The sequence below is a fragment of the Mytilus trossulus genome, chromosome 3 (genome assembly GCF_036588685.1).
Source record: "Mytilus trossulus isolate FHL-02 chromosome 3, PNRI_Mtr1.1.1.hap1, whole genome shotgun sequence".
Lineage (NCBI taxonomy): Eukaryota > Metazoa > Mollusca > Bivalvia > Mytilida > Mytilidae > Mytilus > Mytilus trossulus.
The window spans coordinates 80,693,857-80,838,035 of NC_086375.1; the positions used below are offsets into that span (position 1 = coordinate 80,693,857).

A 144,179-nucleotide genomic window follows, 5' to 3' on the forward strand; every position below is an offset into this window, starting at 1 on the left:
ATATATATCACACTCTAGTATAAAATGATACTCATTCTCAAATACTTTTTATCACACATTGAACAAATACGTTCTTTTCTGGAAATATTTAATTATCTTCCAGTTTTCTACTTTGAGTGAATGTGAATAATATTTAGTTTCATAAGACTAGCATAAACTGTTCGATGGTCGAATTATATAAAAAAAAATCAAAGTATGTCCATCGTGTACGTAGTACTGCTAAATGTACATGCAACAAGCAGGTACATTTTTAAAAACGATTTTGAAATAATAACGGTGGAGAGGCATTTCATTTAATATAGATAATATGTGTATGTTCTCATTACTTACGCAGTGCATGTAAAATAAACAAAAGTACCCTACCTTCAGGAGCATTATAATCAAATGTACAACCATATTGCCGATTACACCTGAAATTGGCGTTTGATAAAAATATAATTATCCAATACGTACTGTTTGTACTTTATGTTCTAAAATTATTGGTACTAAATAATTAAAAACTGATTCCTAATTTGAACTCCTCTTTCCATCAAACTTTAAATGAAAGATATTGCAGAAAGAAGATGCAACTGTAATTCTCCTGTTCCCCCTTTGTGCAGCTATAATCCGGCAGCTCCTGCTTAAGCAGAACACATCGATTTAACCCTCATGGTATACTATGTAACGGATATCCAGATTTATTCCTTTTCTCGTAATTGCAATTAAGCACTTAAAGTTTTGAAACAACAGAAACTGCTTTCTCCGACGCATTTTTAGACTTAACCCTCGAATTTGACATACAAGGTCATCTCAGTACCGTAGATCTTTGATAAACCAGACGATTTTTATTTTAAAGGACGATTTTATTTTTGAAATTATCTATTTCTCCCACCTTAGTAGCAATGTACCACCTTCACCTACATATGGGATATACATTTCCCAACTTGTTCAGTATGTCAAACAACGTCTCATCCTCTTTTTAAAAAAAATTCACCAGACGGTACCAAGATTTTGTTGATAAGTTTTACAAATAATACACCATGGTCTTGAAGTATAGATTCTGAGTACTGACGTTGTTTTTCATCTCAATATCGTGTAACAGGACTAAAAGTATTCGTTCTTTTATATGGTACTTCTACTGTTTAGTCTATTTTTGGTTTTATTAATTTGACTTGTATCGGTTCTTATACATCCCGTCAATGTTATTGTGCTATGTAAAATTTTTGTATTCTTTTCTGTAATGTTTGCTTATGTGCTTTGTCTTTATGCCTTTTTGTGTTTCTTTGTTACATATTTGTTTTTATAGTGATTATGATTATAACACAATGTTGACTGTTTTACCCTTATTTTGACATTTTAACCTATGTTGTCTGTTTGTTTTGTTAACACATCGTTATCAATATAAGGGAATTTTATTAGACTGTCATACACGTGAGAGGTTTAGCTAGCTAAAAACCACCAATTTCTAAATAAGAATATACATCTACCAAGTCAGGAATATGACAGATGTTATCCATTCGTTTGAGATTTTGAGTTTGCAAGATGGTTAATTAGGTACTTTCCGTATTGAATTTTCCTCGGTGTTACTTTTGTGATTTTACTTTATCATCGACCGATTTATTATTATCTCCCTTGATATAATCTTTTACTTTTTCGATAGATACTTAAAACTATATTACATTTATAAAATGCAATCAAGTTTTTTTTAACAATGAACAAAAAGGGTTGTGGAGAATACATTGTACTTAAAATTATGTCAAGAAGTCTGATACCCAACATAAAAAAAAATCCAACGACATCTTTGTTCGTGTTGTTTTTTTTGTTTTTTTTGTCTTTTTAATTCTGAAATTAAACAAAAAAGTTTCGATAATTCAAGAGATCATAATCTTTTCGAATAATTATTCAACTGCAATGAAAATCAACAAACATCATTTTACGATAGGCAGTAATATTGGAAGCTGTTAGGGGTGAAGTAGCTGATTTTCTTCTTGAGGGACAATATTCAACACAAACAGTGGCTACTTTAGCTAGCTTAGTAGAAGAAAGCACATTATGACTATGATTTTCAAAGTATGTTAAAGTAAGTAGTAGTAGTTGTTCATTGAAGCTTAAAAGGCAGAAATTTTTGTACTGTTTTACTTTTTATACAACAAGATTGTTATCCGTATCAGATGTCCGATATAAAGTAACGACTGTCATCGTTTGAAATCGGACACCTGCACTGATACAGATAACGTTCAATGCTTTCTTCTTACCAAAATCATTCAATTATTTTTATTTCATTGTCAATACTGACGAATAAACATTTCTAGTCACTGTGATCTGTAGTGATGATTTTATTTAATCAGGTACATTTTAGTGCATTGTTGTCACTGTCTTATATCATGTGACTTGTTGGGACTACGGATTATCTTTTCGGTGCATACTTTCCGAAACAGAAACTCAACAAGTGAAAAATTATTTGCTCCAAAAGTTTTTAATATCATTTGAAATAGAAAAATTAGCATCAAATTACATGAAATTTGACACACTGGTTGATCGGACTTTGAAGTTTATTTGAAAGCTAAAATTTACCACAAGTCTAAAATGACGTCATTTCAAAGTAAACATATGTTGTACAAACTATTTATCTTTTACTTTTGATCAATTATTAGCTTTTACTATTGATCAACCATTATCTTTCACTATTGATCAATCATTAGCTTTTATTATTGATCAACCATTATCTTTCACTATTGATCAATCGTTAGCTTTTACTATTGATCAATCAAAGAATACGATCATGCATGTAGAATGCTTCCAATTCTTGCTCATAAGCCTGTAGCAGTAATTACAGAGTTTTTAATAGCATTTTTGATGACGACTGCGCATGCATTTATTCAAAGTATAAAACAAGTTTTCTATAGGGTTCAAATCTGGTGATGTGTACACCTAGAAAAGCACAAGATTTTTCGGACGAGCGCTGTCGTAGCAATGAAAATCGTCACTACGGAAATACATTACGAGCAGAATGTATTGTGCACCATCAGACTCCTGTTTGTTGATGTCTGCGTCAAAGTGAGGATAAATGGCGCGTTACCCATTTTCAGGAGACGGTTTTACTGTCTTTGCACATTTTTGTCGAAAACCTTGGACATTTGAAGTTGTTTCTGTTTCTGTCATAACTTATTCTTACAGCGATCTTGGACTGTTATTTGGTTCTAGATTTGTAAGAACGTTGAACCAAATGCTAGTACCGTTGCAAGAGTCTGGAAATCGTGCTCCGATGAATATTATAATAAAGTAAAGTGAGTACATTATGTACATTAACTGGACCCGACTAGCTGTGTATACTCTTTGCGTAATGCAACAAGTTCGAAAAACAATTTACCGACTGAATTCACTTAAACTGTTGGGTGTCTTTTATACCAATGGCATCCATTTAAAGATAGTGCATGTTGATAGGCATGTGTGACTGACTAAATTATTACACATGTTCACACTTTCAGAAATTTTAAACAATTGTGGGATATATAACTTTACCATGATCATGTTTTCATGTCTCAACTATGAGCATGCATAATTTTTTTTTATTCATATTTTCAAACAAAAAATCGGAAGTTACTTTTCTTTTTTGTGGGAGTATATTTTTTTACCGGTTTTCTGCAACAGCTTTTGCTTCTAAAATTAAATATTCATAAATTATATTTTTTGAATTTTACACGCTCAGTCATATATATGATATACATTTCGATCATTTTCAAGCTTTGAATATTAAAAGTAAAAAAACATATAATAGTTTCTTACAAATGAAAGGAACAATTACATGAAATGTTGCACTTTAAACCATTTTCTAATCTGATAAAAAAAAACGTAACTGCAATTAAATGTTGAGTTTCTTGATATTTTCCCACTTAAATAGAAGACACTTGAGATAAACGTGTAATGATTTTTCTAATGTCAACGTTAAGGATGTACACCTCTGAGGAGCCAAAAATTTCTAGAATTAAACTTTTTTTCTTAACCTGATTTTTAGGTTTATAAGACTGTAACAAAACAATTGGTGAAGAAAAAATCATATGGTGGTGTGCTTCTTTTTTTGCTACGGCCCTTTGAAAATGCCCAATTTTGATGATTTTCTCACTTTTCATCGATTTTTACCTATTTTTGGGCTATTATCGTGAAAAAAATCACAGTTCCACAATTAAACTTTTTTTCATACTTTCCATAAAGATGAAGTGGACCAATCTGAATAAATTTAACTTACAAAAACTATAGGTAGGTGTTAATATAAGAAAGTTTAATCATATTTTGATGCTTTTTTGTGTAAAATTTACCATACTGCCAATTTTGTATTTTTATGATTTTTCTCATTTTTAAGAACAAAATGCATATTAATTCAACTTTTTGGTTATAAATGATTGAAAAAATACATATCTAAGAAATTTGAAAAGACCAAAATGAGATGGGATGTATATTATTCTTGTAAAATCATTTTTTGTATCCCTCACCCATTTTCTCAAAATTTTGACTAAAAATACTGACTTGAATGGTCGTAAAATTTGAAAACTGGATTATTCAAAAACTGTACATGGTAAATACACAATTTTTTCACAGAGTTATGTTTGATTATAATATTTTTAAAATTCATTAATATTTTCCACTTCTATCATATGTTTTGGAAATAATTTAAGAACGAGATTTCAACGAGACTGAACGAGACTGAAAAGTCAGAAGAATACATCCTTAAGTCATAAGAAAAAAGATATTATTCAAAGATTTTTGGTAAAATTTAAATTTAGGTCATTACATACCGAAAGATTCGTTTAAATAGCTGGTAATCAATGGCGCAATGAAAAAATAAGCAAGGGATATATATATAGACAATACCATTACAAAAACGGCAACAATATTGAAATATGAAAACATAAACTGAAAATTGAAGCAATAATGGTGTGCTCCTTCAGTTAAAAATATTAAACGTATACTCTTTACTTTACTGTAACACACAACATGCGTACTGAAACTTTGACGAATCTGTATATGCTTTACTGTGTAATACAGCACTATGAAGCCATGACACATTTATTTTCAAACTGTCGTTCGTTCAACAAAAAGCACTAACTATGTCCTCAGATATATACAACATCCATAATAATACCGTATATCTATTGTGTTTATTTTTTGCTGTGAAAAAAAAACCCAAAAAGATGATCTCGAATAAATTATCATGCATATTCAAATTTAATCGCTGTTTAATAGAATCATTCATTAATCCGGTATTAAAATTGATATGTTAAACTGAACTCTGTTCATTCCTCGGTTCATCCTAGAGTAGAAATAACATTATATATGAAATAAGTGTGTTGTGTTGTTTGACAGATCACATCAATGTTTATATGTTACAGTGATTTTGTAATATCCCTAACATTATAAACTTTGTAAAATTCCTAACAGTGTAAGCGATTATGTAATATATTTCATATAAAATGACTATATGATAGATTTACATGATAACACCGAAGTCGTGAATTACTACAGATTAAAAACAAATACATCAAACAACCTAAACAAGCACATAAAAAGTCGCAGCTGCGTTAACAGAAGAGATCGACACACAAAGTGACGTCACATTTTAATTTCTAAAAATAGAAAAGAATTAGGATATAATTCAAGATTTGTTTTGTAATACTGATATAACATTTATAATAACAATAAAAATTACAATACTTGTTATTATTAAATAATACGATTTAACAGCCCTATTAATTAATACTCTCAAAACGGTATGTGTCATACTGCAGATGTCATACTGGTGACGTCGTTCTGATCATAAAAATCACGTTGTCTATTGCTTTTTAACCCGGTCCAATATTTCCTATACGGACTTGCAATGAATCCTGAATCACATGAACAAATAAATATATTGTGCATGTAATTCATGATCCATTGCCAGTCCGTATTGGATATAATGACCCTATATTCACATCACTGCCAGTCCGTATTGGAAATATTGGTCCTATGTTCACACCTTTGCCAGTTCGTATTGGAAATACAGCATTCAGAACAAGTATGTATTGAAAAAGTTGAATTATTTCATAAAATTGTTATGAACTGGCTGTTTCTGTATAGGCACTGGTATGGATTCTCGGTCAGCTGTGTTGGCCCTCGACCCTACGGGTCTCGAGGCCAATACAGCAAACCTTGAATTTATACCTATACGAATACAGAAACAGCCAGTTGATAACACTTTGATATAAAATTGTGGTAGTAACTAAATAATTAATAGCATTATCTAGTTATGTCGGTGATTTTTCTGAATCAAACTGTAAACCAAATAAATCGTATAAATTTGGTTGACCCAAACTAAAATCTACCAAATGAACAATTTGTTATTTGCAAAATAGAAGCAGAAGAAACCAAAGGGATATTCAAACTCATTAAAAAAACGAAGACAAAATAGCAAAGCCATAGCTTAAAATAGATTCTAACATGACGTCCTTCAAACGCTTTGAGTACACACCCGTGGTAAAATGTGAATATATTGCTAGGGCTGTTCCTATTGTACTCCCACGTCATATGTATTTTAATGAATGAGCTACCCGACGTCATAGAACAACGACGTCAGAATATAAGCATTTTACGGGAAAATACACGCTTGCATGTGAAACCGAAAATCATCACAACAAGAAAATGTAAACAAACGATGCTAAAATATCAGGGGCGGATGCAGGAATTTTCGAAAGGGGGGGTGCTAACCCAGGGCAAATGGGGGGGGGGGGGTGCAAAACATATGTCCCGATACAAATGCATTGATCGGCAAAAATAAAGGGGGTGCGCACCCCCGGAACCCCCCCTCTGGATCCGCCACTGAATGTGATATAAGCCAATTTTTGTTTTTAAACATTTAAGACATTTGAGTAAATTAGTCATTAAATTCATCCAAAACTATCTAAATACATTATTGTAAACAGTCTAACCCTCTTGCTGCCGACCGTTTTTCAAGGTTGCATTTCATATGCCGGTAAATACGACAGCTCAACGTCTGTGACGTAACATGCCAAACAACGACGTCATTCGATATATGACGTCACGACAAAATGACCACTACATTTGGGACCAATCGGAGAAAAACATAATCCTGTTTAATTTCGGTCTTTTAATTGAAAGAGATACAGCATTGATGAGAAGCTCGCATAAATTTATCCATGGACATATGTGTCCCTCCGGTATGTCACTTATTCAGTTTGTTCCATTCTTTTACGCGAATTGAATGGTGCGTTTTTTTATGGGAACGGCAAATATCAGCCTCCACCTAAAGCGCTTTGATCCAAAAGAATTGCCGTATTTGTCCTATTAGAATCGAAATAATTCATGGGGGCTCGAATATATCTATATTTAACCACGGGTTGTCCCTTTATGCCGATATTTTACCCCTCGCTTTTGCTCAGGGTAAAATATTTGTCATTAAGGGCCAACCCGTGGTAAAATCACGATATATTCAAGCCCCCATGAATTATTTCTTAAATGAAAACAACCAAACGACAAGCATCAGACTGAAAACACAACATAAAAAAATCAAGCACTGTGCAAAATAAACTCAACAAAAAGCTAGGAGCAATCGTAAGTTATTCAAAACGGTAAACACAGCGTGTTGCTCGTTTCAGGTCAAACTCGACAATTTGACGAATTCAAAAGTCACCTTTTTTTTTTAGATATCTCGTTCATTCTTTAATTCTTTAAAAATGCCTCCCCAATTTCAGAAATTGAAAAAAAGGTTAAATGAGAATCAAAAGGCAATGTTAAGCGAATATTTACTCATATTACTTCCATTCAAAACAAATGAGTATCTTTTTCGAAACTTGTATTTATTCATTTCCTAGCAAAGAAGTAGGTTTATTTTTTTAAATGTTCTGTTTACTCTCAACATATTTCCAAAATTTTGCATTATTATTTTTAATCTGAAACATCGTTAAGTTATTGCAAATTCATCATCCTAAATTTCCATGACAGCTAATTTCACTTCAAAGTTACGTTTTATGTTTAAAATGAATTGTATAAATTCACAAATAGAACAGCATGTTCTACAATGTTTTTTTTAAATATTTTTCAGATATCTTTATTCTACACGACGTTGATGATCTTTCGATTGTGAATCACTTCAAGGGTCGTTTAATTTCTCCGGCACATGAGGAAAGTTACAACGATATTAAGTTATTTGAAAACGTTATTTCTTCAACTGGCACTATTTTGTTACACAATGTTATCAAACATTGTAAACTGTTAATTTTTTTTATTTCTAAAAGGTCTTTCGATACTGACGTACAACAACATGGTTTGACTGACACTGATATAAATTCTGTATTTTACATGCGACATGAATACCCAATGATTAGAATTGTTGGCGCTAACAAACGTTTAAATTTTAAAACTGATTTCAAAACTGAAATCAAACTTGATATGGACTACTCTAAATATATAGAAAGTACAACTGGCCTCGCTTCCTGTAAAACTGAGTTAAAGTCAATGCTGAAAGATAGAGAAGGTGCCGAATATGTTATAAAATAATTTTTATATTACATTTTTTTTGTAATGGAGGTCAGTATGCATGTAGTTTTCCTTGACTGGGCAACTCGAACTACACTAAAACCCAGGGGGGATCTTAGGTGATCCGGAAGGAAGCTGATCATGTTCTACGTGTGGCACTCGTCTTGATTCTATAATAACAAACCAGGTAATAAGTCGGATGGTCAGAGCTATTTTTTGTACTTTAATGTACGAAAAGAACACACATTCCTTTTGCATATTAATTGAAAAAGAAAACTGTATAAAACAAAAAAAGTTTGGTTGGAAAAACTCAGAATGGTCACAGTTTTGTAAAATTGAGTTTAAATAAGGGGGAGACAAAGAGAAGAGAACGATCATTGTGCGCTTTAATAGTCTGATAGATAGAGACGACGTTCTGGCCGCTGGGATGAAGCTACAACGTGGAAGTGGGTATAGTGTTGTGCCCGATGTGCCGCCGTCTGTTGCAAAACTTCGATTTAATCTTTTAAATGAAAGACGTGCACTGTCTTCATCTGAACAGAGGAAAGTCCATCTTGTATACATTAAAGAGTATCCGTTTGTCATACTGAAAAAGAAGAGATCATCATAGACCTTTCAGCAGACCTTCTCATGTAAAATAAATTACTTAAACTGATTCAAACAAAAAATATTTAAACAAATCTCATTGGAACACTCACAGTAACATTCTGTTTATTATTATTGTATTTTATTACTACGTTCCTGGTTTTTTTTTCTTTGACATTGTGTATTCTGAAACTCTCTCTAATTGTTTGGGTTTTTTTTCTATGTTGATAAATTGTATGTACCGGCTCATCCGCACATGGCTAATTTGCATATTAGATTGCTCAGATGGGCATGCGCAAACTGAACCGGATGTTTTGACTCATGATTCAGACAAAAACACGGAGAATAATAGTACCCTCTCTCAACTAAAGAAATACATAATATGTGCCTTTCAAGAGTACTTAGGTAAACATTATTCCAAATATACACCCTTATTGAACTCGTCTAGTAGGTGTTCATATTTTTTAATATGAGGAAGGCGCTACCTTAAATGCCAGCTTTATAATGTCCTAGATATTGATTGGTTGTTGGTTGTTTAACGTTCAGTGGCAAATATTTCATGCATGTTCAGAACGAATGTCCAAGGCTACAATAACATTTTGTTTATGTCTAAAATAAAATTATAAGTTCAGATGGAAAATGCTATTTTTCTTGAAAAAAATATTCTGATTCCCAAATTGATGAATTAAAAACATAGGACAAAAAAATATTTTGAATCCAGATCTTTGCCAAAAATGATTTTATCTTTCAGATATGCAAATTAAATTTAACTTTTATATATCTAAAAACATAAAAACTTCCCAAACCGCATATGTCAGTCTGTACACAGTATTTTTTTAGGTGATAATATAAGACTGTATTTGCCAATTTGTTATGATAAACCTTAATACTAGTGTTAAATTTTGACTAAATAATTTTAAATGATAGCGCTGAAGGGCTTCGGTAAAAAAAAATCTGACTAGAATAAAAACATTTGTATTTCTGATCATCTTCAGTTTGTGAGTTCTACATCAATATCTGACATGTACTATTAAATTCAGAGTCGGTTTTATGTCATTTCTTGCATTATTTTGTTTTTGTTACATGTACATAATGTAGCTTACTTTTCAAGTTCTTATATGATAGCAAAAAAAAATTGAGAATGGAAATGGGAAATACAAGCATGTTAACAAAAACACATTTGGTTTCAGACAATAACTTGAGTTAAGTAAATGGATTTCCATGAAATTTTACCAGGAGGTTCATACACAAAACTCAAAAGGAAGATAAGAATTGATTTTGGGGTTATAGTACATTATTGGGGGTATTTTAATTTTTTTATTTTGGATTTTTCTTTCAAAAATTACCTTATTTACATCAATTATACTCATCTAGTACAGATTTGGCAGGAGATGCACTCAAAATATGGTGTTTTAAACATTTTATCTGTAGTCTGTGCATTTTTCCTATGATGTACATGTACTTCTTGATAATGTTGATGTGAGTATCATGATAAAGAAAATATATTTGGTAACCGTAAGTATATATTCACAATTGACATGCACCAGAGCCAGAAAAGGATCTTCTTTCCCCTTAAATTCCAAAAATTGCACATGATTTTTTTTCTCTAACAGAAACACATGAGTTATTTGGTAAATAAAACATTTGTCAATGTTTGAAACTTTCAGTAATACAAATTCAGTTTAGCTTGTTTGAATGTTTCACTGATTGTGTGAAAATTTTAACAGCAATGTACAAAACACTTGAATAAATTGCATTATCTGCAGAATTATTGATTACTTTCCTCACAATAAATTCACAAAGACATAAAACTAACATATTGTCCATGCTATTCTGATCTGAGTTTTATACATACATAAACTGGCATGGCTGTGCTGTTTCAAGTTGTCTTCTTTTTTTGATTTCTTGAGAAGTATTTGTTTAACCTGTTCAGTCACTATAAAGTGTTACAATTCTTATTTAGACGCAACACATTAATAGTGAACAAAAAGGTACTGCTTTCACATGAGAGAAGCTAGAAAAAAATTAAATGTACACATTTTCAATATTTTTGTAGGACTTACTATCATATGAAATTATATGTTATTTATATGCCTCAATATACATCTGCGGTCGTATCAGGCTGTGCATGGCAAAGCATTTTATTGCCTTTAGGTTTGTACTTTTTTTGTTTGTTTTGGTCATGAAAATAAATTTGAAGTTCTGTTGTGGAGTTGCTAACATGAGAGTACACAAATTGCACCTATATTGTGAGTTTTTTTCACCAACTTTTTCTATGAACCAGACAAAAGTTTATTCTGTGCTTATTTTTTAGACTATCCTTGTTTACAATATAGTTACACGGTCACCAATTTAATTTTGAGTTCATCCAGAGTCATAGAAAAATTGGTTTCAACTGACATCCAAACAATTCATGATTCTGTAATGAGGTCAGTACCCAAATTTCATACATCATTACATTTTATTTCAAATCCTTAAAACTGGAATTAAACAGATGTTTTGTTTTATTTCTTCAAATTTTTCAATAAATTTGACATTATACCATGCTTAAACTTTATGATTTGAAGAAAAGGATGCTGGTAACAAATTTAATTTACTCATTTTAAAAAGATGATAATTAGATAACTTCACATGGTGAAAGAAAACTTGTAAGATTTCCAGGTTTTTTTGTTGAATAGGTGCAATTTTAGTTACTGAGACAGAGTACAGTTTTGGTACTGTAATGTTATATAACCATAAGTGTGTATTGCTAAATAGGTTCAAATGTGGACCTGATAGTGATATAGTGATAAAGTACTTGGTAGAGTGAAAATGTTTTTTGATCAGGTTTAAACTGATGCATAAAATATACAGGTGACTGTTGCAGCTTGAATGTTTAAGGATGTAGCCCACAAATATGATAATCTCCCAAGTAATGTATGCCCTGTACATGTATATACCTATCAAAGTTATGGTATTATCATGGGTTATATTATGAAATTAACTCCCATCTTCCCATAAATCCAATTTTGGACAATATGAGAGCATACAATATATAGTTTGTACTTAAATGTACTACTGAGACTCAAGTCTCCAAGTCTCCTTTTATGATTGAACTTAGAGAGAGAAAAAAAACAGTTTCCATCTCCTGGGACTGTATCTATTAAAGGGATCTATGTGACATAATCAGTGACAGTGATATTGTTTACCTTAAATTAGTGGAGAATAAAGGCTTTTTCCCCTAGAGAAGAATCCCAATTTGGGAAAAAAATGGCTTAAAATTATTCCCCAAAAGAAAACTTTTTTCCCAAACAGAGCAGTCTCAGTAGTAATTGTGCCTGAATTCAAACTGAAAAACACTCATTTATACATTTTTCATGCCTAAAATGACTATATGTTGTTACGGCCAGAAATCGCCTTTAAATTGTAGCCAACAAAAGACACAAATCAATAGTAAAATTTAACAATATTTATTATACAAAAGTTTACAAGAAGTATTTTACAAATATAAATGTTAACTTAACTGTCAAAATATGAGTCCACTCTTTTATCTGTATCCGGAAATCTTGCGGAATCCAATCTGAATATTATGTTCACTACTAAGGTCACAATCTAGTATGATGTTGTTTGTAGAATAAAAGTGTCAATCCAAATGCTGTGAATACTAATGTCTATCAATGTCTATGTCCAAGTTTAATTCTGAGAGTTTAACTTTAGTGTCTGTATATATAGTGTTGTCATGGAAAGTTCTAGAACACTCTATAATGGAACATTGTGGAAAATCCTGGAAAGTTACAACGGAAGTTTCTGGAATAACGTAGAAGTTTAAATTACGCATCTTTTATAAGGATCATTCTAGAAAGTTCCAATCATTCTGTGAATGTTCCAGTGATTCCTAAACTGCACAGTTATATAATAATTTGGTAAACAACTATCAGGCCATTCAACACAAATTAGGCCAACATAAATAAACATAATCATTACAATATCATAACACCTCCCCCCTTAAAAGAAGTTTTAGTGTAACAAAAACTTATCGTGAATAATATGAACAAAAATACATAATATATACAAAGTGATTTAATAAGCTCTAGATAAAGCATCAGCTATTACATTATCTATACCCTTAATATGTTTTACAATTACATCATATTCCTGTAACAATAAACTCCACCTAGTCAACCTCTGATTCTTGTTTCTCATTTTATGCATGAAGGTGAGAGGATTATGATCAGTATAAACAAGAATAGGATATACAGTGGGATTCAAATATACATCAAAATGTTGAAGTGCTGACAACATTGCAAAACACTCTTTTTCAATAGTTGAATAATTTTTCTGATGTTTATCTAATTTCTTAGAAAAATATGATATAGGTTTTTCAACATTATCATCTGTCTCTTGATATAAAACAGCTCCTATTCCTACATCGCTTGCATCAACGGCAAGTTTAAATTGTTTTTCAAAGCCTGGAGTTATCAGAACTGGACTATTAATTAAAAGTGATTTGCTGTTTTTCAAAGGCGTTTTGACAATTTTCACTCCAGATAAATTTAGAGTCTTTTCGTAAAAGATGAGTCAATGGTTGAACAACAGTAGCAAAATTTGAACAAAATTTCCTGTAAAATCCAATCATGCCTAAATATCTCATAAGTTGTTTTCTATTTGTAGGAGGAGGAAATTTGGAAATAGCTTCCACTTTAGCCATTATAGGTTTTACTTGACCTTGGCCAACTGTATGCCCTAAATAATCAACAGTGGCCTGACAAAATTCACTTTTACCAAGATTAACAGTCAAATTTGATTTTGACAATCTATCAAAAGTATCATACAAATGTGTTAAATGCTGTTCCCAGCTATCACTACATACAATTAGATCATCAATATAAGCATAACAACAGTCTAAATCTTTTATAACATTATTGATCATTCTTTGAAATGTAGCTGGAGCACTTTTCACGCCAAACGGCATTACAGTATATTGAAATAAGCCATCTGGTGTAACAAAAGCTGATATTTCACGAGCTCTCTGTGTCAATGGAACTTGCCAATAACCTTTCAATAAATCAAATTTGCTCACAAATTTTGCTTGACCAATTTGAGGGTCTATCCATGTGTCATTACTGACAAAAAGGAGTCTCATTCCAAAGCAGGGTTTGACTCTTGAAAGGGGGTCTGTAAATTGCAGTTTCAGTCAAATTCATGGTTTATTTTAAATTTCCCAATTTAATGAAAATGCGGCATATTTTCCCAATAAAAAAAGGGTAGAGGTAGTTTTGAAAAAAGCCAACAATATCACTGAGTGAAAAGATTTGTTGAGAGTTTGCCAAAGGAAGTCATGAAAATAAATTTGTAGCTGTGAAGTTGCTAACATGAGAGTACCCAAATTGCACATTTATTGTTAGTTTTTTAACCAACTTTATAAAAAAAAACAGACAGATTGTGAATAATGGGGGGGGGGGGGGTTATCATAAGTTTTGAATTAGTCTGTGGGTTTCATGACTTACCGTGATCACATTCAACAGTATAACCAACGTCATTATCACTGTTCTTTGGTATGGGGAATTATGTGGCAGGTGAACATAAGTAGTCATGGTCAACCACAACCGGTGCACCGGAGTTTACCCCGCATGCCGCATGGCCATTATAAACAAAAATCCGAAATGTATTACTTGCAGAGTTTTTAATTGTGTTCCCATGACTGGACGGAGCTTTTACACTAAATATGTTATCGTTTACTATGATTTTGTGACTTTTAAATGCAGTTCCTGTGATTACTTAGGTGATTTGTTTTGACCTCACTGATAATGGAATGTTGTAGCAGACGAAACATGGCGTCATAAGTTTTGAATTAGTCTGTGGGTTTCATGACCTACCGTGATCACATTCAACAGTATAACCAACGTCATTATCACTGTTCTTTGGTATGGGGAATTATGTGGCAGGTGAACATAAGTAGTCATGGTCAACCACAACCGGTGCACCGGAGTTTACCCCGCATGCCGCATGGCCATTATAAACAAAAATCCGAAATGTATTACTTGCAGAGTTTTTTACTGTGTTCCCATGACTGGATGGAACTTTTACACTAAATATGTTATCGTTTACTACGATTTTGTGACTTTTAAATGCAGTACCTGTGATTATTTAGGTGATTTGTTTTGACCTCACTGATAATGGAATGTTGTAGCAGACGAAACATGGCGTCAGATGTTGTTGTCCTAACTTCGGTAATTTCCGTGGTACGATAAAATTTAAATAAACTACACAAGTTACCAAAATTTCTGAATTCTTGTTTTTGCAAACAAATAAAAATTCATGACGTATTTAACATCGAAATTATTCCGATCTGTCCCGTTTTTTCAAGATCGCGTTGAAACGAGAATTTTGGCAGTCATTAAAAAAAAATAATCGTACGAGACTTAACGAGAGTGACGAAACTTTTCAGATGGGTCGTCTAGAAAGAGTTATCGTTCTTTGTCCCAAAACGATGCTTCTACCATAAGTGGCAGCATAGCTGGCATAATATGAGGCAGGCATTACCTGTAAATGGGGACGAAGTCTGTACGAATTATTTTTTTGTAACTTAAATTTATGTTAAAAAAAAGAAACGGAAATACTGTAACGTTTTCGATTTTGGTTCTGTTGTTAGGGATTTTAGTTGTGACGTTATTTAAGTTATGACGTCATATGCAATGTAAACAAAGAAACGCTATCATTAGGTAACGTTTTTTCATATCAAGGAATTATTAAAAATGAAATTGGTATACTGCGTACCTTCCTATTTATAATAGACTGGTAAATATATATTTTACTTAAAGATTCATACAAACAAAACTGGAAAAAGGAAGTACATTGTAGGTTTCTGCGCAGGTCTGGGATTTCAAAACATGACATAAAAAAAATCGAATGATTTTGAGTTCATTAGTACAATGAAAAATTCGGGAAATTTTCCCGATTTTTTTTTTTTATTGAATTTTCTACTGTTATTGGGGACTTCGTCCCACTATTAAGTTTTGAACGTGGTCAGACTTAATTACTAGCGGTCCATCATATATATAAAACGGACATGGCTATAATACATAATTCCGAACATCCGGGTACTTGACTACAGAGTTACTTCCCATTATATTGTTGTTACTATGAGCGGTGAAGCGATCCGCCATTGTTATTGCAAGTTTCGATACATACACAACGTTTATTGCACCTTTCTGTTAAAATGAAAAACTGACAACATGCCCAAAACATGCTGTGCAGTTGGTATTCAAAACCACAATATGATGTTAAAGTCTTTATCGTTCCATCAATTTCCGAAAGACAAAGAACGCTTTAATCTGTGGTTGACTGCATTGAAAAGAGACCGACCAGACGGTACACCTTGGATTCCTACCAAGAACTCAATAATGCACATTCCATTTCTGGTATGTATAAAAAGTAAAATCACAAAAATACTGAACTCAGAGGAAAATCAATTTGGAAAGTCCATAAGCACATGGCAAAATCAAAACACAAAATGCATCAAAAACGAATGGACAAGAACTTTCATATTCCTGACTTGGTACAGGCATTTTCAAATGTAGAAAATGTTGGATTAAACCTGGTTCTATAGCGCTAACCCTCTCACTTTAATAACAGTCTCATCAAATTCCGCTACATTTACATGATGCGTTAAATAAACAGTCACAATTAATAAAATAGTCAAAATATGGGGACATCAGTCATCATCGTATGACAATTTTAAAAGGAACAATTTAACAGGACACCAAAACATCTACTATCTACGAACACATGGATTGATTTGAGTGTCTGACGTCAGAAAAATTATATAAGTCACATGAATTTGTCGTTCAATGTGCATACAAACAATTTTAAAATTTACATAGGCAATGTACTCATACAGGATTAAAAAATCAAAAGTATGTAAGAATAAATTACAGAAATAGACCGAGATTCAAACAAGTCCAAAAGTTATACATAGAATTTATGAGAATTCAAAACTTTTAAAAGGAACAATTTAACAGCACACAAAAACATCTACTATCTACGAACACATGGATTGATTTAGATATATTATGTGTTTATTTTATTTATGAATTCTTAAGATTGTCTTCTTTTTGTTCGTACAGTGGCAGTTAGGATTATTATGTCGTTATTATTTGCCTGGTTTAAAACTATAAATTTCATATTTCTTTATTTGATGATTTAGATGAAGCTTATTCAGGATATATTTGTTAAATTGCATAGCTTTTGTTATTTGAATTCATTGGTTAAAGATATTTATTTATATTGTAAAGTTTAATGTTTGCACCATCGCAAAACCTTTGATTACCTTCTGTGAGAAACTTATATATTGTATAGAACTCGTTTTAGATTTTTATCTTGAAATCTATGAGGACTGACATTCAGTCCAACCAAGGAAAGCCAATTAATAAAGATAAAAAAAAATAAAGATAAAAAAACCAAGGAAAGCCAAGCTTTCCAACTATCGTTTAGGTTAGTGCATTTGCTACATGCCTCCACAGTACGGGTAACTTGAAGTCATTGAATGTTCCTTTTCTATTCACCTTTGGCTCTACATGATAAAAGTTGTACTTAATTGATTAAATTATATATGTTGTTTTCAGTTTTTGGTTTTCATTTACTTAGATATATTATAGCGCATCACATTTGGCATCCATCGTCTCCGTTACATCAGTTTACAAACTAGAATTAGCTGTGGTCTTCATCCCCGAATCTTGGGTAGAATTGTTCCTGCTACAGTTGGAAGTGCGGGTGGGGTGTGGAGTTATAAAGCAACTTTTTTCTGGTTTGTAACTGAACAAAAATTATAAGAAATGAAGCAGGGATGTGAGTCAATTCTTGTTGTAAATGGATATGGCTGTCCTCAGCAGACCAGTTTTGAAGTTATTTCTGGGGTATTTTATTTTCCTAGTTTGATTCATTTTGTAAATGTTTATTCAGTTATGAAGAAAAACATTGTTTGTTTGATGGTATCAGCATTGATATTGCTGATTATTTTGTTCATTTTGAGACAGTTTCTCTATGGAATTAGTTATCAAAAGTACCAGGATTATAATTTTTGTATACGCCAGACGCGCGTTTCGTCTACATAAGACTCATCAGTGACGCTCAGATCAAAAAAGTTCAAAAGCCAAACAAATACAAAGTTGAAGAGCATTGAGGACCCAAAATTTCAAAAAGTTGTGCCAAATACGTCTAAGGTAATCTACTCCTGGGGTAAGAAAATCCTTAGTATTTCGTAAAATTCAAAGTTTTGTAAACAGAAAATTTATAAAAATGACCATGTAATTGATATTCATGTCAACACTGAAGTGCTGACTACTGGGCTGGTGATACCCTCGGGGACGAAACGTCCACCAGCAGTGGCATCGACCCAGTGGTGTAAATAGTTATCAAAAGTACCAGGATTATAATTTTTTTATACGCCAGACGCGCGTTTCGTCTACATAAGACTCATCAGTGACGCTCAGATCAAAAAAGTTCAAAAGCCAAACAAATACAAAGTTGAAGAGCATTGAGGACCCAAAATTTCAAAAAGTTGTGCCAAATACGTCTAAGGTAATCTACTCCTGGGGTAAGAAAATCCTTAGTATTTCGTAAAATTCAAAGTTTTGTAAGCAGAAAATTTATAAAAATGACCATGTAATTGGAATCAGTGGAATGAATTTGAGATGGCATGTCAGTTAATAATGAATTTGAGAGGTGAGGCTCAAACTATTTTACGTTTCTTAAAATGGCCACAGTTATATGATTATGACTGCTTGAAAAATGTTGTCAGTCAGAGGTTCAATCCTAAGGAGAAGGTGGCATATTTTAAATTTCACCTGAGAGTTTGTAGTTTAAAGGAAAATGAAACAATTTCTCAATTTGGTCAGCGTTTTAAGATACTAGCTCATAAGGCTTATCCTGATAATTTTACCGATTTGGATTCATATTTTACTGACTTAGTTACATCATGTTTGAATATTGAGATGGCTAAATTTGTTACATTTAAGCACCCTAATAGTTTAGATGAGGCGATATCACTAGCAATTGAATATGAAGCTGTTCATTTTTCTGGTGATCATGAGACTACTGATGAGTCAGAAAATTCAGTTTGTTGTAGTACTGTTCATAAAAGCTTTGAAATTTTGATTAATATATTGAGGAGGCGATTAAAAACACGTAGGAAACTTAAACTAAAGAGGTGTTTTAAAGGTCATTAGTTAGGTCATGTCAGGTCTAAGTGTTCAGATGCGTCATTTATAACTCCTGCTAGAGATGACAGGTCTGCAGATAGTCAAGTAAAGCTCTCAGAAATAGGCGAGATATTGAAGAATGATAATTGTAGTTTAGATTGTGTTACCTTTGTTAAATATTTGTTTAACATTGTGCTTTGTGTAAATATTAAGTTTTACATCAGGTTTATTTCAGTGTACTCGGAGGTGTCATGCGTCTGAGTTGTTACTGTCTGGTTTTCTTTTTCAAAGGGAGGGATGTTGCACATCCCAACTTGTTTTATTCTTCATTTTTAAAATAAACTTGAATTATGGATGATCTTCTGTGTAGTTTGAAGTGTAGACTATTAGCTATTATTAGTAGGAATTGGTTTGTTTAATGAGTTGTTGCTTATTTGTCTGGATTGTAATCTCTAGCTAAATGTTTATTATTTAGAGAGTTTACGGGAGACCGACTTCTTGACTTTTGTCATGACAGAAACCAATAGAGTGAACGTTAAGCTTGAAGTTAGGAACACTTCTAGCCTATACAGATGGATCTGATCCATTATTTAGAAACTTGCACAAAATTTGTACATCGTCCATTTTATTTTGAGAACCTTGCTATAACAGTTGGGCATAATCCAACTTTATTTTGAGAACCTTGCATATAGATGGACCCGATCCATCTCCGGTGGCACAACGTCTGTGTTAACGTTATCAACAACGTTGGATTGCAGTAATAGAACCCGGTGGTACACGTCAAACGTGCCACTGTGAGATCAACATTGGTGCACATTGCCTGGTATTACTGTTCATGGATTTAAACATTTAACTTAGCTGTGCCGTTACCATACCAAGAAGCTTTAAAGTTGCATCCGTTAACAGATGGACCTGATACCGATGTGTATTTGTGTATGTGTTAAATAAAGGCAACAGTAGTATACCGCTGTTCAAAACTCATAAATCTATGGACAAAAAACAAAATCGGGGTAACAAACTAAAACCGAGGGAAACGCGTTAAATATAAGAGGAGAACAACAACACAACACCGAAACGGACCAAGCATCCGACAAAACACCACGAGAATAACAAATATAACATGAAAACCAAATACATGAATTTTGGATAGACAAGTACCGTGCCACGTCTTATCTCAATATCTCAAAAATAAGAGAAAACACAATCGACTCAACGTTAAAATGCAACACACACAGAAACGAACAATAATATAACAATGGCAATCTTCCTGACTTGGTACAGGACACTTTTAAAGGGGAATAAAAGTGGTGGGTTGAACCTGGTCTTGTGGCATGCCAAACCTCGCACTTTAATGGCAAAGTTAAATATAACATTGAAATGACAACATAATAGTACAGGACTACAATACAAATAAATAGGAGAACATATTAGACAAAAAAAACATGATTAATAGAAAAAAAGCATCAGGTTTAAAATTCAATACGCCAAAAACGCGCCTTGTCCACACAAGACTCACCAGTGACGCCCAGATATAAAAGATCGGAAGTGAAAAAAGTACAAAGTTGTACAGCACTGAAGATCAAAAGTTGAAAAGGTTTCGCCAAATACGGCATTGTTGTTATGCCCGGGATAAGAACATTCTTATTATATAGAACAATTCATGCTATTGCAAACAGTAAATTTTATCAAATGAATATGAAAGAGATATACATAAAGAAACTGAAGTATTAACTAATTACAGAAAACTAAACCCGAATACATAGCGCCCAGATATAAAAGATCGAAAGTGAAAAAGGTACAAAGTTGTACAGCACTGAAGATCAAAAGTTGAAAAGGTTTTGCCAAATACGGCATTGTTTTTTATGCACGGGATAAGAACATCCTTATTATATAGAACACTTAATGCTATTGCAAACAGTCAATTTTAACAAATGAATATGAAAGAGATATACATAAGAAACTGAAGTATTAACTAATTACAGAAAACTAAACCCGAATACATAATGCTAAGTTTATCACAGAATAGACACACCCGAATCAGTCCAGGCGTCAACGTAATTTAAAAAATGTGACGTCACATACGATGGCGAAAAGGCACAAACGTTATGCCACATTTGAATTTATGAAATTTAGAAACAGCATGACGTCACACATGAAAAACTATCATTCAAAAATGAGATAGAATTAGGATTGATTTAAGATTGTATTAGAACTAAATACTGATAATTCATTTAAACAAAATGCATATTGCAATACTTATTAATAGCAATTAACTGTAATAATATATGTCCAGTTTGTAATGAATCCAACTTCAAACGTAAATAATCGTACAAAATTTAATATAATTAATAAAGAGGCGGTGATTAATTTTTCTATCCGTAACACCTAAATATAATAAAAAGACGTCAACACATTTGACAAAATCCGATTAGAATTACAAATATAACATTAAACATGTAAACTAAATACATGAATTTGGGATAAACAAGTACAGAAACACGTCTTATAGTAATGCGAATTCACATTCAGCAAAACAGTCACAATCGGGAATAAGTCACGTTTGGTAATTAAAAGATTAGACGACATAATGACAAACCACAATCTACCATGTGGTAAAAATGTCCTTCGCTAGTTTGGTTAAAGAGACATCATATGGATCCACCAATTCGTGATGGTGTCCATAACATTTACGGAGTGTCAATTTTCATCTGTCCTCCTCATAACTTTGTTGGAGCAGTTTCTGCGTAAGGAGCACACTCCTGTTTATGAAGTCCGTATAGTGTGAAAAAGCACGTGAATAACGTATCAATTGTGATATGTAAACACCATACGAAGGGGCAGAGGGTATGTTACTGCTGAGAAATGGGAAATTGATAATTGGGAAGTTGAAATCGTCCCGTTTATCATAGATTTTCGTGTGAATTCGTCCATCTACGTCAATATTGAAGAAAAGATCAAGGTATGAAGCAGTCCTTCTAGTATCAGTAGTATCCTTAATTTCAAGTTCACTGGGATATATGAGATGTAAGTATTGGCTGAAGTATGGGTTGTTCAATGATAAAACATCATCAATATATCAGAAAGTAAAATTAAAGAATTTCGCAAGGTGCTTTTTCTTTTTGTCTTTTAGAAGGTTCTGAATAAATTCTGCTTCATACGAATACAAAAACAAATCAGCCAGCAGGGGTGCACAATTAGTACCCATTGGAATACCGACTGTCTGTTAAAATATAAATCCTCCAAACTCAACAAATATTTTGTCAATCAAAAAGTCCAGCATTTTAATAATATCATCTTCAGTATATTTTCTGGAAGGTTCAGTGTGATTCTTCACAAAATATGAATTATTGTATCCCAAGAAATTTGTATCTACGATTCCCATTTTTATAGAAAAAAGCTCTGTTTTATGAGATGGTGAAGTCGATCTTTCAACTGAGCATGGGGAATAGTAGTATATAGCGTGGAAAAATTAAAAGTTTTTATGTTGCTGCAAAATTGCAAAGATTGTGATCGAAGGTTAAGCAGTAGATCTTTCGAATTTTTGAGAATCCACATCTGGTTAACACCACTGGTAGAATATATCTCCTCACAATATCTTTGAAGCCCATCTTTAACTGTAGAAAGAATAATAGTCAATACTTTAGAAAGATGTTTAGTCGAACATTTTGAAGACCCAGCTATGTATCGTTCTTTATATGGAGTTTTGTGTAATTTAGGTATCCAGTTTAATGAGGGCAAGTTCTCTTCGTTTTCTTTGATATTGATACCAAAAGAAAGAAGGACAGATTTATGATTTTGTAAAATTTCATCCTTGGTAAATGATGTTAAAGAATATGTAGGATTACCAGTAGTTTTATCAATTCCAAGCTCTATAGTGAGACATTGCAAATAATGTTTTTTACATATGAAGACAATATTATTGGAGGCTTTATCTGCCGGAGCAACGACATAATTGTCATGCAAAGAGATAAAGCATCCACAACCTCCGGATTCTTGAAAGGGTTAGAAACTCTAATACTCATATTACATCTTAGTTTTTGTATGCGCCTCTGAATGCATGATCGAATAGCTTTGATCCATTCAGACAAAGTGTCCAGTTCGGGTTCGTCTGGTTCGCGCTTTATCCATTTTCTTGCATAGTCCTCAACTGCATCCATCAGTAACTTGAAATTCTTTTTCCAGTTGATGGGCTGGGGGATTCTATACTTTGGTCCCTTGGCTAGCAACTCTCTTAGTTGTTCATTGGTAATAATAACAAGGTCACCAGTAATAATATGACCAGCTGGACTATAATTGTATTGAGAAGATGCACATGAGCAATCCAGAGGCTTGGATTTTGTATCTTTGAGGTTAAAAGTCTCTAAAACTCTCTTGTGGTTGAAAATCTTTGATGCAATAGACTTGGTGTAAGTGTAAGAAATAACAGGTGTAGCTTTGTTTTTGAAGTAATCAGGTATAGTTTTTTGTACAGATTTTTGATGGAAAATATTGCCAATATTTACAGCATCTAAACCTTTATTGGCGAATTATACCTTAAAAAAGTAACGTTTTCCCACACTATTGGATGTAGTCAATACGGGTTTGAATAGTCTATGGTTAGCAATGTCCATGATAATTGCAACTAATCTATACAAAACAGAACGATAATCAGTAACGGAAGTATTTTTGGCATCTTGAAATAGTAAGGAAGTTTGACAATGGAATGGAGTATAATTTAGTTCTAATATGATGAATTCCTAAAGGTTTTTGAACAGACGTTAATAGACTATCAACTGTTTATTTATGAACTGGTGTGTACAGCAGGTGGTATATATTTTCTGTGACCATGACTTCTATTTCGTCGAGTAGAAGTATTAAATAATTTTAATGTATTGACATTACTACACCTGGGACTAGATAAAATACCTACACCATCAATTTTGTCATTGCATCCACAGGGAATGGCTGTTCCCAACTCTCTAATCCAAAAGTCTTCTCTTTGTAAACGATATGGTGTACTCAATATGGGGTCATTTGTTGGATGATACATTTTCTCTATAATCCGGACTTTCATTGAAACAATAGAATGGTCAGGCTGATTAAAATGTGTATAGAGAAATTTGTTGTTATTAGGATCATTAACATTAGACCGATGATCCTTCATCCTAAAATTGAGCCTTGTCGAGTTTACCCGACGTAGATCAATCCACAAAGAGTACATTCAATACCGTAAACAATATTGGAGGCAGTGCAATTCAAATCCTCATGGCTATGTGTATCGTAATTTTTGGTGGTTAAATTACTTTGAAAGTGGGTATCAGTTATAAGAATATCACAGGTTTTACAATTTTTACGGTTACATATGGAAATAGAGCAATATTGATGGTTGTCATTGAAATCTAAAATATCTGAAAGTTGAACAGTACACAGCCGAATATATTCAAACTTGTCTGAATTTTTATAGTACAATGAGGATGCAGAAGACTGCACATGTGTCATTTTCATAACATCATTTAAGATGATCCTGGGGACACCTGATAAAATCGGTGTTGTTAAACAGTGACATTTTTTAAAAGGGATATTATTACATATGTTTCAAAGACATTCAATCCGATGAACATTAGTTATCAAATGTTACTCCATATACATTTGTTTTCAAAGGGAGGAGGAGGGTTGCAGATTGATGAAGTGGTCTCCATTGAACAGTTTGAACTTTCTCGTTATTAAGATTTGACTGATACATATTTGATTTAATGTTTACATGCCTTTTAAATCTTGCGTTTTTAGTGCTTCAGATGCATCCATTTGATAGACATTTCAGTTAGCAGACTTTATTTATGAAATTTATTGTTTGCCTTAGGGGCGAGGAATGTGGCAGTTAGGATTATTATGTCGTTATTATTTCCCTTGTTTAAAACTATAAATTTCATATTTCTATATTTGATGATTTAGATGAAGCTTATTCAGGATATATTTGTTAAATTGCATAGCTTTTGCTATTTGAATTCATTGGTTAAAGATATGTATTTATATTGTAAAGTTCAATGTTTGCACCGTCGCAAAACCTTTGATTACCTTCTGTGAGAAACTTATATATTTTATAGAACTCGTTTTAGATTATTAACTGGAATTCTATGAGGACTGACACCTGAATAAAGATAAAAAACAAAACAAGGAAAGCCTAGCTTTCCACCTATCGTTTAGGTTAGTGCATTTGCTACATGCCTCCATAGTACGGGTAACTTAAAGTCAATGAATGCTCCATTTCTTTTCACCTTTGGCTCTACATGATAAAAGTTGTACTTTGTTGATTAAATTATATGTTGTTTTCAGTTTTTGGTTTTCATTTACTTAGATATATTATAGCGCATCACATTTGGCATCCTTCGTCTCCGTTACATCAGTTTACAAACTAGAATTAGCTGTGGTCCGCATCCCCGAATCTTAGGCAGATTTTTTCCTGTTACAGTACCAAGGATGTATATCAGTTATACATTTGTACATGTATGTCCTTGATTATCTATATTAATTTGCTTCTGTTCATTGAAGTTCACAGATATTATATTTTGTCAGACATGTGAGACAGAGTTGTTGTATTCCATATATATTTTAAATATAAGTAACCTAAACTGAAGGTAATTATCATGATTCTCTTGACCTATTTTTATAAATTAAGTTTTTCCTTTACAAATACCATTTTTATGTTTTTAGAAGACATATTACTTGACAAATATTTTATTTTTCGCTTTTGTAGGAAAACCATCAAGTGATCAAACTCACCCAGATAATGTTCCAACATTGTTTAACTACAACACTAATCTAAGCTCAAAGATACAGCAACAGCAGAAACTTCAGAGGCATGCAAATGCATTGAAAAGAAAGCATGAAACAGTACACATTACCTGTTGAAATTCTTTAATGGCACTTTTCTCGTGTTCACGTCCCCAGAGAACTGCTGGTACATTTAATGGTTTTGGTGCTGGGTCACAAATTTTTTTCAACAGAGATGTTGAGGGATTTTCAAGGGTTGTATGTAATACATTGTGCACTGTTGATGATGTAATTCGGCCTACACGTTGGTCATACCATGTCAAAGAGCTGCTCTGGGCTGTTGTGCAGTCATATATATGTTACAGTGAATTTGTATAATCAGGGATTATGTAATATCCCTGATTTTTCGGGGAATATGTAGAATCACTTAAATCATTAGTAATTATATATAATCCCTGAAAATGACCAGTGATTTTACATAATCACTGAACATAGTAATACTTATTCTACAAAATCCCTAATATGATTTAGGGATTATGAATAATTTAATGGTCTTTGTTTGATAAACAAAATTAATATAGACAAATTATAATTTTAAGTTTCTTTCATTTTCCTTGCCAGATAAAATAATTTGCTTTTAAACACAGAGGATGATCTAAAAGTTAAAACAACACAAGGTTTCGAGATATAGTTGAAGATTTCAAAATTAATAATAGTAACATTCCCTTTATAACGATAGCTTAACATGTATTGTTTGTTTGTTAAAAGCCAGCGCCAAATGGATATGCATGCTCTATTTGTAAATCCACAAGCATGTTATTTGTGATACATGTAAAGCAAATGGTGAAGTAGATTACGGAACAACTGTTTTGTGTGGGTTTTTTTTTTTTGTCAGTCAAAGAAAAATTTGCAAGAAATTCAAAATGTGAGAACTTAGGCATCTAAATGTATAGAAAAAACAGGCAGAACTTGGGATTGACAATTAGTGCAAACTTTAAGAGGAAGCTTGCATGTTCTCATAGCAATTCGACAGGATAAAAAAGAAAAGGGATACCCCAAAAACATAATTTCAATTGCTAAAAAAAAGTCTGAAGAAGGATATTTCCTGACCACAAAACAATGGTATCTTTCTTGCTCGAACCGGTTCAAGGTTGCAAATTCCCATTTATTTATTTTGTTATTTTTTTTTGGGGGGTGGGGTGTACCTTCGGATGTTTTTATTGAACTTTTTTTTTTTATTTCTCTTAGGCGTGTTGTTAAAATCTGATTCGATATGTGCAGGAAAAGGATTTTTGAAATGTGGATATTGTGGTGAAAACAGATGTGAAGCATATTATTTTGATATATTGTGCTTAACATTTCACAATTTTTGTTACTTTATTATAAAAATATTTCTTCATTTCAGTTATTATGTAGAATCCCTGACGTTTTTTCTAGTGATTATACATAATCCCTGAAAATTTCAGGGATTCTACATAATCACTAAACTAGCCAGTGATTCTACATAATCCCTGAAAATTTCAGGGATTCTACATAATCACTGATTATACAAATTCACTGTAACATATATACCTTGACACTTCATATGATATTGTCATAGAGTCAGCAATACCTTTGCATTTATCATATAATTCATCTATGCTAAGCTTAATATTATCAGGATGATACAAGTCGTTGAGTGCTGCTGGAATTTTGGGGGTATTAACTGTTGGTGTTGTCCAATGAAAGTCAGTTGAATACCCATTAAATGTGCATAGCACAATTGGTTTTGTTGTACATCCTTTTAATGACTCTAATAGTTGCTGCTTTTGATTATCATTTGCTGGTGTAAATTTCCAGGTACGATTTATTTTACGAGACTTGGCTTTCAAAACAGTACTTGCTTTGTAAAACTTTATTTTAGAAATTGGGTCTGGTAAAACTTTTTTCACAAAATCAGCATTCCATTTACATGGTTCTTCAGTGCATGCTTTCCTTGTGTAACCAAGTCTGCCTGCGCCTTAAATTTTAAACAGGAGTGCTGCAACATGGGAACACACCTCTGATAACCTGATAATAAAACAACATTAAAATAAATATTTATTGAAATTATTCAATATTCTTGTAGATCTATATTGTTTTTCAAATTTTTGATTTTTTTAAGTTCATTTCTTCATAATTGCACATTTTTACCTAAAAGGTAGATGGAAAACTTATGAAACAGAGTCTACAAATGCAGACAATAATAAATTGATATTAAAATATTATTGTTAATGTTAAGATAATAGATTGATGTCTTGTTTCTTGAAATACTTCTCACTGGACTGACACATGTATGTGTTTATTAACCCATCAACACCAGTATTTAGGTATTTGATTTTCAAATAAATGTGCAATAAGCTTCAAGGAAAGAATAAAGCCAGTTGAAATAGCATAAGTAAATGCTTACCAAGCCATGCAATCACAGTGGGCTGCAACAACAGTTCCACTAGAATTAAGATTGAAATAAACAATTAATTTCCCCATAGGCGACAATGGTAGCCTTTTTCGAGATACAGACTTTAGAAAGTTGATTTTGTTAACGAAACCTTGCTAGAATCAAAGAAAAGTTATTAGGACAGTATTTTTTGGTCCAAAAAATATAGGTTCGCGTTGCTTTTCTTAGCGTATTTTCTACTTATCGCCCATGCCTATCAATTTTGCCCTTAAAAATACGTGTCTTGTCCTAGCGTTGAAAAGTCATCTCAGTGCCTTTAAGGCTACGGAATAATTTTGATTTTGCCTTTGGTATGAAGCAGAGTGCACCAAGTCTCTAATAATAAAAAATAACGGGCTCACATATCGACCAATCAGGATTCGCTATACTCTTAATTCTGAATACCATATTATGCTCATAAAATGGCTGCGCCCATAAAATCTAATGGTGTATTGTAGCCTTAACTGCAACCCATGGGTGATGTGGATCTTCATTAACTCTCTGTGATGGTTTAACACCAGCTTTCAGAATTAATGGGGCACCTTTTTATTTTATGTAGTGAAAAACAGTTTGAACCTTTCCAGAAATAAAGAAATTGTGTGCTTCTAGGCTTTTGAAAGCTTTCATGCTTTCCCTTGTGTACACACCTGTAATTATAAAAACTTTATAAGTAATGTGTTCATTTAAGTGTGTGTAAAGTTGGACCAATAACTAGTATAAAACACTCACTAAAAGTCTGGAGATTAAAACTGAACTATACAGTTAACTGAGATATGTATGACCGGCGAGTACTAAGACTCTTTCAGATTATTTTTTTTTTGAAAGCCACTTGTGACTAACAGTTTCCTTTTCCAGAATTATATCTATAGCAAGTCTAAAATTGTTTCAGTCTGTCCATTTATATATATGCAGGGGGGGGGGAGTTTGTCTTATTTTATTGCCTTCATACTTTTGTTTTGGAAATTTTATATAATAAGATACATCTTTTTAATTATCTGATCAATATTTTTTTATTACTAAAGCTATATTAAGAATTTTGCCAATTACTGAATTAGATTCAATCAACAACTAAGACAGGTGACTGATTTAAACAGGATGTCTAGATCTGTATTGACATATCTTTTTCACATTGAAAGGTAAATTCAAGACACACACAGATTAAACAAGTCAGAAAAACAGGGGATATGCCTGTAAATGTTAAAAATAACTTCATCAATTACCTGTTAGGAAATTTTAACAGAAAACAGATGCTATTATTTTTGAACTTGATCTAATATAAAAGAGTTATTATTATCATACAAGTACACTAAGTAAAGAGTCATTATAAATACACAAATTATTCATGATAATGAGAACTAACTAATTGAAACATAAAATAGCAAATCAAACATTAATTTGAAGGTCAGTAAATTTTGAAAGACTTAATTTTTTGTTCTATTTAAAAAAATCATTTTCACAAAATATTTGGTAATTTACAATTTAATTTTATAAAAGAATAAATTATCGTATGATTTAGATTTGTTATGTTTTCTCTATTCATGAGATCAATGTAACGTTTCGTCCCCGAGGGTATCACCAACCCAGTAGTCAGCACTTCGGTGTTGACATTAATATCAATTATATGGTCATTTTTATAAAATTTCTGTTTTCAAAACTTTGAATTTTTCGAAAAACTAACGATTTTCTTACCCCAGGAGTAGATTACCTTAGCCGTATTTGGCACAACTTTTTAGAATTTTGGGTCCTCAATGCTCCTCAACTTTGTATTTGTTTTGGCTATTTAACTATTTTGATCTGAGCGTCACTGATGAGATTTATGTAGACGAAACGCGCGTCTGGCGTATAAAATTATAATCCTCGTACTTTTGATAACTACTAACAGTCAAGTTAGTCAAGTAAGATATTTATTATAAATACCTTCACCCAAATCATTTTTTCAATTCACGCTTGGCAAGTGTGTTACGAAATTCAAATAATTCTGTCTATTACAACATTGAATACATATAGAAGACATATTTTTAAAGTTCAGGAAAATTGTGAATTAAGAAAAAGAATTTGCTGAAGTACATGAATTTTGTTCAATCTAATCAAAATTCACGGCAAAAAAAGAAATAAAAAATAATTTTGACAATACATTTTCATTTATTTTTACATTTCAATTCGGTATTTCTTGATTTAAATGGAAAATTAATAAGTTAATGTTTTGGAATATAAACTTAAATATAAACATTTATAATGTTGTTGTAAGGGGCCTTAGAGCTACGGCGGTTTTGTTACAGCTCCTACAAAAAGTTGATTTATTTTGTGTAGAATGTCGTAAGACAATTATTTTTTGCTGAGACGAAGCTGTATATGAATTTTGAAGAGTGTAGAGCAGTTGAAGAAGTCAGTTATGTTGAATTCTGAATATATTTCAAAAGAAAACGTAGAAGAAAACAAAGACAAATCCAATATGGCGGACACCAGTGAACAGGGTGAGACATATTCGTCTATTTTACAAACACATAACACCCAAAACTATTACGATATTGAAGAAGTTAAACCAGTCTTCATACTAGAAAGTGATTTGTTTGGCAGCAATAAGCAAAGTAGAGATCAATTTTTAACACACCTAGAATTGTACAGAATAATTGATGCAACAGTTTGCCCAGGAAGCCATTTGAGAGGGCTGCAGAGAGTGAGAGGGATGTGGAGGATCTATTTAGATTCAGAGACAGATAGAGAGTCCCTAATAATATCTGGCATTTCGATTCGAAATAAATTAATACAAGTGTACACAGGAAACCCAAGAATAACTCAAAACGAATATCCAGAATACATTGAAGTTAGGGTAAAAAACATTCCATGTTCAGCAGAAGATGGACAGATAGAGCGCTGTCTTGAGTTTAATGGATGTGACATCTTTAAATTATATAGAGAACGTTTAAGGGTAGATGGTCTAGTAACCAATTGCCAAACTGGCGACAGAATTGTGATAGTCGCGCCACTTAGTAAACCCTTACCTAGAACACTACTTATAGGCAAATACAAAGCTTTAGTTTTACATCAAGGGCAAGACAATCATACAGGACAATATGAAATATCTTGCAATAAATGCCTTCAGAAGGGACACACATATGCACAATGTCCTAACGATTGGGTGTGTCGTCAATGCCATAAAGAGGGACACCGGCAGGCAGAGTGTGATTCTCCTCTTAGTGAAGTTGATGATACACATGACCAAAATTCTGATGGCGATGAAGCTGGAGTAGATAATCAAGAGCCACAATCCAAAATATGTACTGCAACGAAACGAAAACACAGTCAGCCAAATATCTATTGTTCCACTAGAAAAAACAAAAAACAAACACAAACATAAATACAAGTGTCGACGAAAGTGAAAAAGAAAAAAAAACCTCAACTGCAGAAGAGACTCTAGGTGATAAAAATAAAGGGCCTAAAAAGAAAATCGGGATAAGAAACCCAAGAAAAAATGCACCACAAGGAGGTATTAGCCAATATTTCCATGGAACACCTGGTACTGTACACCCTGAAAATCATACGCCTACAAATAAGACCGACAAAAGAAATGCGACGACCCCCACAGATGAATACCACAAACGTACAGGTCCTGCACAAAAGACAAGTAAAAAGTAGTGCAAGACGGTATCATATTATAGTTGTATCAAAATTTATGCATTATAATATTTGAAAAACAAATGTACAAAATTTATATAATTTTTATTATTTTTATTATAATTATTGAAAAAAAAAAAAAACATGAATGTGATGTGATTACAGATTGCATACATCCAAAAAGAAATGACAAATTGAAAGTCAAAGAAATGTTTGTTGTGAAAAAGGAAAATATTCCTATATGGTATATGTATGCTATAAAAAGCACAATAGAATCTTCTTTTTCTGGCAGAAACATAATTCTTAATATGAAGTTAATAATTAATCACTTTTTCCAATACTTATTATTCCTTGTGAAAATAATTAAAATATTCACTGAAAACGCATTTGTTATCAAATGTGATAGTATGTATCGCAAATCTTTGATATGTGCAAGATGTATAGCAAGGGAAAGTCCAATTCTATTTTTAGCCAACCACTGGCCATATATAGTAACACGTGTTCACACAGTTCTAGTATACCTATGTAAATCCATGAATAATAAGTGCAGATTTAAAGTTTCCAAAACACATGGATTACGTTGTTTTACACATCCACTATCACATAAATTTTCTACCAGGCCAATTAAGAACTTCATGTGGCATTTAAATTCCTCACAGGTGAAACTGATTCAACCTATTTTTAAAGGCAAGGTCGAACACCGACTGAAAATAGACAATAAAACAACAATTAGTACAATGTCACAATATTATGAGATACACATTAATAGCATAGTTTACAGTTTGTATATGGATTGCTTACATAATGAAATATTTTTTATTAAATTAACAAATATATGTAGAAGGTGTACAATATATGGATTTACAAAAATATATATTGACTTTGAATCTATTATTATTATGTTGTTAACATTAGATTTGGGTAAACATTGTATCATTATTAAAACGCTTATGACAAATAATGAGTGAAACTGTACATATATGTTCATTGAATTGTCAGGGACTAGGATCAAAAGATAAAAGACAAAGACTTCATATGTGGATGAAGCATCAACATTGTAATATTTTATTTATACAAGAAAGCCATTTCACTGTTAATTTAGAGAAAGATTTGAATGAAGAATTCAAAGGTGATATATATAATAGCTATGGTATTTCACAATCAAGAGGGGTGTCAATTTATATTAATGAGCAAATAGAATATAAATTTATTGATAAATTTCAAGATAAAGAAGGGAGAATAATTTTGCTTAATGTAGAAATTAAAGATAGCATTTATACTTTAGTGAATATTTATGCTCCAAATTTACCAAAGAACAGAAATGTTTTTTTTCAAAAAAGTAAAGGATATGATATCAGAGAATAGCTTAGGGATGGTAATTGTTGGTGGAGATATGAATGATACTCTATCAAATATTGACAGAAAAAAATACAGCACAAATAAAAAAAACACAAAAACCAGTTAACAGTTTAAAAAATCTAATTAAAACACTAAAGTTGATAGAAATTTGGAGAGAGACACATAGTAACAATCCACAATTTACATGGAGCCGCAAAAACAATATAAATGAAGCCTCTCGCATAGATCTTTTTCTTATATGCCCAGAAATAACATCACATATATACTCAGCAGATATAAGACCTGCACTTATATCTCACACAGACCACCAAGCTATATCACTAAAGTTGAAAGGGAGATCACAATCAAAAGGGAAAGGATATTTTAAAATTAATAACAGCATTTTGGATAATATTGAATATAAAACATAATAAATGGCCTAATTCATAAATATAAAAACAATCCAAAACTTACCAAAAATATTGGACACCATTGGGACTTATTCAAAATTGAGGTCAAAGAATACACCATTGAATACTGTAAAAGAAAAGCAAAACAGAATATAAGTGAAATACATGTATTGGAAAATAAAATTAAAAAATTAAATGAAAACATTAATAAACATTGTAAAGATGAGCTAATAAAGCATTTTCATGAAGAATTAATTAATAATGAGAATAAATTAAAGAAAATATATGAAATAAAAACAAAAGGAGCTCAAATCAGGTCACGAATTCAATGGCTAGAAGAAGGGGAAAAAAATACGAAATTCTTTTTAGGTTTGGAAAAAGCTAGACAAACAAGAAAAAACTATAACTGCACTAAGAGATAAAGAAGGAGTGATACAAACTGACTCATCCAAAATTTTACAATTAGAGACAGAATTCTATAAAGATATTTATAAAAGTACAAATCCAGATATAAAATTTATAAATGATTATATTAATGATACAAATATTGATCATAGATTAACAACACAAGAGAGTGATATTATGGAAGGAAAATTAACTTTAGATGAATGTACAGATTCACTATTTAAGATGAAATTGAACAAAGCACCTGGAATTGATGGTTTGAACAAAGCACCTGGAATTGATGGTTTAAGCGTAGAATTTTATAGAACATTTTGGGAAGAATTAAAAGAATTCATTGTATCCACATTTAATTTTTCATATAAAAAAGGGGAGTTAACAACTTCTCAGAAATTAGGAGCTATCTCTCTTATCCATAAAAAAAAATGATCCACTGAGTTTAGATAGCTATAGACCAATTACTTTATTAAATATTGATACAAAATTAATAGCATATTCATTAGCTCAGCGCATTAAAAATGTCTTACCAAAAATTATCCATGAAGATCAAAATGGGTATGTAAAAAATAGATATATAGGTTATTTTTCGAGGGATTAGACAAGGATGTCCGTGCAGTGCTTTAATGTTCGTTATTGCTGTAGAGATATTAGCATGTAGAATAAGACAAGACAATAATATTAAAGGATTTGAAATCAAAATAGATGGGAAAACACATTCTTTAAAAATCAGTCAACTTGCAGATGACACCACACTTTTTTTTAAAACAAAACAAGACATTTCAAAAGTATTAAACATGATTGAAATTTTTGGCACTTTGTCAGGGCTTAAATTAAACAGATCAAAAACAGAAGGAATTTGGTTAGGAAAACACAAACATTGCAAAGAAAAATATGAAAATATCAACTTTACAAACAAACCAGTGAAATGTTTAGGAATTTTTTTCGGTTGTAACAAAAATGAATGCCAAAAACTAAATGCAGAAAAACAAATAGAAAAGTCTGAAAAGATTATAAAAAATTGGGAGAAAAGACATTTAACAATGATCGGTAAAATAACAGTTATCAAATCATTGATCATACCAAACATTACCTTTTTAGCATCTGTTTCACATATTGAAAAAGAATATATTGTTTAATTTAAAAAAATTATCTATAATTTTTTATGGAAAAGCAAAAGAGAAAAGGTTAAACGCACAGTACTAAGTTTTGGTGAACTAGATGGGGGTTTAAGGTGGTATGGGTGTCTTTCGCCATCTTGGATTGTAAAAAACAGAGAATCTAAGGTCCATATTTTCTAATAAGTTAGCAAAATTTGATGCAGGAATGCAGAATTTAATGTGAATTTTCATTTAAAAGAACCAATTTATAAGAATATAACTTAGGAATATTAATATTTTTACAAATGTAGATTAATTTTGGTTGTTTTTGAATATTTTTCAAATTGGCATTTTAAGGGGAGGTAACTCTATAACAGTGCATTTTCTGAAGGACTCTACATGAAATTTTCCTATTTTGTCTTTTAGCCTGAAAAAACGTACGGTGACCCTATCTTTTTTTTTGATATTCTCAAAGCATTGTCTGAAAGCAATCTTTTCCTAATTTATTTTACAATTCTATCATTTTGTTTAGTTTTTATTCACAAAATGGTGTTTTTTCCTGTATAATCCATACAAAATTTGTCATTTTGTCACAACCTGTAGCTTGAGAAAATGCACGGTGACCTATCATTTTTATAATATTTTTGATCATGTATCAATAGATACTACATTTTGACAAAGTATGAACAAATTCTATCATTTTTATTTTAGACTCAAGGTGGTATGGGTGTCTTTCGCCATCTTGGATTGTAAAAAACAGAGAATCTAAGGTCCATATTTTCTATCAAATTAGCACAATTTGATGCAAGAATGCAGAAATTTCATGTGTTTTTACATTTAAAAGATCTAATTTATAAGAATATAACTTATAAATATAAATATATGTACAAGTGTAGATTATTTTTGGTTGTTTTTAAATATTTTGAAATTGTCATTTTAAGGGGAGGTTACTCTAAAACAGTGCATTTTCTGTTGGATTGTTCATGAAATTTTCCTACTTTGTATTTTAGCCGGAAAAAACGTACGGTGACCCTGTCTTTTCTTTTGATATTATCAAAGCATTGTTTGAAAGCTATATTTTCCTAATTTATTTTACAATTCTATCATTTCGTTTAGTTTCTATTCACAAAATGGTGTTTTTCCCTGTATAATCCATACAAAATGTGCCATTTTGTCACGACCCGTAGCTTGAAAAAATGCACGGTGACCTATCATTTTTATAATATTTTTTAACATGTATCAATAGATACTACATTTTGGCAAAGTATGAACAAATTCTATCATTTTTATTTTAGACTCCCATACCACCTTAAAACTGATTAACATAGATAAATATATAGAATCTATCAAAATTGGGTGGATCAAAAGGTTAATTAATGGAGATTTAAAAAATTGGAAAATTATTCCACTTTTTTATTTTAATAAGTTTGGAAAAGATTTCCTTATCTTTCACATGAATATTGATAACACTGACTCTATTCCAGAGTTAAAGGAGCTGCCAAAATTTTATTTCAACATTGTAAAAGCATGGATAAATAATAAAAAAGTACAACAGCCAAAAAACTTTAGATCTATACGTCAAGTAGTTATTTGGGGAAATCGTTTCTTAAAGATAAAAAATAAATGCCTTTTATTCCAAAACTGGATAAATAGTAATTTTATCTTTATTAATGACATCATTGATGAAAATGGTAATATAGAAGAAAATTTTATTTTACAAAAGCTTAAAATAAAAAGTAACTGGATGTCAGAATTTTACCAATTAAAGAAAGCTATTCCAAGAGAATGGTTAAAGATTTTAAAACAAGAAAACTCAAAGAAAACTAAAGTAAAAACGCCCTATGCAATACATATTATTGATAATTGCAATAAAAAAGAAAAATTAGAAAATGTAGATACCAGAAAAATTTATAATATATTAATTAAGAATGAAATTGAAATACCTGTTGGTTTTTATAAATGGAAGACAAAGCTTAACCTTGTATACATTAAGAGACTTTCATGTAATATGTTAAAGTTTGTTCATTATTTTTTAAAAGATAATAAATACAAAGTGTTCCGTTGGAAATTGCTACACTTTATTTTACCTTGTAAAATTTTATTAAAAAAGTGGAAGATATGCGATATTTCAAATTGTCATTATTGCAACACCACAGAGGATTATGATCACATGTTTCTAACATGTCACTTTCTTGATAATTTCTGGAGAAAAGTAAAAACACTCTTAGAAAAACTGAATATTAATAATAATATTCTAACATTAAAAAATTTAGTTTGGGGTTATAAAAAAAATGATGAACAATACTATGAAATTAATTATTTGATTACAATTATAATGTTTTGTATATACAAGGCAAACTATATGTCTGAACAGAAAACAAAATCTTTAGATGTATATTCTGTATTTAAAACAGAATTCATGTACAGCTACAAAATGCAGGCAACTAGTAAACATACTAAGAATAAATGTCTACTTAATAAAGTTGTCAAATTGTTGTAATAATTTTTATGTTTGCAAATGTATAATCTAGCAAAAATAAGAATAGAAAAAGATAAATAATTTTAAAAAGTCTAGATCCGGAACTGATTAAGAGAAATAATTTCACCGATAAGCGTGGAGATAACGGTATTGCTCTCCACTTTTTTTAGAGTTAAAAATAAAAGGGAAAATTTTTTTTTTAACAGAATCGATACACATATATTGTAATGATTATTTATACATACATGTGAATTGCTTATATTAATCATATATCATTATTAAAACTGGTATTTCCAAACCAGGAAGAGATATCAATACAATAATAGAAAACCGATAACGGCAAGTGTGAAATATTTCCGGAAACTTTTTCTTTCTAAACAAACTAGATATACATATTGATAAATTAGAATTTCATATATACTTATTTATTTTACGGTTGAAAATGAAATATATACACTATAGTCTAGATAAATTGTACTTTATCATTGTTACACAGAGAGAAATAATATTAAAATGCAGGTACCCTTCACTAGAAGGCTGGACTAGTGGATTCAATTGTTAACAGCAAGCAATATATTGTTGAATAAAAAAAAACATTTATAATGTTCAGTAACTATATGTATAAATTATGTGAAAGGGAAAAAAGCGGAAGAAACGCAAAATCATAATATTAAATGCAAATACCTGGGCTGTCAATAAGGTATGAATACACATCACCCCATTGCACATCTGGCCATTTACAGGGATTATTCTGCCAAACGCCATCGGGTAACTTGTAAGGACACTCTTTACAACTAATTAGATTCAATTTACACTGATAGCGACTTAATGCTTTACCATTTAAACTCTCTTGATAATTGTACGACATTGTAACACCTGATTAATATTTAGACTTATCTCACACTTGTTAATTAACCTTGTTTATATAGATATCTTACCTATGATGCCCCATTACTTATAATGGCATCTATGGTAAGGCTTCACCCCTCAAAGATGGCGGATTCGGTAACTAACCGGTGGTGACATCACGACGAAATTAAGTATCTAAGGATTTCCCTCAGGTCAGAAGCTATATATGACTCACCAAGTTGGACCTTTAATATTTTTACTGTCAAAATTGAAGTAGATTTTCGACAAGGTAATTAAAAAATAAATAGTATATGAAGTTGGTAAAACGTTATTTGCATTTATGGCCTTTTTATTTCATGTTTTTCGTGTTTTTTTGTTTTTTGGCGTTTTATTTCTAGTATTTGGTTTGACATGCATCAAGAACAACTGTCATTTACTTTAATTTTCATAGGTTCTTATGCTTTTGGTTTATACTCTATAGTAATATCATTTTGAAGTAATTAATAGTTAAATGTGTTGAACAGAATTAAACTTAACAATGTTACAACTTTTAATGTTGTAGATGTCATCATGAAGACCTAGATGGAATCATAGAACAGCAATTCAAGTGTCTCACAAAACAAAAATCTTTCTAAAATGGGCTCGCTCCAAAAAGACAAGGTGTGAGAAAAAAAAAGTGAATAAATATATTTTAATTTTATTGTATTGTATATTTCTGTACCATCAGTGTTTAAACATTAGAATACATGGGGTAGGAGGTGTCCGAACAGCAAACTTTGTTTATATTTTGATCACTCAGACATTGAGCAAAATGTGTGTATTAAGGATTGTGTGCTTTCGAAATCAATATTTCTCTTGGATGATAATTTGTGTTGTTATATGCATATCGTTAAATGTTAAATAGAATCTTGGTGGTTAAATTGTGGTTCGTAGGAAAGCCCTCAACACACATATTTGTTATTCAGTTGATTAGTTGTTATCATCAACATGGTCAAGTCATGCTCTCATCAAAAGAATGTGGTCGCTCAGTTTTATTGTTGAAAGTTACTGATAGTTTACAAGTAATTTGCAGTCAATGGCATCTAGTCAAAATTTTGTGCATCCAAACACTTTTTATTGTTATACCTATTGTTAAGACAACCATCAACCACCAAAGAACATTATTTATATATCTTTGGGTCACCATTAAGTCTTCAACAGTGAGCTAAAGCCCACACCATATCAAATATAACCAGACAATGACTTTGTTTAAAGTTGATCAATTTTGTTTTGAGATTATTTTTCAAGCTTGGGTCTAATACACATATCCACTATCTACTGATAAGCCCGCCCCCCCTTAGCAACACATGGCAACCCAGTATCTTAGGTCAAACATGGCGGACAGTGGTCAGTAGTGAATTAGTAGTGAGAATGAAATTTCTAGTTTCTGTGTGGAAATATGCCTAGAAAAGGGGTAAGAAGAAGATCAAACAGAAGCAATAGTAGTGACAATAGTATTGTAAATGACTTAAAAGAAAAAAAGCCATCCAGAAAGAAAAGTAAAAAGAAAGACATACTCAGTTCGTCAAATGTAAACCATGGTGAGCTGTACACAGGTGACATAACGAATGTAAACAATCACACATGTCCTTCATTTGACAACCCAAGTTTAATGAACAATATGAACCAGCAACGTTTTACTCAAGATACAAACTTCATGTACTCGCCTAGTCCTAACCCGATGTTTCAACTTCAAAATCAACAGCTATGCTCTACCCCGAACTCCGGTACAATATATCCTATGCAACAGGTACAACATTCATCGCCAGTCATGCAATACACATCCCAACAACGTCCAGTCTGGGTTGATGAGTTATTCCAGAGAATGGATACATTTGAAAATAAACTTGATAAACTTGAAAAAGTAGGCTCCTTAGTTAGTTCTTTAAATGCAAAGGTTGTAAAACTAGAAGTTAATGCCAAAGAAATGGACGGCCGCTTGGAACAAGTTGAAAAATCGACGCAGCTTATTAGTAACAATTTTGATAAAGTTGGATCATTTAAGACTGAACTTGATAAAGTATCGAAGCAAATGAAATCTGTAAGCGGGAAAAAAAATTCTGTAGACGAAATAAGTGCGTCCGTCGACAACATGAAGAAGGAAAACAGCAAACTTAAGGACGAATTGATTGATATCCAAATGAAGTCGATGCAAAATAACTTGGTCTTTTATAATATTAAAGAAACTGAGGAGGAAGTTTGTTCCGAAATTATTGGCAGGTTCTGTGAAAATAACATGAAAATAGACGGTGCTGCCACGAAAGTGGTCATTTCAGATGCCCACCGATTAGGCAAAAAGGGTGAAAAAACACGTCCAATTTTAGTAAAATTCTCAACATTTGAAAGTAGAGATTTAGTTAAGAAAAGCGCAAAAAATCTGAAAAATTCGACATTTGGCGTCTCGGAACAATTGCCTAAAGAAATCCAGATACGGAGGAAGGAAAAACTACCCATACTTAAGGAGTTGCGCGAACAAGAGATAAAGGCGTATTTCGTTAAAGACCGCATTTTTGTTGGTGGTAAAGAATATAAACCATAGGACATTTCCAGAGAACTTTCGGAGACATTAAAATGTTTATGTTGGAATATTAACGGCCTTACATCAGTGTACAATGATAATAACTTTTTAAATCTAATAGACAAGTATAACATTTTATTATTTAGTGAAACTTGGCTAAAAGAAAATAACTTTATAAACATTGATGGGTTTGAAAAAATTACTTGTCTTTGTAGAAATAAAAATATTGGTAACAGAAATGAAGGTGGTTTAGCTGTATATTGTAAACAACACTTATGTAAAGGTATTTCGGTTGAAAAAGAAATCAACCATGGTATTTTGCTTTTAAAATTTGAGCACACATTTTTCAATACAACTAAAGATGTCTTTGTTTGTTTTTCTTACATTCCACACGAGAAATCGAAATATTATAATGTTTGTGATATTGATTTTCATGAGATTATTGAAAGTATTGTTTTAGATTATAGTGAAAAGGGTATTGTATTAATATGCGGAGATTTTAATAGTCGCATTGGTGAAGTGAGTGACGTTTTGTATAATGATCAATTAGATAAATTTGTAACGAGTGTAAATCATTTTGAAAACCCCATTATTTCTGATCGATGCTCAATGGATAAAGTTGTAAACACCTTTGGACGTAAATTATTACAGGTGTGCTATAACACGGGATTAACTGTAGCTAACGGTAGACTCGGAAGCGATACGAATGGTAAATTCACGTTTTGTAACAGTAAAGGGACGAGTGTCAACGATTATCTTCTTGTGTCTCCGAACGATTTTGATATTATTAGTGACTTTGAAGTTCTAGATATGAATGAGTTTTCAGATCATATGCCTTTATTATTTGAACTTAACTTTTCCACTATATGTCAAAAGAGAACAAATACTACAACACGCAATTACATTAAATGGGAAACAAGTAAAAATGATGAATATGCAAAAACTTTACAACCTCATAGAGAAAAACTATTGTCAGTTGTGAATAATATTAATTCAGATGTCGATATACATAACGCCGTAAGAGAGATAACTCAAATTATTTACGACAGCGCTTTCAAAGTGTTTGGACACTCAGTTTCTACCCATAAAAACATAGATCGTAAAAATCGTCCGAATAATGAATGGTTCGATGTCAATTGCAAAAACGCCCGATAAAGATTTCATGTCATGAGAAACTTTTTTCAACGTCACCAAACAGATTCAAACAGGAGTGAATTCGTGATTGCTAGAAATGATTATAATAAAGTAAAGCGAAAAGCCCAATTCAACTATAAGAGGAAAAAAGGTCTGGAACTTTGCAGTATTGCAAAAACCAATCCGAAGAAATTTTGGTCAACCGTAAAGCCAAAAAATAAATCAAAGTGTGTAGTGGACAACGAAGAAATGTTAAATTATTTTGAAAACGTTCTTGGTATGAACCCACCCGAGCTATCTGATGCAGTGTTAGATCTTTTAAATAACAGTTATTTTGATAGTGTAAATATAGAATTACTAGATACAGACATTTCGGAAGACGAAATTTTCAAAGCACTAAAGAGACTCAAATCTGGTAAAAGTTCTGGTAACGATGAAATTGTAGGTGAGATGTTTTCGTCATGTCCTTCTTTTTTCGCACCTATTTTAAAAAGTTTATTCAACTCGATCTTTGCTATCGGAATATATCCAGAAAATTGGACTGAATGCCTTGTTATTCCTGTTCCCAAAAGTGGTGATCTTACAAATCCGATTAACTATAGACCTATAATATTAGTGAGCATCCTGTCAAAGTTATTTACTAGCATTCTAACTGACCGTTTGTTGTCGTGGTCACAGGACGAAAATCATATAATAGACAACCAATTCGGATTCCAACCAGGACGTTCGACTGTTGATGCTATATTTACTCTGCATGGAATTATTACACATACTCTTCAACATAAATTAAAATTATATTGTGGTTTCGTTGATTTCCGAAGGGCGTTTGATAAGGTGGACAGACGAATTTTGATATACAAACTTCTCAAATCTGGAGTTAGCAGTAAATTCGTATCAATGGTAAATTCTATTTATTCATCTGTGCGTTTACGTGTGCGGTCTGGTGGAGTAATATCAGAGGCTTTTGACAATCATATTGGCGTAAAACAAGGCGAGCCCTTATCTCCGTTACTTTTCTTATTCTTTATAAATGACATTATTCAAGATATCTCCACCGATGTAAACGAAGATGTCATATCTTTGAATGGAGTCCTTATATATCTAATACTTTTTGCTGACGACACCGTTTTATTTGGAAAAACACCGACTGTTCTGCAACACTTACTTGATAAACTTTTACTTTACTGCAATAAATGGAATATCGAAGTCAATGCTGATAAAACCAAAGTAGTGGTATTTAGAAATGGATTTAGACCAGTAGACACTATTTTTTTATATGATAATAAGGAACTGCAAGTTGTAAATTCATATGTGTACCTTGGTGTATTATTACATTACAACGGAAAGTTTGTACATACTCAGAAACGTTTAGCACAACAAGGATCTAGAGCCATGTCATCTTTAATGAACTCTCTCAAACAATTCTTCATCACTCCAGAAGAACAGATGTTTCTTTTCGACAGTATGGTCGGATCTATTTTAGGCTATGCATCAGAAATATGGGGTTTCCATCGTGCTAAAGATATCGAACTTATCCATAATCGTTTTTGTAGATTTATATTAAAATTGGGTAGAAATGTACCAACATGCTTTTTATATGGCGAACTTGGCCATTTACCTCTTTTTATTGTTAGAAAACAAAATATATTGAAATATTGGTTACATATTATTACAAATAAACCAAAAGTTGTATATGATGTGTACAAACTCTTGTATGACGATGCTATCAATGGTTATGTAAACTGGGCCTCAAATATTCGTGATATGTTATATGATCTTGGTTTAAATTATTTATGGCTAAACCAAGATGCTAGCACAATTTGTATAAATAACATTAAAATTCGTATTAAAGATCAATACTTGCAGAATTGGTCAACTTCTATTCAAGAATGTAGTAAACTGTCTTTTTATAGTACATTTAAATTAACTTTTTATATTGAAAAATATCTGTCTTATAGCAATAATGTTAATCTGTTAACAAAGTTACGTAGTGGAACATTAAAGTTAAATATTGAAGTTGGCCGTTATAATAATATTCCTAGAGAAAATCGTTTATGTGAATGTTGTAAAATGTGTGTTATTGAAGATGAATACCATTTTGTTCTTGTGTGTCCATCTTATAGATCTGTACGAACACAATTTTTACCAAAGTACTATTGTCATTGGCCTAATAATACCAAACTATTAAATTTACTACAAGCTTCTAGTAAGTCTCTTACGATCAAATTATGTAATTATGTAAAAGCTGCATGGAACATTCGATCTTCTATAGTCTCATAACTTAATTTATATGTCATTGTATCATACTATAATTGTTCTCTGTTGTCTTCATGTTTTATATTATGTAATATATGTTGTTAATTTTGCCATAGCATGTCTATGCTTTGCAATAAAGATTCATTCATTCATTCATTAATCAACAAAATGGCGGTTATTATGAACATTGAATAATAACAAAGTAAAGAAAATTTTATAAAAATATAAAGAAGAGCAATAAATATATATGTTTTTGTGTTCAAATGTGATAAAATAGTTACTCCTCAAGAGTTGAGAGTTAGATTTTTGAAATTCTGACTATTTAAACTTAATTTAAAGAAACAAATAGAATATTGAAATTTGAAGCTATACTATAGATTACTTCATTCACAAAAATGTAGTTTTTATTACACGATATAGAATATGATATGATTGATAAGATAAATTATGATGATAAATTACAGGTTTAATTAAGCATGGCTAATGAATGTTGATAAGTGTGTTTACTGTGTAGACAATCACAGCAGTGGGTCAACTTGTAAAACAAGCGTCATTGCTCCAGTACCTAATAATTGTTTATTGAATAATATTTAGCCAATTTTATTTTTTATGTCCATAGATAACTTTTACTGATAATTAAAATTCCTATCACTAAGTAAAAATAAAGAACAAAAGAAAATTTATTTATTTTTTGCTTACATGTATATTTGGTCATTGATATTCGTCTTGGCTTTAAATTCATATAGACTCTTATCCTTTTAAGATATAAATATTTGCACATTGTACCTTTTTAATTTCAAATTAAGAAAATAGAATATATCCAAACTTCTCACTACTTTCTTTTTCTTTTTTTATAAAATATATAATAATAATCCTGTTTAATAAGTAAATATTCCCACAGAAGACCAAGTTGTATCAAAATTACACTTCATTTTACTAATGAAGCATCTATTCAAATATATCTGTTTATTATAATTATTCAAGTTTCCCCTACCTTTTGACAAAATTCTAAAAATACTTTCATTTCTAAATTCAATTCTTTAATTGCTGAATCTTTACATTATGATATATAATGTAATTTCAAGAAATAATACATTCTAACTTGGATGTTTAATAGTATAATAAAGTCTTAAATGAATGAAAAAAATATCAATTTGAATTTTATTTAATTTGTAAACCAATCAATATCTTGTGTTTCCAAATATATGTTTTTTCATCATTTTTTTAAAATACTATTAGCATGTAAACAATATTTTAAAATCAATAAGCACTGTCATCCTATTCCCTTTTAATTGATTTATTGATTAGTTTCATTAATTGAAATAACCTTTTATTTTGTTGGAAATTGACAACTTGACCTTCCTCTACCCTCCTACATTAATTACTTCCCTAAAACAATATTATTAATGATTAAATTGCGAAAATTTCAAAAAAAATCTATCAAATTAACTGTTCAGATAAGAAAGCTTGACCGAGGTTATGTCCGACAACACGTGCTGCTATCAAATGTTTACACATGTGGTAAATTGACCACATGTGATTGGTCAATTAACTGATGATTGGCAGGAGAGTGGATAGGTGTATAGAGTAGTTATTGGATCAGGTTTCCTGTGGCAGAATATTGCTATGGCATTTTGCAAGTTTAGCGCATTGAGAAGACAATAGCTTGAATATTAAAAACAGTGTAAAACTATGGACTGCAAGCCAAAGAAAATACCGGATGAATGAAACTTATTAGTTTAGATGGAATCACAGTTGAACACAACCACTAACCAATTTTGATTCCGTGTTGAATACTAGTATTGTATTCACCCTGAATTCGATCTGAATTCAAATTAGGCTATTGGTTGAAACAATATTGAAGCAACCATTATTCTAAAGAGATTCAATGTTGAACATCAACGTTGATTCAACATAGGATTTCAACGTTGATACAAATTTGCAAAATCTAATAATAATTCAACATTGATTCAACATAGAAAATAAACATTGATTCAATGTTAAATCAACGTTGTGTGCCTCCTGGGCTAGTTAACCAATCATAATATGAAACGGTTATTTTGACCTGAACAGCTGTTAACTGACTGAAAAACAAATAATTATAATAGGTGGTTTTTAGTCTTTTAGTAAATTATCAGACTTCGCCACCACGTCCAATTCAGTATTGTTCAGACAAATCGCTTGTAGCACTGAAGATACTTTCAGACTATCTTCGGATTGTTCAGTAGTTCTTAATTACCTGTACACATGAACAACGAACTAAAATGTCTGAAAAGTTACTGAACAACAGTGAAATAACTGTAAGCAAATTTTCTGTACTGTACTGAATCTACCACATTGGAGTATTCTTCTAATTTACTGAAAGTCTGAAGTTGAAGTAAAACAAATACGTGAAACTGAAATCTGGTATTTAGAAATGAAAAATAATCTTTTCAATCAATATGAATAAAATCGGTGGCCAGCACTCTCTATAAAGATGTGAGTGTCTTCACAGAACATTTAAATTTTCAAATCTGTCTAACTAAAGGTCAAATTGTTGTTACTGTATATATCCTGAACCTTTCAGTATGCCAATGTGCAGTCGATATATGCCGGATGGCCATCCAGTAGTCAACCACGGCTGAAATAGCTATCTGAATTTTAAAAACTTAAGCTCATCACCCGTATGATTGAAGAATATTTGGCTCGGTGTTACAGAAAATTTAAATGATATATTATTGCTTTTCTCTATCTTGGTTCCTTATTGTAGTATTTTAATCAGTAAGACTTTCTAAGATAACAAAACGAATACTAAAAATCTGGATTTAAAATAAGGCATATACTTAGGTACAGTTTTAAATTTGCTAGCGGGAATGACGTTATACAGCGAATCAACTTTATTTATAGTTAATATAGGACAATGCTGTTGATTAAAAAATACTCAATTCCAGGACCTTTTGTTTTCCAAATAATTAATATAACCAATAATTGATAAGTTCCAGGTCGACGGGTTCAAACAGAAATATTTGAAAGCAGAGAAAACTGTGCATCTTATAATTGGCATGATGACAATACCAATACCTAAATAAGGCTTACGCATAGTTATATACTTTATTTCAGTCACGGACCCGCGAAATCACGGGTGTGTTCTAGTATATCTCAAAATTTATACCCGGAAGGCCGTACCTTACACTACTAGGGTTAACTTTCTACAAATTGTGACATTCTACATCTTCTTATATATTTATTAATGTACATGTACAATGTCAACAACTTTTTAATAACATGCTCATTTTTGCCAGATATTTTTATTGCATCAGGCTCACAGGCATCCATGTTTGGTATATATTTTGGTTTATATCAATGTCTACCGGAAATAATATTTAAATTGTTATACTGCAATCGATGTTTTCCGGGAAGAATTTAACTTTAAATTTTGTATTAGTATATGTTCGGAAGTAGACATGAATTTCATGGCTTATTTACATGTTTGTTTCTGATGGCGCTTGACCCATACGTTAAAATGATAAAGTTATGCTTGTGTGTTTTTTTCCTTATATTTTTATCATTTTAACGTATCTATGGAATTTTCTGCGCAAATAATTTCGTATGGTAAAAACGTAAAAGTTGTTTGATGTATCATAATTTAACAAAATTTAGATTTAATCTGCGAGTAACACATAGAATATCGGATAAATCTCTTAAACAAATACAATAAAGCAACTATATACCAATCGTTTTTCGACAATGAGTAGATGATTAACTGCACCAACGCATAACCGATAAGTTTCGACACCACGTCCTTATTCGTGCATGTGTTATATCAAAACAATACAGTGAAATGAATTAAAGTCTGTCAACGCATATATAAGAAATCAACAAAGTATATATTACAAGCAAGCTTATGTACAATAAAAGTGTTGATTCCTTTAAAATGTCTTGAGATTTAAAGTTCTAGTCTTTACGATCTCAACGTTTGCGACATATCATGTATGTCGTTAATCTTCACGATAATGCCTTACTTCGTTTTTTTTTTATTTTTGTTTTCACGCTAGTGGTCGCATTTTCTAAAATGCAATCATTCGGAAGGCTATTTAAGACATTACAATATTTTAAGTCTATAAAAATCGTTTGTTTTCCTACTGAAACAGAGGTCACTACAGGAGTGTCACCATATTATTCGTGATTTTATTCAGTACTACTTTTGTATTGCTGTTATTCTCTTCAAATTCATCACTTCTGTTTTTTCTTTCAAATTCAATCTCTGTGGTCATATCTCCTTCGTTGCCTTCAGTGTAAGCTTTTGATTCAATATTTATTTCATTTATTTCCCCATTGTTATTTGTAACAAAATTTAAATTGTCGGGAATTCCAGTTGACGTGTTAAGATGCAATTTGCTAGAACATTCATTGGCAGAATTCTTAACTTCTTTAGCATATGTTGTATTGTCGCTGGATATCTGAATGTCAGTAACAAAATCAGTTTTGTCTGAAATATAAGACAAGTTCAAAGGCATTTGCATAGAATATGCAGTCGTTTCTCTTTCAGTGCAGTTATCAACGTTATCCTCTGTGTAAACACCTTCAGTTACCGAATTGAATTTGTCGGAATATTCAGTTGTGTTCAAATCCTTTTGAGGGGAACAGGCATTGCTGTGATTCTTTACGACTCTCGCTTGTATTGCATTGTCGGTGTTCCTTTGTGATTCTGTTGATTCATCAATCAGAAGTTGTTCATATATGTTGTTGTTTTTCGGTTGCAGGAACGGCTCAACAATTAGTGTCGTGTACTCATTTGTAGAATTTTTTAGATTCGGTTTTTGTAATGACGTTGCTAATTCTATACGGTGATACTGATCATTAGAATCGTCAGAATCAATGTACGAGGATCTAATGGAAAGTTTTCTTCCATTTACTGTCATAGGTCTAACCATCATCGATTCTCTGATTTCTGAGTAATGGTCATCATCTTCAATGTTTACAGTACTGTTTTGACGACTTCGGGCAAATACAGGATGTGTCCCTTCAATAAAATTAAAGAATATTTAATTACGAATTATAAAAAAGAGCGATTAAAAATGGGGGGAAAAAAGACCACAACAATTCATTTAAATAGGTATAAGTATTATATTATAGCTATTCGTTTTATTCCATTGTAGGTTGTAACGGTAGCTAATTTCCTTATAAAATCTTTCAAATTTCCATTTATTATGCCTTAACGTCTAAACATTTGACAACTTTATGACATTAGTTTTCATTAACGACGGAAATGTCATAGCTGATATGCTTAAATATATACCATCCTTCATGCCTTATACATCGTATACTGTGTTCTTGATAAGCCGACCAAGAAAGGTATAACTCGACAGGAGAAAGCCAAAGTTTTACATAACCTCTTTGTTTGAGTAGTTTTGGGTGGAGTTGCCTGGATGTCAAATAATCAAGGGTTCGGATCTCACTAAGAAAGAACAAACATTTTCAAAAATTTTCTGGTTAGCAAATTTATAGATCTTACATTGCTGGGCTTAAATTGAAACTATAAAATTGAGAATGGAAATGGTGGATGAGTCAAAGAGACAACAACCCGACTAAAGAGCAAAAAGCAGTCAAATGCCACCGACGGGTATTCTACACAGCGAGAAAATTCTGCACCCGGTGGTGTGCTTCAGCTGGCACGTAAACAAAGATGTGTACTAGTTCAGTGATAATGGACGTCAACCTAAACTCCGAAATATATGAATAAAATAAAATTAAAAATCATAGAAGACTAATAAAGGCCAGAGGCTCCTGACTTGGGACATACGAAAAATGCAGCGTTTTAAACATGTTTTTTTTTAATATTTCTTTTAAATATATATATACATAAGTACGTCTGAGTCAGTGACAACTCTACAACAGATTTATCCATCGGATCGCCATCAATGATGGTGATACATGGCTGTGTACATAATGTATATACAACTCGTCTAAACATCAACCCAACAATGTTAGATCTGTAAATTTGCTTTCGCAAATTTTTGGTTCTTCCCTCGCCGGGATTCGAACCCATGCTACTGTGATATCGTGACACCAAATCGCCTGCACTGCAGCCGTCCCGCTAGACCACACGACCACCTGGGCTCTCAAGAAAAGAGCTTTCTCTGGCCATGTGTTACCTTTCCACGTCAGTTTTAATCTAGCGGCGTACTACAGTACATGATATATAAGGCATGAAGATGTATATATATATATATATATAAATGTAGTCTTAGTCTGGTGTTGTATACTCATCATTTCTCTACCATGAACCCTTCGCATATGGTGCGTGACTTTATGTAGTAGGTCGTAGACCAAATGGTCAAACACATATTTTAGTTGCAAAAGAAATTTTGTAGGATTGTAGCAGTTGAAGGAATGATTGAAACACGCGATTTGCCCTTGGATATGATTATTTGTATATTTTTTAGATCGCCCATATATGACTGCTTATTATGGGTAAGGTTTCCTAATGTTTTGAGTATACTGAAATAAGTTTACGTCTTGTAGACGTGTTGCATATTGATAATGGTGTGCTGTATTCTTACCATGACACCATATCCAATCTATTTCGCGTTTCACCTGCATTAGAATGGAATTGCAAATTAGCGTTATATGGTTGAATGAAAACAAGAAATATAAGCGCGAAAATACCATTTGTTTTATGAAGATCAAAATAAATTTAATTGCATTAATCATTTCATTTGGCATGCCTTAAATAAACATATAACTAATTATACAACAACTATAATGCTTTCCCCGATTTATGAGTTTTGTTGTGATTTATTCTATCGATGTACGGTTTTTCGGAATAAAAAAATATAATGTATGCAAATTCATATAAAATATATCCATGGGTCAAATTAAATTAGAAAAATGAACACAATGTGGTCCAACAATTTCTTCTATGTAATCCAAGCCGATTAAAAAGCATTCCAGAGAACAATCATTTGTAAAGAAAATACGGAAAATATATGCAATAAGTTGCAGTGCAATTTTGATAGATATATATTGCGGAGTAGGATATGGACATGAGGGAAGTAATTATATGTATAAAAAAGAAGATGTGGTATGATGCCAATGAGACAACTCTCTATAAGAGACCAAATGACTTAGAATTCATCAACTATAGATCATTGTACGGCCTTAAAGAAAGAGCGAGGCCCATACTGCATTGTCAGCTATAAAAGGCCCCGAAATGACAAATGTTAAACAATACAAACGAGAAAACTAACGGCCTAATGTATGTACAAAAAATAAAAGAAAAACATTTACATGTATGTAACACATCAACAAACGACAACCACTGAATTACAGGCTCCTGACTTGGGACAGGCACATACATGCAGAATGCGGCAGGATTTAACTTGTTAGCGGGATCCAAACCCGCACCCTTACCTGGGAAAGAGGTGTAACAGTACAACACAAGACCGATTTAAAAAAATAGTTGAAAAAACTAAAGCTTAACTCATCTGCTGGATACAAATAGAAATACATCTAACAAAAACACAATGAGAACAGCATTACAATGTGTACGTTTTGTCTGCATTCTGTGGAGGAGGAATGGCAATGGCCTAAAATTTCTCCCATTAAAAAAGAGATGAATGTCAGTTTTTCTTTAATGTTCATGGAAGCAATATTATTATATTGTGTAATAAACGCATTTGATTTCTGATTGATTTTTAAAAATCCACAAATACAATAGATTTACAAACCATAAATGGAAAATAAAAACACACATACTTTTTAATCGATAGTTAATAGGATTTGTACTCTTCAATCTGTGGCGACACTTCCTAAAAAAAAAACTGTTATTGTTCCTTTACAAATTTTAACTGATAACATTATAATGTTAGATTATTTACAGAGTGTGTACAATCGTCTTTTGAATATTATTGATCATGCTTTTTACAGGTTCCAACAACCAATTTTATAATAATCAAGGGATAGCAAACAGGGTTCCTTTCTTGAACATTACACAATTAACTATTAAATCAAAGCTACAACTTATTGTAATCTTACATTACTAAAACATTTGTAAAATTAAATTCATATCAAGACATCGAGTCTAATTCATTTGATTAATGTTCTTCATCCAAATCCATGTTTGTAATTTTTAGTTATTATTATGCAACTAATGTCAGGATTAAAATATCCCCTGAGAAATTTTTGTGAAAAATTTGACTAGAATATAACAATATTGCCACCCTAACTTGTCTTTCATTTTATTTACTGTGTTTTGTATATATGTCTTTTTGTGTTTCATTGTTATATATGACGTGGCTATGTACCTATAAATCATGGCATTGTGTTATTGTGCTATGATAATTTTTTGGCATTCTTGTCTGTCTAAAGTGCATTAGACAAACAAGAATGAAAAAAAAATATCGTACTAGTAGCACAATATGCCTTTTTGTGTTTATTTGTTGCATATATGAATGTCATGAGTGATGGATAATGTCAGAATAAGGATGGTTCGTTTTGGATACTCCTTAAAATAAAACAATTCAGCAGTTAAGTCTCTTGGAAAATGTAAATATTATTGGAAATTGCATTGTACATTTTTTCTTTAAATGTGTATGAAGGGTTTACATCAGTTTACTTTTTGACCAGTTCTAAAATAAGTGCCTAACATCAATTTTAACAGGAATTATGTTCTTTTGAAAAAAAAATTGCACTGAAAATGGCGTTTTGACGAGGCACACAGTACACATCTTTTGAAATTTAATGAATGATCTTTATTCTCATAAACCAAATACATAGTTACAGAGAAGATATTACAATAATATATATAACATATATAAGATATAGCATGTGTGAAATACAAAACTAATATGATAAATATTTACACAAATGATAAATAAACATATAGTTTTATCGCACCGCGGGTAAATTATCACGTTGTGATTGGTTTAACGCCGTCACGTGGTGACCCCCTATGAGACCGTAGGGGGTTAGTAAGTTTCGTAGGGGGTTCGTGACGCGGTAATGGTGACGTCATCTATTAATGTTGTTGTGTTTTGTTGTTTATTTTACAACTCCGGCCTCACCCCCTATGGATTTTACTAACCCTCTATGGATCCGTAGGGGGTCAGTAGCGAACCATATAACTTATAGTATGAACCAGGAGGATAGACTTTCACAGAAATAGATTTAATAAATCTACAAAGTTTCTCAAGTTCAACAATATTTTGGGTTGAACATACTTGTTTGAATTTGATAACATTTATATTTATAATACAATAATGAGGTAAGTATTTGCATCTTTCATCTTTGAAATAATTACAAGACATGATATAATGGTATTCATCACCAATGTCAGCTGAGCCACAAAGGTGACACAATCTTTCAGATCTTGGTATGTTGCGCCACCTTCCCGTCTCAATGGGCAAACGGTTATTCCTACATCTAAATTTACATAAGGTTATTAATAAATTAAATGGTAGAACTGATAAATAGTGTTCAAATTTAAAAACATTTTTGTACAATCTATAACACAGCCCCGTGGGCGAAGTGTTCATTTCTGTTGACCATTCTTGAATGAACTGATCTCTTAATCTTTGCTGAACACTCAATACAACCCAACGTTTCTCAAATAAGTTGCGACTTTGCCATATATTTGACATTCCACAGTCATCAAAAATTTTCTTTATATATAATATCCATTTACTATCATAACCATAGTTATTAAAATTTACATATAACAGCTTATATAATAAACATGATATTTTGCTCTCTTTTCCTTCTTGTAAACGACACCAGAAATTAATCATACGTGACTTGACGGTAACAGAAATGGGACATCTTCCCAATTCCCAATAGACCATAAAATTGTGGGTCGATTTTTTTAACCTCAATGTATGTTTGCAAAAACGCAAATGAACTCTCTCAAGAATATCTAAATTTTCGAATCCCCATATCTCACACCCATAAGTTAGTATAGGAACAATAGCCTTATCAAACATATCGAGTTGGCACTCGATAGACAAGTTATTTAATCTGGATTTTTTTATCACAGCATACATTGCTTTAATCGCCTGGTCACGAAGATATTTTCTGGTGGAAAGAAATGAGCCACTTCTAGAAAATACAATACCAAGATATTTATAACTACTGACTATCTCAATTTCATGTCCATCTATATTAAATAATAAGTTTCTAGGTATTCTACCTTTTGAGAATATCATAATTTTCGTTTTATTTATATTAATTTTCAATTTCCATTGTTTGCAATACTCTGAAAATTTGTCCAACATACATTGTAAATCATGGCTAGATTCAGAAAGTAGTATTGTATCATCAGCATACAATAACAGAAAAAAATCAAAATATACAAAAAGTTCATTTTCAATATCTTTTGTTACAGACTGAATTCCTTCAATATTAGAGTTTTCTAAAAATTCTTGTAAATCATTTAGATACAGGGAGAAAAGCAAAGGAGAAAGGTTTTCCCCTTGTCTAACTCCTGTTTCACAAGCAAAAATATCAGAAACTTCTGAATTATGAACAATTTTAGATTTGACATCATCATACATATTTTTAATAATTCTTAGAAATTTTCCGTTCACATGGTTTAATATCAGTTTAAAAAATAAAGAGTTTCGATGGATAAAATCAAAAGCTTTTTCGAAGTCGACAAATACACAAAATAATTTCTTCTTTTTCACCCGCAATAATGCAAATAAAGCATGTAATGAAAAAACATGATCTGTTGTGGAATAACCTTGCCGGAAACCTGCTTGGTTTTCGTATAAGATGTTATAATTTTCAATAAAATCCCCAAGTCTGTCGTTAAGAATTGACGTGAAAACTTTCCCAAGACAAGACAAAAGTGTAATCGGTCTATAATTTTTGGCGTCTAATTTACTCCCCTTGTTTTTGAAAATAGGTATTACATTTCCAATAAGCCAAGCCTCAGGCAAGATTCCCGTATCAAATACAATATTAAATTAATATACATAAATATCAACCATACAATCAAGAGAAGAAGCAATATATTCATTAATTACTTGGTCTTCACCCGGTGATTAATTATTTTTAGCTTTTTTTACAGCTTTCAAAATTTCCTCCCGGATTATTGGACAATTCAAATTTTCATTTACTGTATCAGAATTTACATCGTTTTCTATCAAAAACTCATTTTCGAACTTATTTTTTTTGTTTAAGTCCTTGAAAAAATCAAATAAATTTTGCAGTGAAATATTGCTTTTCTCTCTTTTTCTACCTCTATTGAACAATTTCCAAAATTCTTTTGGATTTTTTGTTTTCAATCCCTTCATCTTTTTACTCATTTCAGTATTATGATTCTTGATATTAACATCCATAACTTTTTTATAATGCAATTCACTTTGTCTAAGTCGTTCTTTAAAAATGTTCGACCCATAATGTTTGTATAACCTCTGAGATTTTCTAAATTCTCGTTGCGCTTTTTTACAATCTTTATTGTACCAGTCTTTACTAAACTGGTTCTTTGAGCACTTAAACATAGTTTTATTAAATGTCGAAGTTCCGAATGTTGTCTTGGCAGATTCGGTTAAAGTATCACAAATATCAGTAACAATGTTATTCATATCATATTTAGTAACAATGTTATTCATATCATATTTAGTAACATTATTTACATCATTTATATATGCAGACAATCTATTACATATATCATCAACCTTATTTCTATCTATATTGTTCTTATACTCATTATATTTTTCATTTTTCCATTTATTTACTCTTTCGTCACCACAACAAAGTGTTTCTGTTAATAATTTGTCTTGTATTTCATTATTTGTATACAATTGAAGAGACAAAGGAGAGTGTACATCTGAAAATAGTTTACAAAAATTTAACACTTCAAGTTTACAAATGTTGTATAAAAAATGAGTAGAACTCAACGCATAGTCAATAACGCTAGAATTTCTACTAGTTGGACTACCTGTTTTGTTTTCTTCCAGTCTACCGTTAAGAATAAACATTCTGTTATTTTTACAAAAATCATTAAATTTCTTCCATACCCATTTACTGCAGTATCTATACTATTTCTCAGTCTTGGTATACCAAGTTCATCTAAAACATCAACATCACTTAATTCATTATAATCTGTGAAATTATTTTCAAAAGAACTATCTTTATCAATGTTATAAAAATCAGACAAATTTCCCGTGCGACTATAAAAATCACCAAGCATAGTAATATAGTTTGTTTTACTACAAAAATTTTGTAATTCAAATTCAATTTCAGTAAATGCATCTTCTGATGTATATGAAGTATTTATCGGTGGGATATATATAATTCCAAAAATAGCATCTTTTGGTAAATCTAAAACTTTTTTGTCTATACTAAACCAAAGTACAAATTGGCAGTCTGACTGAATATATTTAATATACTTGTCTAAGTATTTTTTAAAACCCAAAGCAATACCACCAGATTTGTGATTTGCTAGCTTCTTTCTGTTTTTATAATGAAAAATAAAATTATCACAATCTATTTCGTCTACATCATCTAGTTTTGTTTCTGTTAAACATAATATCATGGTTATCTAATAATGACTTAAATTCAGGATACAAAAGTTTTGTTTTATACCACATACATTTAATGAAAGGATTTCAATAGTTTTGTTGTGAACATCAATATCTTTATTTACAGGTAATGAACAAGAGTGAAGGTCGCTAGTTTGTTTACACTGGTCATTTCTAACGGTACTTTTCAATCCTCCACGGTATTCCTAGTTCTGTCCTTTTCGGGGTCCTCTACGGGGTTGTGAAAATTTCGACTGGTTGAATTCTCTCGGTCGAGCTCCTTGTTCGTTGTATTGGTGGCGTGAACGTGTCTGTCTTTCGTTAGTGTCCATTTCTTTAGTGGTGTCTTTTGGTGTAAATTCGTTCCCTTCAATAAATAAGCGGTCCCTCTTGAAGAAAGCTTTTTCCCTTTGACGACGTGCCTCTTGAAAGTGGGGCCACAGTGCTTTCCTATGGTCGTTTATCTCCTTCGGAAACTGTTCGTTTATGCCGTATTTTGTGTCTTTTAATTCTCTAGCTGCTTTCCGTACGAGTTCTCGTTGCTTGAAATTTACAAATCTACATACTATTTGTTTAGTAACAAATTTAATAGAACCGTCAGGATTTTTTTCGGTGAATTTTTTACCGAAACGATGAGCTCGATGAAATTTCGGTAATGTTTCCATTTTAAATTCCACTGTCATAAAATTTTCGATAGTTTTCTCTGTTTCCTCCGACTCGTCATACATTGGGATACCCGTAAAAATCAAATTATCCCTCATCGACCTAGTTTGGAGATCTAGTTGTCTTTCGTTGAGATCTTCGAAATCTGTTCGTAGTTTATCAATAGTTTTGGTTGCTTCTTCGTTTTCAGAGCGGATCTCTGTCAGGTTTTTTTTTACTTCTCGGACATCCTTTTTGTTATTTTCGAATTCTGCATTGATAAAGTTCAAACCTTTTTCAACCTCGTCGACTCGTTTATTGATACTCTCGATACCTTTAACCATACTGTTTACCGTTATATCAAATTTGTTAAGTTTTTCGGTAAGTTTGTCAATGTTTGATATTTTCTCACATATCATGTCTACTTTTTGGGTTAAAAGATCAATTTTCCCTCCGTTATCTATGAAAGCTGGGTTCATATTCGAGTGAATCATTGGCTGCATGTAAGTATTTTGAGGGGTACCAGGAAAAAAACCTAGGGTTGATGGTGTTGGCGGGGTTTGCAAGAAGTTTGGATTCTGAATGTTATGGAATTGCTGATAATTTCTATTATGTTCGACCATTGGAGATTCGTGAACAGGAGTACTTTGTATCGACATGTTTGACACAGGTTTAATTGGATTGTCAGTAGATTTAAGATTCTTACTTTTGTTTACACTTTTGGTTACACTATTACTATCAGTGTGAGTACTATTTGATTGCCTTTTATTTGGTTTCTCACCACTTGTTTCTGTCGGATAATAGCCTCCTTCAACAAACTGAAGATTCTGCTATATATGTTTCTGACGAGTTCCGTTTGCAGGAGAAGACATCCAAGTAAATAAATTGTTGAACTAAGACTGTGGAACTAACTATATACAGTGAATTTAAATTAAACTTTTAAAAACTGGCAAATAACAATATGAGCCTCCAAGGCTCTAGAGGTTTGACACTAGGGCCTTGAAGGCACCTAGTGTCTCTGCCTGTGGGATGTCTGGTGGTAAGGCGTTCCAGTTCCTTATAGTCTGTGGTAGGTATGATGTCTTGTGTGCATCAATACGCGAGTGCGGTACTTGGTATGCCTTAGAATGTATATTCCTCCCTTTTCTTACTGATGGTGTGACTCGTCCTTCTTTCTCTATTGCTACCATATTATTCTCTATTTTATAGAACATTGCTAGTCTGGTTTCCTTTCTTCGTTGTTGCAGCGGTTTCCATTTTAGGTGGTCTATCATTTCTGTGACACTTGCAGTTGGTTTGTACTTATTTGTCACATATCTCGCAGCTCTTCTTTGTATCTGTTCTATTTTGTAGATTGATTCTTTTGTTGCTGGGTCCCAAACAGATGCGGCATATTCTAATTGTGGTCTTACTAGTCTGATAAAAGCTTGGCTCTTTACTTTTGTTGATGATATTCTGATGTTTCTCCTCAGGAATCCGAGTGTTTTATTTGCTTTGTCAGTTATCTGTTGTATGTGTTGATCCCATTTTAGGTTGTTTTGAATGGTGAGACCTAAATATTTGGCTGCCTGCACTTCTTCTAAATTGTGACCATGGAGGTTGTATGATGTTTGAATTGGTGTTTTCTTGTTTGTTACCCTCCAAAATGTTACAATTGTCGGGGTGGAATTTCATGCACCATAGTTGTTCCCATTCAGCTAATTTATCAAGGTCTTCTTGTAAAAATTTTCCACTGTCTTTTGATGTTATTGTCAGGTAGGCGATGGTATCATCTGCAAACAGACGAACTGTAGCATTTAAATCTTCTTGCAGATCGTTGATGTAGTATAGAAACAGGCTTGGCCCAAGGACTGAGCCCTGTGGTACTCCTGAGTCAACAGGGACTGATGTTGAATTGCATCCTTCTAGTACAACAGTTTGTGTTCTTCCACTCAGCCAGTTTTTTATCCACCTGTTTGTGTTGCCTTTTATTCCATAAGTATGTAGTTTGTTTACTAGTAAACTGTGATTGACCTTATCAAAGGCCTTAGCAAAGTCCATTATCAGCACATCTGTTTGTTGTCCCATGTTCATGTTATTAGCTAGGTCGTCAATAAATTCGATGAGCTGAGTTTCACAGGACCTGCCTTTCCTGAAACCATGTTGCAATTTGTACAGGATTTTGTTGTTTTCACCATGGGTCATAATTGATGATACAATTATATGTTCCATCACTTTACAGCAAATTGACGTCAGTGAGATTGGTCTGTAGTTTGAAGCAGTATACTTTTGGCCCTTCTTGTAAACCGGAGACACGTTAGCTGAACGCCAGTCATCTGGAACCACTCCAGTATCTAGGGATTTTGAGAACAATAACTGTAGGAGAGGTGCTGTCTCACTATGTAGTTCTTTGAGGATTCTAGGTGATATTCCATCCGGACCTGGTGATTTGTTTGGGTTCAGGTTTTTCAGTAGTTTGTCTATGCCCTCTGTTGTGATGGTTATGTTTTTCATAGTTGGTGATGTATTTTTAGCTTTCATTCGCTTAGATGATATAAATTGATCTTTTGTGAAAGTGCTTTTTTCAGAGAATGCAGATTGAAATTGTGCATTAAGGATGTTCGCTTTATCCGCTGGTTCAGTGAACAGTTTTCCTTCTTTCATAAGTGATGTTATGCCAATCTTTTCTTTCCTTTTGTGTTTAACAAAAGACCAGAATTTCTTCGATCCCTCAAATGGTTTCTCATCGTTTTGAGGAGTGATAATATCTTCGATGTATTGCCAATACGCATTTCGTTGTTTTCTTTGTACATCTTTCTTTAGGGCTTTTGTGTTCTGTCCGTTTGATTTATTCCTTTTCCTTTTTGGTTTATCACTTTTCTTTGGATTCATAAAGGCTGTCTATTTATTTTCCACCAGAATGAATTAAATGTTTTTGTCAAAACCACATATATACATCATAATCCATTTTGAAATTCAAAATTTGAGGAGCGAAAAAATAGTCGACATTTTATTTCACACATGCGCAGAACTCCTTAATGAAACTTATATCAAAATCGTATATAAAAAAGGTGCAAGATTTATCATGGCTCTTCTATATGATTGAAAATAACATTGTTCGCTATATCATGTCTTCATTTCCTGGATATTCTTTTAGAAAACAAAATGAAGAATCAAACGTATTTTGTTTAGAGTTGTTGCAAATGGAACGATATATTTAATGTATCTTCAGGGGACTGTAACAAATTGAGAATCCTTGTTTCTCACAATTAACTTAGTCAGTTCCCATATAGTTGAACGTCCTATAGTTCACGGCGTGATGTACCCACGTGGAAAAAAGTGAACCTATATACGACTGACTCTTCCGACTGTTTAGACAGCATACCAGATACCAGGAGAACTGACTTCGGCTTTTTTTACTTACAGACAGATCGAATCGGAAGATATTTGGTTCTTCGAACTAGAAAACTAAATATATCAGTGACTTTCTAAGTAAGCAAAAGTTTGTTGTTGCGCATCATTTAAGATTTAAATATCTACATGTAACACGAATACAAAAACATAGAAACTTAAAGATGGAATTACTAACATGAGGAACAGTCAGTGAACATTACAATTGTTCATATTATGTTTAATAAAAGTTCATTTTAAAAAAAATATTATGAGATTATTTCTAGGTAACTTTTAAGGACATATTTAGTTTGATTTTTCTTGTTTATTCATTGATTTTTTTATGATTAAATTTTCAATTGTTTAATTGATAAAAAATAATAATGTAACAGTTTCTGTTTATATTTGACCAAAAATATAGGGAAAAAACAATTAATATAAAACAAATGTTTGTTAATATTTTTAATATTTCATTATATTTCTTAAAACAATATACCGTTTTGCAATATTTTAGGTAAGAACTAAGAAAGGTGAGTAAGAGTTAAATATAAAGATGCTAGTCCTTAAGACGACCCCCTTATTCCTAATGTTGAATATTTTAGTATAATTATCAAATGTTGGAGAAACGTAAATAGATAGACGATTGATTTAATTATTTAATTTTGCATGTTTCATCAATGTCTTATGATTAAAAAAAAAATTGTAAATACAGTTAAAAAGTCGGCATGAACATTCAATTTGTTATAAGTGACAATTAATGAAATTATTGGTTTTTCTATAATAAAATAAATATGAAAAAAAAACATATAACAATCAGCCTATTCGCCCTACCTGACATGGAAATGGATGAATGAAAAACTTTCGATAACACCTTGCAGTCAACTTGGGTTTTTCAAGTTAAAAGTTACTATCGTTAAAAATTCATCCATGGAGATGTCGGACTCAGGCATAGTAAGGCATTTCTTTCATTATTATCGAATAAGATACTTGTGCGGAAAACACACCAGACTCTCTAAAAACATAGCATTCATTATACCCTCTCTTAAACCCCAGTCCCACAAGACCACGATCGTACCACGCTCACCACGATCTGAAATAAATAAAGATCGTGGTGAGGTCGCGGTATGAGCGGCTTGAAAATGTAAATTTTCGATGCTTTCACGATGCTACTACGTCCTCATTACGCTTCTACAACGACCTTGCTACGATTATACCACGTTCTCCACGCGCTTATTGTGCGACCTCACTACGCTTATCAAGATCTGTCTACGCTCATCATGTTCTCACTACGACCGTACCACGAGTTATCCGATTGCAAACCGATCTTGCCACGCTTCTTCTGCGATTATAGCACGTTCTTACTACAATTATACCGCGATCTATTCTACGCTCTCAGCAATAACGTCAACATCGTGTTCCATATGTATACAGTTCCATTCCTTCTATTTCTGATTAATACGTCTTCTCGAAAACAATAGTCATGCCACAAAAATCTACTCGAACACGTGGGCGTGGTGGTAGGGTTTGATTTAGAGGCAGAGGGAGCTCTGATAGTAACGAATCTCGATCAAGTAGTTATGTCGGACCGACCAATCCGACGTAAATTAAAACCTATTGCTGGTCTATAAAGCTGATATGACGATATTTAAGTGAACGATAGCAGAAATGACACAGATGTGTCAATAGATATAGGAAGATGTGGTATGAGTGCGAATGAGACAACTCTCCTTCGCCAAGTAACTACTTTTAAAAGTAAACCATTATAAGCCAAGGAACGGCCTTCAACATGGAGCCTTGGCTCACACCGAACAGCAAGCTATAAAGGGTCTAGTTCCAAAATTACTAGTGTAAAACCATACAAACGGGAAAATCAATGGTTTAATCTATATGAAAACAAGAAGCATGGTTGAGCCGTAAGACAAAATGAACAAGAAGTCCCTATTACATAAAGTCAGACAGACAAAACCGTGAGATATTTAATATATTTAATGCGAAAATGACATTGAGAATGATGATCGTAGTATGAACGTAGTCAGGTCGTAAGAAGATCGTGATGAGGACGGCAAGGGCGTGCTAATATCGTACTATGGTCGTGAATAGCGTGGTATAGTCGTAGTGGAAGCGTAGTTGGGTGGCAGTAGGAACGTGATGTCGTAATAACGTCGCAATGAGATCGTAGCGCAGTTTCTCTGAAAAGAATCACGCTTTCGCTACGCTCTCGCTGCGATGGTAGCGACATTTGCGATCCTACTACGATCTTAGTGCGCTCTCACTACGCTTCTACTACGATCTGATGTCACCACGACCGCACAACGATTGTTTTGAACATGTTCAAAGTTAGCCACGCTCATCAAAATCTTGAAGACCTCACCACGACCGTGATACGACCTTACTGCGATCTACACGATCGTACTACGATCATTAAAATTTGCAATTTTTTTCACAGATCGTAGTGCGATCGTGGCCTAGTGGGACTGGAGTATTATTGATGACTTTTTTTATGAATAAGGAGTCAATGTATAGGTAGTGTCTTTGTTTTGATAAACCTTGTACAAACAATTTCATAAATTCGAAAGTTTCACTACCTAGTCAGGACTGACGACCTGTCGATATATATATTAACGTACTTTTTCTATTATAGTTATTTCACAGGTAATTTATAACACTGCTTTATGCTTGGTTTACAAAGAAAAAAAATCCGAGGAAAACACTACATTATACATGTTACTCATATTAAGTACTAAAACTACCATGAAACGACAAAAGCTGTAGCACCGAGAACTGCGACCACTGTTACAATAACTACTGAAGTTATAACGTTATCTGTGGTAATAGAGCTTTCATCTAAAAATGGAAACGAAACATGTATTACCAAATCATTTGACAACGTATCACTTATTTATTTTGAGTTGGTGTTTTTTTTTCTATTGAGGCAAGTTTACAGTTACAAAAAAAAATTAAACGTAAAAGGATTTTTCTTGCAGGTTATATGTACTGTGAAATGTGCATTTTTTTCATTTTCACTTTTATTTTATGTGATCGAAAGACGTTGTGCTGGTGTTGGCAATAATAAATATTTATATGATAAATCATATACATGTACGTGTAATACATTTAATTAACTGCCCTATGTGATAAAGAATGAATTGTAATTTGGCAAATTGAAAACGTACATCTTTAGAATAATTAACTTACAATTTACATATTGTTGTCCCACGCAACCGATAGCTTTATTACAACTGAAAGCAGAAAAAAAATATAATAACAAATTTTGTAAATACAATTAATCGAGTTCTCATAAGAATCTTAATTGGCACTAATGAATGATATTTCATCAACATATTTATAGGTTGTTTTAGAGTAAATTTTAAAAATTAAGTTTGAAGTATATTGACATAAGTGTTAATTGTATACTTTACAGTAAAGTTGGTGGTGACCTTTCTGCATTTGTTTTTAGAAAACACTTTCATTTTTGCAATATCTCTTTCAATTTCCGTTACTTAGTATTTTAGAACTTGCTAAAATTGACATTGAGATAGAAAAAAAGTTGACAGCCAAATATCCTAAAGATTATGTTTAACAAATCTATAGGGAGGCCTAGCTAAGTTTTGTGTTAAAATGAAACTCAAGTTGAGCAAAATGTCATTTATTCAAAATTCATCATTAATTGAAAATGACATAATTATTAACAATATCAAAAGTAGCAAATAAATGACAATGACATTAAAAAGCAAAGATGGGCTTTAGAAAATGTCCCAACGAGTTTATCATACATTACAGTAATAAAGAGTAAACCACTACTACAAATACAATTAAAATAATCTTGTGAAGCATCACATATCCAGTATCTCAAGATGAAATAATTGAAATAAACAGTAAAAAATGAGAATAATGATTTAAACTATTATAACAATTGGGCGGAAGATGGGTGGGGTTTTGCAAAAGGCTACAACATATTTTCAAAGTTTCTAATAAACGATGTTTGTCCTTTCAGAGCTCATGCGATAATTTTATTTTAATATCCCCTCCCAATAACTGGATAATCCACTTCCTTATTTGACCATTTTTTACAATGATCATGTAGACCTTGACCTCAGACGAGATACATAGGTTCTACACTTACATGTATGCTGTATAATACTGTACTATACCCCAGGTGGCTAATACAGATATAAAATTACTACACAGTAGATATTACTTAATCCTAAATAATTATTTGAACTTACAAACACAAATGTTTTTTTATTTTTTAAATAATTTATTTTTAACAGCCAATATTCCTCAAGATGATGTTTAACAAACCTATAGGGAGACTCCTCAAAGTTTGCTGTTACTAAAACCCAAGTTAAGCAAAATATCATTTATTCAAAATTGATCATTAATTGAGAATGACATATTAACAATATACATAGTAGCAAATTGTGTCATCCTGGTTTGCCCACGTTTGATTACATGTACATGTATATGGAAAAATAGAGGGAATTGTTGTTTTAACAATTATAAAATTAGAATTGAGAATGGAAATAGGGAATGTATCAAAGAGACAACAACCGTATAGTTTATTGCTGAATTATAGTCATACTTTTACCTTTTATTTTACCTGCAAAATTGAAAAGGAATATAATATGCTGCTATCAAATCAAGGAAAATGTGCAAAACTTTTCTATATTTTATATATATTTGGCGGGATAATGTATTTTTTTTTTTTAAATATGAAAAAATGTGTACTAAAAATGAATTATTATTCCAATCTACTAGTATTAACAAATTGATAAATTTTAAATCATTTTTTGCAATAAACCCAAGCTGGTAACATATTCTGACTCTTTTGTGGGCAGTTCTCTAAAATTATTGTATTATAAATTTGAAATTTTCCAGCATTCAAATCTTCTGTGACAGCACATCTCATCTGATACGAAGAGCCGCAGTACTATCTCTTGTTCTAACCCACCTTGTAAACACTGTTTAGCTCAACACGTTAGGAGACATTGGAGAAGCTGAAAACATACCAGCTACAACTTCATTTACAGATTACTTGAGAGGGTTTTGGGTTGAAAACTATCGCATTCTATGGAACCACTATATTACACAGAAGGACCCTGCACCACAAATCACTTGGAAGGATGACACAACAAACTAAAGAAGAGATTCAAACATGCCCTACTTAACATCTACGAGATCATTGAGCTACTGAAGGAAGACACAGGCACTAACTGAATGCAACTTTATCCAGTTTACAGTAGGAGGAGCCCCCCAACCAAAAAGACGACGATACAGAGTAATAGACACCAGACTCCAACAACTGGAAGAACGATACCAACAAGGAGTCATCAACGAGGTATATTATTCTGAAGTGCATTCCATCTTCTCCATTTCAACTGAACAATAAAGTGAAATATTTCAAATTGAGACTTTGTAAATATAATGGTTTTTTTTATGTATATATAAAAAATTGTATTTCTCATCATTTTACATGTAGTGCCCTTATTAATTATTTACCATATTACTTAACTTATTTCCTTATGCAATGCATTTGTAAAATTGATTAATTAATTAAATTATGTTTGCAATAAAAGAGAACTTGCATGTATTAATATATTGCAAATTATTCGGAAACTAATGAAAATAAAGACACTTTTATAAATTATTATAAATTAAGGAATGTATCTCCCTCATGCAAAGCTCTGACTCCTTTCACGGATTTGGCTATACTTTTTGGACCTTTTGGATTATAGCTCTTCATCTTTTATATAAGCTTTGGATTTCAAATATTTTGGCCACGAGCATCACTGAAGAGACATGTATTATCGAAATGCGCATATGGTGCAAGAAAATTGGTACCGTTAATTTTATTATAACTGAGTATCATTTTTTTTGTTATTTTTGATTTGACATTAAGATACTGTTTTTTATATTATTTTTCTATACAAAAAAACCCAACCTGAACATCTAGAAAACACTACAAACTATATATCTAAGTAAGCACAGACTATACAGTTGTATGCTCATTAAATCTTCTGTCTTTTTAGCTCACCTGGCCCAAAGGGCCAAGTGAGCTTTTCCCATCACTTGGCGTCCGTCGTCCGTCGTCCGTCGTCCGTCGTCGTCGTCGTCCGTCGTTAACTTTTACAAAAATCTTCTCCTCTGAAACTACTGAGCCAAATTTAACCAAACTTGGCCACAATCATCATTGGGGTATCTAGTTTACAAATTGTGTCCGGTGACCCGGCCAACCAACCACGATGGCCGCCATGGCTAAAAATAGAACATAGGGGTAAAATGCAGTTTTTGGCTTATAAATCAAAAACCGAAGCATTTAGAGCAAATCTGACAACGGTGAAATTGTTTATCAGGTTGAGATCTACCTGCCCTGAAAATTTCAGATGAATTGGACAACTGGTTGGTGGGTTGCTGCCCCTGAATTGGTAATTTTAAGGAAATTTTGCTGTTTTTGGTTATGCTCATTAAACCTTTTGTCTTTTTAGCTCACCTGGCCCAAAGGGCCAAGTGAGCTTTTCCCATCACTTTGCGTCCGGCGTCCGTCGTCCGTCGTCCGTCGTCGTCGTCGTCCGTCGTTAACTTTTACAAAAATCTTCTCCTCTGAAACTACTGGGCCAAATTTAACCAAACTTGGCCACAATCATCATTGGGGTATCTAGTTTACAAATTGTGTCCGGTGACCCGGCCAACCAACCAAGATGGCCGCCATGGCTAAAAATAGAACATAGGGGTAAAATGCAGTTTTTGGCTTATAAATCAAAAACCGAAGCATTTAGAGCAAATCTGACATGGGTGAAATTGTTTATCAGGTTAAGATCTACCTGCCCTGAAATTTTCAGATGAATTGGACAACTGGTTGGTGGGTTGCTGCCCCTGAATTGGTAATTGTAAGGAAATTTTGCTGTTTTTTGTTATTATCTTGAATATTATTATAGATAGAGATAAACTGTAACTGCAAAAATGTTCAACAAAGTAAGATTTACAAATAAGTCAACAAGACCAAAATGGTCAGTTGACCCCTTTAGGAGTTATTGCCCTTTATAGTCAATTTTTAACCATTTTTCGTAAATCTATGTAATCTTGTACAAAAATCTTCTCCTCTGAAACAACTGGGCCAAATAAAATGAAACTTGGCCACAATCATCATTGGGTTATCTAGTTTAAAAATTGTGTCCGGTGACCAGACCAATCAACCAAGATGGCCGCCATGGCTAAAAATATAACATAGGGGTAAAATGCAGTTTTTGGCTTATAACTCAAAAATCAAAGCATTAGAGCAAATCTGACAGGATTAAATTGTTTATCAGGTCAAGATCTACCTGCCCTGAAATTTTCAGATGAATTGGACAACTGGTTGTTGGGTTGCTTCCCCTGAATTGGTAATTTTAAGGAAATTTTGCTGTTTTTGGTTAATATCTTGAATATTATTATAGATAGAGATAAACTGTAAACAGCAACAATTTACAGCAAAGTAAGACCAAAATGGTCAATTGACCCCCTAAGGAGTTATTGCCCTTTATGGAAAAATTTTACAATTTTCATAAAATTTGTAAATTTTTACTAACATTTTGCACTGAAACTACTGGGCCAATCCTTATAGATAGGGATAATTGTACACAGCAAGAATGTTCAGTAAAGTATGATCTACAAACACATCACCATCACCAAAACACAATTTTGTCATGAATTCATCTGTGTCCTTTGTTGAATATTCACATAGACCAAGGTGAGCGACACAGGCTCTTTAGAGCCTCTAGTTTGTTTTCTTAACTTATAGATAATTGGTAGAATTAAAAGTTAAAAACCCAGGAGTAAACCGTAGCAAATAAATGACAATTACATTAAAAAGGCAAAGGTATGGTATACAAAAATTCCATCTATATTACATATAGGATATTTGAAAAGCTTAAGTCTTCTGCTGATTGACTCCTGGTAAGTCATTAAAATAATAGATGATTGATACGTACGTTTCATTTGCAAAGCAACGACATACGTAATTACATCTAAGGCCGTAATAATTGTCTGAACACTCATCCTTGCAGTTTACACCATATGTCCCATTAGGACAATCTAGTAAGGATGAAAAGAATGCATTTAATGTTCGAAATAAATTACAGCAAAAAAAGATCATTATACAAGCATTAAAACTAAACTGTGAAAACTTTAAATTCTTACAGTTTTGTTTTTCATGTAGACAAGTATTTGGAATTTTGAAAATATATGTAGGACTCTAAAGTGCGATGGGAACGCTAAAGCACGATGGACATGCCAAAGTGCGATGGTCGACTAAAGTCCGATGCCTTCATACGCTAAAGTGCGATGGTCCGCGAAAATATAGACGTACGAAACGTAGTTGAATTATGACGTTAACAGTCGTTTATACAAACCAAAAATGAACATGCCGGAAGATGAAATAAATAATAGAAGCGAACAGATGCATATCACCCCTAGTTTTGGGTGGGGTTTGTGTTGTTTATTCTTTGGTTTTCTATGTTGTGTCATTTGTACTATTGTACTATTGTTTGTCTGTTTGCCTTTTTCATTTTTGGCCATGGCGTTGTCAGTTTGTTTTAGATTTATGAGTTTGACTGTCCCTTTGGTATCTTTCGTCCCTCTTTTAATGTTTACGTTAACGTTAAATTATTGTCCATTTTATTGAAGAGTATAAACGTCGGTAAAATAAAGGTACACGTTTTCAAGCGTAAATCATAAATTTTCATTTAAAACTTCAGTGTGTACATTGTAGTAGATCACCTTAGTTTTTGGTGGTGTTCGTGTTGGTTTTTTTTTTAGTTTTCTTTGTTGTGTCATGTGTACTATTGTTTGTCTGTTTGTCCTTTTCATTTTTAACCATGGCGTTGTAAAATTATTTTTGATTCATGAGTTTGACTGTCCCTCTGGTACTATACATATATGTAAACAATTATTGTGTTTGAACTTTTCGATAAAGTCAAGAATCACGACCAATAGAAGGTTAAGCAACATTCATACTCTGAGAATATACTAACAATGTTCATATAATATTTACCAATGCAATCTTGTGAATTCGAATCCAGTCTATATCCTTGACAGCATCTCAGCTGCGTTTTTTCACCACTTTAAAATAATTTAAAAATGTAATGTAGACTCGATGAAAATTTGTACTGTAACATCTATACCAATGATTTTCTGATATGGCATATATTCATTAATACACAATATTTTTATTGACAAACGATAAGGGTCGTGGGATCCCGGAACCAATGGTGGCAAAACACGTAATGCAGCCTGCTTAGGACATAACATTAGTTTTAAGAAAACTAAATTGCAACAAAAATGACAATTTAACGAATAGATTGTTACAAAAATACCAGTATAAACACTTAAATGTCCATTTTAAGTATGGACATTCTGAATTCGTTTTGCATCATAATATTGTCATTTCACTTAGAAAAAGACCATTGTAAGTCTGATTAGGATATCTATAGTTCATCATTCATTATCGGGTGAAACCAACACGTGATAGGATGCATGCTTCAACCCTGCATCTCATCCCTCCAGTTAAGCGCCGGATTTCCTGTTGCAGTATTTCCCGTCATTCCCGGTACACATCTGCTCCAACTAACATAAATTTTGTACAAGAGGTTCGTCTGCTTGTACCCGACGGCCAAACGTGTCCCAAATATGCGCTATCCGATTTAATCCGCACTCACGAAAGACCATGGAAGAGCAATTACTTCTTCACCTTGAAGAAATGCTATACCCGCACTTGAACGATGCCACGTAGTCATTCATATACACCGCTATTAGGAAGTTATCAAAATGAGATACAACCATTGGTCTATCGGATTTTGGCAAGTCTTTAACGTTATTGTATTTCCGCACAAACCTGCTAACTACAGTTGCCTCTCTGCCATTCAATAGCTTTATAAGATAATCCTGATGACCGCATCCCGATAATCTGCCACCTTTGTGCCTCCGACATTCAGCTTCGTGTCTTCTTACCATGTTCACAGAGTGGATAAAATTTGAATCGTTGGACTTTTGAAATATTCAAATTTGAAGTGCGGGAGAACTTCATTTTGTAATTTGTATAAGGCCATAGTTCACGTACATGATACGTCGACATCTCAATAACCAGTCACACATGTATGGTCACAACTTTCTAAAGGAACATTGGTCTTGTTAAAATCAATATTCATATTCAAATAAACATTTTTGGTAAATAAAGACACCTATGATGCAATATAGTAGGGAGTGCTTAACTTTTTTCCTTGCGTATTTTATACAAATGTGTTCGATTAAGTTTCGACTTACGTAGTATGATAGATTATTCTTAGTTGGCTTTTTATAAAACGGAATCGTGCTTCCAGATTAAGTTTTTTTCTTTTCTGCATATAACTGTACATGTTCGGAACACGGCGTGTTTCTAACTACCAGACATATTACGTCAAGAAAACATTAAGGGGAGTAAAGAAAGGAACTCGCGAAAAACAATATTATAGTATTCGACTTCAAGTTCAACGGAATGTTAACTATGCAACGACACAATTCAGCAATGTTGAACCTTGTCTTGCTAATAATTTTAAGTCAATTAATTATACACTGTCAAAAAAGCGTTTTAGTTATATATATATATATATATATATAGAAGTAAGTCTATAAAAATAAAACAGACAGCAAATTTGATATGTTAGTGATACTGAGCAGATAAGGGAAAACTATAAAAGTCTTAAAATTATTAAAGTCTTGATTTAATTCTGTTGCGCAAATCTTAAGTCAATATCATTTTAGTATAAAAAAAAATCTACTTACCGTGTTAGATAGCAAACTCTTGTGTTATCCTTTCTGATACTAAAAGAAAACTTTACAGTACATGCTAAGAAACAAATTATTATTTTCAACATGATGTGATTCACAAATGTCTGTATCCATGAGAATTCATAACAATGTTTCCCTGATTTTTTTAATTGTTGTTCCGGTATGTAAATAACAAGGAAATTATCACATTATTTTTTCAAAATTCAATTTTAAGCTTAACAAGTATTTAATCTAAACAAATGAGGATATGAGTGCCAGCATTTGTCAGTTTTGTGCCAAAGTTTTGCGTAGTGGTACAACACCATTTTTTTTTAATGTAGTTCAAGTACATGTAGTTTTTTTTATTAAAATGTGTTCCACAGTGACATTTATCTGGATGTGAGATTAGAAGCAAACTCTGAATATTATCATATTGTCATTTTTTCAATATTTGGTTAAAATATTCAATATCCAATATTTGGTTTCAATATTCAATAGACATGCTGTTTTTTACTTAATCTTTTGAATCCATGGCTAACTGCCAATAATCAGACTTTAAATCATAAAGTTCCCTTACCCAATAAGGCCAGTATGTCATCAATGTGTGCAAAAGGCGTAAAATTAATTTTTGTTATTTGGTTATTTTTTCTGTAATCAATGTAAAACCGAATAGAGTTGTCTTTCTTTTTTTGTTAAAACAATTGGAGCTGACCAAGGTGACGGTGACTTTCTGATAATGTTTGCTACCAGCATTTTCTTTACTGCTTTTTCGATACATGGTCTATGTTTCAAGGAGTTAAATAAGGTCTTAATTGATACGGGCGATTATTTCTAGTATAATTTTTCATTTTGAGTGTTTCAAGTCTTCCTAAATCGTTATCTTTTTTAGCAAATATATCCTTATTTGCCAAAACTAATTTTTCTATTAAAGAACAATTATTCATTTGAGACATTAATTTCAAGTAAACTAATTTTTGAAAATATTTCATTTGATTTTTCAATATTATTTATTGAAATAATATTTTATTCCTGTAATAGTTCATTTCGAGCAATTATACAACCTCTTTTTAAGCGAAAAGTTTTATCCGTGTTATTTATAAGCATAACAGGGAACTTCCTAGAATCATCCAATTGAAAAATTGAGTTACTTAACATTTATCCCGGTTCAGTATATCCTGAGTACTTTATTTGGTCTTTTATAACATTTTTGATTCGTAGACGAAACGCGCAAAAGGCACTGATGGTGGAGATTTATTTCCCCGAGGGTATCACTAGCCCAGTTGTCAGCACTTAACTTTTAGGAATTTTGTGGTCCTCAATGCCCTTCAACTTCGTTTTTTAATTTGGCCTTTTATAACATTTCTTTTATTCGAGCGTCACTGATGAGTCGTTGGTAGACAAGACGCGCGTCTTTCGTAAATATTAAATTTAATTTCCTGTATCTATGATGAGTTTATCTGAGACATTTGAAAAACTATGTTTTTATTTTTTTCGCGATTATATTTGGTTGACGCCAAACAACAATTTACAGTTTAAGGTTATGATAATACACATGATTATAATCGAATTATTAAAGCAATGTGTAAATCTTCGTCTAAAGGTCCATATACCTTGTCAACTCTTAAACGTCTCATATTATAGTATAATCTAACTCCATTTTGAATTATAATCAATCAGGATCAAGTGTTATATTTCTTTTCATATTACCCGCTATATAAAATAAATGACTTTGAGCAACACTTTTCATTTTAACGCTGATATTCATACAACCTAACACGTTAAGAGGAACGCCATTAACTGATTAATTTACTATTTTCTTACTTAATTTTTGGGGATTTTTTCTGCTTACATCTACGAGACTACAATAATTACGTGATTGACTTTTGATTCTAATATGACGTGCTTCTTTCGTTTTGTGAATAAACCCATACTTTAAATCAAATAATTATTTTTTTGCACGTGCGTATATTGACTACTGCAGAAAAATGAATTTTATCAAATTGGCATTCATTTAACATATTTCATTAACTTAAAACACTGTCAAACTCTTAAATGATGCATATGTTGTACTGTTTTTTGGCAAAACTTTTAGGACTTTTGGTCCTCAATGCCCCCTGACTTGATACTTTATTTGGCCTTTTTAACCTTTTTGGATTCGAGCGTCACTGATGAGTATTTTGTAAACAAAACGCGCGTCTGGTGTATATACAAAATTTAGTCCTGGTATCTATGATGAATTTATTTACAACCACTGGGTCGATGCCATTGCTGGTGGAGATTTTTTCCCCGAGGGTATCACAAGTCCCGTAGTCAGCACATTTTGTTCTGACATGCATTATCATTTTCGTATTTTTTTTAAATACTAAGACTGTTCTACCTCAGACATAGATTACCTATGCTGTTTTTGGCCAAAAAATTAGGACTTTTGGTTCTCAATGCTTTCTTACTTCGACCTTTATTTGGCCTTTTTATTTTTTTTGGATTCGAGCGTGACAGGTGAGTCTTTTGCAGACGAAACGCGCGTTTAGCGTATATACAAAATTTAGTCCTGGTATCTATGATGAATTTATTCACAACCGCTTGGTCGATGCCACTGCTGCCGAAGATTTATTTCCCTGATGGTACCACAAGCCCAGTTGTCAGCAAAACTTAGTCCTGGTGTCTATGATGAGTTTATTTACTAATTCAATTATCATGACTGTAATGTGTTGCAATTGGAAAATGACATTTGTGATCTAGATACGACAACCGTGCCTGCTGGCTCCTCCTTCTGAAAAATCACATTGCCAGTCGTTTGCCTGTTTACAAACAAAAAAAAGGAGTTTCATGGAAGAGCCTACACTTTACACTTCGGAATTACCTTAATTGTCCTAATCAGAATCGAAATAATCAGTGTAAGATATACTATATTACAGTTACTATTTATTTTTACATAGATAGGCATTATATTCATGTAATTTTAATCCTCACTATCGCTCGGGCAAAAATAATCACGAATATAATGCCTACCCATATTAAAACAACAATAAAGTAAGGCTTGCATCAATTATTTCTTAATAAAACATGAGTTAGGGCTTCCTGCTAAATTCATGCATAGTTGTGTCTACTTTTAAAACTGCACTATTTATCGGCTTCATTATAAAGAGAGCTATTTATGTTGTTTGATTCCTAGTGTTCCTATTAACTGGTATGCTTTTGCAGAACCTTTTTATATGACCTGATTTATTGCAATTCCAGCAAATATGTGTTAATCTTTCCTTTACTCCATAAATAAATTTCTGTTATTTCTAGGTTGTGTACTACAATTTTTAGAAAAATTATATGGCTTGTCACTGCTGGTGGAGATTTATTTCCCCGCGGGTATCACAAGCCCAGTAGTCCACTTTTTGTGCTGACATGAATTGTCATTGATATGGATTTATTTATAAATTTTACTGATTACAAATTTTTGATTATTTTTTTTAAATACTAAGGCTTTTCTACATTAGGCATAGATTACCGTAGCTGTATTTGGCAAAACTTTTTGGAATTTTGGTTATCAATGCTCTCCAACTTCGTACTTTATTTGGCCTTTTTAACTTTTTTGGATTCGAGCGTCCGTGACGAGTCTTATGTAGACTAAACAAGTGTCTGGCGTATTAAATTATAATCCTGGTATTTTTGACAAATATTTCAAAAAGGGAACAAAGTTTGTATCATTCTTTTTTTCTAATTCTAACAAAGTTTAATGTATATGTTAGCGGCAATAAGTGAAATTAGGCATTAAGCTTAAATCCTAGGCAATAAGCTAACGCCTAGGAATTAAGTTATTGCCTGAAATTTTCAGGCATTAACCTTATTACCTGAAATCTGATGATGATTATTCAGCCTATAGCCGAACATAACTTTAGGCAATAAGTGAATTTCAGAATTTATCTTTATCTAGTGATTTATTCTTCATAGTAGTTTCTAAAAAATACTCTTAATACTATATGTACTCCATACATTCATTTGACAGATCTTCATATTTTATTTAGTAATTTAAGTAGTTAAAAAACAGAATTAAGGATGTATTTTTCTGACGTTTCAGTTTCGTTCTGCAAAATTTTTAGAAAACGGGTGAAGGTACAAAAAATGAATATACCAGAAACATGAACAAATGTACATCCCCTATCACTTTTTTCTTTCAAAATTCTTAGATATGTAATGTTTAAATCATTAAAAACAAAAATGCTGAAACAATATGCATTTTGTACTAAAACAGAGAAAATCACTAATTTACAAAATGTATTGACACCATTGGAAATTTGACACGAAAAAGCCTCTAAATATGATAAAACTTATTGATATTAATTTAGTTACCTATAGTTAAATTTATTCAGATTGGTTTACTTCATCTTCATTGAATATACGATACAAAAAATGTTGGATAGTGATTTTTTTTACGATAATTATAGATTATCGTAGATTATCTCAATTGATTTTCTCGCTTGAGCTGGTTGAAAACAATCGAGTTGAGATGACCAATGATAATCTGTTTATCGCTATTTTACCTATGATGACGTTGTGAATGTCAATGTCAATTTCGTTAGCAACCCCACGTGGCCTCCTTAGTTTCTAACGATAATTTTTCCATCTCAAGCGAGAAGCATGAAATGAAAATTATCACAAAAAAAAAATCAAAGGAAAATGCACAAAATAGCGATAATAGCCCAAAAATATGTAAAAATTGACGGAAATAATCTAAATTGGGTACTTTCAAAATGCTGTAGCAAAAAAAAGTGCACCCCCATAAGAGATCATAAGATTTGTTTTCTCCAATTATTGTTTACAGTCATATAAATAAAAAAATCAGGTTAAGAAAAAAGTTTAATTCTAAAAATGTTTGGCTCCTCAGAGATGTGCACCCTTAAATCATACTTTTTTGTGACATTACAAAAAAACAAAGATTTTAATAAAGTGATAGTATCAAGGGGGTGCGGGAGATTCTATAAAATAGCTATGCTAATTATGTGAAATTCTTTACCCATCACTAATAGAGCTGCTTTGAATTGATAAAAAGTAGACTATATTTAGAAATAATATTTTGTTTACACCATTTTCAATTTATTTTTAATTGGATAAGTAAACTTTCTTTTTTAACAGTTCCACAACTTGTGATAACAAATGACACAAATTTCTATCTAGTTTTCATATTTTCTCAAGTATTATTTGATGAGTTTTGATCTATATAACATATTTTAAAAGTAATTTCATTTATTGTAGATGACATTTTAAAATTCAGTTCTTATAATTTTATTATGTAACAAATGTATTTTTTATTTAAATGAATAAATGTCTTTTATTGACATTCGTTTATATTTTAGGCATTAAGCTTAATGCCTGCACACATTTTTCAGGATTTAAGCTTAAATCCTAGGTTTTAAGACTAATGCCTAACATTATTTAGGCAATATACTTACTGCCTAGGCGTTAGCTTATTGCCTAGGATTTAAGCTTAATGCCTAATTTCACTTATTGCCGCTAACATATACAAAGAAACAGAAAAACCATAACGTTTCTGATGTTAGTCCTGTTGTTAAGGTAGTAATACACAGTTTAGTTTCGCATTTTGGCCCTGGTGGATTATTCAAATACGAAAGTTATTGTGTAATAAAACTCATTTTTAGACAGCTGAGTACTAATTTAGCCGTCAAAGATAGTTTATAAGAATATCAAGATGTTTTACATGTTTTATTGACTATTTTCGAAGTTTTTGACGCAATCTTACAAAACAGTGAGACAAAAGACATATGATTTTCTTTGGATTAACTGAAAGATATATGTCAACAGCTTCAGAAAAGGTTTTACATATCCCAATTGTTACGTTATTCACGTTCTTGTTCACACTATACGGACTTCATATACAGGAGTGTGCTCCTTACGCAGAAACTGCTCGAACAAAGTTATGAGGAGGACAGATTAAAATTGACACTCCGTAAATTTTATGGACACCATCACGAATTGGTGGATCCGTACGATGTGTCTTTAACCAAACTAGCTAAGGACATTTTTACCACATGGTAGATTGTGGTTTGTCATTATGTCGTCTAATCTTTTAATTACCAAACGTGACTTATTCCCGATTGTGACTGTTTTGCTTAATGTGAATTCGCATTACTATAAGACGTGTTACGGTACTTGTCTATCCCAAATTCATGTATTTAGGAAAGACCTTATTGTTTTTCTCCTGTTTTTTTTTTTCCTTTTTCTTTTTTTTCTTCCAACATTTGTTTGAAAGGGTCTCCTCCCCTTTCTGTTGAAGTTATCAAGACCAAATATGTACCATCGATAGACCTCATCATGAACTTCTACCAGATGAACTTTTGTAGGATTTCATCATCCCCTTTAGAAGTTATCTCCCTTTTATTGATTTTTTTCAACCTGCCCCCTTCAAATGTTTGAAAGATATCATGACCTTTTATGGACAATATGTAGATATCATCATGATGTATTACCATATGAGGCTGCTTAGGATTCCATCATCCCCTTTGAGAGTTATATCCCATTATAACATTTTTTTTAATTTGCATTTTTCTTAAAAAGTGTTAGAGATAAAATGTAATTCAAAATGACAGCATGTACAAGAGCAGATGGAAATGTTTATAAACATAAACAATTAATTTGTTACTTACCCTTATAAGGAGTTATTTCCCTTGAAAAATTATAAATAATTTTTGAAAAATTCTATTTCGAGAACCGGAAGCCATAGAGACCTGGAACCTTCACCAATAATCTTTAATTCATGTGACCTTCAATATGCACCCAAGGTCAAAGGTCACCGAGTGCAAAAAAAATGTACGCTGCAAATTCAAGCTTACATATAAGAAAAACGATAAGACTTTGCTGCATACATACAGCATGTAAATTGTTCCTCTCGATGAGCTCTACATTTTATACAATAAGCCCAAAAATGTCCGACCGTCTGTTCAAAAGTTACAACGGGATGATTCTTAAAAGTATAGTATTTTGTGTATATCTTTTTAAAGGTAATATATATCAACCTACTATCAACTGCAAAGATGATCAGTTATTCAAGACCTTCAATTTGAGGTCAATGTCAGGTCATGATGAAATTTCACATTGACCTTTACAGTATACTATGACCTTGACCTTGTGATATTTGAAAGGTCAAGTGGTCCTGAGTTGAATGGTGATAGTCCCATGTCTCCACGGCTTTCGGTTCTTAAGTTTGGTATTGCATCATATATTTGATGATTAAATGTGACCTTGGTGAACTTTGAAATTGTCCCAATTCTTTTTCTATAATGTTGTCCTTTAACTGTAGATCATTTACCATTTAACAGATTTGAGATATCTATTGTCGTTTTAGAGATAATGCAGTTTGTAATTTTTCGAGCGGAGGCATATTTTCTGAATCAACAACAGCTAACCACTTAAAATGTTTAAGAAATTGACGAGATTAACATAGTTATATGTTTGACCAAATACCAAAAACATTAAATGGAAAAAACGCCAAAAATTCAATTTGAAATTTTCATGTTTTGCATTGACTTTGTAAGTTTCATAACTTCTATTTATATAGTTGATATTGCATCATGTTTTGCACTTTGTCAAATGGGGTCATCTGATATATCTAATTGAAGGTCTTCATAAACTCTACTTATAAATGAAAATTTTAAATACCCTTTTCATCCCAGGGGGACGGGTGGGGTCATTTAGTGCAAAAATTCAAAGGAGTAGGTCCGGTTAGGACCGATTTTGGCCTCAAATTTCAGTTTCATCTGACGAAAGATTTTGACCACTTTTTAAACACTTAAGTGTCTATTTCATATGTTTCCATTAATTTATGTGAAAGATTTTAACTTATTTCGTCATTAAAAACGATCCGATTCAAGCTCAAATATGAAAAATCTACCAAATATGCGAAAAAATGTCACTTTTCAGATGGTTTTTGTCAAAAACGAAAGTGGAATCATCCGTGTTCATCCTCAACCTTTATATATGTTATGTATTATCATCAAAGACAACTTCTATTTAAATATTTTGGATGAACACGAATGCGGCCACTTTCGTTTTAAACGGAAACAGTCTAAATTTCAAGTAAAATCCTGGAATTGTTTTCAGATTTCAGTAATTTAGCATGACTTTATGGTGCTAGTACCCAATATATGCGCATTGTATTGTCAAAAACAGCCCATATTTATGTAGAAGAACCATTTTACTATCCAATAAACAACTAAAAGTTTACATTTTAACAATTCTGTTAAACTGCCATATTTTGGGGCCAAAAAAGGGTCTTACCGGACCTACTCCTTTCTCAGATGGTAAGGTTGTCGCATATCAAATGAAAGAACATAAAGTGTACATTTTAAATTTCAAATTGACGTCTCCCAAAAATGGGTTGGATGGGGTTATTGAGTGCAAAAATTAAATTTTCTTTTAAGATAGGGTTGTTGTATATCAAATGAAAGGTCATGATGTGTACATTTGAAATATCAAATTCCCGACCTCCAAAAATTACTTGGTTAGGGTTATTAAGTGCAAAAATCAAACTTTCTAGAACATGGTGTTGTCGCATATCAAATGAAAGCTCTTCTACACTGTGTTGCATAGATCAAACCTCCGATCTCAAAAATGTAGGCGGATGAGCTCATTAAGTGTAAACAGCGAAAAGTTTCAGAAGGTATGCTTGTCGTATATCAAACGAAAGGTCGTACAAAGTACATTACGAAAACATCACTTTTACATATTTATTCGAAATGCGCATCTGGTGCAACAAAATTGGTACCGTTGATTTTATTACTACCACTGGGTCGATGCCTTTGCTGGTGGACTATAAGTCCCCGAGGGTATCACCAGCCCAGTAGCCAGTACTTCGGTACTGGCATGAAAATACGGATTTTTTGTGTTATTAAAATTAGCTGTTACAAAATATTAGAAATTATTATAAATTCAGGAATGTATCTCCCTCATGCAAAGCTCTGATTCCTTTCACGAATTTGGCTATACTTTTTGGACCTTTTGGATTATAGCTCTTCATCTTTTATATATGCTTTGGATTTCAAATTATTTTGGCCACGAGCATCACTGAAGAGACATGTATTGTCGAAATGCGCATCTGGTGCAACAAAATTGGTACCGTTGATTTTATTACAGGAAAGACCTTTCAATTGTTTTACAAACAATTGAGATACTAGTGTTATATTTGTAATTTTCATCGGATTTTGTCAAATGTGTTGACGTCTTTTCTATTATATTTATGTTTTATGGAAAGAAAAATTAATCACCGCTTCATTTATTAAATTTTGTTCAACGTGATCTGTACGATAATTTACGTTTCAAGTTGCATTCATAACAAACTGGACATAAATATTATATTTAGTTGCTATTAATAAGTATTGCAATATGCATTGTGCTTTAATGTTATATCAGTATTTAGTTCTAATATAATCTTAAATATATCCTAATTCCATCTTACTTTTGAATTATAGTTTTTCATATGTGACGTCATTTTTGTGCTTTTTTCAGATATTTCATAAATTCAAATGTGACATAATTTTTGGCCTTTTCGCCATCGTATGTGACGTCATTTTTATGATTTATTGCGTTGAGGCCTGGACTAAATCGGGTGTGTCTATTCTGTGTTGGTCTTAGCATTATGTATTCGGGTTTAGTTTTCTGTAATTAGTTAATACTTCAGTTTCATTATGTATATCTGTTTTATATTCATTTGATAAAATTTACTGTTTGCAATAGCTTTAATTGTTCTAAATAATAAGTATGTTCTTACCCCAAGCATAAAAACATAGCCGTATTTGACACAACCTTTTTCAACTTTTGATCTTCAGTGCTGTACAACTTTGTACTTGTTTTCACTTTCGATCTTTTATATCTGGACGTCACTGGTGAGTTTTGTGTTGACGCGGTGCGTTTTTGGCGTATTGAATTTTAAACCTCATGCTTTTTGTTATCTATTAATCATGTGTTTCTTTGTCTAATATGTTTATTTGTATTGTAGTCCTTTTATATTATGTTGTCATTTCAATGTTATATTTAACATTGCCATTAAAGTGCGAGGTTTGGCATGCCACAAAACCAAGTTCAATCCACCATTTTTTTCCTTGAAAATGTCCTGTACCAAGTCAGGAAGATGGCCATTATTATATTTTTGTTCGTTTCTGTGTGTGTTACATTTTAACGTTGCGTCGTTTGTTTTCTCTTATTTTTGTGTGTAAATTCACATAAATTGCGATAAGACGTGTCACGGTACTTGTCTATCCCAAATTCTTGTATTTGGTTTTGATGTTATATTTGTTATTCTCGTGGGATTTTGTCTGATGCTTGGTCCGTTTCTGTGTGTGTTATATTTAAGTGTTGTGTCGTTGTTCTCCTTTTATATTTAATGCATTTCCCTCGGTTTTAGTTTGTTACCCTGATTTTGTTTTTTGTCCATGGATCTATGAGTTTTAAACAGCGGTATACTACTGTTGCCTTTATTCCTTACGTCTTAACTACTATCCCATTCCCTTTCATGAATGTGACCTACCGAATTAGACTATTTACCGGATTTGTTATCACATAAGCAACACGACGACAGCCACATGTGGAGCAGAATCTGCTTACCCTTCCGGAGCACCTGAGATTACCCCTATTTTTTGTATTTTAAGCCATGGCGTTTTCAGTTTATTTTCGATTAATGAGTTTGACTGTCCCTTCGGTATCTTTCGTCCCTCCTCTATTATTCCCCAACCCTTTGTCATTTTTCGTCCTGTATGTGTAGATTTTCCTTTTATTTTTGCCCTGATCTTTCAAATTTCCTTAAACTTCAGTTTTCTTTGAATACTTTGTGTTTAATATTGTCCGAAAGGCATCCATTTTGACAGAGAATGATAAAAATCACTCGTGTTTTGGAAAAATATAACCTAAACACTAAATTTGTTTAAAGTGAAAGTAGAAGTTTATATTTAATATAGGATACAATCATTTAAATATTTCAAATTTATTTGTAATATATTTTAATAGCCAGATATTCAAAAGAGTTTAAAAGTCATTTCGTTAAGAATAAACAATTAAGAAAATTTTGGGTTGCAGTTCCTGTGATTATAAACGTCAGCATTTATTACAGCAAAAAGGTATATATGGTCATGTGGTCAAAGTTGCCCCAAAATGCAGTTGTTACGGAAGCTTTCAAATTCTGCACTAAATTGGAAAGGGTAATTTTAAAAGGCTCCCGCAAACTTCATAACAAAATCTATACATTGTAAAATATTCATTTGATATTCACCTTTTTTCAAACCTTAATGGATAAGGTTTAAATAAAGATCAAAATTCTAACCCTGAATCATCCAATCAGGAGCTCAAAAGTAGTTTTATTCTGAGTATTATCTCCAATGTAAACCTCTATTGTAACCCACAACTGCATGAGACAGAAATGCTTAATCAAAGTTTCAATTCAGAAGTACAACGGAATGGAAATCTGTTAAAATACGTTTGTGTAGTTTAAACAATCTGCAATCTGGTTACTTAAATGTACATATATGATACACTGACCTTCATAGAAGTATTTTAAAACCGAAGTCAATTGATTTACCAGTTATCTACAGTAATGAATCAATTGTTCTATTGTTTGATCTAAGAATAGAAAATGAGGTGAGTAACGTACATTTTTTATTATCAAAATATAAACTTGTCAACCGTCTTATTAAAGCTTTCAAATTATCATTTGAGTGGTTTGTTTCATGCTTATGATAAATCAATGGTTTGAATGCTATATTGATTTTATTTCTCTAGTTCAGACATGCATTGTAATCACTGTGTTCATTGAATTTAATAAATGTTGTTTTTTTTTGTTTGTTTTCAGAACAATGATTTAAATTATTAAATTTCACATTTTTAAAAGACACAGTTAATATAATCATAGATGTTTTATGATATAAGGGGATACAAAATAAATGCATTGTTCCCCCACACATACTAAATGTTATAAATTATAACCTTGTGTTTAAATATATCAATCAAGTTTCCGTATCAAGATTTAGCATGTTTAAACGTTATTTACAAACTTATTTACGTCTCCCCTGAGTTAGAATGTTTTGGGATTTTAATTGGTTTGTCAGTCCTTGACTAAATATGAATAAGTTTGACAAGATGTTTCAGAAGTGTTTTTAGGCTAACATATTCATCTGATAAAAAATATACTTTATTTACTAAAATTGCTTGGTTTATCAATAACAATCAATTCAAATGACATAATATTTTAAACTTCGGGAGCAAAACCTTAGTATGTGTAGCTCATATCAATATGTAGACTTTGATGAGTGTGATGCCGGAATCTTTGAAGAGGGCATTACTGTACTCAATGAAACAGAAAGTAGAGCACTGTAATCAATCATTGAAACACATTTATTATGAAAGGCCTCAGCTTTCCAGTACAAGAGAAACTATTGCAACTTGGACACACCCGAGAAATTGCTGGTTCGTGACTGAATTAAAGTATATAACTATGTGTAAGCCTTATTTTGGCCTGGGTATTTAGTCTTGATATTTTCATCTGATAAAGTCATGCTGATTATAAGATGCACAGTTTTCTCTACTTTCAAAATCGTTCTGTTTCAAACCGTCGACCTGGAACTTATCAATTATTGGTAATATTAACTATTTGAAAAACAAAAGGACCTGGAATGGAATATTTTTTTTATCAACTGCATTGTCCAATATTAGTTATAAATAAAGTTGAATTATTTGTTTCGCTGTTTTGCGTCATGCCGCGGCCGGCTAATAAAACGGAAAACTGTACCTATATATTCGTATTGTCATCTTTTATAGTCACACTGATTAAAATACGTCAATAGGAAACAATGTGACAATGATAGAATTTAGTAGTGTCAACCATGTTAGATTATGTCCTGTGTATATAACAAATCCGAAATAAACTGTTTGGTGGTGCGCCTGTCAAATGTTAAACGTACTGATAAGGGATGGGGAACAGGTGAATATACAATTGGTATCGGTTTCGGGTTCGACCCGGAACTTGTAAAATTATTGGCAATATTATTTATGTGGAAAACAAAAGTGTCTGGAGTGGTGTAGTTTTTAATCAACACCATTGAACTATATAAGCTATATATAAAGTTGAATTCTTTGATTTGTCTTGTTTATCCCATGACGGCTAACAAATTGGACCTCGTTATTTTAGTATTATAGATATTTGTTATGATGGTATGATACTAAACCCCTAACGGAATGGATTGTGTCTGGGATTCATCTGATGAAGACATAATCTTTCAATCAGTTTAATTTAAGTCTGGAGCTGGCATGTCAGTTAGTTGCTAGAAGTCTGTTATTTTTATGTATTATTGCCATATTGTTTAATATGCGTATTGTTATGCGTTTACTTTTCTACATCTGCTAGAAGTATAAGGGGATCATTGAGATCTCATTAACATGTTTAACCCCGTCGCATTTTTGCGCCTGTCCCAAGACAGGAGCTTCTGGCCTTTTTAAGTCTTGTACTAATCTAAATTTTAGTTTCTTGTGTACAATTTGGGGTTTAGTATGGCAATCATTATCACTGAACTAGTATATATATTTGTATCCCGCTTTTTTACACGTTTCGATAATCCTCAACACATTATCGTTGGAAATCGACAAGGGAAACACTACAAAAATGGGCGTGGCGGTTATTAGGTAGAATGCGGATTTTGCGGAATATATATTTGTTTACGTCCCAGCTGAAGGACGCCTCCAGAATTTCTCGCTGCATTGAAGACCTGTTGGTGACCTACTGCTGTTGTCTATTCTATGGTTGGGTTGTTGTCTCTTTGACACATTCCCTATTTCCATTCTCAATTTCATTAAGTTCCAGTTACAAACTATGCATCAAAAGTGTGGGGATACAAAAGTATCTTTGAAATAGCTATGATAGAAATATATACCATAAACTCAGCCGTGGAATCAGTGGTAATTGTTTCTGTTCACTGGATTCTTGTTTAAAAAATTTGTTCAATTGTGTAGTGTAAACATTATTAGTATGAAGAAATAAAGTTGAAGATGAGTTACACTTTGTGACTGAATATCCACTATATATTGATAACAAAAATTAGTTTTTTTCCGATATTTCTATAACTTGTAATAATTTTCAATTTATAGACATGACTATTCACACAAGAAAAGTTAAAAATCTAGAGATAAGGAGAAGTTCAAATATAATAAATGCAAATTAGCCACATATTGTTAGTGGTATATGATTTTAAATGACATAATTTAAAGATGTAAATTGTTTTATCTGGTTCTGTCCTGGCCTTTTATAGCATTTTTTTACAGTATTAAACGATGTTGCTTTCCTATATGTCTCTAGTTTACATCTAATCTTGTGTACTTGTATGTAATGTTATGAAAGCTCTTTACATGGCCTTTCAATTTGTCTATGAAATAAAATATTCTTATTCTTATTCAACTCGTTTGATGATATTCCAATGTCTGGGCTTCATTTCAATAACATAACTTACTTAATGTACCTGAAAGAAACCCCTAACAACCAATTTTTAACGGCTTTTCAACTGCTTTGGGTAGCGAAGTTGAAGCTCAGGAACTGTTACTGCTAATGAAGATGTGTTTGTCACAGCTTCAATTTGATTTCTCGACAAATTTCATAGTAAAACTCATACAGCTGTTCCAATGCGGTGCCCTAATTCTCATGATTCAATAATATTTATCAAATGTACCATGTTTATAATTTATTACACCAGACGCGCGTTTCGTCTACATAAGACTCATCAGTGACGCTCATATCAAAATATCAATAAGTACCACTAAGATATTGTTGGTGCACGATCATATTGAGGAATTGGTATAATGAAATTAACTCAATAAGTAAGTTCTGGTAATTTCTGTTTTGTTTTACTGTTTAGATATTTGGCTTGGATTTGTTGGACAGACAGCGAACGCTTCCGTGTCGCGTGTTCATGATGGCACGTATAATTTGTGCTCTATGGCACTAAAGTCAATTTCTGATATACTATCGGAATTGTAACTGAGGCTCTTTTATTATTCTATCACAATTTCCACCGCGTTTTCAGTTTATTTGCCCCTCTTTTGTACACAACATATGTATATTATATTAGATTGTAAAACAATACAAAATAATAAATCAAATAAATTGTATATTTGCAGATACAAACACTCTTACAAATTTGGAAAATGGTTACTTGGGAAAGATATACTATTGTCGGCATTATCAGTTTTGTGAGTGTATAATTGAATTCTGTATAGATATTTTTAAATCAAAATTTCAGAAGCTAAATTATTATGGGCAATGCATGTGTTTGAACAACATTAATGAAAAACAAATCCATTATGACGACATATAAAATTAAGAATTAAAATGGGGAATGTGCCGAAGAGACAACAACCCGACTATAGAATAAACAACAGCAGAAGGTCACCAACAGATCTTCAATGCATGATAAATAACAATGTTTTGTTAACTTCTAATAATATATAAAAAAAAACATCTAAAGAGATTTGATATTTGATGGGACCAATCAATTAATTACCTTAATTACAGATCGGTACGAAAACCTATTTGGAATATCAATACAAACACTTATTCGTAGCGATGTTTATCCGATATCCTTGCTATCACATCAGTAAAAAACAGTCAACTTGGGATAAATACAGAGTAAACAGGTTTAGCAACACACATATTTAAAAAATATAATACTCCTAAACTTTATAATAACACACATCAGTACTGATATACTGTTGAAACAAAGGAACATAGCTATGTAAAATTTATTTCTATAGGTAAGTCTTCTTCTTCCATCAAGTCACACTTTTATTCAACGGTGTCCTGAAATGAAAGAACTAGAAACAATTAGAAGGTACTGGAATTGTTTACATCGAAAAGAGTATCACTGTTTGGCGATCGATGTCATCGAGCTCAACACATTCAGAGAAGAATGCAGAACATCAGATTGGGTATCAAAAGGTACAAGTGACAAAAGGAAAACTCTTATTCAAGTTAAGATAGCCCGGATCTTGCACTACCCGGCATGGTTTACTTGATATAGATTTTTTTTCTTACGAGAAAGCTGTTAAACCAAGGGCCCTGATTGGTAAAGTTGAATTTATTCATGCGAAAGTTTTACAAACGCAATCATGATCGAGGTTATGTAATATGTGTAACACATATAGCCTCTATCATAATTTTGTTCTCTTTTTCTCGATTGTTTTATTTCGGAATGAAGCTTATTACCCTATTTGTACTTATTATTAGCATCACGACGCGTGCTATATGCGAAGCAGGATCTATTACCCACGCTTAGCATCTGAGATCATCCACGCCTTTTTGTGGAGTGCGGAATACTCAGTCTTTAGATTTTATTATGAAATTGGAAGATACACTTGTTCGAAATTATGTTTGTTTTGCCATGGCTTTCCCAGTTTCTCTTTATCTTATGGGTTTGGTTTGTCTCTCTGATACTTTTTGCTGACACCTTATTGTTATAAGTCGGTCAGTTGAAATAAAATACAAATTGGCTGTGGAAGTCACGGACCATACACTCACATTAGTTAAAGATCTGGGAGCGCATTCAAAAGTATATCCGAAGGGTTAAAATTCAATAAAAAGTCAGTCACCTAAATCGAAATGAAAAGTAAACCATGATCACTATTAAACATATTTTTAAAAGTGCACCAACAAAATGAGCTCCAGAGATGCAGCCACCGCAAGGTTCCGACAAGGACTGTTTTTTCTTTAACTTTTTAATTCTTAACACCGTTATTCCATCAAAAGACAGTCAACAAAAACAAAAATTCAGATCAATATCTAAATGCACAACAAAAGGGTCTAGACAGTTGTATGATTAAGTAAGACGTAAGGTAATTTATTAGTCAAAGCAACTTAATGTTATGGAACAAAATACTCAAATCGATATTTTTCTTAAATATATTATTATATTTCTTTAATTAACTGAGTTATCATCGTTCCTGTGATCCTTTGAATTAGGATGAAATAAGTTACTGAAGAGCAATTAGATGCTATCGCTATATACAAAAATGCAACTAGAAGGGAAAAAAACAAGCTATCCGACTTAACGACCGCTTTAAATGTTTATGGTTATATAATTTTTGGGTTCATGTTTCTCAAACTGTTTTTATGCTCTGATGCATTATGATTATAGTTTTTATTAGTTTGTCAGTCCTTCTTCCATAGGAGTTTGAATGTCGAAGTAGTATAGCTTCTGTCTCAGAGTTACATAGGTGTTCTTAGAACAGAGGAAACAACTCAGAGAAGTAGAAGACAACCTAGAAAACTGATTATTTGAACAATTCAAAGTGGTGCTAGTTTGTAGTATATTTTTTTTCGAAAGATGCGAGTCAAGTTCTGTCATTGTGTGTTACGAGTGCTCCGAGAAAGGATGTATTTACTAGAATAAAAAAAAATCAATTGATATACACATTTCCTCGTATATATTTGTAACATTTCTCTTTGTTTCGTGGTGCGAGTTTGCTAAAGTGATGCAAGTTGTTAGAATGTTGAGAGTGTATGAGTGGTGCGAGTTGTCCGTAGGCCGTGTTGTCATAGATTCAAGACAAGCTGAATACTAAAAAAAGTAAATCGCAAAAATACTGAACTCCGATGAAAATTCAAAACGGAAAGACCCTAAGTAAATGACAAAATCAAAAGCTCAAGCACATCAATCGAATAGATAACAACTGTCAAATCATGACTTGGTACAGGCATTTTTGACCTGCTCAACAAAATAAATGTAGAAGGTAAGAAACTAGATATGGAACTTTATTTAGGGTTACATTAATTTGGCGACGCCAAATATAGCTCTCTGAAGTTATAAAGTACTGCATATACAATTAATTTTCATTTTTATATAATACTTCAGACGATTTTTGGCTCAAAGACATACCGCCTAAATAAATTTGGTCTGCAAAGGAGTAGGTTCGATCTAAAGTGGTCCCTTTTTTGTAATTTTAAAGGAATAGACAAATATCCATATGCATTATAGAGTATTTAGTGACTAGATTGACAAATATCCTTTTTGTTGAAAATTGAGGTTCTTGGGTTTTATTCATGACGTCAACATTAGTACTGAACTTGATTTTCAACGAAAAAATCAATGAAAATGGGTAGATTGCCCTTGATTATTGGACAGGAAACATAAAGCGCATACGTCAACAAAATAGATGTTTCAAAATAATGTTTGTACGAACATTTTATTTGTCTATCTTGAATTTATAGTTTGTCGACGCTTGTGCTCTATGTTTCCTTGTCTTAGATTTGGTTGAAATTCGTCCGATTTTGTCATATTTCGCAGAAAATTCTTTTCTTGACTTATTTGGGATGTAAAAATCAGCTATATGATCTTGAAACATTGAACTTTATAGTCGGGACCTTGTCGAACTTACTTCTTTAATTAGTACTATAGATAGATATAGGAAGTTGTGGTGTGAGTGCCAATAAGACAACTCTACATCCAAATAACAATTTAAAAAAAGTAAACCAGTATAGGTGTTTGTTTAGAAAGACGAGAAAATAACTATTAAGCATACTGTATTACTTTTTTTCATTTTATATAAGGGAATTATCCAGTAATTAGAGGGGAAAACATCGACTATGAGATATGCTCAGCTGACTCCTATCAACCAGTTTTGTTTAGGTCCAATGCACATTTTAAATGTATTTATCTGAAGTCCAACTGTTCATTAGAAGGTCAAGTAGAAATGAATGTAGGAACAACAACTAGTGACAAAGCTTGTCGCTGTGATTACAATAAAGGATTTGCATTTGTGACAAGACCTAGAAATCCATGTGCCTGTGTTCCTTCAAAAGAGGATTGCAGCTGTTATATCAAACGTTGTGCAAAAGGACAAACATTAAATTCAGGTAAACTATATGCTTAACAGATCAAAACTGAGATAAACTAAAGTGCTATTTGCACCATTTCGCATTTTGCCTATTATCTGTATATAGTTATCGTAGGTAGATATAAACATTAAATAGCAAAAGCGATTCAAAATGCGCGATCTACAAATAGGACACATTGCTAAAATCTGCAGTCGACTCGTTCTTGGGGTGATTGCCATGGTTTTTTTTTTTCAATGTTTGATTCATTTATAATGGTGAATATGATTGCCACGAGACCTAGGATAACGTTGTTTTTATCAACAATAGTCATAATAACAATGGAGGAAGTCTTAGATATGATGCCTTGTCCAAAGAAAAAGTTGAATTTTACGGCAATCTTTATCCGTCATATTGTGTATGCATTAATCCTAATTCTTTGTGGACAGTTTCAATTGATGGGAATTTATCAATCTAATATCATGTTTGTTTTCTTTATAATTAAATTGCAAAAGGCGGTTTATAGGTTTAAGAGATAGTTTTAAAATAATCATCTTTAGCAAGGAAATAGAGAAGTATTTAAGTTTCAACTGATTGTTAAATTATGAGAATGTTTATGTCGGTTAGACCATTGTCTTTCGAATACTATCGGCCGCTGCATTTTTTGGGTAATAATATTAGGAAAGCAAGAGATGAACGTGATTTTTTTTAATTATTATTAATGATAAAAAAACAAATTGATTGTTCAATCCAACTTTTATTTTATTTCACTAAGGGATTTATATATTTCGGCTATCGAAGTCATGATTTCCTTCTATATACCCTCATCCTTATGAAGACCGAATTATGATATAATATCATAATTGGGTCTTTATAAGGATTAGGGTATGACAATGAGAAGTTGTGATATAATTGCAAATGAGAAAATACTCCATCATTACCAAATGGTGTAGAAATGTGTATAGATCAAAGTACAACCTAAAATTAACAATCATATGAAAAAAAACCGATACCTCACATCAAGGTATTATATATGTACCCAAAAAGGACAACATTAAACAATAAAAACAGGAAAACTTACCAGTTGATTTATGTACAAAATAATATACGAACAACAAAAAACAGCAACAAACGACTACAAAAGAATGACATATACCTTATTATGTATAAGCATAAATAGAATTTTACAGGTTTAAGGTTTAACATGATAGCAGGTGCAAAGCCCTCCCTTACCTCAAACTGCGAAGTACAGCACATCATTTATCAAAACAATACAATTCAGTTGTAAAAACGTTAACTCGTCAAATCGATTCAAAGCAAAAACAAACAATTCAGATCTCTAAGAATACTTTCAATTACCGAACTAATTTAAAACTATCTTGGTAAAAGCCAAAAACAACAAACAAAACGCATGTTCTACTAAGCTAGATGCCTGGAATCTTTGATTAGTTTGTCTTAAAAACTTGATGCTTTGAAACGAATATTTACTTTCATTTAAAAAATGTTTGTCTAAAATATTCTTGATGAAGTTTTTTTCACTACCACGATATCATTAGTTAAGACAAGACAATCCATGAACTGATTTAACTTTAAAAACTGTTAAACATACTCCCTGATGCACTTCACTTGAGTATCACAATGTTCTTAAGGTTTGGACATTTGATTTTCTTTTTTTGTTGCATCTTTCTCACTAATAATGGATTATTTTAAAGGGAAGAGTACACGCTTTTTCCGTTATTATAGCCAGAATCTGGTAATATTTTTAAGGACAATGCATTTTGATAATGATTTTCTACTGGTTGTATATTTCAGATTACCAGTGTACACCTTTAAAAGAAATACATGGAAGTACTACATGCAATGTGATGTAAGTGTAACATAAAAACAAAGTCTATATAACTCAGTAGCCTCAATTTTTATTTAAATATACAATAATATAGATACAAAGATTTGATTAGTAATTTTGGCTATACCTGTAGAAAGCTTATTAAAAATACTATTTCATATCCTAAATTTTATGGTAATATTGTACTTAAAGCGAGGAAATCACTATGTGATCCTTGTAAACTCGTCGAACCTTTAAACAAACTTATAAGTAAGGGTTATCGTACCAATATTGTAATTAGATCTCTGAATATAGTTCACATTGGCACTAATATTGAATTTGTCATTAGCAAATTAAAACATAACTAAATTTCATTATCTTTTGAGGCGAGATGTATAGAGACACAGACACGTTAACTTTTATTTCTATAGAAGTCGCTCTTCACTATACTACTACCTGTCGATACATTTATTTTTGGTATTGCACAAGTCATGTCTTCTTTGACTATTAATGACGTTAAAATACTAAATCCCTGTGATGTGTTTTAGTCGATTTTAGTCTTTGATGCATGATTTTTTACTATTTATTGGTTTTGGCTTTTGACTAGCTGTCAGTAACTGCGAGTACTCTCGAATCGTATTTCTTGTTAATTCGACCTGTTGATACTGTTTATAATGCTTTTTTGTTATTTTTTATTTATATGGATCTTGTCTGTACACCAGCTTTGATTATTTGTAATATCTTCAATTTTTCACTTATTCTTACAACATTTGTATAAACTTCATGATTATAAAAAAAACTTTTTTTTTTCTAAAGTGAACATTGATTAGTTAAATATTTCTCAGTGATGTCCTGTGTTTGAATTTGTTTGTTAGCTTTTTGGTCATGAATGTTCGTCTCTAATATTTAATTAACTGTGCATTTGTATTCAGATATCGCAGATCAAATTTATTCGTTCATTGTGTAATCATACGTTTTTTGATTGAGTTAAGTCTGCCAATTGATATTTTATCGTATGTTTTTCTATGTTGTGATTTTATGCTATTGTTTCCAAAAAAGGGAGAAGGTGTGGATCCATTAAAACGTTTAATCCCGCTGCAAATGTTTGCACCTGTCCTAAGTTAGGAATCTGATGTACAGTAGTTGTCGTTTGTTTATGTAATATATACGTGTTTCTCGTTTCTCGTTTTGTTTATATAGATTAGACCGTTGGTTTTCCCGTTTGAATGGTTTTACACTAGTAATTTTGGGGCCCTTTATAGCTTGTTGTTCGGTGTGAGCCAAGGCTCCGTGTTGAAGGCCGTACTTTAACCTATAATGGTTTACTTTTAAAATTGTTATTTGGATGGAGAATTGTCTCATTGACACTCACACCACATCTTCCTATATCTACTAATAAGAATGGAAATGGAAACATACATTTAATCAAAACATCAAAATAAGAAATTTTCTTTCTGATTGTTCTATTGAATATCAATAGAGTTATCTGCAAAATAATACATATAACAAATCAGATCACGTAGAACAATAACATTTGCTTGCGTTTATCAAAAAAGGACTATTACAGAGTACAATGAATGTTAACTATATTACAACATAGGCGACATGAAAATGTTAAAAGCCACTACATTACTCTAGTTGTAAAGTCAACAATAATATGTCGTCTTTTGAAGTAACATTTCATAGCTCTTCTTCAAATAACCATCCTACGGTTGAAAAATTGTCAAACCATAATTATCCGCAAAAAATTGGAAAGAATTTCAAAACCAACTCAAAATGTCCAATATTTTCCTCATACAGCCATTTCCGTCTTATTTAGACAGAGAAGCATCCAGTTTGCTGGTGAAGGCCTATGCATCCTCTTAACCATACTCCTAGTCTGAAGAATCTTCCAACGGTTATGTGATTAAAGTTAACGACGTCTCACTGACTTGCAAGCAAATACTGTATACCAAGTCTTTCAACAGTCAAATCACTGGTTCGCTATATTTTACGAGACAATTTTACTTGCAAGATTACAAAATTGAAATACAGTGAAAAAGTGGTAATCAGTTGTTGCTGAAAAGCCATTTAAAAAACATTTAAATGACTATCAAAGTGACTATAAATATATGCATGAACTTCCTCTCAGTAAACATACAGGATTCCCTAATCACTCTTGTATCTCAATAAACCGACTTTTCATTGATCCAACACGTTTTACTACAGTAGCTGTGTGTTTTGATTTATTTGGAATGTATACATACACAGTCTCATTTATTGCAAATACTTTATTACCAGAACTATTAATTACAGTCCTCTGATATTGCAATTTAATCATCGAACCCGTTAAATCGGAATAATCGGCATCAATTTATTAGATAATATCTCTAATTATTTATCGTTAAATTTCACTTTCACAATACTCTGTATCTGTATTGTTACGTCGAAGGTATCAATACTCTACGCGCCTATTGACGTCGTTGGAGAGCTGTTTTTGAAGTTCTCAACTGACTTGGCGCGCACTATGTCTTCTTCCTACTTTTTCTGATACTTTCACTTTTTATGTACTGATTTATGTGAATGCAATTTTAGCACATTTTCTTCTTTATTCTTTTAAATAAAAGTAAATTTAAAAAAAAAAGAGAAGATGTTGTGTGATTATCAATTAGAAACTCTTACCAAATAACCATATGACAAAGAAATATACAACCAAAGGTCACAGACTGACCTTCAACAATGAGCAATCCCCATATCACATAGGCATCTATTAAAGACATCGAAATGGCAAATGTAAAACTATTCAAACGAGAAAACTAATCACTGAATTGCAGGCTCCTGACTTGAGACATGCATATACATACAGAATGTGTCGAAAGATATATGACCAATTTAGGTTCATAATTGGCTTAACTTTTATGAAATACTAGAACACACCCGCGAAATCGCGGGCATTCAGAGCGTATTTGAAAGGATGTAAAGTGTTGGAGGAAGAATTTTGTAAAAGATTTAATGTTTTGAGAATTTCAGGAAAAGTATCAAAAGTCATAGGTACTTGGGGACAGGAAAATGTTTTTTTTTTACCCTCCTCCTTTATTTCCATAATGTTTTCTATTAATTTCATTATGAACATACATTTAGTGTACATGTATTATGAACATTCCAGTCAGGAGCCTGTAATTCAGTGGTCAGTGATATTTGTTTTTCGATCATTTTTGGTACATAAATAAGGCTGTTAGTTTTCTCATTTGAATTGTTTTACATTGTAATTTCGGAGCCTTTTATATCAGACTATGCAGTATCGGCTTTTGCTTATTGTTGAAGGCCGTAAGGTGACCTTTAATTGATGTTAATTTCGGTGTCATTTTGGTCTCTTGTGGAGAGCTGTCTCATTGGCATTCATACCACATCTTCTTTTTTTTGTAAAACATTTAGTGACTTGAAAATTTCAGAAAAGGTATCAAAAGTCATAGGTAATTTGAGACAGGATAATTGTTTTTCTAGCCCGGCTCCTCTTTTTTCCACAAAAAAATCCTATTTTTGTTTGTTTGTTCTCTATTAATTTTAATGACACATGAATATTTTAGCGCTTATCTGTATATTATGAACATTCATTAAAAGGGGGTGTCGGAGCAGAGGCGGATTTAGCCCCCCCCCCCCCTTTTTTTCTGGAAAATAATTTGTTGCTTATATAGGGAATCACTGTAGTATGACCGGAGCGGGCCCCTCTTAGGCAGTCAACGGGCCCCTGCGTATGAAAATTTCTGGATCCGCCACTGCAGAGGGGCCCTAATCCCAATATCCCGGGCTTAAAAACATGAAATCCCGAGGTTCTGAATTTATTATACAAATTAAATATCTCGACATCCAGAAATTCGAAAAAAAGAAATCCCGGATCCCTAAATGGTCAATCCTCAAATTTCGATCTTAAAAACACCCGTTCCAGACGTCCCGAAAGTGTATTTTCTTTTTACAGTCAATTCTCAGTTAAATAATTGATCCACAGCGATCATTGATATATAATGCAGACCCTCTCTATTAAATAAACTCTGTGACTGCCGTAGATAGTGAACTTGAAATTGATATCAGAAAGAAAATACACTTTATTCGTAGTATATGTATTTGTTTCAAAGTAAAAAGAAAAACGCAAACCGGAGGTCTAATCTGACTTAAATTTCGTCCAATGACGGATATAAGACAGAAAATACACTGTATTCGTAGTATTAATGTATGTTCAAAGTATACAGAAAAACGCAAACCGGAAGTCTAATCTGACTTAAAATTTCGCTCAATGACGGAAACATATCCGGACGTCTTTTTTTTTCGTTTTTCACCCAAAATAACTCAATCTGAATAATCATATGAATTGATGACAAATGCGATTATGCACTGTACCCATAGGACACAGAGGCATGATGATTAATTTATTGTGGAAAGAAGAGAAGCGACACCCAAAATGAGGTCTTCTCGTTTTATAGTATAGAAGACGGATTGAGTGTATCAAATCAAAATATTGTTGTCCAGTGTGATCCTTATTAAATATTCACAATTAAGATGTAGATGGTTAATTTTTAAAGTTGTTAGTGATGCTAAATGTATGTCTATTTATTTGTGGTCGAAAATGTTTTCGTTGTGGTTTTCGAACGTTTTGGTTGTCAGAATGTGTTGCTATGATATCATCTAGATAAACATTTATTTTATAAAAAAAAAAAGTCTAAAGAACAAACATGTCAAGTGAGGTATTTTTCAAGTGTCAAATGAAGGTCACGAAATATTAATGATCTAAACATGGCTGCAATGTATCTTTCTGATCCATTCTGTTTAACGAGGTACTCTCTTAGGATAAAGCATTGTACCAAACGGCTTCTTGGCTAGAGAGTGGCTTATGGTGTTTTATTATTTCAAGAAAAAATCGAGTTCATATTTATTATATAGATAACGCCAACATGTTTTTTCTGTTTCATCTTGTCATTGGTCTGCAGCACAGTATCGTCTGTCTGGATATGTCTGTTAAAGTTAACAAAGCATATCAAATTACATTTACAAATTCAGCTTCACAAAAATATTTTTATAATTTTTGTTTGCTTACATGATATTTTTGTTTTAATCGCCAAATGTTTGTTTCATCTAATTTGCAAGTTTAACATAAAATTGTTCTTATAAACGGACTTATTATTTCTTTATAATGCAAATCAAGATTGTCATTGCAGAGCACTTACAGGCATCACAGATGCAAACCCTAATAATTCATCTATACCTAAAACTATTCTTATCGATGTTGATGTTCCACACGGCATATTAGGTATGTAACATACATTTCATTACTTTAGTTTATGTCAAGAAACATCTTTTTGAATTGTCAACATCCTCTCATTGATATAACAAACATGTAGTGTGGAATTTTTGTTTTCACAGCTCCCTTATAATCCTATATTTCCTATAGGAGACTCATAGATACCTGCATATGTTCTCATAATTTTGGATTGGAGTATCCCGGATAAAGTGCTTACAATTAATAAACCCATTCACACATCTGCTAGTGGCCTGTTATTCCACGAGGATGACATCTGTTTAGTACTCAGTCATTTGCCACTGAAATCATTTACTATATAAAAAAAAATTATTCAGAATGTATGGTTTCAACTAACTCATGCCCTGTAAGTGTGACTTTCGATCTTTTTTTTAAACAATTCTTTTTTTTAATGAGACTAAAATTTTACTATGGAGGAATCTAATATATATGACAAACAAAATACCATCCTTATTGTTGATCAGAAATAAGATTTATCTTGAATATCAATTATAAACCTAAACAATATTTCATACAAAAATTATGGATATAAAACTCATATTTTATTTGTTTTGAACAAAGATATTGAATTTGCGTTCAACTCACAATTGTTAACGCATCAGGCATCTGAACTTTAGAAAAAAATCCAGCAATTAAAAGGCAATACTGGACTAAAGGCATAAAATGCACTTGACAAAGACGCAACACATTACAGTAGCCATTTTAAATTGTTAGATCGTAAAAGTGTCATATTTTCTAAAACTGAATGGTGACGTTCGTGATTGATCATACTAACACAGGAGAAGGACCGGTAAGGGCTCGCTTTGAACTTACAGTCGAAGTACATCTAATGAAAAAGTTCTTATATATTTTAAAGTGTCTACCATTCGATTGTCGATTCAATTAGATTATGTATTATATCTGGACTGATTCGGTCATTAAAGTTGATTAACTCAAGTTTAAGAAAAAATTATCGACTATATGCAATAAAACGTCACTTTTTAAATGATTTTTGTCTAAAGTGTTCATTTTTTTTTTGTACTTTATTTATCAAACACAACATATATTTAAAGACTTAATACAAATGTTACCGCTTATATTTTAGACGAATACCTTCTAAAAGTTAGCAAAAATGCTTAAATTGGTATGATTTTAGTAATATAATTGCATGAACGGAGGATGCTTTAACACGAAACGCGCGTATGGCGTTTATAATAAATTTAGTCCTGGTATCTAATGATGAGTTTATTTACAACCACTGGGTCGATGCCACTGCTGGTGGAGATTTATTTCCCCGAGGGTATCACAAGCATAGTAGTCAGCACGTTTTGTGCTGACATGAATTGTCATTGATATGGCTATTTACTGTTTACAATTTTTGAATTTTTTGAAATACTAAGGCTTTTCTACCTGAGGCATAGATTACCTTAGCTGTATTTGGCAAACAATATAAGGAATTTTGGTCCTCAATGCTCTTCAACTTCGTTCTTTTTTTGGCCTTTTAAACTTTTTTAGATTCGAGCGTCACTGATGACTCTTTTGTAGACGAAACGCACGTCTTTCGTATATACTAAATTTAGTCCTGGTATATATGATGAGTTTATTTACCTGATGCATGTGCATTGTATTGTCAACAACAGCTAATAGGTTTAAAACAAAAGTATCTTATTTTTCTTTTCTAATAAATACATGAAGCTAATAGTATATATTTTAACAGAATTGTAAAAATGCATCATGTAAATTTTTGGGCCAAAAAAGGACATTAGTTTATAAACATTTAATAGAGAAAAAAAATGTTTTTTTGTAATACTGGTAAAACGTTTGAAACCAGTCTGTAATGAAAAATGCAAGTCTTTCAAATTATATATCTAATCTCAGAAATTTCCATATGAATATCCTTTTAGAATTGCCTTTTTTGTTTTTCTCTTTTTTGCAGAACGAGGATTAATTTACTTAATGATGCTGTTGACCATTTTTGTCATTTTAGTGTTTGATATAATAGTGATTATTTGTATTTTATTCTCACAGTGCGGTAAGTGTTATTTTTTCCAGTATAGTGTGTTTTTATTAAATGTTATCATGTTTCAATTTTGTGAACTTGTTCTGGTTTTACATTCTGGTGTCGTATACTATTTTTGAGCTATTTCTATCACATAACAATGCGCGCTTCGGTAAGCCGTCTATCTTTCGTGATGACAAAAACAGCATCGATACACGTTATAGGATTTGCATTAAATGGCCACACAATAAAAATAGTTCTGAAACATATTTTTGAGCATGCGAGTGAATTACAGTATTGCGAATTGCACAACATTTTCTGCTTTTTTACATTAAAATTAAGAAGTGCTGGACTCCTTTTCATTTACATGAAAGAACCTGACCACCATGTTTTGGAAGATTTTTAATTGCTTCACGTAGACAAAATGAAGGGCAAGAACTGTACCTGTACGAATACAAAATGGCTCTTTAACAGGTTCAATCTGATATCGCGACATATATCCTGATGAAATTTACACAGCTATTCAAATGCGGGTGCCAGACTCTTTGATCGAAAATAAACTGACAAAAAATAGTACACAAGAAACAGCAGAAAACTATAGACTAGTCACTTAAAAGGTGAGGGGGTGTGGAGGTTGTACTTTGATAATCATGAGGACAGGAAAGAAATGCTTACTAATGGTATTGTCATTCGAAAGAAGCCTATTCAAGCATACGTCAGAAATCCTATGGTAGCTTATAATGAAAATCTATAAAACATTTGGGTGAGAGTAAAAAATATACCCTGCTCAGCGGATGATGGACAAATCAAAAGAGCATTAGAAGAGAAGAACTGTATTGTAAACAAAATAAATAGAGAGAGGTTAACAGTTGATGGGCGTCTAACAACCTGTCAGATCGGTGATCGCTTTGCTATTTGTGATTCCATCCCCACACCATTACCAAAAACTCTTCTTATTGGTAAATATAGAGCTATAGTTCTCCACAAGGGTCAAGTAGAAACTCAGAAAACAGTCAAATGCAACAAATGTCTGCAAGAGGGACATAAGCTTTTTGAGTGTCCAAATGACTGGGTATGCAGAACTTGTGGAGGCATTGGACATAAATCTAATAACTGCACTACTTGTCCGAATGACTGGTTGTGTCAAATTTGTAGAAATTCCGGCCATACAGCCCAATACTCTAATGCTGAAACTGTCTCCTCCAGTGAACACAGTCAATCAGAATGCGATTCTGATTCTGACAAAAAAATCTAGTCATCAGCATGATCAGGAAAACAGAAATTATACTGAACACCAATCACCAGATCTGTCGAATTCATAAAACCGATTTACATTCAACAAACAAATACATGTTGTAAGTGAAACAGTAGAGAAACACGACAGTAACAATCAAAACAATTAATTAATGAAAAGAAAATCTGAAAGAATTCTACAGACGAAAAGAGGCAGGTTAGAAAAGCTAACCGACAAAAAGACAAAAAAAAGACAAACAACACCGTTCTTCTGGTGATCAGCAAAGCATGGATCAATTCTTAAAGGAGGCTTTTCGAACATCTTCTCAAAAACCCAATGATGATACAAGAATACGCAATAAACAAAATGCAACCACCCCTACTGATGAACTGCATCCAAGAGAGGAACCTGTGAAAAAAACTAAATCCTGAATTCCTCTTAAAATGTTATAGTTCTAAGTTTTGGGATTAATATACTGTCAAGGTCCATTCTTCTAGTATGTCAATTTATAAATTTCCATAAATGGTTAAAATCCATATCAGTTAGAATATCAATTTCGCAAAATTGTGATGTATCCACACTATATCGCAATGTAAATCCTGTATATGATGTTTCAAATACAAATACTTCTAGAATTTTTTATTTGTTTACATTCCATATATCCTGCACACGTTAACTGTAAAAATGATCCAGGTCGTTGTTAATTCATACAAGGTCAACACATCAATCTTTGATGTTGAATCTGAAAAAGAAAAGAAAATTTGTTACGAGGTAGAACATGTTGAAGGTAGCATATTTTATATAAATACCGTAAGTGTCAATTTTAACATCAAAATAATTACACTTCAAAACTATCTAAATCCGGTACATTTCAATTACCTATTAAGAGAGATTTTCGGAGAGTCAGTAATGAAACTAAAAAATAGATTTAAACGTTCACAATGCTATATATAGAAAAATTGGTAAAATCACTATCATCAAAACACTTTAAATACCTAATATAACATATATTGCATCACTAATAAATCTGTGCAACTAAACTATATCTAAGTTTTAGAAGATGACAAATTATTTTTTATGGGAGGTTGGTAGTGAGAAAGTTAAAGTTCAGTGCTAAGAAAAAAATATTTAGAAGGGGGGTTAAAAATGACAGATTTAGGTTCTTACATTGAAGCAATGAAATTAAATTCGGTTAAAAGACTTACAGATGAAACTTGGGCAAGTTGGAAAATTATTCCAACCTACTATTTCGGGATTTGGGGATAAAACCTCATCATTATTTAAAATGAATCTGGGTTCTCATAAATCATTACAAAAATTTAAAAAACCTGCCTACGTTTTACTCAGAAATCTTAAAATGCTGAATAAAAATTTTTGGCGGGAAGACAAAAAAAGCTAAGAACTATTTAGATATTAGGAAACAAGTTATATGGGGAAATCTATATTTTAAGAATCAAGGCAAAAGATTGTATTTTAAACATTGGATAGAAAGAGACATAATTTTTATAAACGATATAATCGACGATAAAGGAGAAATTTCGAGAAAAAAAATTGACATACTGAAAAGGAAACAAAATTGGATCTAAAGCAGAAACGTGTATTTTACGTAAAGCTATACCCAAATCTTGGAAAGAAAAAATAAAGAGTAAAACATCTATAAATACTAAAGTTCATTTTCAACATGATATAAAGATGAATAGCCATGGATTGTATTTCAATCTGGACATAATTTCATTCAAAGAAATATATAATATTTTAATTATATCTAATAAAGAGCTCCCAGTAGGATTCTATGTATGGAAAAATCATTTCACTTTTAATAACTTTACTTATTTTATAAAGAAAAACCTTACTTTTACATTCCATTTTTTAAAGATAATAGAATGAACATGTTTAGATGAAAATTACTGCATAATATTACTGCAATTAATCTTAATTTGCACCGTTGGTAATATCTGATAATCCAAATTATGTGATTTGTTCCAAACGTGATAACTATAATATTTTTTCAGTATAACAAAGAATCAATCTATCAATAATTTACAAATCAATCAAGATCAGGGATCAATAGCTCCTTCTTTGATCTCTTCAATATATATTTCATTGTTACTGACCAGAAATATTTGATTATTATAAGTTTAAAAATTTACACATTTGATAAATGACTTAATGACTGCAGTAAGTTGCTCACCACTTCATGAAATTATTTGTCAAGCCATGAGGTCAACCATGCTTGATCATTCTTGATCATTCTACTTTCGGTTAAACTAGTTTTATATAATCAAAACAAATGACGGACAAAAATTCGTCTTTTTTGGTGTTTTTTTATAACTTCTTTCTTATATGATTGTTTATATATAGGATCACTGAATAATATGTATGAATTTTGTGTTCTTATAAATACTTTGTAAAATGCAACTAACACAAGATATAACTATAATATATATTTTGCTAATCAAATCCCCTGGTTTAAATAGCAATTAATAACACAGGGAGGAACCTTAGCGTTAGTGTTGTAGCGATAAGGGACATTGTTCACAACCAGGAGTGAAATAAAATATTTAAAGTTGAAAAAAAGACTTAGCAACACGAACCCCACCAAAAACTGATAACATATACAAAAGATATACATCTTATTTACACATTTATCCGTGAATCCGATTCGTCAAAAATAACGTGTCCGCCTTTGGTGGTTTTAGAAAATATAATATTTGTAGCTATCTGATGAGTTGAACACTTTTTAACTGATTTGTATTTTTGTTCTCACATTGTACTGTTACACCACTGTACTAGGTTATGTGTGGGGTGCACTAAGACTAGTTTAACCCCTCCACATAAGGTATTTGCCTATCCAAAGTGAGAAATATGTAGATCAGTGGTTGTAATTTGTTGTTATGTATACAACTTCTTATTTTCATACGTAAAATAACAGGTTTGACGTGTTTTTCACAAAAACTTCAATTAAAATTGAAATATATCGACGGTTATATGTGTTTAGCATCTAGAGCTGTAAAAGATAGAGACTTAAATAGCAAAAGTGGCTAAGGGTCAAGATTTATAGATAAATCAACATTACCAAATCATGAATCTACACCTTATAGGTTGTAATATAAAAAGCAATAACTCCTATTGAATTGTCTGTTGAAATGTCCAACTTTAACATCAAGACATAAGAAACAAGCATGGCCTTTATCGTGTGTAGACACCAACTTTTAATAAAAACTTGTTAATTTGCCAAATTGTAATCGAAATAATGTAAGGTAGAAGAAAACCTTGAAAGAGACTTTTTTTCCAACCCCCTGACGCAAAGGTGACCGCAGATGAATACTTTGTAATTTATAGAGTTCTTTAGTCACACATCTTTGATAAATAAAAGCAACAGTAGTACATGTTCGTACATCCCTAGTTTTGATTGTTTGTTTCTTATTAATAAGGAAGAAAAATTCGCATATGCGTTCAATAGCCTGTAATTCGGTGGTTGTCGTTTGTTTATGTGTTACAGATTTGTTTTTCGTTCATTTTTTTTTACATAAATAAGGCCGTTAGTTTTCTCGTTTGAATTGTTTTACATTGTCTTCTCGGGGCCTTTTATAGCTGACTATGCGGTATGGGCTTTGCTCATTGTTGAAGGCCGTACGGTGACCTATAGTTGTTAATGTTTGTGTCATTTTGGTCTTTTGTGGATAGTTGTCTCATTGTCAATCATACCACATCTTCTTTTTTATATTAGTAAGTTAAAATCTAATTGAAAAAGAAAATGAATCAGCAGAACAACCTAATAATTATTCAAATGACATAATTCGTCAGTTAACTCGTTCTAGAAGTAATAGCCCTTTAAATATACTATCTTTTGCACATTTGTTTTTTTAAATTTTACCTTTATAATGCTCTTCGGTTGTATTAAAATTTGGTTCTCTGATCTGTGGGACACATGTGATTCCTATAAAAATTGAAATTAATCTAACAAAAATACCGAACTATTTAAGATACATGTATCGATTATCTGCCAGGTGATGTAAAACAAGACAAGATCTACAAAAAGAGTACACATACCAGAAATTAACAATCGACTCTTTCAAAATGTTTCCCTTTATTGAAAATGTTTACTTATTTTATATAATTTTTCCTGTACCAATTACATTGAAGATAATCATATAAGTACAAATTCATTAGACCGTTTTAACATGTTTTGCCATGCCAAAAAATCGACACTTAATATTTCACAAAAAGTGTTACACGATGATTCACGACCATAAACTTTTCAATTCTGCTACACCTACCTATTTAAAATCTTCTTCAATATAATTTTAAGAGCAATTTGAAATATCTATTTATTTTAACAATTTTTTTTAGATTTTGCAATATAATTCAATACATTATATTATCTATTTTTAAGCACGAGTCTTCTCGTAAAATGTTCTTCACGGTCCAATCCAATCCTATCGCAATACTTGACCACCGTTATTTTCTTTCACGGTATTTTTTCTCAATATACCGAATGACTGTAGACGTTTATAAGTCCAATTTGATAATATGTCGCGTAGCGCTGATTGAAAATAAAGTATTAAATTATATTTCAAAAATAAGAACCATCATAATGTCGACACATACATTGTGAATGCAATCATTCATTTTACAGAAACCCCGAGAAAGGTTTAATTCTTAAATCCTTAAAATAAAAGATTACAACTTTTCGAAGTCCAAAACATAATGACATATTTTTTTAACAAGGTAGAAAGGGAAAGTATACGCTACTTACATTTGTACCATAAACGAATAAAGATTTGTTATGTCATCGACATATATAGTAATAAAGAAACGTTCAATGAAGTTGCATTATGTAATTTACTCGGATGTAAAGCCTCCAAAATAAGAGTATAGGATGAAATGATATCATATGTTCTACGAGTTTGTTTTCAAATAGTCAATCTGTCATTGATATGTTTATTCTTATCTAGTGTTATTATAGAGTTGAGTAATATTCTTGTTGTGATTTTTATCCTGTACTCTTTTTGATACTCTCGTTAGTACACTTATAATCTGTATAAAAGGGGAATTATAATATTATCTAGATCAAAATATTTATTGTGACTGGTCATTTCTAGAAACCTCTTTAGTTGTTGAATTTTATTTTTATTTTACTTAAGAATTATTTTTTTCTTTGATTATAAAATAGTGTATAATTTTGTTCTTGGTAATTTTTTTCTACACCTGCCCATTGTTTTAGTCCGTGTGTTCTTTATATATGTTTTTCACTCTTCTAATGATTTATTATTGCATTCATGTTCACCCCATATTTTTATTGATTTATATTCTGTTATATACTTATCTTATATTTTTAGGATTATGTTTTCGAAAACAAACTGAAAAAAGTGACCAGGGTATTATTGAAATATCTCCTGTAAAAGCAAAGGATCCGTTACCTCTATCAGGTAAGGTACAATTATCTAGAATGGAATATAAACACAATAACTGCCTAACAAAGTTTATTCTGAATATTGATGCACAAATCTTTTCAAAAGTAAATTGGCAATTTTTGCTCTTGATATATTTCCATATATGAATAAGATATTCGGTTGTGTCACCTAAATAAAGCGACACATTCGGATGAATTCAATAATGATGGACTATTCTCTGATAAAATATTCCATTTTGATTGTAGTTATGGTCGTTTGGATTTGATAATCAAGCTGTATGATTTCTCGTGAAACATAACTAACACGGATAAAAAAAATATGTTCGTATGTCAAAATAATTTTTTTTTAATAAGGAATAAGATTCTAAAATTATCCGATATTGTCTTCTTAGTCAATATAACTGCCTATCACATATTTGTTATGAATACCTTAGGTTTTGCATATACAATAACCTCAAAATTGCCCGGGGAAAAAAAGAGTATATTGATAATGTTCCCCGATTCCAAATGACGTCACGTCATTGCATCCTTAACGAAAATTGATAACACATTTGTGATGAAATATTTAAGATTTTACCTGTAATGTTTCATTTTTCTCTTTTCGGCAGAACTTAAATATGTGATAAATAGATAATAACATGTCTTTTCCATATTTTCCCTGATATTATCCCTCGACCCAAATAGGCCCTCGGCTAAAGCCTCGAGGCCGATAGGGGAGTCTCGGGATGATACCAGGGCCAATATGGAAAAGGGCATGTTATAATCTATTCTTATTGCATGTTAATTTGTGTCTCAACAATATTTTATTTTTAAAAACATAACGTAAACATTACATATGAAAACTATAACAAGTGTTGGTTGAATGCTAGTTGCCGAGAGTATTATACTTTGAATTTTGAACAAGAACAACACACTTTTGATAAATTGTGAATAAACCAAAGGTTGACAAACCCTGATTCAAAGATTTTCTTTGATTTGTTTTGCTTCTCAGGTGTTTATGAAATGCCTTACGTATTGTGGACATCCTTGGCTTTGTTTTTGGTTTTGGATGATCGTTCCTGGTAAAAGTAGTTAAAACAAGTGCGTTGAACACACTGGAATTTAAAAGTTTTATTTTTCTTATCTATCAACGGTTCGATACCGCTACCGGTTGACTGCACCCTTGGAATCATCAGATCAGTAGTCGGTATTGAAACATTTCACAACAGCTTTACTCTCATTGACGGATAAGGCAATTTATAATTGTTAAAACAAATGAGGTATTTTATCTGTATATTCCTCTAAGGAAATAGTGTATTCTATCTTTCCGATTAAAATATTGGAAATAATACTACTGATGAATGTATGTGTTAATTGACAAAGACAGTCGGCAAAGTACTTACCTAAAAAGGTGATTTCAATTATATCACTGTTAATGTTTTTATTGCATGTCGGTAGATTGTGATTATGATTCGCTGTTAACCCTGTACGGATCCATATAAAGAGTTGAGGCCTAAGGCAGAATCTCTTATAATTTTGTTCACCCTCTATGGTCATTAGGTGGTCAGAGGTGAACGATAATATAAAACTTATAACGAATTAATTACACGTAGGACTTTTCCTGTTGCATTTTGTCTTTAGGAAAATAAACAACGAAATACAACAACATCAATAGATAAGCGTTTCCATCAACTGTTATCGAGACGTCATGAAATCCATATGACTATCCCCTACGGATCAGTTATGGTATTGCCAAGTGATGGCGTGAACCCAATCCCAACGTCTTAATTTTCCGACCGTGCGATAAGATATTATTAGGATGCTGCAGTTATTTATGGTATTTCTTAAAAGGAGTTGCTGTTTCGAAGAAATGTATTATCCTAATGCTCGTTGTGATAAAATCTGGAAAATAAATTGGTGGAAAATATTTAGAAAACAAAAGCGTCTTCAAGTCGAAGCGAGACCGAACAAATCCTTCCTAAAAACTTCGAAAGACAATTCAAATGTCTTCAAAGCACTACTATTTAAACTAAGGACTGAACCCCACAAAACCAGTACGTGTATTAAATCAACTGGAAAGCTATGCATTCCCTCCTTAATATGATGTTACTGTCCTATTGCTTATGATATGTATACCGTTGTGACTTAACATTCGGTATGTCACAATCGAGGAACAGATCAGATGTCATCTATAACACAAACATTCCATATCGATTAACAAACTCATGGAATCACCCCATAAAACTTCAGAAGAAATAACTTCAACTTATATCCTAAGAATCAGTTGCTCGATTAAGTGTATCTTTGTACATGTCAACAGCAACTGTCTCTCAAGTATGTTTTGGTACGAAACGAAAGCAACGGAATATTGATATAAATACTCTGTATTCATGTATGTCGTAAATCATATTCTTAACCAATGCTAGTTGTCAAATTCTATATAAAAGTCAAGATATGATACCTGTGAATTTTTATTGATATACGATTTCAACACAGTCACTTAATTTTGAAATCGTAGAGTCTGAGGATCAAACTCCATTCCATTATTAACGCTATGATGTTACTGATGTTACTCGCAACATCTTATCAATCATGCTCAGCTGTTGATGTTTTTTTTAGCGACATTTGTTTCAATTTAGAGGATGTTCACAAAGTCGGATTTCTCCTTCATTTATCAAGGTATCAGAACTTTTAAGGAACCAAATTTAATTTTATTCTTTCCATGTCTTTAAATTAAAAAAGCGAAATGCCCAACACACTTACAATACATCTTGATGATGTCACTTTCAGAGAAGTTTTTTTTTTAATCAGAATGGATGATTTGATATATTCCTATAAAAATTATTATGGAAGAAAGCTAGACTTATTCTCTATCTGCCTGTAACTTTAAAATGAAAAATACTAGGAAAAAGGTAAAGTGGTCAAATGATTTTTTATAATTGATAGAAGAAATATACATAATGTATGCAATCAAACATATCTTTTGAAATTGATGGCATCCATACTCTTTTGAAAAAAGTAAAATCACAAAAATACTGAACTTAGAGGAAAATCAATTCGGAAAGTCCATAGTCACATGGCAAAATCAAATAACAAAACGCATCAAAAACGAATGTACAAAAACTGTCATATTCCTGACTTAGTACAGGCATTTTCAATTGTAGAACATGGTGAATTAAACCTGGTTTTATAGCGCTAACCCTCTCACCTTGATTATTTTATGTCCAGTCAAGGTTATAAAAGATGCAGTTTTTTGTAAACATAGACACCGCATTTTTAAATGCTAAGTAGTCGCTCACAAGACTTGGTTGATCTTTCTTGAATTTGATAACACCACTAAGTCGTTTATCAGATTCCTTCCTGATTTGCTCGATTTGTAGCATCATCGATTATATTTCACCGGGTATTTACCTGTTATTTGCACTACGACGGATTCCACTAGTGGAGGTGTCTACTTTTCCCTTTTAGCAAACCTTAATAAACTTTTTTTCTTTAATCCTATTTAAGGGTCAAATTTGTTGACAACTGGAGACAAAAGTGTGTATATTCAAAGGAATAGAATTGACAACGAAAACAACAAAAAAGATTACTGGAAAAGGGAAGAACACAGAGAAAGTACACAAAAGAGTGGTATGAGTTTACTTTACAGTTTCGTTTTAGGACACCATTTAAAATATAAGTATAACACTTTCATCTTTGTGAATTTAAACTTGATTCAAATGACTTTAATTTTCAGACAATGGACAGCTTTAATATTGAATTCTTGGATCAGTATTCGAATTAGTAATGATCGTAGCTGCCGAGTCGAAGCATATTGAATACAACTTGTTTTGTTTTCATAAATATAAAACAAAGTTGATCAAATATAGCAAATAATGTATCCCTATGTGGTAGCAGTGATGTATGTCAAAGTATGACATCTAAGATATATCAAAAGCAAAAGTAGAATGAAATAAGGGTCTTGTCTGTGCGTTAGTTCGTCCGTTCGTCTGTCCCACTTAAGGTTAAAGTTTTTGGTCAAAGTAGTTTTTACTAGTGTAGTTTTTGATGAAGTTGAAGTCCAAACAACTTGAAACTCAGTACACGTGTTCCCTATGGAATGATTTTTCTTATTTAAATGACAAATTAAATTTTGATCCGAATTTCATGGTCCACTGAACATAGAAAATGATAATGCTAGTTTTAGGTTAAAGTTTTTGGTCAAGTTATTTTTTTATGAAGTTGAAGTCCAATCAACTTGAAACTTAATACACATGTTTCTTATGATCTGATCTTTCTAATTTTGATGCCAAATCTCAACCCATTCTCACGGTCCACAGAACATGGAAAATGATAGTGGGAGTGGGGCATCCGTGTACTAGGGACACCTTCTTGTTGTTCATATTTCAAAGCTCATCTTTTTATATATGTTTTATATTGTTTTTCCTCATTCAAATAAGACGAAGTACACGTCTACAGATACATGTACAAACAATTCAAAACAGTTTAGTAGACAAGGAATACATTATAAAAATTATCTAACTAGATTTTTTCTTTAATTCTATTTTAGCGTCAAACTTATCGACAACTGGAGAAAAAAGTGTGTATACTCACAGGAATATAATGGACAACGCCAACGACAAAACAGATAACTGTAAAAGTGAAGATCAAAAAGACAGTTCACAAAAGAGTGGTATGAGTTTACTCTAAAGTTTATGATCCAAATCCATTTTTAGCATGCTGCAATGTACCGAATTTCCGTTTCTCGAAAATGTTTTCAGAATTATGTGTATTTCAGTCTGTTAAACTTGTATTTATTTACAACAGATTATCTGTAGGTTAAACATGTCCATGCTGTTTACATCTGCAACAATAACTACAATGATTTTTCGGGTCTTTTAACCATGCAGTGAAAATTTATCCTCCCAGTTCTGATATCAAATTGCGCATCGTGTGGTTACAAGTCTAATCTAAAAACCACTTAAGAAAAAGTTATTTTTGTCAGATTTTACGTTAATTTAGTTACAATGTCTATCCAATATAAGAATTTTTTTTTGAGGAAATAATTATAATAAAACAACCTACAAATAATTTTAGAAAAAAATACTATTGAGTAATCATTTATTTTTTTCACTTGCATTACGAACAAATAAGCATCTATTTCGAAAGTTATATTTTATTATTTGATATCAAATAAAGCAGGTGAATTAAATTATTTTTCTATGATTCTTAACATACTTCCTGAAAGTTAATGCATGTTTTTTTTAAATCTGGAACATCGCGTTATCACAATTTCCCTCTTCTGAATTCTCAAGACAAGACAATTCTTTTTTTATTTATATTTCAGATATCATAATTCTACACAGCGATGTGGATGTTTTAGATTTGAATCGCTTCAAGGGTCGTTTGCTTTCCGTGGCATGTAAGGAGGGTTACAACGATATACAATATTTCGATAGAGTTTTTCCATCGACTGACACCATTTCGGTACAAGATGCTATCAAACATTGTAAATTACTAGTTTTCTATATTTCTACAGAAATTTTGACTTTTGCTACTGAGGTTGAAAAACAGGGTTTGACTCGAAATGATATAGTGTCTGTACTTAAAATGACAGATAAATATCCAAGGCTTAGAACTGTTTGCGCAAACAAAAGTTTGAACATCAAAACTGATATGGACTATTCTAAGTATATAGATGGAACAATTAATGACAATTCCTGCACAAATGATTTAAAATCGATGTTGAAAGATAGATAAAGTGCCTGAAATTGTAATAATTATATTTTATATAAAGATTCTACCACTGCATCGAGTGTGATACGATATTTATCCACTCGGGAAAATTATTTTCTTTAAATTAAAAACTCAAAAACAAAAACATCAGTTGTATCCTGTTTTTACTAGGGAAATTTCATATCCGTCAATCAGCTCCATCACTTATAGTTCCAATCTATCAAGTTCGTCACCAGGTCGTTTTGCTCCACAATTAATAGTAATAGTTTCGATACGATTTTGTACACTTTCCTTGATCATTTGATTAATTTTGACTTTTTTCAAGTGTAATTTGATTTTATATCGTAGTGTTTTTGTGTATATTGTGTCAATAAGTTATATTTTTGTTGATTGAATATTGTCTTTTTATAAAAATTTACCTGAATCCTTTGGATCCGATTTTTTTCCCGGATAATGGCTACGCAGAGATTTGGTGTCTGACAGGTTGATACAACACGTTACTTCTCTAAACAATCTACTTTCCTTAGATGAAAAAATTGTGTATCATCGTGCATGTTACATGACATACACCTACAGACAAATTGTAGCGTGTTAGAAACAGAAAGCCAACTATGTGATCATTCCGATCCACAAGTATCCCAACAACCTGATACTTTTATACAAACTCGCGCTCAATTTCCTCCTTGTAGTTTGGATATAAAACATGTTTTTGTGTAAAAACAAAACCTTTGAAAATGACAGAAACTTCATAAGTTCGAGTCGCGTGAATGTGTTGATAGTGTTTTGAAGTGAGCTAATGTGAGTAATGATTTATCCATGGCAAAGCTAATTTCTAGTAACGATTTTTTTTCAAATGCAGTCTACCATTTAGCATGCATTACGAAGTATTTATTAAAGTCAACTCCTGTGAAATCAGACAATACAGTATATGAAGAATCAAAACATGAACTTGCTTTCAAATCATTAATAACAATTGTTAACGATGCTCTATTCCTCGACAAAAGGCCTTTCTAAAGTCGCACATCCTTCATATATATCAGTCACTTTTACCCCAAAATGTCTGCGATAAATACCAATCTTACAAACTCCAGAACAAAGTAATAAATTATTATTGCAGCTCAATTCCAATTCAGACACAGCGGAGACAAGGGATGTCAAATACAGTTTTTAGCTCTGACCTTACTCTAGGGGATGCCATATCGGCAGCATGCAAATTAAAGTCCATGTTAAGACTTTCAGAATTACATCAAGGTGTTTCTGCAGATATTAAGGAAACATTAAATGAAGACCAATTACTTCACTCTGCATCTAACGCTCTTAGGCGTGATATCAAAAACCTTGCAATTTCTTCTGATGACTACCCTAGTGCCAATGAAGCCTCGCTTGGTGCTTCTATGGAAAATATGCCAGGATCTCTTCTTAAGTTCATTTCTTGGTTGATTGATGAAAAATCCCACATAGACTTTTCTGAACCTTATGTTGTCCCTCAAGATAAACTAAGTAGCTAAATCAGCATTTATCCCAATTCCATTTCAGCCTAGCCGTTCAGTTACACCATGAATATGGATCATGAACATTAAAAGAAACTTTGTATTCGCATGGCTTTTTCTTCTTATGCAGAGGTCAGACGATATCTGACAAGCATTGCCATGCCCGAGGTTGACCGTATTCAAGACGGTATTTATGTTCCGGACGGCATTGTTTCAAATCATCAAGGGGGGTATTTGAATACTAGAAGGTTCCGACAATATAGACCTCAACACTGAGACAATTGATGGTAAGGGCACGTTTCATTCAATGGTACGATCAGTCTTTCAGGTTTGTCTGTCCACAATTGTTTCTACTTTGCGTCATATTAAGGTAAAGAGAGGTCAAGATAAAACGTTACCGTTGACTGACAATGTATCTCCTTTGACTGCTGTTCTACCTTTCAATAAACCAGAGGTAAGAGGAGTTCCTGTTTGTGTTCCGAATGCTTCCAGCAACATTTTGAATGTGCTGAAAAAATGGAAAATTCATCGTAGAATCTTTGGGTAATGTTGCGTTCCATGTCAAGAGATATTGATAATTTTCCTGTTCAGTTAAACAAGTTTGACCATGAAACCATTCCATTTTGGACCGTATATAACAGCACCCTTTCTGAATTCAGACATGAATTTGCTGTGGTGTCCTACGCTCCAATAGTAGACGCAAAGCCAAGTGATATGTCAAAAGTTTATACGACTATGAAACGATGTTCAGATATAACAAAGTCAATGAGTCAGAGCTACTCGATTCAAACATTCGACCAACAGCTATATGCAATTGCGAAACAGGTGAAATGGGCAATGCCAGAAACATTTAAAACGCACATTATTCGTTTAGGTGGCTTTCATACTCTGTCATGTTTCATTGCGTCGATTGGGAAACTTTTGGGGTGATGGTGGTCTGAGGAATTTACTAATTGACTCATCTGTTTTTGCAGAAGGAACCGATGGATCAGATGATGTGTGGGAAACAGTTTAACCGTGCTGTAAGAGCATTACCCGTTGTGTATGAGGCGTTGGTTGCTTTGTGGTTATCTGGTTTCTTTCAATGGTGCAGAGACAATGATTTGATGGCTTCATTTCCTGATAGATTTTGGTCATTACTGTCTGAGGTAGTCTCAAAATTCAAAAGTGACAAGGACAATAACAAATATGTAAACGAAGCTCTGAGTGTCGTTAAAACTATTATGATGCCAAGTCTTGACAAACACATACCTATGAAAAAAAAGAAAGCCATCAACAAACCAGCACCATTCATGAATCAAACTTTACGAAGGGAAATATATAAAAAAAGAATCGCATACAACAAATTTCAAAATTTTAAATATAAAACAAATGGGGCATGCTACAGAAAACAAATAAATCTAGTAAATAAAATTAAAAAGAAATCCATCAGAAACTATTTCATGGAAAGATGCATAGGAGGACCTAACAGAAAAGATTTTTGGCAAACAATCAAGCCTTTCCTAACCAACAAAGGTTCACATTTTTCAAAAGACCTAATCCTTTGTGAAGAAAATAAGATAATTAACAATCAAAATGAAGTAGCTGAATTATTAATTAACTTTTTATAAATGTTGCCAAAGATATCGGCTCATTAGATACTGTAATAGATGAACATCATCCAAGTATTAAAATTATAAAAGAAAATAAACCAGAAAAAGAAGAACTAAATTTTAGCCCAGTAGATCCAGCGTTTGTTAAAAAAAAACAAATCAATAAAATTAACATCAAAAAGGCAACAGGAAAAGATGGAATATCTTCAAAACTACTAAAATTATCCGAATCTGAAATATCCAATCCAATTTCTAAAATAATAAATAAATCATTTGAATCAGCTGTTTTCCCAGATAAATTAAAAGAAGCACAAGTAATACCCCTGCATAAAAAATCATACACTCTTGATAAAGGAAAATATAGACCTGTAAGTATATTGTCCATGATTTCAAACATTTTTGAGAGGTCTATAGAAAATCAACTTGTTGAATATTTTAATTCATTTTTCCCCATTTTTTTCTGTCAGCTTTTCGAAAAGGATATGGATATTAAAAATAATTGAAGATTGGAAAAAAGGCTTTAGATCAGAATAAATGTGTAGCAGCTATATTAATGGACTTGTCCAAGGCTTTTGACTGCCTACCCCATGATCTCCTCCTACTAAAATTAAAATCTTATGGTGTGTCCGCCTCCTCTCTTAAACTTTTGGAAAGCTATTTAACTAATATAAAACAGTGTGTTAAATTAGGTACTAATTGAAGCTATTGGCAAACAATGTTTAAAGGGGTGCCACAAGGGTCAATATTAGGGCCAACATATTTAATATTTTTTTAAATGATATTTTCTATTTTATTCATAAAAGCGAACTCTATAATTATTCAGATGACAACACCCTTTCATACGCAGATAACGATTTAGATAAATTAATTAAAACTTTAGAAGAAGAAAGTAAAATTTTGATTAACTGGTTCTCAATAAATAAAATGAAAGCAAATCCATACAGATTTCAGGCAATAGCTGTAGGTAAAAATATAAAAGACAAAAACCTAAAATTTAAATTAGAAGGTAATGAAATAGAGTGTGAAGATAACGTTTAACTGCTAGGTGTAACAATAGATTTTAAACTAAATTTCAATGAACATGTCTCTATAATATGTAAAAAGCATCCAAACAATTAAATGTATTAAAAAGAATAGGTAAACACCTGACTAAACTCGGAAAATTAACAATTTATTATTCTTTCATATTGTCCAACTTTAATTACTGCCCACTGGTTTGGCACTTTTGTGTGTGTGTGTGGAGGGGGGGGTAAATACAAAAAAGATAGAGAAAATTCAAGAGAGAGCACTAAGGTTTATCTACGAAGACCATTCAGCAAGTTATGAAGATCTACTCTGCAAATCAAAATTACCATCTTTAAAAGTAAGAAGAATGCGATCTTTGGCGATTGAAGTTTTCAAAATTATAATTAAAGATTGTCCTGTTCATCTCCATGATTTGATTCACTTAAAGGAAAACACTTACTCTTTCAGATACCAGAATACAGCAGATCTACCACATGTAAAAACAACTGCATATGGCCTACAATCTTTCAGGTCTGCGGGTGCTAGGCTTTGGAATTAGCTGCCAGATGAGCTTCGTAAGCAATCATCTTTAAATCAATTCAAGAACTTGATAAATTCTTGGTCTGGCAGCTCATGCCAATGCTTTGCCTGCAATACCAGTTAATCTCTGCTTATTATTTTTTTGTTTCGTTGCTTTATTTTCAGCATGGCAAATTTATTCTGATATCTTTACTATAGTGCTTCTGCTGCTTTTGTGCTAATTTTAGAAACTTAATGTGCTTTTATGCTTTTTATGTGCAAACCATTTCATTTGTGCTTTTGTGTTTTTATCTCATAATTGCATGTACCAGTATGTGTTAAACTTGTAAGATGCTTAAAGAACTTTTGTGCTGCATGTTCATATACTGATTGAACTCTTCCTTTATATGTTTAATGTTGTGTGCATGACTCGATATGTATGTTTTGTTTTATTTGTTGTTATGTCGGTTTTAAAAGCTCTTCAGAGCTTATGTTTGTAATTGCTTGCTTATACCGACTCTAAATAAAGCTTTATGTCTAGCCGGACATTTGCCATTCGTCAGAAGCCAGGCCGGGGTGGCATAGTTGGCATTACTAGACAAAGGTCTGCACTAAGTCGCTGGTACCTTACCCGTCACGTGCTCGCAGAGTTTAGTGCAGAAATGAGAACCACATCTCGATTTTCTGCTTCAGAAGAACCCTCTCACGAGGAAACAAATCCTTTTGATATTAAATCTCATCCTAAAGTAATCCATTTATCTCAACCGGCATGCATGCGCCTACGGAAATTGAATCATCACTGACAAAATCATTTGATGATGGTCTAAAAATAGTCAAATTGTTTGTCAATGGTGCGTTGGCAGAAGGTAGCAACAGTGACTGATATGGCCCATTATCGGACCACATATGAATTATCACGTTGTGATTGGTTAAACGCCGTCACGTGGTGACCCCCTATGAAACCGTATGGGGTTAGTAAGTTTCATATGGGGTTCATGACGCGTTAATGGCGACGTCATCTATAAATGTTGTTGTTTTTCATTGTTTATTTTTCAACAAAACACCGCAGAAAAAGTCCAGCGTCCGATAAATTCGTTAAACGGTTAACTACTGACCCCTACGGATCCATAGAGGGTGAATAAAATTCATAGGGGACTCGGCCTCCGGCCTCACCCCCTATGGATTTTACTAACCCTCTATGGATCCGTAGGGGGTCAGTAGCGAACCATATAACTTATAATATCGAGATCGAAAATCAAAACCTTTGAAGACTTAACGAAAAAGTCTAAAATTAAGTGTAGGTCCGAAGAAGTTCTAAGTGTACATATAAGTCCAGAATTAGTATTTCGTCGGGCTCTGGTCCTTGTGGGGTGTCATGAAGATATTACAATAGAGAAGGTTCTATCCCGCCCAATCGGACCTGTTCCTACCTCTCTTTTCCACGAAGACAGCACGATGTGAAAAACATGCAAGGCCGTTCTTTGCCATCAAATAGAAGCAGAAGCTGCGACTAAGCACCAGTTGGCACCATACAATCGTTTTGCATCCGTAGTTTGGCCTTAGTCCAGTCATTGCATGTTAAGACATTTAGCACTGTCGATGACTTGGCTCTTCATCTAATTTAGTCAGAAAACATGCCTTACCATTGCTGTTACAGCTGTTGATGTCTTTGATAGATACGATATTAATTCGAGCCAAAAGAAGGTATTTCAGGTAATAGGTGGTCGATCCATACTAGACTGAAAAAAAATCTTGTCAACGCAAATAAACAAGCTCTTCTAAAGTTCCTTGCTGATTTTACTCTTCGTCATCATGCTCAGTACCCGGTGCAGACTTCGCCGCAGAGGTATCTGACTGCCATGATTTATTCAGCTCACACGAAGAGGCAGACACGAGAATGATCCTACATGCTATATTTGCTGATGAAAAGTTTGGGAGGGAAAATAAGAAGGGTCGAATTATAATAAAGTCTCCAGATACAGATGTTCTAATTCTTTGTGCGCATTACTTTCCGTCAATGAAAAACACAAAAGAACTGTGGTTTCAAACAGGAACAATAAGTAGCAATAAATATTGTCGTAGGTACCTTCCTGTACATGAATTATGCAGTGGTTTAAACCCTGTCATTTGTAAAGTTTTACCTGCTGCTCTTGCTTTAACAGGTTATGATATCACTTCATCATTGTTCTGAATCGGGGAAAAACAGTTTACAAAGTTTTAAAGGACAATCTTGGAGACTTTGTTGATTTAAACCTTCTTTCCAGTGGTGACATTATTAAATCTACTGGTCTCATTCGGACATTTGTTGCAAGGCCCTATGACCAAAAAAAAAGCTAAATTTGACCACAGTGATTTGAATAAACTCCGTCTCAAGAAAGCTAAACAAAAAGATGATAGCTTCATCAAACTTCTCCCATGCAAATTAACCTTCCTGCAACATGTTCTGAGAGCTTCACTTCATACCACTATTTGAACTTCGTCAAACATTGCACAGCCACCACAGCAGTCTCCTTTAGACTTGTGATGGGAAGACAAAATTGGATTACCCCAACACTTTTTAAGGGACAAATGTCATCTGATTATCTGCAAGATTTAATTTGTACCTGCAAAGGTAAATCTGTCTGTTCAAAAAGCTATGTTTGCTTTGAACAAAATCTGTCATGCACCGAACTTTGTCCATGTCAAGTCAGTGAAGCGGGCTGTAATGCCAAAACGCGTACGGAATCCGAAAATGACGACAAAGAGATTGACCTATAGCTACGATTCTTATAAACACTTTCCCACTGTAAAGTTTTGATTATATTCAGAAAAACTCATAAGTTATTACATTGCAATTGCCTTCATTTACACTGTGTCTAGACCACACAAGTATTGAAAACAAAATAAGAAAATAAGGAGAAACCTATCTTTCTTCTGTCTATTAATGTTCCGTCATTGTGCCGAATGTTAGTTACCATCGAGTCCGATCAAATTTTGCCGGTGTGGTTTAGACATAGTGATTTATGAACTCTAATCGAGCTGTTTAAAGTAAAACCACCGAGATGGGAAAAACAGCTCACCTGTGTACTATATAAACATGTGTGTCACTTAAATACTCGCTGTCAATTTTAGCTCGCAGTCGGTAACATTTAATGTTGAAAAAAATAATATGGCTCAAACTCAATTAAACTCGCCCAGTTCTAAAGGGAAACATACTCCTTCTCAAGATTTGTTAGAAGATTTAGACTACTTGTCTGAAGTTAAATATCAAGATGAAGTTGAGCTGTTTGGCGATGGTCAGTTTAGTGACCTAGTGACATTGAACATACCAATGATGGTGATGTTTCTAATGCCGATAATAGCAATACTTATATGGACAATTCAAGTGCCACAAAAGACAAACACAATGCCAATAAGGGCAAACAAAGTGCCAATAAGGGCAACATTCATCCACAATCAGACGATGGGTCGTCTGGGTTAGATTGTGAAAGTGACGAGAGGGTCATACGTAACTGGTTGCCGGATTAAAGAAATCCAGTAGAATCATCTTCTCCCGCGGGTAAAACAAAACATGTGAGGTGAACACAGTTTCTGTTGATGAATCAGAACAGGAGACCGGAAATTCCTCCTCGGATAGTGGGGAGAGTTCAGATAAGACAATCTTTTTGATCCGTCTGAAATTTTGAAAAAAGGTATTAAGGTACCGGGTAAATTTCAAAATACATTGACAAATATGCCAATCAGGGCATCACAAATAACGTAAGGTTAGAAGTCACAAAGAACTGTAACATTCCTATAGGTAAAACGCTCGCTTCCAAAGAAACGGATAGATATATAAAGAAACTGTTTCGTAAGAAATTTAATCAAGCTTTGAATGCCAAGAAAGAACGTTCTATTATTAACTCTGAAAACAGAATTTTAGATGCTGCTGGTCCCTTATCAATTTTATAGACAGAAGTAGAAAAAGCTAAGAAACGTGATCGTGACTTGATTGCAGTAGATGTCATTGACATTGAGAGCATTAGTTCTGATTGGAAACGCTCACCATGTATACTTAACTGATCGTCGTATGTCTATGCTTGATAGAGTATGACCAGAATGTTTAGATTTATTAACGAATACAGATGACAAGAAAGCTCTGTTAAAAAACTCTAATGAACTATTTGGCCGTAATTTCAGAAAATTGCTCACCGATGAAAGCAAGGACAACAGGGAATTGTTTTGCTCACTTCAAACTGTACGCCGTTCCAAAATAAAGCATCTAGATTCGGAATGGTAAATTATGTGGTGGTCATGGAAATGGTAGCCGTGGCAATAACTAGTATTTTCGGCTCGAGCCCCCAAACAACCAGAAACAGCAGTTTGGGGACCGAGGCAAGACCAGAGGCAGAGTTCAGTCAAGATCGACACCAGGGATCCCATAGAAGGGGTTCAATCCCAAGAATTAAGCAAACAACAGGTAAAGGTTCGAGAATTAAATGTTTTCCCCATTACAACAGACCGTTTTGTTCATTTCAGCAATTTCAGTCGCCCCACTAGTATTCATTAAATTAATGAAAGTCCCAGCAAGTTTACTAAGACGACTGGGTATACGTCTAGTGGTTTACTTGGACGATATCTTAATATCAAATCAATCAAAAGAGAAATGTCAGTTAGAAGCAAGTTACAGTAAGGCTTCTTCAAAGTTTAGGATTTCTAATAAACGAAAAGAAATCAGTTTTTGTCCCATCTCAACAAATGCTTTTTCTAGGATTTCTAGCAAACTCTGTAGATATGAGTCTGTGCACTCAACTCCAAAAATTCAAAAAATACAAAAATTATGCAAGGAGGTAAAAAATTCAGAAAAATAACAGTGAAAAAACTATCAGAATTAATAGGAAATCTGACAGCTTCAATTCAAGCAATTTTTCCAGCCCCACTGTATTACAGACATTTACAGGTAGAAAAAAATCAAAGGCTCAACCAGACACTCAGTTACAATTCAGAACTAGTCCTATCTCAAAAAGCTCAAAACGAATTAAACTGGTGGAAACAACAGTTAATTCATTGGAATAGGAGGTCTCTAATTTCTATCCAATCATTTGTAATGGGGAGCATTAATGAACAAAGAGTCAATAGGGGTACTTAGCTAAAATCAGAAAAAAAATCCATATAAATGCCGTAGAATTTATAGCAGTGACTCCTGCAGTCAAATTTTTCTTAAAAGACAGACACAATTTACAGGTGTTTCACACGGACAACATAACAATGACTCATATCAACAAAATAGGAGAAACTGTGTCCAATGTTTGCAACAAACTAGAGCTTTGGACACCGTGTCTCCAGAAAGACATAGTGCTAAAAGCAGAATTAATCTCAGGTCGAGAAAATCTAATTGCAGATTGGGAGTCCAGACATCATTCCAGCAATTAGAAACTTCATTCAAAGGTTTTCAATTCTTTAATGATGCAGACAATAACCTGCAACATAGATCTTTTCGCAGATCGGTCAAACAATCAACTTCAAACATACATAAGCTGGCTTCCCGATCCAGCAGCATTAGCGTTCAATGCTCTCCTACATCCTTACGCCTTTCCCCATTTCTGCTTGACAGCTCAATGCCTGAAAAAATCAAAGCAGATAAAACAACTGTAGTTCTGATAACTCCTGCTTGGATGGGACAGCCATGGTACGCAATATTGCTGGAAATGTAAATACAACATCTAATCCTGTTGCCGACATTTCCACGTCAGCTACAGTTGTATCAAGGTGAACCTCACCCAATGACTCAAAACAAAACGCGTCAACTAGTCGGTTGGCTTGTCTCAGGAGATCATATCAAACAATGTCAATATCAGAGGAAGTTAAAAAAAAACTTTTGCTCAGCTCCTGGGGGAAAGGAACTCAGATATCTTACTATTCGGCCTGGAAAAAGTGGGTTAGCTAGGGTTTTGAACGGGAAGTTGATCCCTTTTCAGAACCTCTAACTGCTGTTCTAGACTTTTTGGCATGGATGTTCTAAAAGGGTTTTCAATACAGAACAGTTAATGTCCATAGATCTGCAATATCATCTTTTCTTCCTCGTATTGATGGTCAACCAGTGGGACAGACACAATTAGTTAAAAAAATTAATGAAGGGCATTTTGAGGGAAAATCCATCTTTACCTAAGTATCAAGAAATGTGGGACATTGATATTGTTCAGACGTTTCTCCTTTCTCAGTCTGTCAACCCTTATTTGGATCTTAAAACATTAACCAAGAAATTAGCAATTCTTTTAGCTATAGCTGCTCCGGAAAGATTTTCTGAAATTGCTAGACTTGATATAAGATTTATGTAAATAACAACGAAGGTGCTGAATTTCAGCTCCTAGGTTTATCAAAAACTCAATCTGATTGTAATTCAAAAGAATATGTTATCCGAAATTTGAGGACAACCTTAAATCATGTGTGGTTGATTGTTTACAAGCTTATTTAAAACGTTTAGTAGATTTTCGAGTGATTGATATGTCTAAGCCAAATCCATTACTTAGAACTTTAATTAAGCAAAGGTGTCTCGTCTAATACTATAGCTAATTGGATTAAGAATATTATGAAGTTAGCCGGTATTGATACAGCTAAGTTTAAGGCTCATTCAACTAGAGGGTCCTCAACTAGTAAGGCTAAATGTCAAGGAGTTTCTATATCAGAGATTTTGAAAATAGCTGATTGGTCAAATGCATTAACTTTTTTTTTATGTCAGACCATTGCTGGAGGATAGTTCCAAGGATCAGTTTTCAAAGAAAGTCTTGAGTTTACCTTCATGTATGTTAGTAATTATGTTTAACACTTTGAACGTGCAATGTTAAATCTTATGAGTTTTTCTGACGTATAATTGTAGATTTCATGAAGCGTCCAATATGAAATATAGATTATACTAAGAAAATGATTAAGATATAACATTGCAATTTCCCTCCCAATCAATACCCGTTTAGATAATATTTGACGTGGATGAATACAAAGAGTCAATGTATAAGAGACTACTCATGATTAGAAACTACATATACAAGATACACTATATATCATATACACACACACACTTAAAATAGATCATAATGAAAGTATTCTGAGTGTAAAATCTTTATTATTTTAGAGAAAAGGAAATACGTTTGCAATCCTTGTATGAAGAAACTAGATATAACAATAAATGTTGGCTCATTGATTTCATTTTAGTTAGTTCTAATGAATGGACTCAGATAATAATAAAAAAAAATTGTAAGGGTTCCGCGGAACCCAGTGTCTCGCCTACTTTTGCTGTAAATCCCAGGCTCAACAAAAATGAAGAAAAACAATCAATAAAAATATTCCTCTTGATACTATCTTTTGATTGTAAGAAGCTTCTGTCCATGTTTGGTAAAAATTTCAGGATATAGTTTATGAATCAAAAAAATGTTTTAAAAAAATTAACTGCAGACTGTATGTAACTGGAAGAAAAACTAAGTCCATTTATAGGTAAAATTCAGATACACAAGTACCAAATATTTACAAAATTTCCTTTCTAGATACTAGCTTTTGATAATAAACAAGCTTCTGTCCAAGTTTGGTACAAATTTAAAATAGTATAAGAAAGTTATTAATTTTTTAAAAATTTAACCACAGAGTGAATGTGTTGTTTCCTGGCAGAAAACCTAAGTTCATTTAAAAGTATTAATACGGAAAAAATGGATTTATTATTTTACAAAATTTACTTATGAATACTATCTAATGATCATAAACAAGCTTCTGTTCAAGTTTGGTACAAACCCAGGATAGTTAAAGAAAGTTATTAAAATTTAAAAAACTTTAACAACAGAGTGAATGTAATGTTTCCCCGCAGAAGAACTAAGTCCATTTATAAATAAAATACAGAAAAAATAGAATTTTATTTTTACAAAATTTACTTCTGGATACTATCTTATGATCATAAACAAGTTTCTGTGAAAGTTTGGTAGAAATCCAGTATAGTTTAAGAAAGTTATTAAATTTTCAAAAACTTTAACCACAGAGTGAATATTTGTGGACGCCGCCGCCGACGACGACGACGACGACGACGGAAAGAAGGATCGCTTAGTCTCGCTTTTTCGACTAAAGTCGAAGGCTCGACAAAAAATAAAGGCAACAGTAGTATACCGCTGTTCAAAACTCATAAATCCATGGACAAAAAACAAAATCGGGGTAACAAACCAAAACCGAGCGAAACGCATTAAATATAAGAGGAGAACAACGACACAACACCGAAACGCAACACACACAGAAACGGACCAATCATCAGACAAAACACCACGAGAATAACAAATATAACATGAAAACCAAATACATGAATTTGGGATAGACAAGTACCGTGCCACGTCTTATCTCAATATCTCAAAAATAAGAGAAAACACAAACAACTCAACGTTAAAATGCAACACACAGAGAAACGAACAATAATATAACAATGACCATCTTCCTGACTTGGTACAGGACACTTTTAAAAAAACACTAAACCAATAAATATATGGTGCTTATCATCTATACTATTAAACGAGAAGACCTCATTTTGTGTGTCGCTTCTCCTTCTTCCACAATAAATTAATCATCATGCCTCTGTGTCCTAAAGGTAACATGTATAGTCGCATTTGTCATCCATTCAGTGATCATTCAGTTTGGGTTATTTTGGGAGGAAAACGAAAAAAATTGCGTCCAGATATTTTTCCGTCATTGGACAAAACTTTAAGTCAGATTAGACTTCTGGTTTGTGTTTTTCTGTACTTTGAACATACAAAGACTATGAATAAAGTGTATCATTTTGAGTTCTAGCATTTATCATCCTTGCTTAAAGTGTTTCAGTTTGGGTTATTTTGGGAGGAAAACGAAAATAAATAATATTTGCTATTTACTATCAATTACGATAGTTTACTATCCACGGATATATTTCTGTATACTAACATACATTTAATTCCGATGGTTTACGGGGGGGGGGACTCTTTACTATTCATGGCGTTCACTGATGTATATATATTATATCATATCAGTGCCTGTACTTTGAACACTTTTAGAGACTGAATAAAGTGTATAAATTTGATTTCTGCTATCATTTTGAGTTCTTGCATGTATCATCCTTGCTTAAAGTGTTTCAGTTTGGGTTATTTTGGGAGGAAAACGAAAATAAATAATATTTGCTATTTACTATCAATTTCCCCGCGATTTCGCGGGTGTGTTCTAGTGAACTTGAAAATAAATAAGAACAAAAAATACTCAGTAATATTTTTCTCCTTCAATTTGAAAAAAATAATAGTAACATTAAAAAAATAATGCATTTTTATATTTATTTAAAGGTATTTCAGAGCAGTTTCTGTGGGCTAGTCAACAATTATGTTTTAGATCACAAGAACCAAAATTAAGTCACACTTCATGACAGTATGATCATGCTTTGAATAAGATTTATTAAAATGCTACTCTGCAAAAGATTGTTTCGCCTTTGGCGAAAAACAATAAATATTTAAATATTTTGACGACAAGTCGAAAACCATTATTCTCTTACAATTTTACCATTTCATTTAATGGCAGCTGAGGGTAAAACAAATAAAAAAATTTCTCGGGGTCAAAGACAAATTATTTTTTTATCAAAAAATTGGAAACAAATAATCAATAGCCTCCCCCCCCCCCTTACACCAGAAGATAAAATGGTTGTTGGCTGCCTAAGTTCCAAAAAAATAGGAAAATACTTTTTCATTTACTTTTGCAGGATTCCTTTCTCACAAAAAAAAATCATTATTATTATAGACAATGAATGAGTTTTGTGTCAGTCATCTAAAGTAGTTAAGGTTGTGCAAAATTAAGGCAACAGTAGTATACCGCTGTTCAAAACTCATAAATCCATGGACAAACAAAAAATCGGGGTAACAAACTAAAACCGAGGGAAACGCATTAAATATAAGAGGAGAACAACGACACAACACCGAAACGCAACAAACACAGAAACGGACCAAGTAACAGACAAAACACCACGAGAATAACTAATATAACATCAAAACCAAATACATGAATTTGGGATAGACAAGTACCGGGCCACGTCTTATCTCAATATCTCAAAAATAAGAGAAAACACAAACGACTCACCGTTAAAATGCAGCACACACAGAAACGAACAATATTATAACAATGGCCATCTTCCTGACTTGGTACAGGACACTTTTAAAAGGGGAATAAAAGTGGTGGGTTAAACCTGGTTTTATGGCATGCCAAACCTCGCACTTTAATGGCAAAGTTAAATATAACATTGAAATGACAACATAATATTACAGGAGTACAATACAAATAAAAAGGAGAACATATTAGACAAAGAAAAGCATGATTAATAGATAACAAAAAGCATCAGGTTTAAAATTCAATACGCCAAAAACGCGTCTTGTCCACACAAGACTCACCAGTGACGCCCAGATATAAAAGATCGAAAGTGAAAAAAGTACAAAGTTGTACAGCACTGAAGATCAAAAGTTGAAAAGGTTTCGCCAAATACGGCATTGTTTGTATGCCCGGGATAAGAACATTCTTATTATATAGAACAATTCATGCTATTGCAAACAATAAATTTTATCAAATGAATGTGAAAGATATATTCATAATGAAACTGAAGTATTAACTTATTACAGAAAACTAAACCCGAATACATAACGCCCAAATATAAAAGATCGAAAGTGAAAAAAGTGCAAAGTTGTACAGCACTGAAGATCAAAAGTTGAAAAGGTTTTGCCAAATACGGCATTGTTCTTATGCCCGGGATAAGAACTCTATTATATAGAACGGTTCCTGCTATTGCAAACAGTAAATTTTAACAAATGAATGTGAAAGATATATTCATAATGAAACTGAAGTATTAACTTATTACAGAAAACTAAACCCGAATACATGATGCCAAGTTCAATACAGCATAGACACGCCCGAATCAGTCCAGGCGTCAACGCAATTTAAAAAAAATGACGTTACATACGATGGCGAAAAGGCAAACGTTATGCCACATTTAAATTTATGAAATTTAGAAACAGCATGACGTCACACATGAAAAACTATAATTCAAAAGTGAGATAGAATTAGGATTGCTTTAAAATTATATTAGAACTAAATACTGATATTCGCAAAGACAATATAAGATTTCCTGACCTTGTTTTTAGTTAAGTCAAACATTTCACCGACTTAAAGAGAATTGTTAATCCAGTCAAATATTCACAGCTGAACTCGTCATTGTTTTTTTCAATTATGTTTCAACAATTGTGTTTCAATCAATTTCAGCACATTGTGTTCATATGCCAGTTGACATCGATGTGTAAGACCAAAAAACTACAATGTAACAAAATGTGTTTCGTTCGGAATTTAGTTCCAGTGGGGATACCTAATGGGTGATAGAAGATTAGACTGGTGTTTTTTTTTTCATTTGAGATACGTAATAGTTATCTGTTATTTAGTATATATAATATTTGTTTATCTGTGAAAAAGAAGAAAAATAACACTATTAATAGACAATTTCGCATAATTTATAAACGTCGATCAACGGCGATACGTAATTGGTTAAAGACTGCCAATTAAAAGAACATCTTTTTCTGTCCTAATGGCAATTTAAAAACAGACCCAAAAAAATCAAATTGGCGCCAAAATGTTGTCTTAAGAAAGTAGCAACAACGGCCGTTTCTAATGGCTTGCTTTCTGACTGCTTAAAATCCATTTATTAAATCATTAAAAAATATTGAAAAGCGAAAATCATCATTGAAAAGGAAAAAAACTAAAGTAGCTGGTAGAATTGAATATTTTCTAGTAAGTCAAGATGTGAGACCAAGAGTACTCAGCACTGATATACGACCTGCAACAATTCAATATACAGATCACTTAGCGATTTCAATTAAAATTAATCATTGTCAAGGGAACAAAGGAAAGGGATACTTCAATTAAACAACAGTATTCTTAATGACGAATCATACAAAATAAAAATAAATACTTTGATAGATAAACATGAAAAATTAAGAAATAAAAAAAAGTCTCGAAATCGTGTGGGATCTCTTTAAAATAGAAGTAAGAGAGAAAACTATAGAACATTGTAAATTAAAACCTAAACATAAAAGAGATGAAATGACAAAACTAGAACAAGAACTTAAACTTTTGAATGAAATTCATGATAACAACCTGGATGGAAAAAATAATAATTTGCCAAATATAATAGATTCAATAAATAAAACAGAAGAAACGCTACAAACTCTATATTCAGATGAAATAAAAGGGGCACAAATAAGATCACGAGTTAAATGGATAGAAGAGGGCGAAAAAAATACAAAATATTTCTTGGGATAAAAAATATCAAGACAAACAAGGAAAAACATTACTGCTATAAGGGACAGTAAAGGATAAATAACAGAAGATCAAGGCAAAACATTAGAAACGCGGAGAAATTATTATGTCAATTTATATAATTCAACTAATTGTAATTCAACTAACCCTGATTTGAAAATTATATTGAAAAAACTATAATAAATTACAAATTAAGAAGGTAATGAAATTGACGACAACCTGACAATAGAGGAATGTACACAATCTGTTTTTAGAATGAAACTTAATAAAAACACCAGGTATCGATGGTCTCGCAATTGAATTTTATAGAGCTTTCTGGTCCAACTTACAAAACTTTGCTGTAGATGTTTTTAATAATTGCTAGGAAAAAAAAGAATTGACAAATTCTCAGAAACTAGGATAAATAACCCTTATATACAAGAAAAACGACCCATTAAATTTAGATAGTTATAGATGAATTACCTTACTAAATGTAGATACAAAAATTATAGCGTACTCTCTTGCACAAAGACTGAAACCAATATTGAATAAAAATCATTCATAGTGATCAAAATGAGAGTGAATCACCTCCATTGCAGGTGAATAATATATCATCGATGTTTCTCAGCTTATATTGATAAGATTGAACCATACTTCAAGCTGAAACCAAATTATTAGTTTATTATTTCACATTTAAGAATGATTGAACCAAAACAAATATATTTTAAATTTTGTATATATCTTTCAGCTATTTGTCTTTAATCATTGGCACTTTGAACACATAACACAATATGAGAGAATGCATTTCTAATCATGAATACTTCTGATGAAATATGTAATTTATGTATAATATCTTATATTTATCTACTTTCACAGACGTAGAAATAAACATCTAACACGTAGAATCTTTGTTTAACTCATTCAATGATTCCTCTACGGTTACAAGAAATGAATGGTTTTCACATTGAATTACACCCTCATTCTCTTGGTGAGTTACTTCTTCATTCTCTTGGCTTTTATCGCTGAGTGTAGGTACGACCTTCTCTGGGTTAATGCATGACGAATGACCAATCAAGACCTCTCCATCTAGACCTGAAGTGGTATGTAGAGGTGTGGCGACAGAATAAATATTCAGATTTGATCTTGTTGACCTGTGATCACCTTCCTGCTGATTACTAATGGTTTGACGTAATAACTGGATACTGTGTGTCTGCATAGCAGAAGGTCTGTTATTGTCTACAATTGCTGAAACTCTGATGGAGGCATAACAATTATCCTCAGTTGTGATTTCAAATGCATTTGAATCATGTGAATGGCATTGACAGAATAAAAGTGCTCCTATTTGAAAGAAAGGAAGGGAAAGAATGTGAATATTTCTTGAAAGAAATACTTAAAGATTATTGTTGCCTTTGTTACTATCAAAACATAAAAAAATAAGTAGTTTGTATTGTTACAATGTAACTGAAAGAAGCTGCCATTTCGAATCCCGAAATTCTTATGTATGTGATTTCTTCAATAGTAATAAATTGAAAATATGAAGCAGCAATTCTACTTAAAAATAGTCTTTTTGTCATATTTGTTTCCTTTTTTTCCTCAAAAAACTTCAAACGCAGCTGACGTTTAAACTTTGGCACCGCAATCATATTTATAATGTTCACCGAGTTGATAATTGAATTGAACATTTTGTTTTTAATTTTGTTTGAATGCCGATAACCTGCTTGTGTTAATGTCTTTAGTGTCGATTGGTAACTCATTTTCGCCAAGCACAAAGTTTTGTTATAAGTGCTTATTGAGTTGGATCTAGTGTTTCAAAGAACTGTCTCAACTAACCATGTCAATCGCATTTAACTTGTATACTAGAATATGTTTTATCAGACATAAAATATATAAAAATATAGATTATAACTGACGTGGAAAGGTAACACATCTTCTCATTTTGTATGCCAGGTTTTAAAAATGTTTATTTTGAATATAAAAATGAATAGAAACTGATTTGTTGTCTTTCTAATTGATTTTTTTGTTCATAATAATTACAACTTCGGTACATAAAACTCAAATTCGAAAACTAATAATAATAACACATTTTTATTTTTTAAGTTTTCAAAAGACACTTTCCATTCTTTTGTTTTGACATCCCATGATCTGTTTTGACATTCTCTGCATAGTATAGGTAAACTACTTACTATTTATGTGCATGCTTATAAAAGTTATATGTCCGCCTGTTTTCCTTTAAAAGAACAAACGTATTGATACAGATGATGTACCATCACAGGCATTGTTAAACATTTAAATTCTTCCAGGTAAAATCATATTTACATAGTTTGTTTCCTAGAACATCGATACAATAAGAATATATATTTCAAATGATCATAGGACTTATTCCTACTCTTGATCATAATAACAAAAAGAAAACAATGTCTTTTGTATTTTTCGTATCTTAACAGCTATAGAAGGTTTTAAGTTTACTGTTCATCTTTTGATGTACATGTATTAAGATAAAATATTTCATAAAAGACAGGTGAACCAGCACTAGTATAGAAAAGGGAAAAGAGATACCAAAGGGACAGTCAAACTCATTAATCTAAAACAAACTGACAGCGCCATGGCTAAAAATGAAAAAGACCAACCGAAAAACAATAGTACACATGACACAACATAGAAAACTAAAGAATAAACAACACGAACCCCACCAAAAATTAGGGGGACTCTCAGGTGCTCCGGAAGTGTTAGCAGATCCTGCTCAACATGTGGCACCCGTCGTATTGCTGATGTGATAATAAATCCGGTAAATAGTCTAATTCGGTAGATCACATTCATAAAAGGGAAGGGGATCATAGTTAAGACGTAAGGAACATATCCAATATATTTTGTGAAACGGTTATTCCATAACGGTCACCTAACTCCTAATGAAGTCCGTAACATTTACGAAGGGATGATTTCAACTTCACCATTTGGAACTCTTGGTTTAATAACTTCCTTGTGAGCAGCAACCCTTTATCAAGAAAATCATGATAGGAAATGCATACAAAGGATTGTCGTATATATTGGGAGATATATACCCCGTATGCAGGTGCTGCTGGAATGTTGCTACTTAGAAATGGAAAGTTCACAATTTGAAAGCTGAAATCATCTCTTTTGTCCTAAAGTTTTGATTTCTAGATGTAGGTCAAGATATGAGGCCTACTTAGCTGTATCTGTAGTATCCTTTATCTCAAGTATAGCGGAGGTAACATATGATAGTTCTTAGGTTAATATATTCCTGTTGTTGAATTAGTAAGACAGTAAAGAACTCTAAAATGTCATACATACCATAAAACTAACAGTACTGTAACAAACAATATCAACATAAGTGAAACAACACAACCAATAGCAATGCCGGTGCTTACTTTTCTCGTCCTACCTTAAAATACAAAATGTCATTATAAACGAGTCTTGGTAAAACTTTTTTTTTAAACATTATATACAGTTTGAATAAATATTATAATGAAATGTCATGTTATTAAAAGCGAAATATTTTTAAAAAGCAAAGCATTCTATAATAAACCTAACCGGTCAGTCTTAACCAACTAGTAAACATTTTGTGTATTTATTTAAACTGCTTTCTCTATAAAAAAAAAAAAAAAAAAAAAGTAATTGCTGCATGTGTCAAGAACGACAAAAGAATAAATCGCGATACAATTTTGTTTAGTTGTCGTGTATTAGGCGGCTCTGAAAATATGCTTTGAAAACAGTACGACTGCAAGTATTTATTTACTTTTATATTTATTTTATATACTGCAGTAGGTGCAAAAAAAAACTAACTCCACATTAGTAATATATCCCCTAGAACTACCTTAGAAGAAATATGCCAACTTCATCTTGATATATATATATATGTCCCAACTTATTCGGTATTCAAGAGCTAGTAGATGCTACTAAGAATTGGTAAAACGTCACAAAAGTCTCTGAGTAGAAAGTTAATGAACTAGGGGAATGTCAAAGAACGTTTCGTTCTTTTGCTTAAAAAAATCATCGGACGTACCAAAAACTTGTTGATAAATATCTCGTATCAACTTCTAAAATAAAATACTATGGTCTTAACGTATATATTCTGGGTAATGTTGTGTTTATCATCTTGCGTGTTATAGTATTCTTTTATTTGTCTTTATGAATATTACTTAAACTGATTTGTCTGTTTTGATGATATTCATTTAACGTGGGTATGTACTTCTGCATCTTGTCATAGTCTAATTGTGATTTGGTAAAGTTTTTGTATGCTCGTATTTTATTTTTGCTAACGTGCTTTGTTTATTTGTATTTTGTGTTTCTTTGTTACATATGACATAGCTCTGTAATTATACATCCTATCATTGTGTTCTAGAACTATGGTTAATTTTTGTCAATGTGCTTTGTCTATATGCCTTTTTTGTGTCTCTTTGTTACATATTTGTTTGATTTTATGGTGGTTACGATTATAACACAATGATAGCTGATGTTCCCTTATTTTTGATTCTTTTACCTATTATGTCTGTGTGTTTTGTTGACACATCGTTGTCAATATTATGAAATTTAATGCGACTGTCATGCGAGTGATGATTAGCTATAACATCAGCTATCAAGAATTGTCTACACAAGAATATTACTGAACCAGGTCAGGAATATGACACCATTCGTTTGATGTATTAGAGCTTTTGGTTTTTGCGCCTTATTACGGACATTGTGTTTTGAATTTTCCTCGGAGTTTTTTTTATGTTATTTTATTTTTCTCCATATATATACCTATTCCTTAATATCGTTCAAAAATCCTTCTTTAAAAGAAGGGACGAAAGATACTAAAGGACATTCAAACTCATGATCGAAAATAAACTGATAACACCATGGCTAAAAATGAAAAAGACAAACAGAATAGACAATAATACACATGTCACAACATAGAAAACTAAAAAAAAGCAACACTAACCCCATAAAAAAAAATCCAAATAAGAAGTTAGTGGCGATGTCAGTTTATTTTAATCTATGAGTTTGACTGTTCCTATTGTATCTTTCGCCCATCTTCTCATTTTTATACTTAGATTCAGATTCATATAGCAACATTTTTAAAAGTTATAGTTTACTAACGTTTGCATCGATACAACCATGGATGATTTATTTATATAATAGACTTATAATATAATGAACGACGATCGTACGATGAGTGGCGATCAATAAACGGTGATATGGAATTTAAGCTGTGTTGAGACCATATATCCAGATAATAACTAAAGAATCTACAAATTATTTTGCATTAAAACTTGAGGTACATTTAACAAAAAAACCTATAAAATTGAGAATGGAAATGGGGAAGTGTCAAAGAGACAACCTGACCAGCATGGAACATACAACAGCAGAAGGTCACCAAATGTCTTCAATGCAGCGAGAAACACCAACACCCGGAGTCGTCCTTCAGCTGACCCCTAAACAAATATATTTACTAGTTCAGTGATAATGAACGCCATACTACACTCCAAATTGTACACAAGAAACTGAAATGAAAAATAATACAAGACAAACAAAAACGTTAGCGAGGCATTTCATTTCATGTGAAAAAATATACAAAAGTAACCCTACCTTCGAGGGAATCTTTATCAAATGTACAACCGTATTTCCGATTACACCTACAATTGATATGTGATTGGAATATAATTATCTGATATTTATGTTACTGTTTGTAGATTATGTTTTAAAATAATCGGTACCAAATAATTCAAAACTTCAAATTTTCCCATCGAACTTTACATAAAAAATATTGCAGAACAAAGATACATCTCTTATTAAGCTGTTTCCCCCTTTGTGTACATATACTCCAGCAGCTCCTGCTTCAATAGAAAACATTGATTTTACTCTTACGCTTAATCGATATCCAGATTTGTTTCTTTTCTCGTAGTCGAAAACTCAGTCTTTATGGCTTTATGATTTGTTTTCTGTCAATCGATTTATGACTTTCGAATAGCAGTATACTACTGTTGCCTTCATTTAGCACCGGAATTGTTGCTATACTACGTTTCTTCGACAACACGAAGTTTTTTTATTCTTGTTGCTCATTATTTTTTAATTTAGTGAATGCTGTGATTAGTAGATACCCCAATGGTATCACCAGCTCAGAAGTCAGCACTTCTTGGTTGACGAGTTATCATTGATATGTTCAAAATTATAAATTTGACTAATAACAAAACTGTGAATTTTTTAAATAAACATTTTGAATCGATGTGATATCGATTGATAATTGTTTACTAACCAGGTACATTTTAGTTAATTATTTTCTATCAGGTGACTTCAGGGAATATGGATAATCTTTTTGATGTAACTTTCGAAAACAGGAAAAGCAAGAATATCTTTCCAACATCATTTGAAATACGAAAATAAACATGATATAACATGGACAAACTGGTTGATCGAACTTTAAAGTTCGTTAAATGTCAAAATCTATTATCAGTCTATAACGAGACTAGATCATTCAAACAAGCATGCAGACTGCTCCCCTATTCACTGGTATTAAAGAGATAATAGTAACTGCAATTACGATTATCCCAATATGGCGACGGCAAATATAGGTAAAATCTTTACAGTCATTTTACTCAAATGTAGCATGCTTTTGTCACTAGTTACTCAGCTGCAAGGTTTTTCTATACCATTACATCATATTTGAATCGTAACGGTGCACTGGAATTGTCTAAGTGCTTTGAAAATTGCCGTTGAAAAATTCGGGATGATAATCGTAACTCGGATAAAAAGATAATCGTAATTATGGTATTAAAAAATGCGAAGATAATCGTAACTGGATAGTGTTTTATTGATATTGACACTAAAAACGTATATCTGATAGCACATGATGAAATTATGGTGAAGAATTAAACACGTTTCAACATCTTATGACATATCTTTTTGTGGATATATTATTAATGGTTCTAATAAAAAAAAGCTACTGCTATTATATCATAAAATTGGAAGGGTGAACAAGCTTTAAGAAATTTGGATATGGGAAAAACACGAACTATGTTAAAATACAGAAAACTCCCAAGAACTAGGAGTGTCACAAATAATGGGAATGAGCGATGAGGCAATTTTATAGGAAGTTATGATATATGGCAATAATTGTCAGGGGAAACGCATGTGTCACCCTACATCAGATTTGCGATTAATAAGATTGAGAATGGAAATGGGAAATGTATCACAGAGACAACAACCTGACCATACAAAAAATAACAATAGAAGGTGACCAATAGGTCTTCAATGTCGCGAGAAATTCCTGCACCCGGAGGCGTCCTTCAGCTGGCCCTAAGACTAAAGAACATTGATTTATCCTGAATAAAAACATAGTAAATATAATAATTATTGTTTTAAATCATTTAATGTAGGTGGCTATGTGTGCTATTTCTTCTCCCGGGAAGCGACTGCTGGTTCAATTCTAGTCCATACCCTTTATGCCATAATGAAGAAGGAAAGACGTTTAGTATCGCCAGAGACAGTTTGACAAGGAATAAAGAACAACAGTTTTGCAATTTTGGGATATGGATATTGCTACCCCACCTCCATTTTCTCCCCAAAAAAAACCACCTTAAACGCGCACATAACATTGAAACTTTGTAAGCAAATAGAATACCGGTATCTACTTACCATAATACCTGACCCGACAGCTGCTTCATTGTCAATATATTGAACAGGTACATACTACTAGGAAGATGCGGTGTGAGTACTAATGAGACAACTCTCCATCCAAATAACAATTTAAAAAAAAGTAAACCATTATAGGTTAATGTACGACCTTCAACATGTATACATTAAAAGGTAATACATATTGTTGTCTGTTTTAAGGGCATTTTTCAATAAAAGTGTGAATTTCAGACCTATAAAATTAAAAATCAACCTGTCTAAATTTTTATTTCTAGAGTTATATTAAATACCTCTTTTGTAGACCTTTTTGTAAATAAAAATAAAAAGTGCAATCTTAAATACTCTTTAAAATGATATCATTTTCATAATGTAATTACTGTTTCGCAGGGGACATTTGTTGATAACATACTGAAAATTACATTAAACTAACCCTTGCCATTTGTTTTGCACGAATAAAATTGAAAAAAATAAAAATCTCCAATGCTTGTTTCGTAGGTGACCGTTTTGTAGTGGACATATTTACATGGTTTTTCCTACAATCTCCATATTGCAATAGTAACAAGAAAGAGTATATTCATCAAAACACGTATTAAGCTGTACACTGATTTTGTTTCATAATTTTAGAACCAGATACTGAAGGAGATTTGAACCGTTTAGAAGTGGACATTAACAAAAATACGGTACCACTCTGGTCTATTTGATGTGCACTTTTTTGTCAACAATTAAAGAGCCGTTATTAAAACATCATTTCTTTTGTAATACCCTTATAATTATATCTCTTGCAAACATTGAGCATGAATGTTGAATAGGGCGTCTAGGGAAATGCCAGGAATCCATAGCTTATTAGTCCCTCTAAAAATATTATGTTTCTTTGCTTAAAAAATGTTAAATCTAATTCCATGTAATGACTGCACAAAAATTTACTTGTAAAGATCAAAAACTTTTTTTTTAAAGTGGCGGGGACAAGAAAACTTGGTTTTAAAAAAAAACAAAACGCCAATAAATCGAGAGATATATAAGTGAATTTGCTTTAAATATTAACCTGTAAGTTTCTTCATTTTTTTTATTTTCCGTTAATCTCATCCATTAACTGTACATTTACATTGAAATGCTGAAAGACACATTTAATTTTTCAGTTACTATTATCCGATAAAGAAATTACGATTATCAAACAAGAAAAATTCCATAGAGTTACGATTATCATTCCGAATTTTTCAACGGCAATTTTCAAAGCGCTTAGACAGTTCCTGTGCACCGTTACGATTGAAATATGATGTAATGGTATAGAAAAACCTTGCAGCTGAGTAACTAGTGACAAAAACATGCTACATTTAAGTAAATCGACTGTAAAGATTTTACCTATATCTGCCGTCGCCATATTGGGATAATCGTAATTGTAGTTACTATTATCTCTTTAATACCAGTGCCTATTACAGTCGTGTTTGCGAAGCATGAAGAACTGTGCATTCGTTTATTCAAATTATCCAACATATGTTCTATTGGGTTCAAATCTGACGATGTGTACAACCAGATAAGTACGAGCTGTTGGCGGACGAGCGTTCCCGTACCAATGAAAAACTGAACAAATTCCTTACTGGCAGCATGTACTGTGTGCATCATTGAACCCTTGGAGGTCGATAAGGACGTCTCTGTTTTACGTCAAAGTAAGATGATATGGCACTTTAGCCATTTTCAGGGAGACAATTTCTGATTGCCTTTGTTGACATTTGTCGGAAACCTTAGACAGTTGATGTTGTTTATTTTGCTGTCATGGTCTTGTTCCTCAAGGTGTTTGATTTACCCGATATATCCACTTAAAATTAAGGCATGATGATGCAAACGCGTAATTGCCTGCATTATTATACATGTTCTTAATATCAGTGTTCAATAACTCAACTTTAAGCACGCATATTTCTTTTCAAATTCATTTTTTTTTAATAAATCGGTTTGTTGCTTTTTTCATTTGACAAAGTATATTTCTTAAATGAAAAAAAGTAAATTAATGTTTCCAGTAACTGCTTTAGTTCCTGAACTTAATATTAATAAAGTAATTGGCAATTACTTTTTTAATTCGACACGTTTTTTTCATATTCATTACATCATTTTTTTAGCTTTGACTATTAAAGTAAAGTGCTTATAGTAATTTCTTACATTTGAAAGGAACAATTACATGATCTGTTGCACTTAACACCATAATAACCGTCTTTGCAGTGATATTCGCAGTTGATACCATAAGTTCCTAATGGGCATACTGTAATTAACAATTTATGCGATTATGCTTTGAGCATAGATTTAATGTCCCTTAAAGATTAAATGTCCCTTAAAATACAGTAAATCCTTTTTTTTTATTTTGCTATTAAAATATGAAATTATACTAATGTATACATGTAGTAGCATCTGACTGAACTTAGTTGCAAGAAAACCCACCTTCTTTTTCAAAGTGACGTTATGCAATAGACCACTTTCGAGTTCATCCGTCACCGGCAAAAACTCGTCAATTATGCACGCCTTTATGACGTCATTTACCAGATAGAGGGGGTCGCCTATATCCCTGCACTATTTACGTTCATCAAGCGTCTTAGTGATCGTCTTTGTGCACGATAAACTAGAAATAATGGTTGCTCTGTAGGTACTTACTGACAATTCCCTAATGACAGCAGTGTTGAGGGTCAATTTTGAGAATTCAATTTGCCGAATAATTCGTACAATACAGAATTATAGTTTTCCAACCACTCGCTCAACATTGGACGGAAGTGACGACGCCCCTAAATGCACAAATGACGGTGATGAAGGCGCGTATAATTGACGAGTTTTTTCCGGTGACGGATGAACTCGAAAGTGGTCTATTGAAGTATTACATATTTAGTTATGGAATTGCCATTAACCAGGTTTTTTTATAGATTGGTTGTCTATATGCATGAAATTTCAACACAATCCACGGTTTTATTATCATTGCGGATACTATTTATTTACACATACCAATGCATAAACCATTCTTTGGATTAAGGGTGTAACCTTGACAGCAATACAGGTGTTTCGACCCATTCGGACTGAAAATAACAAATGCATTGAACACTAATAAGTAGAGCAAATGCAATAAAAAAAAGTTATGCACATGCATTGAAAAATAATAACAAAATCAACCGATAGAAAACTAATAAGCAGAGCATATTTACAAGTCAACCTGTTTGTTCCCCTTGTCATTAAAACTAACATTTTTTTTTTACTTTAGCATCAAAACCTTTGTTACTAAGGTCCTTTTGTTAAACTAAAGTACCAGCTAACGATATTTATTGTATATAGACTATTTCGCTAACGAATTTCTATAACATTCTTAACATATGTTACACTAAATAAACTTATTTGAGTTGCTTCGCGGAAAGAAAGATTGCAACTGAAATTTTACAATATTTCGAAGTCAATGAGATGTGAATTCAACTCTTGAAAGGTAAATCGACATCAATGATATCATACATACCTATCAAATGTTCATGAATGTAGTTAAAAGCATCATCATTTGCTGTATATTTATCAAATTTTAAAAAATGCAATATTGACGTTTTCATGAAAATTGACACACAAAACTTTCTAACGTAATCAAACCAAATGGCATTTTAAAAAAAGAGGCGTCCATGAACACGTTTTCAAGTTTATAAGTTTGAATGATAAAAATCTGTCGAAAACTGTATAAGTCATAGTTTTTTTTTTTTTTTTGCCTACTATTGCTTTTGGTTGGTGTTTTTTCGTGCCTTTTATTGCTTTTGGTTGGTGTTGTTTTTTGCCTTTTTTGATAAGTCATAGTTTGACGTCGCAAAAAAACAATTAACGTTAGCAATGTCATAACCAATGCATACATATACCATGCTTAGTCTTCTGATTTTGTCATTTTTTGAACGTCCATTTCGTATAGTGGTCAAAAATATATTTCACTCGGTTAGTGTTGTGAAAATATGGCACCTAAATAATGGTCGTGTTTTGAAGCCGAAATTTACCGATTGTTCTTTTTCCCTTTGCACTTACGTAATGCGGTCACCTGATTTTTACGTTAAAAATAACGCTGATGCATACAAAAACATGTCGGTAATTTGTTTTCTGGTAAGCGCCAACAATTTTAGAAATAAAATGTAAATTTCTTTCAAATTTTGTCATTACAAGAATTTTCCTCAGGAAAAAGTATACGTACATACGTTTTATAATAAGTATGTTAAAACAAATCAGCAATTTCACGACTGGTAATCTACACACGGAGAACCATGGGTTCTGCAATGTAAATAGTGAGAGGATTTTCCGATTGAGCTTGAGAGGAGCAATTTTTCACTGCTTCAAAAGGTTATTAACTTTCTTAATCGCAATTTTCAAATTCAACTGATCAAAATATTGAAAATCGAAGAATTCCATGGTGTGAGGAATACTTTCACAAAGAGATACATGTTACTGTTGTGCATTTAATAACACGCTGCCAAAAACAACATTCAATCAAGTTGACCGAAAAACACATGAAATTGTATGTCTGTTAATAGAACCATCTCAAAATTTGAATGTAACTTATTTCTGCAATGACTGGTTGGACGATTGATTTTGTAGCAGTTTTACTCTATGCACAACAGTACATGATACGTGTATTTCTTCGTTAAAGTATACACAACAGCATATCATCCTCTTATTTCGAATATTTTTGTCAGTTGACTAAGAAAATTACGATTTAGGAAAGTAAATACCTTTTGAAGCGGTATCAATTACTCTACTCAAGCACAACTTGAAAATCCTCTCTCAGTTTTCATTGCAGAACCATTTGTTCTTAAACATTTAAAAGTAATTAAGCAACAGTAAACCGAATAGTCGAGTATCATTTTGAAAAGCGATACTCGGTTCTACAAAGCGATACTCGAGTTCTCGAGTACTCGCTGACATTCATAAAAAAAAATGCAAAGAAAATCGTCGAAATAATTTGTTAATTACGTCTATTGACCATAACGAATCTCAGTCATTGACGACTTTATTTTCATAACAGTACGAAAGATAATCTTTATCTGGCTTCATAATTTTAGTTATTCACAACCTTAACATGTTTTTTCCCCAGCAAAATTAGAAGAATCAATACTATAAAATTGAGAATAGAAATGAGGAATGTGCCAAAGAGACAACAACCTGACCATAGATCAGACAACAGCAGAAGGTCACCAACAGGTCTCTAATGCAACGAGAAATTCCCGCACCCGGAGGTGTCCTTCAGCTGACCCCTAAACAACTATATACTAGTTCAGTGATAATGTACGCCATACTAAATTCTAAATTGTACACAAGAAACTAAAAGTTAAAATAATACAAGACTAAAAAAGGCCAGAGGCTCCTGACTTGGGACAGGCGCAAAAATGCAGCTGGGTTAAACATATTTGCGAGATCTCAACCCTCCCCCTATATAGGTTACCTAACAGATCCGATGACTGAAAACACACTTAATTATTATCAAACATTTATATAAGTAAGTTGAATTAACTTTTGTTTATTTTTATGATGAAAGATATATTCAAAGTATTAGTTTGTTGTTCAATTCTGTTAAAATAGGAATGTGTATTTAGTTGTTAGTGTTGATTTATCATCACAATATGTGTTCTTCAAATTTTGTTTCTATTAAATTATTTTTGAAGACGAATTATCTTTACTAGCTAAATGACTCACGATATTTTGAGGCATACTCCTACGTAAGTCTCATTTAGACTATAAACTGTCGTTAACTCCAATAATATAAGAACAATCAAAACGACAATTATTTCAATAAAAAACATACTCGGTTTAAAGTTTTGATTAATTGAAAGTGATTTATAAATGATAACTATGATTATCAACAAAATTAAACTCCAGGAAGTTAGACTTGAAAATATGTCCTTAGTTACAAACTAGACATGAATCCCACGCAGGAAAAAATGTAAATTTGAATAATTAGTATATAATTATTACAAAGGTATTCAATAAGGATCCCGGTATTCTGCCAACATCATTGTGTTTTGAAGACAGGGATGTTTCATCTCAAAGGGGTCAAACAGTGTCCTCATTTTGTTTGCATCCTCCTTCTTTACTTTCATACTACAGCCCCTTGTAGTTTTGAGATACACATTTTCTTCTGGCTGCAAATTTCTACGTTTAATCAAAAACCAAACGATTTATTACCAATGAATAAAACCACGTTTTGCTATGAGATAAAACATCACTATATTCAAAACACAATGATGTTGGCATCCGTAACATTTACGAAGGGATGATTTCAACTTCACCATTTGGAGCTTTTTGTTTAATAGCTTCCTTGTGAGCAGCAACCCTCTATCAAGAAAATCATGATAGGAAATGCAAGCATAGGAATATCGTATCAATTGGAGATATATACCCCGTATGCAGGTGCTGCCGGAATGTTGCTACTTAGAATTGGAATATTTACAATTGGAAAGCTGAAATCATCTCTTTTGTCGTAAAGTTTTGTTTTCAACCGACCCTCATTGTCAATTTCTAGATGTAAGTCAAGATATGAGGCCGACTAAACTGTATCTGTAGTATCCTTTATCTCTAGTTCGATAGGATAGATGCGTTCCACATAGTAACAAAATTTTGAATTATTAAGTGAAAGAACATCATCTATATAGAGGAAAGTAGAGTTAAAGGATATTGCTAACTTCTTATCTTTCTTCCTAAGAAGTTCCTGCATGAATTCAGCCTCATAATAATAAAGAAACGGAAGTCGGCAAGTAGAGGGACATAGTTTGTTCCAATGGGAATGCCGACAGCCTGTTGAAAAACATGTCCTCCGAACGTAACAAATATGTGGTCAATCAAGAAATCAAGCATCTTGATATTATCGGTTTCAGAGATTTTTTTGTTTGAATCAGAGTGATCCTTTACAAAGTAGGATTTATCCCTCCCTAAGACAAGGTACTTGTATCTACGTTGGCCATTCTCTTTTATGAAGCAAAGCAATACCAACTCTTTCAATTTGTCTTTTAGGTTGGAATGTGGAAAACTTGTGTAAAGAGTAGAAAAGTCAAATGTTTTAATACTGTTACAAGATGAAAGAGAGTTAGATTGTATGTACTCTAAAAGATCTTTGGAATTTTTAAGTATCCACATATGATTTACGTCACCTCTAGAATATGCAGTTTCACAATAACTTTGAAGCCCGTCTTTGATTGCTGATAAAATAGATGTTAATTCTCTAAAAAGATGTTTCGTGGAGCACTTGGATAACCCAGCAATATACCGTTGTTTGTAAGGACACTTATGTAGTTTAGGTATCCAATACAGTGATGGAAGATCCAGTTCTTCATCTTTGGTTGAAATTCCAAAGTAGCATACAACGGACCTATGATTATCCAGGATTTTCTCTTTGGTAAGTGTCGTGAGGTAAAGTGTTGAGTTTCCAAGTGAATTGTCAATATCTAATTCATTTATCAAGCAGGCAGATAATGTAATGAGTTTTACACACAAAAACGATGTTGTTTGGGGCT

At 32.3% G+C, this 144,179-nt stretch overlaps 2 protein-coding genes and 1 long non-coding RNA gene across 4 annotated transcripts; 1 reads left to right on the plus strand and 2 right to left on the minus strand.

The window, feature by feature from the left end:
* Nucleotides 1-48,746: 48,746 nt before the first annotated feature.
* LOC134711071 (asparagine-rich protein-like) lies at nucleotides 48,747-57,127 on the minus strand. Its single transcript, XM_063571500.1, has 3 exons — nucleotides 56,632-57,127; nucleotides 55,829-56,419; nucleotides 48,747-49,612 (listed from the first exon to the last, which is right to left on the minus strand). Exons 1-3 carry the CDS (start codon nucleotides 57,125-57,127, stop codon nucleotides 48,747-48,749), a joined length of 1,953 nt encoding a protein of 650 aa, XP_063427570.1.
* A 7,205-nt stretch (nucleotides 57,128-64,332) lies between these two features.
* On the minus strand, nucleotides 64,333-70,224 carry LOC134709763 (uncharacterized). Its single transcript, XR_010106034.1, has 3 exons — nucleotides 70,153-70,224; nucleotides 69,092-69,194; nucleotides 64,333-64,363 (listed from the first exon to the last, which is right to left on the minus strand). It is a non-coding gene; the product is annotated as an uncharacterized LOC134709763 (long non-coding RNA).
* Nucleotides 70,225-87,060: 16,836 nt separating this feature from the next.
* LOC134709764 (uncharacterized) lies at nucleotides 87,061-112,207 on the plus strand. Of its 2 annotated transcripts, XM_063569912.1 has the most exons (10): nucleotides 87,061-87,128; nucleotides 87,690-87,873; nucleotides 90,481-90,786; nucleotides 92,557-92,611; nucleotides 97,759-97,850; nucleotides 99,775-99,870; nucleotides 106,414-106,503; nucleotides 109,974-110,096; nucleotides 111,016-111,138; nucleotides 111,793-112,207. In XM_063569912.1, exons 1-10 carry the CDS (start codon nucleotides 87,084-87,086, stop codon nucleotides 112,203-112,205), a joined length of 1,527 nt encoding a protein of 508 aa, XP_063425982.1. In that variant the 5' UTR covers nucleotides 87,061-87,083; the 3' UTR covers nucleotides 112,206-112,207. The 2 variants fall into 2 exon arrangements, with proteins under 2 accessions (XP_063425982.1, XP_063425983.1); XM_063569913.1 differs by lacking the exon at nucleotides 99,775-99,870.
* Nucleotides 112,208-144,179: the final 31,972 nt, after the last annotated feature.

Excerpts from the sequence above, each read along its gene's own strand:
- LOC134711071 (XM_063571500.1), bottom strand. The coding sequence starts at position 57,127 with ATGATATTATGTTTAACAGAAACAAAACTAGATGATGTAGACGAAATA. Across the intron at positions 56,420-56,631 it reads TATACCAAGACTGAGAAATA|ATGTACACTCTCCTTTGTCT; the intron begins GTATAGATACTG and ends AACTATTTTCAG. Across the intron at positions 49,613-55,828 it reads TTGGAAATTGTTCAATAGAG|GGACACATCCTGTATTTGCC; the intron begins GTAGAAAAAGAG and ends ATTTTATTGAAG.
- LOC134709764 (XM_063569912.1), top strand. The coding sequence starts at position 87,084 with ATGGTTACTTGGGAAAGATATACTATTGTCGGCATTATCAGTTTT. Across the intron at positions 87,874-90,480 it reads ATCAGATTGGGTATCAAAAG|GGAATTATCCAGTAATTAGA; the intron begins GTACAAGTGACA and ends ATTTTATATAAG. Across the intron at positions 97,851-99,774 it reads TGTTCCACACGGCATATTAG|AACGAGGATTAATTTACTTA; the intron begins GTATGTAACATA and ends TCTTTTTTGCAG.